This window comes from Ischnura elegans, chromosome 8 (assembly GCF_921293095.1).
Source record: "Ischnura elegans chromosome 8, ioIscEleg1.1, whole genome shotgun sequence".
Classification (NCBI taxonomy): domain Eukaryota; kingdom Metazoa; phylum Arthropoda; class Insecta; order Odonata; family Coenagrionidae; genus Ischnura; species Ischnura elegans.
Window position 1 is genome coordinate 35,316,405 of NC_060253.1, and position 123,532 is coordinate 35,439,936.

General features: G+C 38.4%; 3 protein-coding genes across 8 annotated transcripts; 1 reads left to right on the top strand and 2 right to left on the bottom strand.

Moving 5' to 3' along the window:
• Positions 1-3,409: 3,409 nt before the first annotated feature.
• On the bottom strand, positions 3,410-49,693 carry LOC124163547 (sodium-coupled monocarboxylate transporter 1). Of its 6 annotated transcripts, XM_046540522.1 has the most exons (17): positions 46,820-46,875; positions 46,578-46,723; positions 46,082-46,394; positions 43,425-43,584; positions 38,575-38,640; positions 35,997-36,048; positions 35,835-35,902; positions 34,311-34,465; positions 22,114-22,254; positions 19,785-19,893; positions 17,349-17,458; positions 17,073-17,259; positions 16,034-16,120; positions 14,062-14,270; positions 9,299-9,498; positions 6,571-6,745; positions 3,410-5,473 (listed from the first exon to the last, which is right to left on the bottom strand). In XM_046540522.1, exons 3-16 carry the CDS (start codon positions 46,384-46,386, stop codon positions 6,618-6,620), a joined length of 1,977 nt encoding a protein of 658 aa, XP_046396478.1. In that variant the 5' UTR covers positions 46,387-46,394; positions 46,578-46,723; positions 46,820-46,875; the 3' UTR covers positions 3,410-5,473; positions 6,571-6,617. The 6 variants fall into 6 exon arrangements, with proteins under 6 accessions (XP_046396478.1, XP_046396480.1, XP_046396479.1 ...); XM_046540524.1 differs by lacking the exons at positions 46,578-46,723; positions 46,820-46,875 and adding an exon at positions 49,002-49,693; XM_046540523.1 differs by having other exon boundaries at positions 46,683-46,920.
• A 3,882-nt stretch (positions 49,694-53,575) lies between these two features.
• Positions 53,576-80,889, top strand: LOC124163278 (pancreatic triacylglycerol lipase-like). The gene is made up of 7 exons (XM_046540073.1): positions 53,576-53,776; positions 55,932-56,079; positions 64,095-64,240; positions 75,227-75,478; positions 76,132-76,320; positions 77,821-77,977; positions 80,715-80,889. The coding sequence occupies exons 1-7, from the start codon at positions 53,713-53,715 to the stop codon at positions 80,770-80,772; spliced, it is 1,014 nt and encodes a 337-aa protein (XP_046396029.1). The 5' UTR covers positions 53,576-53,712; the 3' UTR covers positions 80,773-80,889.
• Positions 78,405-118,878, bottom strand: LOC124163275 (sodium-coupled monocarboxylate transporter 1-like). Its single transcript, XM_046540069.1, has 15 exons — positions 118,416-118,878; positions 113,009-113,351; positions 99,995-100,154; positions 98,121-98,186; positions 97,833-97,884; positions 97,665-97,732; positions 95,503-95,657; positions 91,801-91,941; positions 88,186-88,294; positions 87,679-87,788; positions 86,215-86,398; positions 84,027-84,113; positions 83,375-83,565; positions 82,261-82,489; positions 78,405-78,886 (listed from the first exon to the last, which is right to left on the bottom strand). The coding sequence occupies exons 2-15, from the start codon at positions 113,347-113,349 to the stop codon at positions 78,857-78,859; spliced, it is 1,923 nt and encodes a 640-aa protein (XP_046396025.1). The 5' UTR covers positions 113,350-113,351; positions 118,416-118,878; the 3' UTR covers positions 78,405-78,856.
• Positions 118,879-123,532: the final 4,654 nt, after the last annotated feature.

Sequence of the window (123,532 nt, forward strand, 5' to 3'; positions counted from 1 at the left end):
ATCATATTTTTAACATTATTAAACCTTATTAATCATGGTAACGTAAATTTATCGATTTGACAACGAATCAAGAGTACCTAAAGGGGCGCAGCTAGGAATTAAGGCTGGGGGGCGTTTGGTGCAACTAATACCGGGGTGTTGTGGGGGTATGGAATACCCACCAGGATAACCGGTAGGTGCGAGTTTAATAAATTGTGGAATTTTAAGATAAATGGTTCAAAATGGTGAGTTTTACGGTCAACCTTACACTATTCTATTAGTAATACCAATCAAATTAAGTAAAATGGATTAAACTTAAAAATTTCTCTGAGCTCTGGGGGGGGTTTTATCCCCCAAAACCCCCCTCGCTGCGCCACTGAGTTCCTAAATTAGACCGCACCTAGGGCTGTGCGTGACTCTCGACCACCCGAGTGTCTCGACGGTCGAGACGAGAATTTCATTTCTCGACATTGTCGGGACGAGAGTCTTGCCTGGGTCGAGAGTCTTGACGAGAGTCGAGAAGTCTCGCCCCTTCGAGATTTCTCGACACCCGTCGAGACTCCCGGCTCCTCAAAAAAATAAAACTATTTCTATTTTAGACATTGAAAATAATTTAACAAAAAGATTACTTTAAGACATCTTATATTTTTCCAAAATTAAAAATAGTTGTAATCGACATTACAACTTAAGCATATTTTATTATTTAATAGGGTGGTTTCCTATTATTTTTTAAAATTACCTAGATCGAAACAGCGACGAGACTCTCGCTGCGCCGGCTCGTGAGGAAAACAAAACTTCCGAGTGCGTTTTGGGGTGCGGTTAGTGCTGTGTGAGAGTCTCGTCTCGGCGGTCGAGACAAGAATTTCACACAGCACTAACCGCACCCCAAAACGCACTCGGAAGTTTTGTATTCCTCACGAGCCGGCCCAAAAATGGGGGTACGGCTTACACAAATTAATTCGGTATCGTGATACTTGCCAGGACCCCTCTTATCCCCCACCTGAGATTGGGTGAGAATCAACTTGATCCTCTCCCAACCGGGGGATCATCCAGGGAGGAGGCGGCAAACTGATCTTTGCCCCCTACGACGAAACTCCTATTTCCGGCTAAAGGCTGGATGTGAATTTGAATGATTTCGTTGCTGGCCACAAAATGCTACCCACAGTGGAATGAATTTTCTCCAATTTTCACTTGGTTTGGTCCTTCCAATGGCCAACAATCTTCATATTGTGACACATAATTCCTCACAATGGCAATATTTATAAATGTATGTTCAAGGGAAGACATTCCACAACAATAGCTAATTTTTAACCTCCATTCACATGAATCTTAAATTTATTTTTATTCTCTCAACCAAAAACAGAACATTATTTTTCCCGTAGTGATTTTAGTTCAAACTAGTGGATGAGTGAGAAGAGAATATGCTCTTTATTTCACAGCTACACACTTCATTTCCCATGAGTAAAATCTTTTTGAACATAGAATCAATGATAGTCTCACACATTGTTTTCACACGCAAAAGCTTGAGTACATGGTACAATGAAACACATTCGTAAAAACATTTAACCCTGAAAGGTGGTCCCCAAAAACTTTTGACCTCCATTCTACCTAGGTTTTGAAGGAAGAACTTTTAAATTTTATTCATTCTTTAAGTGAAATTAAATTCGAATATTTAATTAAGAAATAACTTGAATTGATGTGATGCCAGTCTCATACGTACAAAAATGAAAGCTGAAATTTAAACTAATGTCTGAGATGCATATAGTGACACAAGTAAATGCTGACAAACATGGTGAAATTACAGTTTTTGGGGTGGAAAGGTATAGTGTCATGAAAAAATTCCAAGATCAGTTCAATTATCAAAATCTATTCCAGTGTAGTGTGAGCCACTTCTCTTGCAGCAACTTCGTCATTTCATGGCAAGACATTGACTCGATCAACAATGGCGTAGCCAGGAATTTTGTTCGGGGGAGGTCCAAAATCATAGGGGAAAATGTTTGAAAAACAGGGTACAAAGTTATGGTTTTTAAACTTATTTTAACACCTTTAATAATAAAAAAAAATCATTTGCTCATGAAATATATTTTAAATTCATGATTTTTCTATATTTTATTTTCTTTTATGAAAGCACTGCAGGAACAAGTGACTTTGCACGCAGTCATGCACACAGGTGCAAAGTTAAATACACCAACGGATGAAGTTTGCCCTGAAAAAATATTTGACTTAGCCGGGATTTGAACCTGGACCTCCCAATAGCCTGTCAGGAGTGTTAACCAATAGGGTGGTTTCCTATTATTTTTTTATTGCCTAAATCGAAAGATTATTACTCCTGGAGTACGTATTTCACAATTTTAGATTATTAAATGACGATATCTATTTTTAGCAATTAAATGAAAAGTGAAAATTTTCAAGCGTGCAAAAACGCGACTCGTAAGTGGGAATGATGGGAAAAAGTCCGTGTGACGCATTTCTGGTTCCCCCTCCCGCCTTGTGAGGTGACCTTGGGCGAGGCTCTAAGCGCTGCTACGACGCAGAATGCTAACGGGTAGCTAGTAGTGCCATGCTATCTGGTAGCGCTTGGCTTAAAAAAGGTTTATTAATACCTTAGTAACGAAGAAAACTTTCCGACCTTAGCCAGTTTTAATAAGTGATTATTAAGACATGTTTCCCTGAGCTCTGTGCTTCATGCATGCATTGGTAACCTCAGACGATGTAAAACTCCTATCCTCTCGCGTAGAAACTAGGTCCCTGTGACGTCACGTGGAGTGGCATCGCATGGGCGCCAATCTGGCCCTTTTCAAATGAGGATAAAAATAGACCATTGCCATTCGTCTAAACCGGTATTTCTAAAACCAAATAATTTGTGTATTATGAATACACTAATGGTGGGTAACGAATCGCAATCAATGCCTTTAGTTTTCTTTGATGAAGGAAAGTACCCTATTGCACGACCAAGCCATTTTCTCAAAGCTAACTTCGAGATGGGTTTTACCGAACAAGATGTTGACGACACAAGTCCACACTGTGGCACATGTGGCGAGGGTCATGCTTACAAAGCCACTGTCGGGGTGAAAAACGTAAAACCCATCCCGAAGTTCGCTTTGAGAAAATGGCTTGGTGATGCAATTGGTGAACCTGACGGCAATGGCAAACTTTATCCGTTGGTGTATTTTCTTTTATGAAGGAAAATAATTGTGTTTTTATATTTTGGGGGGGTCCAGACCCCCCTCCCTCCTGGCTATGCCACTGTCGATCAAACTGATGATTTGTCAAGTTACACCAATACCGAGAAATGCAAAATGGCTGACATAATCTGATGCATACACTGATCTTGAATTCATAGCTATCTGAAAGAACTGAAATCATAAACGGGAGAAATTATAAATCAGGCACCACCTTCCTCACAACTTATCCCATACAAAAGGCAAGCTAATGATTTATAACATCTTTAATCTACTCACATTGGCTCGAAAGGCACACATAGCAACCCACCAGAATACATTCATGTTCCAATTTTTATTAACTTTGTCAGAAATCCTGGATACCAAACGTAAGTGCGCGACAAATAAAATAGGATTTTAAAATTTGAACTGAAACAACAACAGTACCGACGTAATCGAGTTTTTGCTCACTTGTTATGAAAATTTATGCTCACTTTAATTTATTCAAAAGTAATTCATCAAATTTCATTCTTTTCACTTACAAAACACAGATAATGAACACCCAAAAGGCCAAAACATGCATAAGGGTATAAGTCAAGATACAATGAACGACTTTCAGTTAGTGAATTTATAAATGCATAAATTGATATGTGATGCCAAATAAAATCAAAATCTCAGAGAAAAATCAGAATAATATCACAATTCCTTTAAAAATTAAAATTTCCCGAATGTAGAGTTTTGACTTTAAAGGATGAATAGCCTAGAATTTACGGTCAAAAGTCACAGCTGAATGAATGCTTCCTAAATGTTACTATGGTTTTCCTTTGGAGGTTCCAGATTTTGTAAAACATCAACATTTAATAAAATTAGGATAACCAACAATGACCCTAGTATAAACTGGGTAAAAAACATCTCTAACATTACTATTTGTATGCAGCATTTGCACTGCAAGATAATTCATTGCAGGTATATCACTAAATAAATGAGCAAAATTTTGCTCAATTTTGGAGGCCCTTGAAAGGTGTAGAACCCACCATTGTTATTGTCATTGATTAGGACACATTACAATTTTTAAACACAAGCAGTACCTCTCAAATTTATTTTACAAATTTTAAAAATGTTGGAACCTTGTGACTGACAAGTTACAGAAAGGTTTTCAGATTACAGCTATAAGTTACAACCACAATATTTTCATCCCAAATGTTATCATCAGGTACCACGTGTTTATGTTTTAAATGGAATTAGATGAAGGATTCAGATGATAGGGAATGGATGCCTGATCTTCAACCATTAGGAAGGGTAACTGACATTCTCAAAATTATCTCCTAATGGCAAGAATGAGCATTCATGGGAATAACCTGAGTGATGACCTCTAGAGCAGTGCCCATATTAGTCAGGAAATTTGTGATTGCTCACACCATGGACACAACAGATATACAATAATGGAATCACACAAACTGAACTCTAAAACATTGCCATAGCTATGAAATCACAGTCGACAGAGGGACATGCAAACAGAATACCAATGAAGTTTTACCCAAGCTTATGACACAGGAAACAGACCAATGATAAGTATAGGAATCTTCTTTCATGATTACCAGGTCTGGCCAAGCATGAATAAATGAAGACTGACAGTCAAAGTAAGTAATCTCACAAGGATGAATTATTATCTACCCAATAAACATTACAATGGAGGGATTTTGAATACTCAATGCTCATATTATCAGAGGTTCATTTATATGTCCAAGTCATGATATGCAAGAAGTACAGTGATAATTCATCAATGGTCAACGTAATCCACCTAAATGAGAGAACATAGCTATGTAAGACATAGGTTACAAAAACTTCTATACTGACTACACAACCATAGTTGGGCTCAGAGGTACTATGGCCACCAGTTACTGACTTAGTTATACATAGGAGTCTCTATGGAATTAGCAATATCAACCATTAATATGTGGTATAATAGAGTCTCGAACCACATATTGTGCTGCAGGCCCTTGTATCTGTACACTTGGGCACTAGCAGTATTCGATCACAGAACAATATACTTGACAGTAAGTACGCCTTCCATAATTTGATACATACAAAATATTTCAAAACATAGGTACATTTCATAAAATGAAGTTTAAAAAAATTGATATTTTGGCAAGACCTTAAAGTCCAAATAAAATGCTAACATAATCAGTGCTAAATTATTGAGCTAGCACTAATTGTACACAATAAATAGAACAAGGTACAAAATACACCCATTACTTTGAAGTTGGTAATTTGACTACTCAAACTGGACATGGAATTTCAGGTAACAGCAGCAGTCTGACGTCTAAGGCACCCTGAAAGAAAAAATTACAATACTACAGCCAATCCAAAAGTTTTAGGCAAGCCTTGCACAATCAATAACATAAAACAATTCACCTTTTACTGCTTTTTTCTGACTATCAATTAAAAAATTAATAAACCATTTCTTTTGCAACCCTTGGTTTGTAATATGTACATTTCTAACCTGCCATGTCAATGGTGTTCAAATTCACAATAATTACCATTGTAAAACTTTCCACTCAATTGGGAATCAAACCACAGGAATTCATGGAACCTAGATAGAAACTTAGGCTCACAACACCAAATGGTCGGTTTCATGATTCTTGTTCCAGGGAACTAATTCTTCCCATGGCAATAGGGTGGTTTCCTGTTTTTTATTGGCTCAATCGAAAGATTATTACTCCTGGAGTACGTATTTCAAACTTTTAGATTTTTAAATGACAGTATTTATTTTTGGCAATTTAAAGAAAAGTGAAAAATTTCAAGCACGCGAAAATGCGACGGCTAAGTATGAAAGCTGGGAAAAGCCCGTGTGCTGTCATTCTAGTTCCGGCTGTCGCTGCGTGAGGCCACCATGGTGCGAGGCAATGAGCGCCGATACGATGCAGGCTGCTAGCAGGTAGCGCTTAGCTTAAATAAGGATTATTAATACCCTATCAAATGAAGGAAACTTTCTCACCTTAGGCAAATTTAATAAGTGATTATTAAGAGATGTTTCCCTTAGCTCTGTGCCGCATGCATGCATTGGTAATCTCAGACGATGTAAAACTACTGACTACTCGTATAGCATCTAGGTCCCTGTGAAGTCACGTGGAGAGGCATCCCATGGCCGCCAATCTGGCCTTTTTCAAATGAGGTTAAAATTGACCATTAACATTCGTCTAAACTAGGATTTCTAAAACCAAATTCTTTGTATATTATGAATACACTAATGGAGGATAATGAATCACAACCAATGCCTTTCGTTTTCTTTGATGAAGGAAACTCCCCATTGTAGTGGCAATAAATGTGCACTCATTATTAATCTGATCCCCCTATTTTCATGGAGTCAACAATAAAATAAATCAAATGAATTTAGATGGCTAAAAAAGTCTAGAATGCATGTACTTACCTAACTGTTAGCATGCTTGATGCAGTGCCTCTCCCACTGGTCCTCTCCTACAGCAATTCATTGTTTTCAGGATCCTTCCACCGGTTGCCTACAGGGTTCCCACCATTTTGCTGACTCACACTTCCACTAAGTGATGTCAATTCTAAATCATTTTCCTCGTCTATCTTTTCTTTTTCTGAAATAGAAAAATTGCTGTCAACATTTCAATCTTTCACAAAATCCTTTCAAATCAAGATAAATTATAAAGAATAAAAGTTTAGGAATTCCAGTGTTTTGCCTACTCCAATTTTTGTTTGGTTCCTGACATCTAGTCTCAGTCTCAGCCCGTAATAAAACATTTCACTTAAACAGTGTAGTGTTCAAAAGCTATTATATACTGGTTTCAGCAGGGTCATTCTAAAACCAACATCAAATTACATGCATACATATAAGAGGGTTGTACAAAAAGTAAGGTTCCCAATGAGCTACAATGTTGAGGGAAGGTTCTAGGCTAAATCCCACAACTGTGCCGTGTGCAGTGGTTCCCCTACTCTCGAGTCAACAATGAAAGTGTTGATCCTCGTTCCCGCCAAGTGTGAGGATCGAGCAGTAATCTGATTTCTCCAGGTAACGAATATATTGCCCATAAAGATTCATCGGCAACTGACTGAATTTTATGGTGAAGAGTGCATGTCCGCTCCAGGGGCACAGCTAGGAATAGGGTGGTTTCCTATTATTTTTTTATTGCCTAAATCGAAAGATTATTACTCCTGGAGTACGTATTTCATGCTTTTAGATTTTTAAATGACGATATCTATTTTTCGCGATTAAATGAAAAGTGAAAATTTTCAAGCGCGCGAAAACGCGACGCTTAAGTATGAATGTCGGGAAGTCTCTCCGCGTGACGTATTTCTGGTTCCCCCTCCCGCCCTGCGAGGTGACCTTGAGGCGAGGCTTAGCGCTGATACAACGCAGGCTGCTAGCGGCTAGCCTAGTACCCTGCTGGCTGGTAGCGCTTGGCTTAAATAAGGATTGTTAATAACTTATCAAACGAGGAAAACTTTCCGACCTTAACCAGTTTTAATAAGTGATTGTTAAGACATGTTTCCCTGAGCTCTGCGCCTCATGCATGCAATGGTAACCTCAGACGACGCATAACTCCTATCTTCTCCTATAGAAACTAGGTCCCTGTGACGTCACGTGGAGTGGCATCGCATGGGCGCCAATCTGGCCCTTTTCAAATGAGGATAAACATGGACCATTGCCATTCGTCTAACCCGGTATTTCTAAAACAAAATAATTTGTATATTATGAATACACTAGTGGTGGGTAACGAATCGCAATCAATGCCTTTCGGTTTCTTTGATGAAGGAAACCACCCTATTAAGGCCAGGGGGAGGGGTTTAGGCACAACTACTAATGCGGTGTCTGGGGGTGTGGAATACCTGCCAGGGTAAGTGGGAGGTGCGGGGGCACTCCTTAAGAAAATTTTCAAGATAAAGGATTCTAAATGGTGAGTTTTACGGCTTTCGAAGGGATACTTTATTAATATTTACACTATTCTGTAAGTAATATTAATCCAATTAAATAAAATGGATTAAACTTTAAAAAATTTCTGAGCTCTGGGGGAGTGGTGTTATCCCCCAAACCCCCCCCCTCTGTGCACCACTGGTCTGCTCAGCAAGTCCGTAAATGGTACAGGGCTTTTGCTGAGGGCAACACGGAAGTTTACCATGAAGAATGGAGTGGAAGACCTCCGGTTTTGGGTGCGATTGTCCAGAAGATTAATGATGAGATGCTCAAAGATCGGAGGCTCACTGTCCATGAACTTGCTGAATGCATTCCTGAGCCTTCCAACAGCACAATTGAGAGAACTTTAACAGAAACGTTGGGTTATTACAAGATGTATGCTCGCTGGGTCCCCCGGATGCAGGCTGATGGACACAAGAAGCAAAGCCTTGACCTCGTTCGCAAATTTCTTCAACATTTTGAGGGGGGAATCAACAAGGAGAAGTCGCTGAAGTCTATCATCACGGGAGATGAAACGTGGGTGTTCTATTACACCCCCGAAACAAAACACTTAGGTGGCAAATGCTTCAAGAGGGATGATGAATGATGAGGTCACAGGCTTCCTCAACGGGTTGGCGGGAGACTTCTTCAACTTAGGAATATAAAAGCTGGAGCACTACCTTCAAAAGTGTGTCAAAAAAAAATGGAGACTACGTTGAAAAATTGGCAAAAGTGTAAGCTTTTCAACAATGTGAAAATTAATAACAAGTAACAATTTTTTTATTTGTAAAAAATATGGAAACCTTACTTTTGGTACAACTCTCGTATATATACATCATACGCTATAAGATCTAATACATAACTAAATTTGCAAAAGAGTATTATAAACCTTGCAAATTGAGTATTTGTGTGCTTGTGGTATTTACATTGTACATATGTATTATTGCAGTGAATGTGGTTTCAAAAGGTCTCCATGATAATGTGTTGGAAGCATAACATCATAAATGAAATATATCAAGCAGGTTCCATTTAGAAACTTAATTCACTTCACTAAATGGCACACTTTGATGTTTTTTCATGTGCATTTTCAAGTGTGCATGAAAAAATACTATCTGAAACGATGTGAAAGCGATGCATAGTGTAGGGAATTGAGTTTCCAAACCGAACTTGCAAGATCTCTTTCATTTATGAAGGTACTACAGTGTGTAGCTATTGGATCATGGGGAAAAATGACTCATACCAGGCTCCGCCTCTTGCATCGCTTTCCTTCTGCGTAGCAACCATCGTCGCACGGGTGGGGCAAACAGGTTCGCGTTCAGCTTGCTCACATCAGTCATTCCGGTGCACAGGCTCACAAGGGAGCCCACCACCATGACCGAGATCAGCCCCAAGGACGACAGATACAAGTACGACAATCGATACAGCATAAAAACCTCAGAGCTGAGGGGAGAAAGGAAAAGGGTGATATGTAAATATGCATGTATGACAGTGAACTAGATATGAATTTCTTGTTATTACTAGGGGAAAAATGGACAATGGACCCTTCAGTGGACAAGTTAAATGTTGCTATGCAGTCGGGTGCTCGGGTCACTCTAGTGACTCAATTTAATTTTTTTTATTTCCTTAATTTTTCAACATTTTTGTAAAAAAAATGTACAAGCAATAAATTTGGACTTTTTTATTTTTTTAGTGAACTTTTTGTCACAAGGGAACACATTTATAATAATAGTGGAACCAGTGGCATAGCCAGGGCTTGTGTTTGTATTGTCATGCATTACGTCTAGATGATCCATATGCATTACGTCTACACGAGCCATAGAGTGGCTGCAATAGGCCACTCTCAACTGTTTTAGAAGGGAGATACATAAATGCGGCACTCTCACCGCTTTAGAATGGTGATGGCAGCTGGCTTGCTCCAGGTGCAACCTTAAAAGCCCATTTTGGGAGAAGCTCTCTATCTTTCCCCTCCCTCAGAAACATGCACTGGTCCTCTCCCTCCTCTCTAAGAATCAGAGTATATAAACCCGTGGATCCATGGACCTCACGGGAAGAGACCTAGCTCGCTCTACTGAAGGCTATGCTTCTCCAGGGTTCTGGAGACTGCCATTTTTATCAAATAAAAGTCTCTTTCCCACTAGCATCACTTGGATTTCAATCCTAAGTACCTAAGAACCCTTATCAGAGAGTCGACTTACCTCGGGTCGATCTCTCCATTTCTGTTGAGGGCACCGTGAAGTCTGGACACGACAGTATATCTCAGGGTAGGGTACCCGGGGGGTCCCGACCCACCCCAAAATATAAAAACACTATAATTTTCCTTCATCAAAGAAAACAAAATATTAAAAAATCATGGATTTACAAAAGATTTCTTTGACAAATGAAGTTTTTTCCATTGTGAAAGGTGTCAAAATTAGTTTAAAACCCTCTTCTTAGTACCCTGTTTTTAAAAACTTTTAGCCCCTGGTTTCGGACCACCCCTGAACAAAATTCCTGGCTACGCAACTGACAAGGAGAGACCACGTACCTTGCTCCGCCCTTTTCAATGCCCTATTTTTTATGGCATTCGGAATGGCGAAAAAATCTCTGAATTGATATTGGTTCCATTGAATGGGCCTTAGTTGGTCTGTAATTAATTAATTTTTGAGGGGTGTTTTTAACAAGCGCTACATAATCCCAAAATAACGCTGCACCATACAGATGGGTTGGTTGGTCTAGAGGTGAGCCAGGGTTTGAGGCTTCGTCATGGCAGTATATTTTGTAGTCTTCATTTTGATCATGTGGCGACACATATTTCAATAGTTTTAACTGCAGCAAACATGGGCGTGATAAAATTTTTTTTTCATCATAATGGTGATTAGGTATTTAAGCAGTGTCATTATGGACGCGGTGATATGAAGACTACATTTCTACTATCCTCAAAAACATGCAGAAAGATTAATGGTGGGCAAGGCCTATTTACAGATTTTTTGAAGCATGTAGCAAAATTTATTTTTATCAGGCCTGTTTAGGGGAAAAATTTAAAAAAACAAGCTTTAATATAGCTATTTTGACATTTTTGGAAAAAAAAGGAGGGACTATATGCAGATAAATACGGCATGTGAGGTTTATGAGGACTAAATAATCTGCAGCTACTGAAAATCACACATATATGATGCCATCGTTAGAAAAATGGCACATGAATGTGGGCGCACATGCCTACTGAAGGTTTAAACAGCAATAAATGAAGTCAGGCTGGGTTGGTTTCGGTTGGGAACTGGTATGACATTTTTGACAAAAAATGATGGCGTGGCTTTATATAGAAAGGGGGATGGATTAAATCCACATAAAATTGCCAAGGCGCTATTTATGGACTTGTAGAAACATGTAGCAAAATTTATTTTAAACAGAAAGCATGCGTTCACAACCAAATATATGTAAATGCCAAGTATAGTTTGTTGACGTTTATAAATATTTTAATATAAAATTGTTTTTTATTATTTTGCGCATTCATACTTATGCATATGGCCTTTCAGTTCATGTCTTCGTAGACATTCTCTACTTTATTTTTTTTGCAATGGCTCAATGATTCCTCTTATTACAGCAATGTTATCATCACACCAATATCTATGACGCGTCGGCCATAATGGAAAATAGCATCAGTATCTTCAGCAGTGCCATCGATGATTTGAGTCTCAAATAGGATGAGGAAACAGATGGGAGGTGCTTATACAGGGTATACTACATTATAAAATTCACGGTTTTTTTTCCAGGTTTTCACGGTCTAAATGTCATCAAATTCACGGTTTTTAAATAAGGCATTTACAGGCATCCCCCGAGTTACGTAAGAGATGCGTTCCGGCAGACTATGCGTAAGTCGAAATTTACGTAAGTCGAACCTTTGCGTTGGCGCTTCAGAGATTGCTGTATAACAAGTTGTATCGTACAGGAATGAGCGCAACCACATACGCCACCACATCCATCGCTAGAACTGCAAATTTTCACGTTGATTATTGACTTGGGATTTATAAGCGATTTTTCTACAGAAATTAACGAAATTTCCTTCGAGGAATGACAAAAATGGATCACTTTGTTATTTTTAGCACGTAAAAAACTCTATAACTATTCGATATTTTTTCTACCATAGGTTGTACAAGCGAATATATACTTCTTCGCGCTCGCATTCGAAAATTAACGTAATCATTTGAAATACGGTTATCGCTTACGTAAGTACGGATTTACGTAAGTCGAGACATACGTAACTCGGGGGATGCCTGTACGCAGAAATATTGATCACGTAACAATCATCGGCCGCACGTTAACTACAAATGAAACAAACACAACACATGCCTTGAATGCAAATGCAGCAATGACAGCAATGCAGCTTATGACGTCACCTATCGCTAGCAAAATTCATATCCCGCTAAAGGGTGTGAGTGGGAAAATGGAGAGAGCAGGGTGGCAGGGAAGTGAAGAAGTGCTTGATTTTTTGCCAGGGTTAACGTCTTCCAATCGCAGGCTTAAGGTCAATGTGCTGTCATGGCACACGGACCAATTAACACACTCAATGCTGAGAAAATTTATCATAACACACCGCCACGCGGAAAAAATATTTTGCAATAATATCAGATATTGTGTCTTCTTTAATCGTATACAATCATACATAGTTCAAAATTATTAAAATTTGCACTATTAACAACGAAAATATTAAATATTATAATAAAATTATAATAAATATATTATAATAAAAAGAAGGCAAAAAATCTGCTGCAAGCAAACGACTTGTATCCAGTCACAGGAGAAGACACACTGAGACGCTGGGCACAATTGCAGGGTCTAGTAGAAGACGCGGAGGCAGATGGCGGGCCGAGAAACCCAACGGGACCGATGCCTTGTATTCAAGGCATCCGCGTCCTAGGCTAGCGCAGGATGCCTTGAATTCAAGGCATCCGCATTGAGTGTGTTAATAGTTGCGCTTTCGAATACACGTGTGCAGTTAAATGTGTGGACAGTATCTGCACGTGACTCGGCCTTGAAACATGATCGAAATATACATCGATTTTTCTTTAATTCCATCTATCGTACTTCTACAATCAATTTCGAGAGATTTCTAAGGTTTTATGGCGAAATTCACGGCTATTTCCAGGTTTTTTCACGATAGACGAAATTCACGGCTTATTCACGGTTTTAAGGTTTTCACAGTTGAGTGGGAACCCTGTTATAACAGAGGCCAAGAGTGAACATTTTAAACCAGTGAAATCATGAGCTCAAACTTGTTAGTCCCTTCAAAATGGCACTAAAGGCTTGACACCAGTTGGGTGATAAAATACTGTAAGTCGCCGTGTGCAGTAAATGGCTCTCTCATCGTCCGCCGGAGAAGGATAGGAAAAGTCGCACAGAAAAAAGGAAGAACTCATATACAAGAATTGCCATGAGAAAAAATTCCCCTGGACCGGGAATCGAACCACGGACCTTTGGCTTTCCGGGCCACTGCGCAGACCACTACGCTATCCAGGTTCTTTAATTCCCATGGCAATTATACCGAGGCTCATGGTACTAGGTGTTAGGCCCTCGCGGTCCATCAAGGATGGCAACGCGTGGTTCGATTCCCGGTCCAGGGGAATTTTTTCTCATGGCAATTCTTGTATATTTCACCGCCGTTCACGCGGCAGGGTTTGGAATATTATACGGAAGAACTCATGTCTGGCACAATCACGCTTATTCTCACTTCATTGACATACCCATGCCGACGGAGTACCGCACCATCGTCTCCCACTTGTCAGCATTTCAGATATAGGCTTGGGTGCATAGCAAGATCACGTTCACAGCATGTCTTACCTAATATGGTCATGCAAGCACTTCCTATGGCCGAAGGGGATGGGTGGTGGGGAACGTGAGAAACGAAAGGAAAGGAGAAAATGCTGACTTTGGGGGGGGAATGGAAATGAAGGGAGAAATACGACAGCCGCCACTTACAATACACAATTTTTGAACGTGTTCAGCTCGTAAGAGGAGGATTTTACTCACTCAGGCTCTTCATCACTCTGTGTCGCACTTAGCACCTCTTGATGGACTGAATCAAAAGCTGATGAGTTCAGCGGTGCCATGACTGGGCAAGCGTCCATCAAAATTGGCAGTGTATGCAGGGGAATCCGCCCCGATGCTACAGAAATCTGCTGCCCAATGCAGCACCAAGACATGAGCACAATGGCAGCCATTCCTCCAGCCAGGGCACCCTGTACAAATTACAGTGAAGAAATGAATGTTATTCCAAACCAGAAGTAATAACAATACTTAATAATAAATTTTATTTTACTTCAATTTTACCAAGCAAGTCAAGAGTCTGACGTTACACACAAAAAATATACTGTACACACATATGAAACATTCATTGACCCATTAGAGCAAAAAATTTCTGTATGGGTGGACATTCACCTTGACTTCTTAAGTTATGACATTACATTAGACTTGTAGTGTCATAAAAGTTGAGTACATATTTGCATAATTTTTGGAAACAATGGGAAAAAATATTTCAGTCCTAAAATTCCATTCTAAAACTGTTATCCCTTTATTATGTATTATATACTAATTCAGCAAAACAGTGTTTAAGTTATACTTAAGATCTTGCACCTTAACAAACTGTCCCCATCTTCCTTATTTATTGACATGAGCAAACCTTAATGGCACTCACTGTTAGCTACTGCAAGCTTTGTTTATATCCACATTGTGTATCAATTATGGTATCTATTTGGTACCTTTAGTATACATCACACAATGTTTCTACTCCTTCACTATCAATTCTAAAAAAAATTAATTACAAACATTATTAATGATAACTGACATAAATAAGAAATACCAAAAAATGGATTGACTTTCTGTATAAAATTTTCCTGATATACACTCTTACCCCAACTCTGATCCAAGCCCTTACTCCATTCCTTTTCCTAAAATTGATAAATTTTGCTGTTTAAAAAAATATTAATTTACTTTTCTTGAATTCCCCATCTAGTACATAATTGGCTGAAACTAATATTTTACAATATACGCACATCTAAATTACTATCCAAAAATAAAATTTAGAGGCAACCAATGAATTCTTTTTTTCTTTTAAACATTTATGTACAATGTTTTCACAATATCATATTTCAACTCCCCCCAGGAGATATTCATGCAGTACTTTTATAATACAAGTCAACGACCAGTTGATGGGAATATAACCTTTAGCTGAAATTAAAACTATCACTGATGTCAATACTTGTTATTTACCTATATAATTAACAAAAGATGAACTTTTGAAGAAATGGGATAAGTAAATGCCCCCAGAGGCCTTAGCTTCAGAGCAGAAGATATTATTATTAGTATTTTATTTTCCCAGCGATCTTGTACATTAAATAATGTCCCAGTTATAAGGCACATCAAGTCATACAATATATAAATACATATAGATACCAACATAACAAACAGTATATTACCCTATAAACGTATTTACATTAACACTTTGAGTGCTAACGGTGTAATATTACGCTGCATGTGGTCATGAGATAATTGCGAGCGGCGTAATATTACGACACGCATATTGTACACATTGTAACGGCTCCCACCTCCAAATTATGCCGCTCGTACTTCACGGATTCATAGATGAAATCTTTTAGTTTGCTCGAATGGCACTATATAGAATATGCCTTCATATTTTTTTTTCTCCAAAGTCGTGCATTGTGAGAGCCGTCAGAACTGATAGCTACGCTAGCACTGAGGGATAGACCTGGTGAAAACGACCCAGCACCCAAAGTGTTAAAGAGCATCATCCAGATATTCCTCAACTGAATAATACGTTTTTCTTAGTAAGAGTTTTTTCAACTTATTTATAAACAAAATATCATCATTAACATTTTTAAGATCAGCAGGCAATTTATTAAAAAGTTTTATGCCCATTCCTATATATAAAATAACATCAAAGGTAATAATGAAGAAAATGTATAATCACTGATGGGCCAATTACCTTGGTATTAGCGAATGGACAAGTTATTCCCAAAGTAAATACACCAAATGATGTTCCAGCAGCAACTGCACTGATTGTGTACGCAACCTACAAGAGGAGAATATACAGCTATCATTATCAGGTTACATATACGTACTAAAGAAGTTTTTAAGTTAACAAAAATAGTTTCTGTATTGTATACTACGAAAATAAACCTAACCAATAATTCTAACGGCTTGTTTCAAAATTTAAGCAACTCCAGTTTGAAAGCTTATATCCCAGGAAAAAAACAATTTCACAAAGGCTAAACATGCAGAAAAAGCTTAATTTGTTTGAAGGGAAAATTATTCATCGCAATGTGAATTGATATTTTTGAGGTGAGATTGAAAAACTTTTCCCGTTTTTTGTCACTGTGGGAGACACTGTAACTTCGTTGGCATGAAGCTTCATAGTTATATTGTATATTATTTTATGTACATATTGTATATTACAACACCCATTTCAATTACTAAGAGTTGTATTATATTACATACATAACATGTACCAAAGATAAAAACAGTATTTTCTTTGAAATGTTCAAGGACTGATCTATCCACAGTGTAAACCATTCAACACCCATTTATATTACTAAGAGTTGTGCGATGGTGGTTGGCGTAACATGGTGAAACTCCTTCATGATGCACAAAGATTAAGAAGAAAAGACTTAGCTGTTTCACAAAATAAAATATATTTGCGACCGGTTTCGATACAGTGTATCATCATCTGGCCCGATGATGATATGCTGTATCGAAACCGGTCGCAAATATATTTTATTTTGTGAAACAGCTAAGTCTTTTCTTAACCTTTGTGCATACTAAGAGTTGTATTATAGTAAATACAGAACATACATCAATGATAAAAACAGTATTTTCTTGGAAATTTTTTAGGATTGAGCCAATTGAACAGCATTTTCTTTGAAATGTTTGAGGACTGATCTATTCACTGTGTAACTTGTGCGGATCAAAACTACCATTAAAATGCTAACGATAAAATACAGGTTAGGAATAGGAAATTAACCTACCTGAAGAATGCCTCCCAATTTAGAAACAATGTATATGCCTCCAATAGCAATCAATCCCAAAAATATGATTAGTCCTCGAGCCAACAACGCCACTATCCCAGTACTTTTGAATTTTACTTGGAAATATGAATCCAACAAGTCCTTCATGACCACACATGTTGTTGAGTTCATAACAGTGGACAGAGAGCTGAAAAAAAGAGGAACATAAGGACATAATATTGATCCATCCACAATTCAGCCATCCAAGCGTATGCAAACATCAAGAAAGATCTTTACCTGAGTGCAGCACTAAAGACCCCGGCAATGAAAAGGCCAGGGAACCCAAAGATATGATGGGCTGTGTGCATTACGTAGAGAGGAAGTAATTGATCTCCAGAATCAATCAGCTATGGGAAAGACAGCAAAATTCTTTCATTAAGACATTATATTTTTAATTTGGAAAAGTGAAGCAACAATAACATCACCCTATTGCATAACAAACTCAACGAGATAAATTTTCCCCAGGAAAAATAGAAGTGACTGATTTATTTTACTGTAAAAATATTGTTCATTAACTTTTCTAGAATTCATCATCTTGTAATTGACTGAAACTCATATTTTATAATCTATGCACATTACTATTCCAAAAAGAAGATTTAGACACAACCAATGAATGCTTTTTTTTTTAATTTTTAAGCATTTACATTATTCTCAGCACATTATTTCAGCTCCCAAAATAAACGTACATAGAAATCGAAATAATATACATAGAAAAAATTAATTATTTTTTTAAATATAATAGATATATACTGATATAATTAAATAGTACATAATAAGAATTTATTATTGCTAAAATTAATTCATTATTGTTAGGTTATATGTAATATATCAGGGTGTTCCTTATAACATTGACCATTTTTCTCGATGGCGAGAGAGCAAACAAATTAATTCGTATTGCAGGATAACAAACAATGGATATCAAAGACCAATCATGATCTTAAATTCAAAATACATAAACTTATTACAATGCTATTTATATTTTCTTACTAGCTGACCTGGCAAACGTTGTTTTGCCATATAAATTATTTCTAGTAAATATTTTGGTGGTCAAATAAAAAATAACTAACTTACTGTAAGCGTGTGGGGATGTGGTATATGACTGAAAGAGGAAGATGCTGTGAACGATATTGACGTATACAAAAAAGTAAACATTCATTTTTTTAATTCACTGGACTTTTATTATCTTTTATACATATATATAAAAGAAGATATCTGTTTGCCAACCAAAGTTAGTTCACAAGTGCATCTCATGCTCCCAAATCACGTAGTGCTTTTGGTTTTGTCCAACTTGTCCTTTGCATTCTTATTTCATTACCAGTAGCTACGTCACGTCATGCAACTTCCGTGGTTGCTAATCCTGCTGGGTAGACAAAGCCCTTGACATGGTCAGGTAAAACATAACTAAAAGGATTCTACTCTTGGTGCAAAACTTTTTTCATGGGGTACGCATAAGTTAATCCCATGTGTGATAAACAGATCTCATTGTTTCCATTGTTTGCAGTTATATATGTATACAATCATCAGATCTGCTTTGTTCTTAAACCTAAAAATCCTGTCATGAGACCACATGAATTCCCAGTTCCAAGTTTCTCACTTCTCTGGGTACTATACTTCCCGAGCAATACCGGGTGGTCTGCTAGTAATCAATAAATTTCAAATGACATCTCTATCAAAAATTATGACTATTAAAAAAAAACATTATCAGCCTCTTAGTTCAATGAAGTGTACGATATTTTTAATTTTTATTAAATCTATCTTTAGCCAAAACAAACAAACTGGATTGTTTACCAACGTGTGAAAATGCCACGTACAATTGTCTGTATGAAGAACACTGTGTGCCTCAAAGCCACAAAAAGACATAATTGGAAATTGAACCCGTTTGTATTCTATTGGCACATCTAATGGAATAATAGGCATTTGTGGTAGTAATACATCTCCTTGGAACATGCCATTCATAATTTATGGTGACAAAAAGAGATTTCAAATGACATACACAATACCGACCATTGTCAAGAGGACAGTAAGCCAATAACGCTAAAATTTCAGATTTTTTGGATGTTTTTTTCTAAATTCACCGTAAATCACACGGATGACAAAATTCAATTGCAAGAATAAGAATGCGAATTCTTTTGTCTTTCCAATGGTGTCAAATGCCATCATTATCACTAATATAAATACGCAAAAGTCATTAAAAACAAAGTTTACACATATTTCTTATGGAAATGACTCAGGGCCCATTCCAGGGCCTCATGGACCCTGGAGAAGAATGAAAAATGGTTGACAACATATTCTCAGTACTACCAAACATACACACCAAATTTCATAGGAATCGATCCAGCCATTTCGGAGGAGTTGACATTCTCCTGTAGAGTTCCCAAATGACATTCAATTACATTGGGTAATGAGCTATTTTTTCCCTTTATCACACAGTTATTATGGCTAGTGTGAACTAAGCTGAAAAGCCCACTGAAAGAAAAGTGACGCAAACACTGGAAGAATCGTAATCCTGGAATACTCTTCGACAATATTCCAGATTATCGATCTTCACTGAACCTCTTTTAATCAAATTCAGACCAAGACTGGATGAGATATCCAAATTTGTACCTGCAACACCTCTTGCCATGCCTTCTGCCCTTTAGAAAAGAAAAATAATGAGAAACACATTCTACATACCTTTGCTTTCAAAGGATCACAGTTGTGATACGTAGAATAAATTAGTAGCCCAGAGAGGCAGCAAAAAGACACGAACAAAAAAATTCCGAAAGTAAAGTAGATCATCGATCTGCAAAGTAATGATATTTTGTGAGAAATAAGCAAGCATAAGGGCATTCAGATGGCTACATCAATTTCAACATCATTTAATATCAACAGCGGAGAAAATGTTCTCCAGACTTTGGAGGTTCTAATTTCTAAAAAATTTACTGAAAGTTAACAAAGATTAAGACAGAAACCATCAAAAAATTTTAAATCCTCTGTTACATTTTAATTGAAAACAATTTTACTTTACTTTAAAAGGCAAGGTCATGGATCCTAATTAGAGCGCCTAAAAAAGAATGAGCATCTCTATTTATACTGGAGGTAACAGATAAGAGACAAGTATGCGCACTCATTGTGAAATTGTACACTTATGAGGTGAGAAGCACGATACTGGAATTTATATTATCACTAGAAATTTAAAAATGTTGACCATTTGCATTGGTGGACGCACTCAAACAAGGACAGAGTTCAATCTTTTCACCACTTAACATCATGCCATGCGACTATAAAAATGTCATTCAACTAATACACAAACATCCACGGCAACATTACATTTTTTTAAATACTAAGTTGATTATCCTGGATTGAGCAAATATTTCCTGAAACATGAACTTAAATTGACTATTGCAATGGATAACAAATATTTTGTGCGCACACAAAATTTTTGTTATCCATTGCAATAGTCAATTTATCAATTGCAATTGGATAGATGAGGCAGATACTTTGTGGAGATCCATTATGAGATATGAAGTGAAACACTTTGCACTTTCCACATAAAAAATTTATTACACTAGAGTCGACATGTTTTGCTGCACTGCAGCATTATCAAGACTAAACCAAGAAATTAACCATACCAATATATATACACAATGGTATGGTTTATATACGTATGGTATGGTTAATTTCTTGGTTTAGCCTTGATAATGCTGCAGTGCAGCAAAACATGTCGACTCTAGTGTAATAAATTTTTTATGTGGAAAATGCAAAGTGTTTCACTTCATATCTTATCAATTGCAACTTTTATTGACTCACAAGGTGAATAGGCTGAAGAGCAAGAATGTGAGGGGAAACATAAAAAATACTACAAAGTCCCTCCTCATCAGAGAAATCAATGCGCTTATTCACAGGACACGTGTAAATATATTCAGGGGAGAGTCGGCTAGGGTGGGTGGGAGAGAATTCCCAATGGGGCCCTGAATTGCCCCTGGAAACCCTGGCCTCTTACAGCTCCTTACTTAAATGAACACTTTCGCAAAATACTTTAACACATGAACTTATTAACTCTCCATCAGTCAATGATTCTTTGGATTGATTGATTACTATGCCATGTAAACTTTATTGGAGCACTTAATTTACAAATTCTTAATTGAAAAATAAGCTCTGTAACACAGAGTTCAGTGGCGTAGCCAAGAATTTCTTTTGAGGGGGATCTGAAACCAGGGTGGAAATTTTTTTAAAAACAGGGTAGAGAGTGTGGTATGGTATGGTATTTGGAGGAGGCGACCGACAGCTGAGGTCATTTGTGCCATGAGGGAAGGGTAGGGAAGGAAGGGTGGAGAGAAACCCAGCGACGGCATTAGCCTGCTCTTAACGAAAGGCTCCAAGGGGACCACGGCTTGACGTCCCATCCGACGGACGAAGTGCTGCGCTTGAAATGTCCTCCACTCAACATTCAAGCTGGGATCGTGCAGTCTCTGAAAATTCTCTGCCGCTGCCGGGATTTGAACCCGGGCCCGCCGGGTGGGACGCCAACACTCTAGCCACCACACCAACCCGATCCCCGGGTAGAGGGTTTTCAACTGATTTTAATACTTTTTATAATTGAAACAATTTCATTTGTAAAAGAAATCTTTAGCAAATGTATGATTTTTCAATATTTTGTTTTCTTTTATGAAGGGTAGAAATTGTGTTTTTATATTTTGGGGGTCCGGACCTCTCCCCTCACTACGCCACTGACAGAGATAATTGACAATAAGAGCATATAACTATGCCACTAAAGCCTACTAAGAAGTAACATCTTTGTCTACTCTGGAAAAGCAAAATTACTGGTTCTTTGTCATCCTCTGGTGCTTCACGATTCCCAAATTCATTGAGAGCCAATTTTTATCAATATAGAATTATCTTCAAACATGCAGATAAATACCCACAAAGATGCAGAGAAATTTTAACCAAATCCATGGAAACCTCCAATCAAATCCTACACAAAATTCTCACCATTTACAAATTAATTTAAATAAAGACTAACTTTCGTGCCTCTTTTAATGATGAAAGGGTTAAGTATCTTTGGACCATGGTCTGGTTGACAGCATTGAACGATGTCCAGTAGACGTAACCACCAATTATCACGGTCCACACCGTATGCCGCTCCAGAGGATTTGGATCAAAACTGGAAAAGATGACCAGCATCTGAAAGTGAGCACACAGGACAATTCCGGCCACTAAACAGGTTGAGTCAGCAACACATGCCAAAGATAAGCATAAGCACATGCAGTGTAAAAATGACAATACACAGCTGAGGGTAATTCCACCAAGAAAAACATGATGGAAGCAAGGCAACATCTTTTTCAGGTCAATCCTGCATATTGATGAAGAATATTGGCTCTTACACATTAACTCTTGTGCTAAAATGACAAGTCTAGCTCATCATGAACTTCTGATGCCAAATCGTGTAATGACAAGTGTAGCTCTCCAACTGATTTTCATCATTTTAGCACTATTTAGGGGAACAACATAGATATTTTGGAAGTTTAAAAATGTTAAAATATCCATAATGCACATGAAGAACTCATATTTCATGAAATATATTACATGAAAAATATTCATATTACATATTTATGATCCATTGGAAGTAAAAAATTGATTTTATACGAGTAGCGATAGTTGTGCTCTCGATGTATTTAACTAGATAGGTACTTTACAACATGAAATAATAATCCCTTTTTACTTCAATGTTCTACATTGATTACAAACTATAAAATATCACTTCATTACCTACCATTCCATTTAAAAAGAACAACACAAAAAATAAATAGAGGATAGGAGCATGATATTCAGAAAATAAATTCAAGTGGATAGGATTAATTTTAATGACTAATAAAATGGTTTATAAAATTTATGAAGAAAAGTAGCATACAAGTTTATCTTCAAAATGCATCAAAATTTCTTTTTTTCACTCCATCTATTTTTTATTTCTAACTTTTTATTAATTTTTGAACAGCCTACGTGAACAGCCTTACCTTACCTACTAAAAAAGAGGCTCAAAAAAGAATTTCCAACATTGTTTAACGTACATATGTACGTTACATTCTGGAAGATTTAATTTTTCTCATGCATTAATAGTTGCCCTAAAAATAGATATTGGTGAGCCGGAGTCAAGAGTCAAGAATGAAAACTTGCCCTGTCTATGGGAGACTGCATTCTGATACACTAACTATGTGTGTATAAATCCATAATTGTATTTTAAGGCTTCAAGAAGGGAGCATGGTGCGAATGCCTTGCCACTACATTAAATACTTTCACGTGAAAAAATGCACATAATTGTTAAGTCTTTAGTAAAAAATGTCACACAAAAATTTCTTCTGAGATATTCATGAATAAGAACTCCTGTACATCATGAGATATGAATTTTTATGAATGATAGATAACATGTCTATTGTGCACCTACTTCTGCATGAGCCCAGCATTTTATCTATTTCTCTTGCAGCAAACAAAATCCAAGTAACCTCAGAATAATAATTTGCCAGGAGTTAAAGGACATGCACCATGTTTTCTATACAAACTATTTTCTGTCTGCAGCCATTGAAGCTGAAAAAATCCTGGAGGCAAGATCAGATGCCCATATAAGGTACAATAGGCAAGGTCAATTAAAACATCAAGCATGGAACATTAAGATTAGGGAAAATCAAATAGACTCTCAACAGCCATTATGGAGCATCATAGGGAATGTGAAAAATATGCAGCATCTACACAGAGATGGGCAGAAGAGAAAGTATATTTGAAATAAGTATACATGAGGGTAAGTCACACACGTGTGTGTGCCTTATACTGTTTGAAATTATTGCCAGCATCTATTGCCAGCAGACAGCAGCATATGTATGCTTGCCATAAGATATCTTGCAGGTACTCAGGCCGTTTTCCAATCCACGTAGTATGCACTCACTCCCTTGTTCCCTTCTCCCTTGCACCCTGCTCCCTTACTAATGCTCTACTGGCGCCATAAAGTGTGAATGGAAATAATGCGAACTATTGACATCAACGAAATGTGACGCACAGGGTAGTGTTAGGACATCTGGTGGTTGATTTAAGCATCAATTTCACCTTTATACTTATATTTTTGCATGTGAAGAGCAAGAATTCACAATGCCGATATAATACTACGTAAAAGAGCTCACAAAATAAACACAAAATTACTTAAAACTCCAGTTCAAGATTTCTGAGTTTTCCATTGCCGCCATTTTCACGTCCACTTCCCACGAAGACACGTGAACAAGGGAGCATCCGCGTTCCCTTGTTCACTTACCCTTCGTTCCCTTGCGCCCTCGCCAATTGGATCCACCCTTGCTGTCGTCACATCCGTAAGTTGACGATCGAAAAGTGCACAAAGGGTGAATAATCGCGAATTGGAAAATGGCCTCAGTCAGTCAGAGGCTGTTCTAGCATGATGGCACACAAAATATATCTTCAGTTCCCTTTAATTTTATCATAATAAAAAATACCAAATCAAGTCACAGGCACAGTTAAAGAAAGTTTCAATCAAAGTGATCATACACATATATGTATACAAGACAATGTCATCATATATGATATATAAAAGTTGCAATTGTGGTTCTGCAATGTTTAGCAACAAAGGTGCCCACGCGAGGGAGAGGCGTGCCCCCCCCCCCCCGTACCCTCCATATGTATCCCCACTCCTCACACCCACCACTGTAGATTACTACATGTATCTGGTAATGTTATAAAATTTCTGAGGGTATTTTATGCATTGAAACTAAAATCAATGTAATTGCTATTTCAAAATACATATATGTATAATACAAATCCATTTCAATCACACTAGTAATGTCATCCAATAGGTTTCCTGTAAATTTGATTGACTGCCCACATTTCGGCATCATTTTTTTATGCTTCTTACAATGCTGTTGGTAGTTTTAAATGGAAATGATAAATATTGTTAAAGGGTGATGATTTCCTGTTTACTTATATTATTGAAAGTATTATGCATTAGCCTATAACTTATGGAAAATATTTTTGATAAAAACAATTAATTAGGAGTGATATTGATGCTTTAATTACTACATAAATAATTAATCCAACCACTGGTTTAATGTGAGAGGCAAAAGTACCCAAGCTTCCCAATTTAAAGCAGTGGAATGTTAACTGATTTTAAACTGTTTAATTGAAACTTTTATACGTCAGTATGGAATACATAGTATTTCGTATTTGAAGACAGCATTTGAAAAATATGATGAGGAACTAACAAGGGTCGTCGATTGCAATAAAACTGCTTTGAACTGGTGAAACGGATATATTAGCTCGAAAATATACCTAAAGTTTCTCAAATTATCATGAAAAGAAATAAAAAAAATGACTTTAAAAACTGAGCAAAATTTCTTTCAGCCAACCACTGGGTGAAGACACCCTAGCTCTGCCGAGGCCAGGTGTGATAATGAAAGTAAATTTCGGGATTCAAACAATCTTGCCTGCATATTTCTCATCATTGACATGAAATATCAACTGCATACCATTAAATGAGCACCTAATAAAAAATCAGAGGTGGACTCACTTTATAGGTTGAGTAAGCACACTTGAATCACCCATTTGGTAGCACTGTTAGCCCAGCAGTAGACTGCTTCGGGGAATGTTTCCGTACAGATGACGTCATAGGGGCTTCCTTAGCAGTGGCTTGGGGGGAAAGGAATTTTTCGAAGCGCTTCAAAATTCCTTACATTAATCATTCAATATCTCGCAAAGGAAAAACTCACATGTGGTTTTCTTTGAAGAATTAAGAAAATAAATAATGTTCTCTACGCCTGATGAATAAAAAATATTCATGCAAGTTCGCCATTGAAATGCCTTTTGCCCATCTCTGTAAGTAAATAGATAATTAGCAAACCAACACCTCATCCAGGAGCTTTGGTAGTTAGCGGCTAGTACATATATAAGCAGGGACGCCGACTTACAAAAAATATTGGGGGTGCCCACACCGGGGATCTTGCTCTGGGAAATTTTATAAGTACATAGTGAGTTTTAAGTTTTTTAAGCATTTTAGAAGAGTCATATGATCAACATTAGATCCCTGATAACTCGAATCTCGATATTTGGACACTCCGGGGAAAATCGACAAGCCTGACACATTTTTTCCTCACACCCATAACGAATTTTTGAGGGGGCTCGGGTCCCCTCAAGCCCCATGGAGTTGGCGCCACTGTATATAAGTACTTATACAGTTATGGGGAATCTTTATACAGAGTTCTTCTGTTCCCTCTTGTAAGTGTTGGTAACTTTTGCTAAACAACCTTGTGAGATGTTTATGAAAGATATTTCCATTAGGTGTAAGAAAACTGTTAAGGCTTTTAACTGACAGATTCATCAAACAACCTAAATAGCAGGTAGGGTATTCAAAGAAAAACTGAACATGATCAGCAATCATCAATGCACAGTAGAGGCCAGCAATCACGCACAAAATTGGGTGCTTTGATTCAGGGATCCTAAGCGAGTGCAAGAGAGGAGGAGGAAGAAACACAAATGCTCACAGCTGTATATCATGCGTTTTTCAAAAGGACCCAACTCGCATGACAAACTCTCGTCTCCAGGAAGTTCATTGACAGCTGGTGGACTGGCGGGTGCCGACCAAGCAATCCACAGGCACTTCCAAGGGTTGTAGAGATGAATGGGTCACACAGAAGGGATGGAGATAGAGATATATAATGGTTTTTCTATATTCAAGGCCTGATAATACAATTAAAACCACAAGGAGTATTAAAAATGTTTTATTTGCAACATTTGGCTACATCATCCAGATATTTTTCTATATAATGGCAGTTCTGACTTATAAATTTATCGTAGAGTGGTAACAATTTTCCAAAAACCCTATCATGGAAGGTAAGTTGCCTCTGCTCTCAGCTGATTCTCTACAGTGGTCTACAGCTCATTGTCTGTGCTAAAATACCGTTCTTACAGTCAGCATTTCACGTGAGCAAAGAGATGAAACTCAAGAGGGAGCCACCCCCCAATACGAAAGTGTGAACTATCTTCTCAAACTGATTTTCTTGCTGATCAAAACAACTGATTCTCTTACTGAACTAGATTATTGGCTGACACTCCCATCCTTCACTGAAAATGAGTGAATTCATCACAAACATCTCCGAATCCTGCTTTAAAGTTCCTGAACCATTGCCGCTGTCACTCATGAAAGTTTCACTGAGCACATAACTCATTTGTCATTGAGTTTTGGCCGCATTAATCCCTCAGCATGAAGAAATCAAACTACAGCATTCAAATCACACTTGGCAGGAGACACTGTTGTTGTAGGTATGTTTAAGTTCTCATTGCAGGCTCAAAACACACAATTTCAACAGAAAGTGCTCAACAAACTTACTAGGGATACTGAGCTACACATTTGGATTATCATGGCAATTTTCATTTTGCAATCAATCTGACCTTGAAAGAATAACCCTCATAGCTGTATTCTAGGGTTAAGTTGTTTCTTACTGAATTAATGAGGAAAATTCTATGTAAATTTTCCATCAGGTTAGGACTTCTGCTGCACATGTTTCAATGGCTAATGATGTTTCAATGGAAGAGCCAGATCCAGGTTATAGTTTTGAGGGTGCAGTTCATTACTTTCTGCAGTGCTTAGGCAGGATGTAATACCTCTAACAAGGGGAACCCAAGTATGTATCTTGCTCTGCCTTTTTCAATGCCATATTTTTTATGGCATTCAGAATGGTGAACACATTTGGAACTGGCAGTTATTCCTTAGAATGTAGGTTTTTGCAGCGAGGGGCATCGTTGCTAACGGCTTCCGGGTGCAGCTGTGTGTTGCGCTTTGTCGTGCAAGCTTTCGCATCCGTAATAATAATTAAAGTAAATAATATTAGGAGTTTTAATTGACAACCAATTCTGTATTTTCATCCATCGCCTGATGATGTGCCCTGTAACGGACGCAAATTCTTGCACGACAAAGCGCAACACACAGCTGCACCCGGAAGCTGTTAGCAACGATGGCACAGAGTAGGGATATACAGAGAGGACAAAACGGCTGAAAGCTGTAATCAGCTCATTGCGCATTTCACCATGTTCTAAATAAGGAAACGTGGCTTGAGTTGCTATTTGGTTGCTATCGTTGCTATCATTCGCGCTTGGCGTGGAGTGTTGTCGCACAAATTTTTTTTATTCCTCCGCTCTTCAATGCTTTCACGTAGTGTGCTAGTGTTTTAAAGAAACGTGTAAAATGAAGGAAGTGGAAAATAAGACGAGAAGAAAAGGTTTTGCTAGGTGTTCAGCCATTAACTGCAAAAACAATGCGGGTATAACGGAAGCAAAGTTGAGTTTCTTCAGTTTCCCTAAAGACCCTGTGAGGTAAGTAATTTCATATTTTTTCTGTGTTACATTGCTGATCGAAGAAACTAAACTTATATTCGAGTATTATTCTGCATGCGAAATGAAATTGTCGAAAAATTTTAATCAGAACTTGTGATGTTGGCGCAGGTCCAAGGAATGGGTGATTCGATGTCGTCGGTCGGATTTAGAAAACAAGACTGTCAGTTATTTACATAATAAATGCCAGATTTGTGCGTGCGATTTGGCGTTCCTTGCTCTACCTTTATTAGTAAAGAAATAATTAGGCTACTTTGAATTTTAAACCCTCTTTTTTCGGTGGATGGCAAGTCGTTAGCACTATTTGGTTTGAATTTACCGCATACTTTTACTTATTTTCAATATGGCCGACGGGCGCATTCTTCATTACAGAGAAACCTATGGTACAGCCACCTAATGTCCCCTCTGTATATATCTACTCTGTGACGATGGTACTTGTTCCACTGAAAAGACCTTAGTTTGGCATTAATTAATTAATTTTCACGCTGTACTTTTAACAAGCCAAGTAGATTTCCAAAATAGCATGTAATCTTGCAGATGGGTCAGTTTGTGTAGTGGTTACTGTCATTGATTTTCACCCCTGGAGGCAGGGTTCAGTGGTCCATTGCGGCAGTATATTTTGTAGTTTTCATTGTGATCATACGGTGTGGAGTTAATAATTAATTTTAATGGCAGGAAGCATAGGCATGAGAGAAATTTTTTATCATTATAATGGCATTTAGGTATTTAAGCAGTGTCATTTGTATATTATGAATACACTAATGTTGGGTAATGAATCACAATCAATGCTTTTCGTTTTCTTTGATAAAGGAATCTACCCTATTATCATAGGAGATCATAGTCCTATTTCATCAAGTGAACTCAAAATCAAATTAATGAGATTACTGGCCCTTTCAAAAATGCCCTTAACCCACTGCTGAACCTATGAGCTGCCTTCATTCCGAGGGAGTAGGCTGAGGTAAGGACCCGATCTCTTAGCTACGATAATGGGTACTATGTGCTAACAGTGGTGGACAGGCCCCCTATTAATCAGGTTTGATGTATGTACAGGCGGGCATGGCTCCCAGTCAAGGAGAAACCACGTTTTGTGCCCACGCCTCTAATGTACAGCTGGTAAATAGGTCAAATTATGGTTTTTATTGTTATTATTAGTTATAATGAAAGATGATTTGCAATTTTCCACAAAAATAAATTTAATCCTGTTTAATAAGGATTAAATTTATTTTTGTGGAAAATTGCAAATCATCTTTCATTATGAATCAATTCTACTCCATCTCGCCTCGAATTCCTTGAATTTTATTATTAGTTATTTTTATGCAAACTTACTAAATATTTTTTCTTTGTTCTCTGATTCATGAATTCATAATTCATGATGAAGGAAAGATAGAATGCAGAAACTTCGGTTGAATAAAAAGATCCTCATGAAAAGACCTAAGTCTAAAAAGATCTAAGAAGAACTAAATCTATAAGTCTAAGAAGACCTAAGAATAAAAAGATCCTCATGAAAAGACCTAACTTTACCATTAATTAACGTAAGAGTAAGAATATTTCAAATTGTAGCTGAACTTCGTCTTCCAAAAAGAGAGGTTACTTTCACGTTCACAGGGGCAAGAAAAATAAAATGAAGATCTCCCATAAACTGGTAGCAAGGAGTCATCAAAGATAGGTGAAACTGAAGAAAAAATTCATGCAAAAATCACTTGACACCAAAGCTGTGACAAAATCAAAAATGATGGCCAGTCCATTCATGATCATTTCCTTGGAAGCTTCGATGTAGGCTACCATATCTCCATGCTTCCTTTGACTCTTATCTATCCATTGCATTGAAATTTGTACTCGTTGAATAGATGGGGAGAAGGGTAAGAGAGAGAGTACAATAGGGTAGGAATGAGAGAGTATGGGACGTAAGGAACTCATAGCGAAATCCAAAGAACACTTGCACCTGATCAATATTTCCATCCCTTTAATCTATATCTCCAGAGATCGCTACGTTGATGATAATTTGCAATGATCATTTTTTTCCACAAAAATGAAAAATGATCATTGTAAATGATATTTTTTTCATGATGGCTCCAGGATAGGACTTCCCATTTTTAGGAGTTTCATTTCCCATTCATTGCACATACCAAAACACTACAATTGCTGTTTTTATTTCATCAGCTATTGTGTCACTTATATTCATCATTTTCCTTATTATTAAATTTCTTATTTTTCCAGTTTTTGATTTGCCAGCTAATCTTCACCAGAGGTGTATTTCCTTGGTCAATAGTTTGCTTTCTGCTTTTTCTTTTTAATGGCCATAATTCACTGTTCTAAGTTACAGTACATTTCAGTGTTGTATTGCACATATATGCTCTATTTATTTTCATAAGTGACTGTCTCAAGGGTTGGGAAGCCCCATTCCTTTTCCCATCACTTGTCATGTCCGTTTTTCCATCGCTGGCACAGTCTTTCAGCCAATCAGAACGCATGGCCAATAACAGCGATTTTAATGCCAAATTCAGCTTTTAAATAAATGACATCTCTAAATACTACAAGTGACTGAGGAAGTGATGGGAAGATGACTGAAATTCAGTACATAAATGATGGGTTCCACAATCACTTTTTTGGTCCCTGAAAACCCATCGCAGTGGCTAACACTCGGAGGGATGGAAAAATGATCACCTGATTCAGTCTTCACTTTCACAGGCAACAATAAAGTTTCACAATATGCACAAATTAAAAATTGCAGCAAAAAATAAAAAAGTAAGAGTTAACCATAAAATTTGTCCGAAAGATCCACAGAGAAAAAATCATTCGCCTTGACCGGGATTCGAACCCGGATCCCCCGATTCCCTGTGGAAAAATATCCACAGAGAAGAATGACGCCTCGGTAGCTTAACTGGCTAAAGCACTCGACCGGAAATCGGGGGATCCAGGTTCGAATCCCGGTCAAGGCGAATGATTTTTTCTCTGTGGATCTTTCGCACGAATGTGCATTGCGGGTGACTCCCGTAAAAGTTATCACCGCGGCTAGTCCCGGTATACTTTAACCCATTTACGGCCAACGTTGCGAAAACGCAACATTATTGAGAAATGCAAAAAAAATGTTTCAATTGAATATTATTCATTTAGAATTCGCTTTTTTCGATAAAAATAAGTTTAAACTGATTTTTAGTGAGATTATAATGACATTTAATAAGTATTTCGATATTTATAAAAATACTCAAAATGTGTCAATTTTCGAGTCTCCTGTTAAGCAAGATAAATAATTTTTCCTAAGAGTAACTATTCCCTTTATTAAGTTTTTTATTCGTCAATGTGGACGTAGAAATTTCAATTAACAGATATTAAAGCTTATATTTCATCAGGGAGTCAACATTAAGCGAAAATCAGATCCGGAAAATAATGTTGCGTTTTCGCAACGTTGGCCGAATCCGATATCTATAGACAGTTATGCAACCCGCATTACTACATATTTCCGTCTCGTAGGAATATGCTGTTTTTACTGTCAGATATAATCCTACGCATTTTTATGCCACGTATTTGACAGATACCGTCATATTTGATAATTAAAATTCTTAGATATTATATTTCCAATGAGATGCTGCATTATTTTACCTAAATCCAATATAAAATAGAGATGCATTACGGCTTGAAAGAAATGAGTCAAAGTGAATATTTTTACAGAAGATAACATATTTTCCAGTTTTTAATTGACATATTTATCACAACAGATTGAATTACAACAAATAATGATTATTTATGAGTTATATGAAAGCATTTCGGGTGGAATGGAACACACAACTTTGTACTTTCAATCCGAATTAGTCCTTCCTTACTTCACGATTCAGCGATATCACCAACTTCCACAACAGGATATTGGGTGAATGAAGACGATAAGGCGTAGATATGGTTCGGCAATGATTGAACCAAAACATATTTAGATTAATAAAAAATAATCTACACTTTTCAGACAATTCCTGTCTGGACAAAAATGACAGATTTGTAAATTATGACCTCAATTTGACGACTTGAAAAATTATTACAATTCGGAATATTTGCGCATAAATTTTGAAATAATGAGCAAATGGTACCTTACTTTGGTCACTACAGTGCATAAATGTTCTTTTAAAACAAGCCTTTTAGATTTTGCTTTTAACTTTGGTGCTTATGTTATTCAGACGGTTTTAGGGTTCAACCAGACGATAGAAAATTACTTCTATCGAAATTTGGGCTTGGAAGCAAGTGTTACTCTGGAATTTCTCAAGATTATCCCTGATCCTCGAATCATCGTATGTTTTTCAATAACTTCTTTTCATCTTGAAGACTATTTATTGTTTTGAAAGAAAAAGGATTATTTGTCAATGGAGCCATCCGTGAAAATACGAGTAAATATGTATAATGGAGGAGTGCCTGATAGAATATAATAAAACCATCGACGTGAAACCGAGAGGAACATGAAAACAAACATTTGATAAAGCCCAAGGTCTTAGTATTGTTCGATGGAATGATAAATAGATTGTCCCTGTAGACAGCAATACAAGTTTTTCGCTTCCATTTGGCACAGGGAAAAGTTTCAGCAGAAAAAAGAAAATACTATTCCACATAATATTCTATGTTAATAAAAGAAAATACCATTCGTGTTATTGGGTAGTATAGTAAATACATGGGAGGTGTGGACCTACTTGATAATGCAAATGAAAATTACCGCACTAGAATTCAGGGGAAAAACGGTCCTAGCTTATCAACTTACTGGACAGCGTTTGCACTAACGCCAGGAGATTGTACAGGTTATGCAACGGAAGTAAATTTCACTGGTAGACTCCAAATCGTATCTAGCAGGGACGCATCTAAAAAGTGAAGTGAATAAGTCAGTAGATGACGTACCCCTATACAATTCGCGTCCATAAACATAGAAAAAGTTAGGCCATATAATTCATCACGGATTCGTGAAGCATGAAGGGACGAATTTGGCCAGAGAGTTAAAAAAAATTCAGTAGTTGCCGAAACAGTGTAAAAGCCAAACCATGTTTGAATGTTCGAAATTTTATGTTCCATTGCACCCAAAATGCTTGAGTATTTCATAATTAGCCATTAATTTTTGTAATTCAATCCGCAATGATAAAATTAAAGTCAATGAAAAAATGTGAAATACATGCTCTTCTGAGAAAATTTTCGCTTTGACTTATTTCTTTCAAACCGTAAAGCATGTCTATTTTATAGTGGATTTAGGTCAAATAACAACAACATCTCGTTGGAAACATAATATCTAAGGATTTTATTTATCCAATATGACGATATTTGTCATATACGTGGCATAAAAAGGTATAGGATTATATCCGATAGTAAAAACAGCATATTCCTATGAGGCGGCAATGTATTGTAATGCGGGTTGCATAACTGCATACAGATACCGGATTCGGCCAACGTTGCGAAAACGCAACATTTTTTTTTTACCATAAGCAAATTTTTTTGAAGGCCCACATTTTCAATTTACCTTATTTTGCATGTTATTAGGTCAATTGAAAAGAAAAAATTATATATTTTCAAGTATTTCTTTACTCGGCCGGTAATGGGTTAAACTAATAAAATTTGTCATTCAAATTATCAGGAAAAGGCAATACCACCGTAAATAAAGAAGGTAATTTCTAAAAATGTATACGTACACATTTACATTGACACCCCGAAGAAATTTACACAACTTATACCACAGGATTAAAATTCCACAAGGAAAACTTCTCAAACATTTTGCTTCGTTGATATCCAAAACTCGATACATAAATCTGCATATAACTAAAGATGTCCGTTGCCTCAATAATTTATAACTACACGTAGAAAGAGGAAAACCAAAAAAAAACTTACTTTAAAAGATTTACTCGTCCGCCTTCAACTGCCCTCGACCAAACAATTCCAAGGCCGCCAATTTGGCTAAGCCCCACAATCACGACTACCACCAGTGAGAAGAACATCAGAATGATCTGCAAGGTATCTGCCCAAACAACCGCTTTCAAGCCACCCTGTCACCAAAAACATGAGAAATATGTAAATATTGGAGACAAAGCAAAATTTCTCTCAGCCAACCACTGGGTGAAGACACCCTTGCTCTGCCGTGGCCAGGTGTGACAATGAAAGTAAATTTCGGGATTCAAACAATCTTGCCTGCATATTTCTCATCATGTTGACAGGAAATATCATCTGTATACCATTAAATGAGCACCTAATAAAAAATCAGAGGTGGACTCACTTTATAGGTTGAGTAAGCACACTTGAATCACCCATTTGGTAGCACTGTTAACCCAGCAGTAGACTGCTTCGGGGAATGTTTCGGTACAGATGACGTCATAGGAGCTCCTTTAGCAGTGGCTTGAGGGGAAGGAATTTTTCGGAGCGCTTTAAAATTCTTTATATTAATCATTCAATATCTTGCAAAGGAAAACTCACATTTACACGTCGTTTTCTTTGAAGAATTAAGAAAATGAATAATGTCCTGTACGCATGATAAATAAAAAAATATTCATGCAAGTTCCCCAGTGAAATGACTTTTGCCCATCTCTGTAAGTAAATAGATAATTAGCAAACCATGTGGGTATTTTAGCCTAAGGTACATAGCAGGGATGATGGCTATTGAAACGAAATGAAAATGGTTCGTCTCGATGCTGAGGGAAACAAAAATATGAGGTCTAGGTTTAGTTTTGTTCCTGCACAATATTAAAATCACCAAGGAGTTTAGTTTTGACCCAGGCCAAAACTTTACTCCCGGGAACAAAACTAAATTAATTGAAACTCTGCTGCTCTAAATTAAGTTTTGATTCTAGAAGTTTCTAAAGTATTAGGAAATAGTGTCAAGTAGCAGACATAAATTCAAGTTGTAGTAGAAGCAGGGCACAGTAAAAGGAATAAAGTTAAGTTGCACCAGGAAGGCACTACTCCATGCAGACGATCCACAATGGCTACAAAAAGTGCCGACCTTGTCACTTTGTGTGCGAATGTCACGGTCAGATTTTCCAACAGGCTCACTAGGCTTCAGCCGAGGGCTTCAAGACCAAGAGGGGCCTACATTTAAATTGTTAGCAAAATTAAAATTACACAATCCTACAAACAGTGAATGAATGCCAGCACTTATTTTCTATAAAGGTTATAGTAGCAATCACAACATGTTTCAATTAGCAAATAGATACATACCACAGAAACGATGTATTTTATTACCTCTTAGGTAATTTACGAATTTAAAAATGGAAGGTGAGAGTAGAATGACACATTTTCAGGTAAATATCTCTCACTGCCTTTGAATTCATATGGAAAAATGCTAAGGAACTCTAAAAATAGAGACAATTTATGTGCATAGTCATCCAATGAAAAAAGTACTCATGACAAAATAAAACTTACCACACTAGTGTAGAAAATACAAACTGCACACACTATGGCTCCAATGCAATGAATGTTGAACCCGGTAACTGAAATGAATAGGAATAGTATCAGTTATTACCAGGTAAATTCAACACAACCCCACCTCATAAAAAATGTTTTATGAACTGCCGGAGTACTCACCAAGGTTAAATGTCAGTGATGGCACATATAGAACAATAGGTAAGAATAATATCTGAAAAAAGATGAAAATCTCACATTAAATGAAAATATAGCACCATAATGTAATTTCAAAACAATATAGCTAAGGGAATACAAATCATTGTCCACAATAACTAAATAAATAACAAGAGGTTCAATTTCTAAAACACAAGGTAAATATTCATCACGAATCCAAAATATGAAACTACAGTAAAACCTCTTTACATCGTAATGGAGGGGACCAAAATTTGGGCAATTTGATGTGTGGAGGTTCACTGTAGAGAGGTTTTAGAGATAGGCACCATTTTTTCATATCCTTCGGAAATGAAAAGCCCTACTGTCTTTTAAACCATTAAATTTATGTGTTTAAACAAACATGCATGCATTAGTGAACATACCTATATTTATTATTTAATAATAACAGAAAGCGAGCGCTATCGCGTGATTTTTACCATGATTCAAGAGAAAACAATGTAAGCTCTCTTAATTCAACAGTCACTTAAAATTATGAGGATAGTTGGATACCTTTTTTCTTATTTACTGTTAGGTATGCTCTCATATGGAACAAAATGGCCACAACTAATGATTAACGTGAAAATTACAGCATATTACAGCTGTATAAGAAAAAAAAATAAGTCGCAGCTGCATAAGTGGTTTCTAGTTGTCTCGGTACGATTTGTGGAGGTACTATGGCCATCTCCTTGGTATGATAAGTGGAGTTTTTACGAGATAAAGAGAGGTTTGCCTATAAATTTACATGTAAATCAGATGGGACCATTGGGGCGGTATGAAGTATGGAGGTTTAGGATGCAAAGAGGTTCACTTCACAGAGGTTTTACTGTAATTATTTCACTGCCTATTAAATATCAAACACTTTTTTATTTTCGTTGCTAACGGCTTCCGGGTGCAGCTGCGTGTTGCGCTTTGTCGTGCAAGCTTTTGCGACCGTTACAGGGCGCATCATCAGGCGATGAATGAAATTACGGAATGGTTGTCAATTAATATACTCGTCCAACCTCCCCCTATCCACCGGAGTAGTGGGGGAGGAGGGCGGAGCTTACGTCAGCAGAACTCTCACCCCTGTCCTTGAGCGCCGAGCGGACTCTTCTTCTTATCTAGCATTTGGGGGCATTTTTCAATGGAGTGGACAGCATTAAACTCAGTCAGACGTGGAAAACGATTTTCCGAAAGAGAAAACGGCGAATATGTTACCAACAAGGTTATTTGCTAGATAAGAAGAAGAGTCCGCTCGGCGCTCAAGGACAGGGGTGAGAGTTCTGCTGACGTAAGCTCCGCCCTCCTCCCCCACTGCTCCGGTGGATGGGGGGAGGTTGGACGAGTATATTAATTGACAACCATTCCGTAATTTCATTAATCGCCTGATGATGCGCCCTGTAACGGTCGCGAAAGCTTGCACGACAAAGCGCAACACGCAGCTGCACCCGGAAGCCGTTAGCAACGATGCCTCTAGCTGCGAAAACCTACGTTCAAAACTTTTTTATTTATAAGTAGCATGATGACTAGCTGGCTGAGCTGAAGATCAATTGGATGAACTGGGTGAGAAATGAGGTGGTGCACTGGAGTACAAGGAATAAGATAAGAAAAAAAAATGGTGGAGAAGGGCTTCGGATGGCAGGAGTCAGAGGATTAAGATCTTGATTTAGGACAGGGGTCTTCCACCTTTTTCAATGCAAGGGCCAAAAATCGATTTCACGTTGTCTGGAAGACCACAATGCTCCATGTCACTTTACCACTACACCAATAAAATTTTAAAAAATTCAAACTGCAATAATATATTTATGGCTTAAAAGTTCAATCAATCAACGCGATTCTTGAGACTGTTAATTTTTGACAAGTGTGTAGATATTGATTTCATTTTTGTAGTTGTATACAATACATGTTTTCTTTAACCTCCACGGGCCTGTGGCTCGGGGGCCATGGGTTGAAGACCCTTGATTACCATCTCAGGATTTTTTTTGGGTCTGAAAGGCAAGCGGTCTTCTCATATTTGGGATTTATAACAGCATACAACAATTACTGTACGCAATATCTGCTGAGTATAGCGAGACTAGCGAGATGGTGATTACTTTTACGGGAGTCTCCCACAATGCACAATTTGTGCGAAAAATCGCGGTCAAGGCGAATGATTTTTTCTCTGCGGATTTTTTGCACAATTTGTACAAAATGTATTCATCTTCATACTCTGTAAACCAAAAAAATGACAGTAATGATAGTGGGACCGTATTAAAAATCTTATCCATTTGTTAAGCATATGGGGGCATACCCCCCTAAATCTGCCTATGCTCTGAACATAAATTACTGAGACTTCTCTCACTTCTACTTCTTTTACAAAATCCGGAATTAATGTCAATTCCGAAAATGTTTGGTAAGCAAATGGACAGCATGAATTTGTTTTCCGAATGCTTTCCAATAGCTTCTTCTTGCACCATTGGCAGGCAATCGGAGAGCAATCTAAGGAAATCAATTGGGAAGGATGTGGAATGCAAAATTTTTTCATCTGAGGACTAAGAGCGTATGAAAGATACAGGAAGACACTAACCTCATCCAAAACGAACAAACCGCATGCAGCTGCTCTCACATGTCGGTTGAAACGCAGTTCCAGGTACTGAAATGTAAAAAACTTGAGACTTTAGTTCACGCACTGGCTATATAAAAAGACCCAAAGCCTATTAACAAATTATAGCAATACCTAATTACCATAGGTACACTTAGAATGAGACTAAAGGTCCTATGGTTAATGGCAGAGCTTATATGAAGAAATAAGCACCAAACCAGAGCAAAAAAAGGAAAAAATGAGCATAAGATTTGAATAATTTTGAATTATTATTCTCATGGTTTTCAACTCAACTTTTAAGTGACTCTCACTCCCGTAAATACCTCTTGAGTATTAAAGAGTGTGGTAGTTTACACTTCTACTCTTCTTTAGTACCCAAAGTTCTCACTTAAAGTGAATTCACACTGTCACTGGACTTGGTCACAGGACCAGTCTAAGGACTGCCTGAGTTGTTCACAGAATTAACTGTTCCTTAAGGCCTCTGTACACGGTGAATGATCATGCTGAATTATCATGACATCATTCACACAGTCATGTGAGCAAAATAGAACACATTCTAATTTTCATTGAATGAACATGCTCAGGATGATTCATTCGCAAAGTTTTCCGTTATGTACGGTGAATGATTTCATTAGCATGATCATTCACCGTGCATAGGAGCCTTCAAAATATTTGGAAATCCTCATGAAATGATCTCGTCTTCTTTGCCAAACCAGCGCTACGAATAAGGTCGATTGCCAACGAGTTTACTTTGTGAAAATTCATAGTAACAAGAAAGAAGCAACCGTAGTAATTTTCCACACTTATTTATTAACTCAACCAGTTTCAACATTAGCACGTCATCTCTTAATAATGAGGATTTACTGGCTCTTGAAAATGATGTGTACACATTGAAACTAGTTGAGCAAATAAATTAGAGTGGAAAATTACTACGGCAGTTTCATTCTTATTTTGGGAAATATTAGTCGTGAAACTTGTCCAAGGACGAGTTCACTACCCACCCCATATATCGTTGGATTTTTCACAGGACAGGGGACAAAGTGCACTCTTAAACATAATATTACAAAATGCGCTCAATTCAACCATTACATTGCTCCTGCAGCTCAAATTTTAGTTCAGTACAATGTATAAAATTTATTTAATAAGTTGAATTATTTCTTAACATAAGAACTACAAAGTCGTGCTCAAATTTGAGCACGACTTTGTAGTTCATATGTTAGAAAAATAATAAAGTAAAGCACATTCACTGTCACACCGGCATAGTGTCAAGCCAAGAAAGAATTCTATGGCCAGCATACTTTAAAGTATGCTGGCCATAGAGCGACCAATTCTCAGTGGATTTCTAACATCTTGGGTGATAAGGAACAATTGTTTAGGCATGAATCATGACCGAAGTGGTCATTATGATCTCAGAACTTTAAAATAGAATAAAATTCTTCTAGATGCACTTGGATGCAATTTCTATATGCAATGAAGCAATAATACACAACTGATAAAAAATACACTGACAGCGTCACAGGATAAATTAAGTACTAACACACCATTGCTGTCAATATGTTACATAGAAAAGCAGGTTGAAGATTTTTTTTTTGCCCCGGAATAAAATGACAAAATGTCCCAAAAAGATGATGGCAATTGAAATGCAAGACACTGTTCTCTGAACTGTTTTAACCCTTTTGTGGCGAATGACAAGTGGAGCTGACGGGCATTTTAATATGCAGAAGAGCTAACGTTGGGTATAGCTGTAATGGATTTTTCAACGCTAACGACCAGACATCAGCTGTAACCAGTACAAGGGAAGGGAAGTGGCTGCTGAGGTAGCAATTGTCGAATGCATTCAGGCCTGGCCTGAGACCCTGGGTAGTGAGACCTTAGGGTCACTCCTTGGTAATTAAGCCTGACCCTCCCACTCATTTACGATCATCCTCTCCACAGGAATCCGTTATGAAGTTGTTATATTGTCAATGGTTTTACAATGATATATTTTGTTGCATACAACAATTTTTTTGTACTATGAAATGAATTCTTTGTTTTACTCTGTGCATAAACAAGTTTAAATGAAATTTTAGTGTTAAAAATAACGGACTTCTGGACTTACAGTCTTAGCATCTTTTATTCACCAACTTAGTTTTTATTAATGCTAGAAATCCATTTAAAATTCCACAATGCTTAAAAAGATGTTACAGGGTTCCCACTCTTAACTAAATTATAAAATTCACGGTTTTTTCCAGGTTTTCACGGTTTAAATGTCGTCAGATTCACGGCCTGTTGAAAAGCCATTTTCGATATAAATATTGATCACGTAACAATCACAGGCCACATGTTAACTGAAAGTTAAAAAAAAAAAAAAAAAAAAAAAAAAATAAAAAAAAAAAAAAAAAAACGAGACGCCGTGAATGCAAACACAGCACTGAAAGTGTTACCTCTAATGACGTCACCTATCGTTGGCAAAATTCAGGGCCGGCTTTAGGTTGTGAGTGGGAAAATGGAGGGAGCAGGGAGGTAGGGGAGTGAAGAGGTGTCTGATTTTTCACCAGGGTTAATGAACACTTTGGTTACCAGTCTTCCAATTACAGGCTTAAGGTCAACGTATCGTCATGGCACACAGAGGAATTACGGCGCTTCAAAACTATGAGTGCAAATAAATACGTGGACAGTGTCCGCACTTGACTCGGCCTTGAATCATGATCGAAACATCAATTTTTCTTTCGATCTATCAGACGTAGTTCTACAATCAAATTTGAGGCATTTTTAAGGTTCATTGACAAAATTCACGGCTATTTCCAAGTTTTTTCACGGTAGACGAAATTCACGGCATATTCACGGTTTTAAGGTTTTCACGGTTGAGTGGGAACCCTGTGTTCACGCCCGTCGCGAGGGCGGGGCAACCAGGGCATTTTGCCTTGGGCGCAGCAAGTTGGGGGCGCACCGTGTTCGCGGACTAAAAATTTTTTTAAATGTTGACTAACAACATCATCCGCTGTGTGGCGCTCTCAGCTCTCTTCAACACAATGAAAGAGCTCCGAGGCTCCTTCACGTCGCAAAACGCAGACACACATAACATCGGCTCGTGACTTACGCGGTCGGCAAGTTTTTTACCGACATTTTTAAATATCCTTGTACGTTTTACTTTCATAATCAATAAAATATCTTAATTATGAAAAAAGTTTTCAATTAATTTTCAAATCTCCCGATTGCAGGTATATCAATGTTATGGGGGGGAGAGGCACGATCCCAGTTTGCCCCGAGCGCCAGATCAGCTAGCGACGGGCCTGCCTGTGTTAGTACTTTTAGAAGCGTAAATTATTGAAAATGAAATGCAACCTTTGGTTGAAAAAAAACACTAGTGGTGCAATAAGATGACCGTGGACTCGTGCTAAGATAGGGCTAGAGGGTCTAGTGCAGTGGCTGGGGTAAGGGATGGGCGCCCCATTGAGTTGGGTCTCAAATCAGAAGGATGAAAATACCAGGGTAACTCCTCACCAAAAAAGAGCTCCGTACAGAGAGGTTTAAAATATTACTACACTACTCTTAGCATGGAAAACCTTTTCCTATCGTAGGCACCGGCAGGAAAGGGCTAAGAAATAAATCCCACAAGAAATTAAACAGCAGCTGGTCCACTAAGCGATCCCAGCTCAGCCTGACATTTGAGCCTTTTCCTCTCAGAAATAATTTTGCTTCGGAAAAACATCACCTTAAGATTCAGACTAATAGGAAAGGAAACCAAAGGCTATAGTTTCTTAAACTTATAATTTTGTCTGTCTCAGTGCTACATGCTAGGAAATATGAAAAAACTAGGGATATACATTATTTATAAAAAGCAACCTGAACAATAAAATAAATTGATGTTAACATTGCCAAAGTACACAGTAAATCAAGTACTTGTGCTCCCATATAGGTATTGCCTCATTTAATACTTAGTCATTACAGGAAACCATCTCATAGGCCACCCAATCCTCTATCTTTTGGAGACATTGGGCAAAGCAGAGGGGACCGTTTTCAGAGGCATGCGATTGTTATTTTCTTTAGAGAACAGTTCTCCCTATTGGAGCTCCAAAAAGAGGTAGATTGTCTAAGAATCATATTCTTCTTAGATTTGTGTAAATATGGTATATAAATGTCATAAAACCTGAACTTCCTGGCAAAAATGGCTGTGTAAATGTGTCTTTCTGATGACAATAACTCTGGAGTATGTCTGTTATTGAATTCAAAAATCCATTCTTCAAAATCAAAAGTTAAAAAAAAGTACACAGTGAATTTTAAAGCTATGCACAAAAGTCATCATTCACATATTTAAAAGAAGAATTTCATCAAGACTAAAAGACTGTAACATTTTGTTTATGATTATGTACATGTAATGGCTACGTACTGTGACCATGAAAACATTCACAGGGAATAAAAATCTGTTAATTTTAAACTTTTTCCTCCAAACCTCTTCTTACCCCTAACGACAAGTTCTTCATAGGCCTACCTTCTTCCACAACCAAATTATTGAAAAATCAAGTTTCCAAATGATGCCAAGAAAAAGTGAAGCTCAAGGAGTCAGATTTTGGGCTTTATTGGTCTCTTTGGTATCATGTACGCTTCGTGGGATGTTTTTTTGATGTTCATTTGTGTGCATGTCCGGCTGGAGTAAGGGGCATTTCAGGACAGTTTTTAACGAACTTCCGGGCTAGCAGGATGCAGCCCATGCTCATGACTGTTATTTCTTATGTATTGCGATGTAGATAATAAATCCTGTGGTATCAGACACATATTGTGTTATTCCAACCCAGACATAACATTGAGAATAATGGCCATTATTATGTAACAATAAGGAGCTGCATACAACGCACCTCATAGGATGATGAGATGTGAAGATTCATGAAAACAGGCAGGTAAACATAGGACAGAGTAACAGCCATAAATAGAATTCCAATAAAAATGAGCCAGTACTGCAAGCCATGGAAGTAAACCTCTGATGGGGTGCCAACCATTGTCACACCTGAAATATAACTGGTGAATACTAAAATGATTAGCAGCAAAGCAGACTCTTCATATTATGTTGATCCTATTCATTAAAAAGAACAGTCCTAAAATGCAGTTATTGACAAATAGAAAGGGCATTCAATATTCAGGCATTAAAAATAGTTTTTTTTGTGGGTATTGAGCACGTGATAGTTAACAGTGATCTCATAACCTTGAAGTAGCATGATACAGCACTTATAAGTAAGAAGGCCCAGTATCAAGCTACACCATAGTTGTCCAGATGCAAGAAAATATCAGCTGCTGAGTTACAAAAAAAGAAATATAATGATAAAATAAAGCTTAACTTTTTTCCTTCAAACATTGAGAAAACATGAAAATAACAATAAATAACCTCATTATTAGGGTCATCTTCACAGGAAATTTCAGTTCTCTTTTCTAGTTGCTGGATATAGTCCAACAAAGGAATTTAGCTATAGGTTTCGAGAAGTCAATAAAATGAAAACAATCCTCTGTGATATGAAAAAATGAAAATTGGTATTATAGGATTCAAGTAAGGAATTGGCACTCTTGGTTCATAAATAACATTGAATTTGGTGCCATCATCAATGGTGACGTAGCCAGGGAGAGGGTCCCGACTCCCCCAAAATATAAAAACAAAATTATTTTCTTTCATAAAAGAAAACAAAATATTGAAAAATCATGAATTTACAAAATAGTTCTTTAACAAATGAAGTTTTTCCAATTATGAAATGTGTTAAAATTAGTTTAAAACCCATTACTTAGTACCCTATTTTCCAAAAATTTTTCCCCTAGGTTTTGGACCCCCCCTCCCCCCCCAATGAAATTTCTGGCTACGCCACTGATCATCAACACTGCTTAACAATCCTAAGACTGGTTTGATACAGATCAATTCTCCTGTCAGCTAACCTTTCCACATTTACCTCATTCTTTACCTGTTCCATAAATTTTAATCAAGGTATTCTTTTTCCATTCTTTCCATCTACTTGTCCCATGATGATTGTCTTCATCAGGCCAGCATGACTCTTGAGGACTTCCCCATTACTTGGTCGATCCATTTCATCCTCATCATTCTTCTGTAGTAAAACATTTTGAAAGTCCAGACCCTTGATTTCTCCCCAGCTGTAATCCTGTTTTGTAGTTGAAAACTGTTTTTCCAGTTTAACAGAATGAATTAACTTTCGAAAACATTCCATGTTCCTATCCTCAACATTCCAACACATTGGACCAATGTTTCCTCTAAAATAGTACCCCCCTGGAGATTATAATGAGGGACCAGTTTACCTCTGGAATATTTACTCAAGAGAATTCCATCATGTCAAGATATATAAATGAGTGGAGTAGTTACACCTCCTTGGAATAATAATGTGGTGGTTTCCCTTTGCCACATTGCATTACTACCGATTGAGATGATCTCCACCTTCACATATGTGAAGAGGAACTGCTGCCCTCTCCCCCAAGTGATGAAAGGCAAAATTGTTGGTGGCCTCCAGTCGCCAAGTCACAGCATCTTCATAGATTTTGATACATTTAAATGGCCTACCTTAACCAAGGATAGGCAAATACTCCCTCTGAACGCAATTACTTTTTGCCCAAGACTGCTTATTAGACGGATGAACTCGCTTATCTTGCAGCTAACCTCTATATCTAGAAGTTAACCCACCATCAGCAAAGTTTGCTATTTTTCCATGGAATTAAGCAAGGTTAAGGCCTCAACAATTCAGTGCACCATCTGCAACCCAGTGGACGTACTTGGTTGCCTTAAGCTCAATTATAATTTAGAGAAACTTGCAGAACAATTCCTCCAATACTGCAGGATCAGGTATTCCAGAGAATAATACTCTTTTTTGGCCAAGTATAGACCATAACAACCAAGACCAGATACCTCGAGCAATTTTTGATTGGTCAGAGTGAAGTCACAGGCAGTGTCCAATGCACCATAATAATGGGTGTTTTTTTCTGGCAGTAAAAGCAGAACTATTAGACCAACAAGTTGCACTTTGCTTTTGCACTTCATTCCTAATTGCTTTGTTAAAACTGGCCTTGCAAAAATTTTCACCGTCAAAACAGTGTGCACCTTCTCTAACTATGAACATGTCATAATTTTGTATATTTTGCTCTTATCAGCTATATCTAGTGCTTTAACAACAGAGCTTTCAGAGCCATTAAGATATGTAGCATTAGGGTATGTAGATAATTGGCAGACCAGTGGGCTACAACATGAAGGAAACATTGAGTAAGCCCTACTCCTCACTCTTTCTATGCTCTAGTCTTTTGTTTGCTTTTGCTACACTCATTTTTATTTCTTGGATTAGAGATAAACAGTCATTTTCACCTCAGCAGGAAAGATTGATTGTATCACGCAACTTAAACATATTGCTTCACAAAAATTATGAATATGACGAAGAAAATAAATCATAAACGAATAAAAAAAACTGTGGAAAGGGAGTGCATAAAATCAAAATGAGGATGAGAAGGTAATAAAAAATTATAAGCGCATTATTACCTAGCCACTAGGGACATAGCTACTGGAAAAGGCGTGAATCCAATTCCTCCAGACATACTATCCAGGGTCACTGAAGTTCTGATGGCACCGTCATTGCTAGAATCAGATGCAGAAGATTTTTCCACAAAGAATCCATAATATACGCCAATTAAGGCGGACAGTAGAAGCATTAAGCTAAAGACGAGGTAGTCGCCCCAGCCGAATCTCAGCGCCAAGTCATCGAGAATAACGGGGTTTACAGTCGTAGAAAGTAGGCCTTCATCCGAACTTGGACTTTCTGCAGAAGTCGGTGATATAAAATCCATCACGGAGCCTGAAATAACACGGTCACAATTCTGTCACTTTCTGTGAGGACAGCAGTTAATGTGCTCATATTTAAAAATATACACATTCAACGAGTAATATACAAAACCCACAACCGACACTGCGCGGCAAGTATTAAATTCAAATGCTTCATCTACAAGTAACCATAGCATTCATAAGCTGCATGCCTTACATAAATCAATAGGAAGTGGTGTGAATACGAGGATTAGGCTGCATATATTCCAATTTGTTATACTTCTCTACATGGCAGTTAAAACTTCACGTAACATGATCAAACCTAAGACTGATTGCAAACTGTAATCCAGGAACCGTCATTTACTAAAAATAATATAAATAATTTCAAGGATCAGGCATCAATTTCCGCAATAAATAGTATAATTCTTTCAATCTTTTTCGCAAGAATGTAGCAAACACCGTTAAAATCTTCACAAATATTGAACATTTTCTAATCCTAAATTTTGTTGGCCTGGGGATGTTTACTTGCTCTTCGCGCACACAGAAATGAGCGCAATGAGATGGTCTTTTGTCAGCAACCACGACCACGGTACCACACTGACAGATTCGTTCCCGGGCAAAAAAATAAGATTAAAACGGCAAATGCTGAAAACCGCAGAAGTACCTCATTTAGAGGAATATCAGACTCTCTAACGACATTGTCTAAATGTAATAGTAATTTTTATAACACTTAATGGGCATTCATTTACTTACAGTTTGTGCATTATTAGGAATTCCAGTATCCTAAGATATGAAATACTGTCCAGAAAAATGGATAAACGCGGAAGTAAGCCCGGAAGAATCACTACCTACATTCAAAATCTCCGTGGAAGCCCCCATGAAAATCTTAAGATTCGTTAATAAATAGCTTTTTTAACTAATATTTTTCTATAAAGTTCAGCAGATTATTTCTTATATTCATTATATCATATATATACTAAAAATAACTACCATGAATTTTTAATTCACAGTTAGCAGAAGTAAGGGGATTCCTAAGGGAGCGAAGAATTTTCCTACTTTGAGGACCCATTTAGGCGAGTCGATGAGCCTGTTACTTAATCGTCGGCAAAAAAACCGTTAATTAAGGTCGGCTAGTTTTCATAGGCTGGTTCGATGTCCGAGCCGAAACTCATATATTGGGTCGAAATACGTCAATTTATATATATAACCGTTTTACGGGGAAAATGATTTCAGCAGTAATGTGACAAGTGTAATTTCAAGAAGCCCCACTGTTTTACATGGAATATTTATAAATTAACGTCACAACGTTAAATAATACCTCTCCTACGTTGCCCATATAAATCAATCATGATAACCAATTTTTACATTTGCAATCATGCAGCTTTAATTTTTATGCTATTTTAAAATACCTATATAATGATTTTATAATTTTAAATGTTTTAATTTTGATACTTAAAATAAGCCGTTAGAGTCAGAAGAAAAATGAAAGGAAATAAGATTATTTCTTTTACAAACTGCGAGCGCACAATTTAAATATTTTACTTTTTCCTCTCCAAAGTGAAGTACTAATATTTTTTTTCTAAATGGGTTGGGTAAAACATATTTTGACGACGGAAAAATACTCGGAACAAACAGCACTAAATAAAACTTCCCACTTCTAGGGGATGTTAGGATATATTTTGAAGCTGGATTATCTTTTATGCAAATGTATCTTGGGTTACCAGTTAGATGATAACGAGTTCTGAGAGGATAGGCACTCGGCATCGGGTAGGCATTCAAAACATCGAAATTATATTTACAACCTTGAGAGTGGCCTTCATGTCTTGAAATCATGGTCAATGCTGCGATAACGTCAAAGAAAGGAACGTGCAACACGAATTTTCTTTTCTAAACACGCCGCGGTTTTACGAAGTAGGAAGATACCAAGTAAAAATCCCTGCAAACTCATGGGGGAAAATCTTATTCTTCGCCGTAAAACATTTTCAATATATTTCCATCAGCTCGAAAGACCACCTTCTCGCAGTGCTACAACGAGAATACACTATTCGTGCGATCAAAGCAGAATGCGCCAGCTACCCCTATGAAAAAATTGTATAAACCTGTTTCAAAATTTTATACAATCTTATACATTGCCATGGCAATTGTATACATTTTAATAAAAATTTTTATACAATTTATACAATTGCCATGGCAATGTATAAGATTGTATAAAAATTTGAAACAGGTTTATTCAATTTTTTCATAGGGGTATATTTGCACCATATTAAAAACTCTTTTGTATTTCAAATGTACTATTCATCACTCGATGCACTTAGTACGTCCCTAATTAAAAAAAAATACTTCGAAGAGATTAAAACATCCAGTAAACTACTTAAAACATCGACACGGACGATTTTTAAAGAAATTTTCCAAATCTTGATTTCCGAGTTTGACGTCATTATGGGTGGCGGCACTTATCCCTAACTGTTGATTACCGTTACTATAGCGATGATTGAAATTGATATCCACAATATCCTCCAAGAGTTGCATGCAATGTTTAAATAGCTGCACACCGGCTGTACCACATCGCAAGCGCGAGAGAAAGCATCACTGTCATTGCACATGTACGTATTTCAATTGACTGAATCACAGAGGTACATACCTTTGAGTGGAGGATATTAGCCGTGTCCGTTGGGCCCAAGCACTGAGTCTCGTGGTCCTCTCGTCGCATCCTCGCCCGCAGCGTTGGCTGTGATGAAACGCCGCGTGTCCTTCAGGTTCCAAGCGGAATCACGGGCAAGCGACGATAGCACACAAAGGCCGGTGGCCTTAAAGCCGCTCTTTTTATCCCGCTGGTAAAATACACATCCTTTTGAGTGCTCAGGCTTAAATACCTCTGTGTTCTCGGTGAGTGCAGGTGGTTAGCACCAATTCGCCATGCAATTACCCCCAAACGCCCGCTCAGGAATAACTAGCTCGGAATGAGCACGGTTTGCTCAGCCTTTGAGTTGAGTCGTGTCATTTCCCTCACAGATGAGACCCTAATTAATTGATTTCGCCATAAACTGATTGGCGATAACCAGTAAATTATTCCTTGTTATCAATATTTACTAATTGAATAAAAAAGGTGATCTCACGCGATAATTTTCTGTTAGGGTCATGCTACCTGGATTTTAGGACTTCCTCGTCCATACCTGTTCGCACTTTCTTTCCATTAGCCTCGCTATTAAAGATGAATGTTAACTGGGAGCCGAAATTTCAATTGGTTGATATTACGCAACTTATTAAAAAAAATGAATCAAGTACTGGAGATTTAAAAAAAAGCTTGAAAATTCAATTGTTTGATGTAATAACCTTATATAAACAGTAGATGCGTTGCTACAACGATCATCCTTACGGAAAGATTGGGCTTTCCTTGCTGAAAATCGTGTCGTAAAGTTCGATTACGACGGCGCCAATAGTTCCCGAGGCGACTTTAGAATAACTATGCATAGGAAAGGGCTATTCCAATGAACCACTTTTTTTTCGTAAATTTTTGTTTGTACTTAAAAGCTCAAATATTATGCTTACATTATTATTAATTTTTTTGGTCCAAGAATATTGATTTCACAATTTATTTCTTGTTTACGGTGCCGTATTACATAGAAGTCGTTTGAATGTAACAAATTTTGGTCAATAAGAGTCGGAAAGCATGAAAAATTTATTATAGATATAATAAAGGACTCGTACTTACGTCAAGGTTAAGTTACTGATTCTGTACAGAGAACTACCAAAACCAAGAAAACGATAGATTCAATCATGGTAATGCAATACAAGTCTTGCTGTACTTTAAATTCCTTCCAAGCCCATGGCATATTTTATTTTCTCGAGGTTCCTCATGTCCTTCTTAATCCGCTATAGTCTATTATTAATAATTTAGTCTCCTTTCCACTAATAACGAGATAGATATATCCCTTGGTCTTCCTCGGGGGACTTGGTCCTTCTTTCCCCTTCATTATGCTTCCTTGCCTAATTTCTACACCATGTTAAATAGCCATTCCACCGAGTTTTTTCAGCTTCTCCGTATCCTAAATTTCGATTTTAGCTATAGAAGACCATTCCTGATGCACACGTGAACTGGATTTATTAAATTTTGTTATGATACCTATTATATTTAGGGGCTTGAATTTGTGATAATTTAAAAGTAAGTCATTATTCTAAGAATACCTTTAACTGATTGATAATTTATTGGTTTGACACGCATTTGAAACAGTAAGTTGCTCACTATAACTTATAAGGTATAACCTTACGAATAATTTGATGAAGTATTTGAATTTAAAGTGCGTCTGCTGAGAAATAATTTTAGTCTAAAGCATGTGATTGTATAGAAATTCTTATTTTAAAACCAAGACCACGATTGGACCCAACGGATCAAAAGTAATGGTAATAAAAATATCACAGGCCATGCACTTAGTTTTTTTTACAAGGTTAACATTATAAAAGTGACCGAGTAAAGCGCAGTTGAAGTTATTTTATAGTTGTATTGACAGTGGCTTCAAATTTTAATTATTACATTGTTATTTTTCGCATCCAAAAATAACCAATTAAAATAAAATACCAAGGTTATGCACAATTTTAATCGTTACTAACATTTTTTGCGTTCTGGAACACGGAATGTTTTTAATTCGTCACCTCTTCAGCAATAGCCGTTTATATGACTAAAATTGAAATTGAGTTGTTGAATCAAAGTTGAAAATCCTAAACTTCAAATATAATTATTGAAAATCGAAAACATTAGCAAATGCATGACTTCATTTTCATAAGTCAAATATTGTAAGATTAGTTTGACGCAGCTCCCCAATCCGCTCTCTTGTGTGCTAGCCTTTTCATAGAGACTTATGTCGTCTCTTTAGCAAAATAAATAACTTGTCAGATGTAACTCATTCGGGGGCGTCCGTTTCTCATCTTCCCGCCCAACTGTCCATCGACGATAGTCTTCATCAGGCTGTCAGGCCAGTGTTTTATGACGTTGCCGGCTTCTTTCTTTTCCTATAATGATGTGGAACTTCATTCGTCTTCTTTCTAGGATTATTAGAATATTTATTTCTCCCATTCTTCTTGGCACTCCCTATTACGTACTCAGTCGACGGACTTTATCTTCCTCATTCCTCGGAAGTACCACATTTTGAATGCTTCCACTCTTGACTTCTCAGATGCTGTTAACGTCCGAGTACCGCTCTCTTACAGATTAGGGGGCCTCATTAATTACGCGAGGTGATTTTGGCGGTTTATCGACCCCCCTTCCCCTCGGTGAGTTATCGTGAGATATGGCTCGACCCCCTCCCTCTAATCTCACGTGAGATAAATCAAAACGCGTATTTTCAGTGTAAATACGTTAATATATGCTTTATTGTGTTGGATTTGGATAGCTTATTTATTTTTATTTAAGATGAGAGAGAACTAGTACAAGGGCGTGCCCAGGATCAAAGATAGAGGGGGGCGAGCCGGGGTCGTTCAAGTTGTGACAGAAAAAAAGGTAATAAAACCAAAATTTCAATAAAATTATAAGAGAGCTTTATTAGTTTTTAACATTATTTGTTCGGAAAAAATATTTTGATTTTTATTATGTTTTGTACTAATAACACTTATCTTAGATTGAAAGAAAATTTGTTCAAAAATTTCGTTTGGAACTAAATTTACTTTTGATTCTAGAGGGGAGGGAACCTGCCCCTTCTTGCCCCCCGCTGGGTACGCCCATGGAATAATATTTAAGATTACTAATATCGTAATTTTAATCTGTTCTTTCGGAATAAAAATTACGTGATACTTGCTAGGACCTCCCCTTTTCCCCGCGTGAGATTAGGTGAGATTCGGCTTGACCCCCTCCCAAAACGCCTCACGTAATAAATGGATGCTCTCCTTATCCTCGATATCGACCTCTCCTAGCCGGAAAACTAATATGTCAAAAACTCATTCCAGTCAGGCTTATCTTGAAATTCTTGTCCAGAAAATCGTATGTGTAAAATTTTAGCCACATATAATCGTATCCGAAATTTCGTCCATGAAATCATTTGCGAATTTTATCTTCAGTGAACTGTTAAAATATTGAGATAAAACACGGAAATTGTTTTTAAATAAAATATTTATAGCATAAAAAACAATAAGAATGGAATTCAAAAAATGAAAATTGAATTTAAATTGCCGAGTGCGGCTTTGTGGACTGGTATTCTGACGTACGATATTATGGACGAAATTTTAGGTACGAATCGATGGTTCAGGTTTTATACACACGATTTTATGGATTAGGAATTCAAAATAGTCCTGAATGGAATGGTTTTCTGAGATAGTACTCTGCGGCTAGGAGCTATATGCAGTATCTGATTGATTGCTTCATAGTTATATGCTCGTACGTATTCCCAGATGCTTTAAGAAGATTGTGAATAACTTATAAATTGATATTATACGTCCTGATATCGCTTCTTCTTCATCAGTGCTGTAGTCATTGTAAATTAAATTCCCAATCGAAACTAACAACAGGTAAACAAGCGGCTCCACCAATAATACCGCTCAATTGATTTCTAAGTTTGATTATCAACTCTGTCTTCACTCCTAATGACGCCGTGATCCACCGAGATTTAAAAGACAAGTTCAGAGATTACTTTCTGAATCGGATGGGTCTGGAATTGGGAAACTAAAACTGTAGGAATTGTTTCCATACTGTTTATTTCGATTTAAAATTTCATTTTAATTTAATTTAAACCTCGAAAAATAGCGAGACTAAAAAAATGTTTTAGTAATCCATTTTATTTTATTTTTTATTTTATTCTTAAACCACCGGATACAGCTCTTATTGGCCATTTTACACCGGGGTGTTCAACAAATGTAACAAGTAAACGTACACAAACGACCATGCCCTGGACAGGGGAAACCTACCCAGGCGGGACTCGAACCCGCGACCTCTTGTTTGGCAGGCGAGAACGTTACCCCGCCGCCACAGAGGCCGGTCTAATTTCTCTAATAATGATGCGGCAGTTGGAGTTTCAATGTTGGTCTCGGTTTTTGTTTACCGGGCAGAAATTACGAGCTCTCTTAATACCAATTCAAACCAATGCGGAGATCCATATGTCTAGGGAAACACATTCCGAGAGCCGGAGCTAGTAGCCAAGGACAATCAGAGGGAGTTGCTTCTTACTAAATAGGCGCGCCGTCCATCACAATGAACAGATTGTAGCCGTCTCATCTCCTCAGATAAGGCCGTTTTTATCTCCACGAGAGCAAAAAAGTCATCTCGGACTCGTTGGACGAGAAGGTTGGTCGACTTAGCACCTAACCCGGTTTCATTTCTACTAGGTTTTACGAAATCGCCTGCTCCTCCGCCCAACCATAGTCACAGAATGAGGACCCCTCTTATCCTGGCGTTTATGCTGGTCAGCATAGCGGCGGCTCAAGGATTGACCGGTAAGATCACCCAATCTAAACGTCCCGCCCCCATTGGCGTAGCCAGGAGGAGGATCCGGGGGGCCCGGACCTCTCCCCCCGAAATATAAAAATACAGTTATTTTCCTTCATAAAAGAAAATAAATTATTGAAAAATTATTAATTTACTAAATATTTCTTTAACAAATGAGGTTTTTTCTATTATGTAAAGTGTTAAAATTAGTTTAAAACCCATTACTTAGTATCCTGTTTTTCAAAAATTTTCCCCCTTGGTTTTGGATCCCCCCCCTCGAGCGAAATTCCTGGCTACGACACTGCCTGCCCCGTTTGATTTAGAGGTGCTGGATGTGCATTAGGGATATGTGAGATGTAATAAATTCTCCTCAACTCCTTTTTCTCACGTAATTACTCTTGGATTTTTCATATTTAATGCTATAACTTAACAACGGAGTGCTGTTGGGAAATATTAAGTGGGCAATGTAGACGATTTTGAAGGAATTTAGGATTTTTATGAACTTCTCTCGTGCCCACTAACGAGTAAGGAATAAAAGGATGCCGACTTTTTAGGCCACTCGTTGTCCGTTCCTAAGTCTTAAGGCCTGTTTACACGGTACATCAACACGTACAAGTTAATGTACGTTTGCGTGAATGATTTTGGTGGGCCGGAACGGAGCCTGTGCGAATGAATGAACCAAATTAGAAAAGGTTCTATTTTCTGTGCATGCATTCGCACAAGTTGGGTGGTTACACGGTGCATTTAGGCGTTTATTCTCGCGTTCATACATTTCGACATTAACCCGTGCGTGTTAATGTAAAGTGTAACCAGGCCTTTCAGGACGATAAGCCGCGGCCCGAAACGTCGACTTGTCTTTAATTTCCTTACCCGGTCACGATCCCGAGAGAAGTTTATGCATAGTTTTCGCCAAGAATGTGTTGAACCTTACGGAATTAAGTATTTCACATTGATCTGATCGCGAGAAAGATAACGTGTACAAAATTAACAGTTTAAAGACTCTTAATAAAAATCTTTTTTGCTCAATATTTTGCCACCAAAATTGGGTAAAAATTTTTATTGGCTACGAATTAATTGCGTCGAATTTAATTCGTTTGCCAAATATCAAAGAATCAATGCCATAGTCAAGTTAATATTTGCTTAGAAATAAAGTCGATACGAAGTAAAATTGGTGAATCAGATAAGTTCTCACTATTTTATAACTTGTTCTCCAGGCCATCAAAATAGATAGGTAGATTAGAGAGACGAGATGTAAAAACGACTTTATCCGAATTGATTCTACTTTATCTGCTCTTTATCTATTCATATTTTTAAAACCATGGATGTGGTAACGCCATCTATTCATATGAGTAATAATAACCGAAACTGGAACATGCATTGCCTGACGATGCATGTCTAAGCTAATGCCTTTTTGTCATGCGTAATCAGTAGCCATTCAATATAATGAGAGAGGCTCTTTTTCGTCCACATCCGTGCACTGTCTAGCAATGAACACGACGAGGTCAGTTTAACGTTTAGCGATTATTATTTATGTTGATGTATTTATTGAATTATAAGGTATTTACTTAAAATTTTAATGTTTAAATGCATATACGCAGGAATTTCTCTTACGCAGGAATTTCTCTTATGATTAATTTTTGTTTGTTTGCTCAGTGTTGAATACTGTGTGGGAAGGCTGTTTTTTTATTGGATTCCTTGGTACGACTTGAAATCAATAAACGATTGGGAAGTGTTTAGCATCATCGACGTCACAACAGAAAGATTTACTACCCCTTGTAATAAAATTTACCATACAAATATGGAACAAAAAGAAGCCGCGTTTGTAATATTAAAAAAATCATTTAAATGTCATTTAAGGTGTATTTAACAAGTCTCACTTATCTGAGCTCTCTTCTTATCAGTTTTTACATGGTAGATATATTTTATATTCGAGAACAGATTGGCGAAAAAAATTCCTCACGCTTCGCGTGATAAATAATGGTTTCGGTAGCACCATTCAGGTAAATATTAGCATAGAATATTATATGCAAATATAAAATGAAGTAAATACTAATATCATAAACTATACTAGATTATTACTCTACGATATTAGTCACCGAATATCGAGCATACATTTACTCGCAATACATGGCTGAATTTATGTCTTTTTTCATGCGTAAACAGTTGTCGAAGGTGGCAGCGAGCAAGAGGGTAGATGGAGATTATTCCCAGACAGCTCGGGAGAACTATTGCCGTCTCTAGTGGCGACCGGTGAAGAGACTCCCCCCCGGATCAATGGAAGGGAAGACGTCAAATTCTACTTGTACACGAGGTTAGTGGAGCTCATAGAGTGCTTGATCTAAGCATCCAACGAGGTCGGGACTCCTGAATGGAAACAAATTGTTCGAGTCCCCTAAAGCGACCCCATAACGATTCTCCGGGCAACTCAGTCGCGGCTGTATATGCGTTTTAAAGGACTGGTTACGCGTTGCACTGAACACTACGAGACAATGTCTGAATGCATAAACGATTTTGGCGGACCGAAACGAGCCGAACATATACGAATGCATAAACCAAATTAGACCGGGTTCTATTTTCTGCTCATGCATCGTTCAGTTTGGGTGGTAATATGGTAAATTTCGGCTTTCATTCACGCGTCCATGCATTTGGACGTTGGCAAGTGAGTGTCAATGTGTCGTGTAACCAGGGGCGATCTGGGGGTGGTTGGGGGCCGTCGGCTGGAACTCATGATGGGGCCCTCCTTATTCTGGCTAATCTTCCAGAAAATTTTAGGAAATCACATGCCCGGAAATAGATTTTGACGCTATTCTGGCCCTTAAAAACTAGATAAAAGTCTATAGAAAATAGAAATTTCGCCAGAAAAAATACTATGAAAAGTGAGAATTTCACTGCTTTAATAATGTACTATGGATCCCTTATCTATTTAGTGTATTTGTTCCTTTAAAGTGCACTGAAATCTAGAATACCTCTTAAACAACCTTTTCGAATAGTTCTATCAAAAAAGAATCAGATTCTTTTATCTTCTGACACCTTTCATTTAAATTTTTTTTATATACTCTCTTTCCGCTGAGTATGTTGTAAGGAAAGCAACTAATGAAAACGTAGAATTTGAAAATAGCAAAAAAAACTTTGGTTCAAGAAATCTGTCTTTTTTATTGCGCCTTTCGAATCCGCCTCAAGATAGACGCGAGCGTTGTGGGGCCCCATTGGAGAGAAATACGTTCTCCCCAGTTTTACGACACATATTTATGCATTTTCGACCCCATTAAGAAGATATAACGGGATAGCTCCTAATATTTTCCTATATTGGCGAACCTAAATTCAATAAGACCTAACCTAACCTAAAGAACCTAAAGACAATAAGGTGCACATTTATAAATATAAAGCTATATTACTCAAAATTTATCCTGATATTTCGGCAGTACTCACGTTTATTTGCACGTTGCTATCGTGAAATCTCCAAATATGGGTTGATCTATTCGATTTTTAAAATAATTTTATCAAAAGTGAAATTTTGCATAGAGTTCAAATACAAAAATAGAGTACTATCCGCGACATTCGGGGGAAATGGTGTGCGGCTGTTGAGAGGTGGAATGTCCCAACGTACATTGATGCAGTTTCTACCCCAAAAATAAAGATATCACTTAATAACTGCAATTTGATCGTTTAATCAGATTAAAAATTGATGTTTACCACAGAATGAGAACACCATATTGAGTATTTTTTTTTAATAAATGCAAGTTTACGATACATTGCAATGTTTTAAAAACGTAAATTTAAAGGAAGCTTCTACGCATTATACGTCATATCTCCGAAAATAAGGGAGGCATAAAACAATTCTGAGTCTCATTTTAAAAGTCTTGTATTGATCAAGTAAATTAACAGAATTAAAAAATTTAGACAACAAATTCGAATTTTCAAATCGATTATCGACGATGTTGACGAACTCTTTGATATTTCTCGGACGAATACTAGTATATACCACACCGCGGCCATGGCTTTGACATGATTCATAGAACTAATTTAGATTTTGGGTTAAATTATTATTCATTTTCTCCATTCCGGGGTGGACCTCGGTCCCTTCCCTCCACTTACAGTCAGTGTTAGCTATAACCCCATGAATATTTCAAGCCCATCTACGTTTCCAGCGCAGCTTAAATTTGTTTTCGTTTCTTCGCGTGAAAGGAAGTGATTACCATATCTCGGAGATGCCTTAAAAGAAAAGTTACGATCTATGACGCATGAAATTGGAGATATAACATTCAATAAAATGGGATAAGTACCTTGTCATCCACTTCAATACGCAATCTAGAGACGACAACGAAGAGGAGAGTGTAACTAATGATGCATAATTTATGTCACTTTATGAATCGTAGTAATTCATGCTTATGTATAATACATAAATTTTAAACATTTACACGTTTGAAGATACGTAAGGTACAGGCGATGGGTTTGTTTGGGTATGCTTTCTTTGAGTTGATTACTGTTTGCTTCCGACCGTATAATGTTGAAAAGTATGAATTCCTCTTTCATTTAAATTGATAGCCGACCCGACGAACGTCGTACCGCCCACTTATCAATGAACAATTTAGTTACACTATTTATAAATCAAGAGAGGCTAAACTGATTTTAATAATTTTTGACTTATTATAATAAATTAAGAAAAAATTCAATGAAACACAAAAATAAGCATTTTTTGGTTAAATTTATAGGTGCTTACCTTACGCTTCCGCTGCTTTATTGTCATTTGATAGAGGAATTGATTACGAAAGAGCCGTAGGTGCATTCTAAAAGGATTTTCTCTCCACTTAAGGAATCTCCCAAGATGAATTAACCTCTGTCGTAAACTTGTCAACGGAGATATATCGCATCATCATCACATCCACGCGTCATAAATATGTCGACAGGTATTTCGGACTCCCAAGGAAGACTGAAAGGCCGTGGCAAAGTGTCCACGGATGGGTTGAGAAAAGTTAGCAATCGGATAGGTTAGACCCAAGCGGCATCGCATGTCATTTTTAAATCTAAAATATATCAATATTTTATCACTATTATCACATTTACGTACTCCATCCCTAAGTTGTCATAAAGGTGATATCATTTCGACGTCAATTTGGATTTTTAAATTTTATGATACCACAAATGATGTAAAAATATACCTAACTCAAAATTTGTTTTCGTTTCGAAATTCGAATTCACTGCTATTGACGAAAAAGTGATATTAATAAAATATCACCTGGTAAAGTAATACGAACTGGCCAAACTTAGGCCAGATACTATTTTTCATAGCAGCCTACCAAATTGTTTCTTAGGAATTGATGATAAAATTATTTCATCTTTTCAAACTTCGCGCGGTGGAAGAAAATTAACTACAGTTTTGAAATGAGAATGATTATTTTACTCTAAAGTAGCTAAAAAATTGATGCCAACAAAAAATAAGTGAAAAATATTTCCGCAGTGTCATCGGAACTTAATTTTAAATCCTCGTAAGTTTTCACAATGAAAATTAATCTTTGTGAATTTCACAGAGTTTTTAAAAATGCAAACGGTTTCTTGGAAGAGTCATATTCAGGAAACGAATGTATTTTTTGCTGCCGCACTGGCGCACGCCTTAAAAAATACGTCATCACGCCATCGAATTTTTATTGTCGGTGCACACGTCTTTTTTAATGTCGAAATAATGACAGCCATTTCCGATATAGTCGAGCGTAATGACTTGTCCGCGCTCTTGTTAGCGACCGAGGCATTTTAGTCCACTTAAAAGCCATGGAAATTCAGGAAGCTCGTGGAGGACGCACTTTGTCGGTAAAATAATGCTCAAATAGAAAAAAAAGGTGTCAACCGCTCATGGTCAGGTGAGAAGCACAGAGCGAAGCCCATTTTTCTCGAATATTACAATAGAGTGTTTCTCCGTTCGGCCACCATATGGATGTGTTGTAACTTTCCGCGCATTTAAATGGATTTAACAAATTCGCCTCGCTGCGCCACTGACCAGTGGCGCAGCGAGGGGGGGTTTGGAGGATAAACCCCCCAGAGCTCAGAGAAATTTTTAAGTTTAAACCATTTTACTTAATTGGATTGATATTACTTATAGACTAGTGTAAGGATTAATAAAATATCCCTCAGAAAGCCGTAAAACTCACCCATTTTGAACCATTTATCTTAAAATTCCGCAATTTATTTATCTCGCACCTACCTTTTATCCTGGTGGGTATTCCATATTCCCACACACCCCGGTATTAGTTGCATCTAAACCCCCCCCCCCAAAACCCCCCCGGCCTTAATTCCTAGCTGCGCTCCTGTCACTGCCCCAAGTAACATTGACCGTTGGGCCTCGGTTGGGGAACCGTAGTCACGGTTGGCTCATTGTGGGTGGATATGCCTACCAAATTCCACTGTTGGCCCAACGCAGATATTGTTCGTCGGCCCAACGAAACGGTTTATGCTGTTGGCCCAACGGAAATCCCCAACGATGGTCCTACGAAATAGATTATCATTGGGCCACCGTTGGGACATCATACCATTTCCTCAATTTCCGCCATGAGAGCTGCAAACAAAATTCCGACAAGATCTTCAACGTAGAGATGGGCGAAATTCCATTGTAATCGATTTATCGTATCAAATGGTTATCGGATCGGTAGCATCTATTCATTAAAAAATAGGGATGGCATAATCGCTTGCTTTGACAGTCAGTGCATATCGACTATGTGCAGGCAGAATAATTATTTTAAGTTAATTTTTTAAGAATATATTATAAGATAATTTTTGGAAATTATGTATAACTCTTTTTTAAGTAATGTTCTGCTAATTTTCTGGTGTTTTCAGCATGGTATTTGGCATAAATGGTTCCAAGAAGCGGAGGCTTCTTTAATGCGACTTGTTAGTATATATATCCCGGAGGGCACATGAAAAATTGTAGACTTATAAGATCTGTCTGTTTCGAGTCTAACTTAACCGATGGAAGTTCGATATGGGCCGTGAATAAGCACGATGTATACCTCAATTGCATACGTTGCAGGATACGGTTCACATGTTTCCCTAGCAACCTAACAACCAAGACTTGTTTGGTTGTAAGGGCTTTGTCTTTGTGATAGCTGTTAAATAAAATAAGTCGAGTGCTTCTAACAAAAATAAGGCATTGACCTCATTTGGTAAGTCTTACAAAACTGGCATTCCTAAAATCATGTTACCTTAAACAGATAGTTTCGTGGAATTTTAAACTTTTCATCATTAATTTAGATAGATCGATATGTATATTTTTTCAGATTGTGGCATATCTAGTATAAGTGGAAGTTTTAATGAAAACAGTGTTTCAATGGACAAAGTGAGTGATTTAGTCCTCTCTGAAGAGAATGAGATTGAATTTGTATGAGTAAACCTAAATAACAACTGCACAATTATTATTTTATGGAAAATACATCAACTATTATACTCAATCAGTGTTTCTGTGATTCCTATTAATATCCCTAAATCTTGCACTTATTAATCCAATTAAGTAAAATGGACTTAACTTAACAATTTCGTTACCGAAGACCAGAGAATAGGAATTGTGAAGGCAATTGAATCAAATAACTCAGGGGTGTACATCTTGCAGTGTGACATGTTTGAAATTAAGGAGGATTTCTTTGAATTACCTCTTAGAAGTGGTATACATTTTTTACTACAAATATACCATTGGTATATTTGTAGTAAAAAAATTAGTACCTGGATGCAAATTGCAGTCCACCCAGATTTTATCTAAGTGTGTTTTGTTGCCCTACAAAGAAGATGGACAGTTTTTGTGTGTGCCATATTGTAATATGGAAAGGTGCTGTTGAAATTTTCCTAATTTTGTCCGAATAAAAATTGTCCTAATTTGTGAAAATAAAAGTTGGGGACCTTCTGAACTGATATTGATTTTTTGTTTTCCACTTTTAACCACTGTAACCTTACTTTGTCCTATAGCATTGATTGTTAATGTATTTAATTTCATTTTTATTTATAGGGAGTTAAAGGTAAAGATTCTATCTACCGGTATCATATCAAGTGAGAAGGTAAATTAATTTAACTCTCATTCTATAAAAATGAGAAATGCCAGTAAAATATAGCTTTTGTTGGGAAACGGATGGGAGAATTTAAAAGGGCCAACGGTGTATCGTTGGAGAGGGGTTGGCCTCTGGTTGGGAATACGAAGGCCCGAATGTAATGCTCTGTTGGCCCATCGTTGGGGAATCGTTGGTTGGGATACGGTTGGCGAGGTGGCCAAATCATACCATGGGCCAACCGCTGTGTCCCACCATCTGCCAACAGAGGGCCAACCAAAAATGTTACTTGGGTGACAGCGGAGCGAACTAATTTTCATGGGGAAATAAGCTATAATTTGGGCTGATCGCAGGCTGTCCCGGCACATTGTATCGTGGAATATTACTCGGGATTTCCATCGGGTCTGGTTCTCCATCACGGCCGACGCCGTGCCCGGCATGCCCTGATGCCGATGGACGACTTATTCATCGAAACGTCGGCCGTGATGGAGAACCTGACCGGGTGGAAATCCAGAGTAACCTTCCACGATATAATTAGGTTTACCGAAGTTTATAATTGAGATGGTATAATATATAGAATTCATGTCTTTTCATCGCTATTCTTTGCGAATGAAAATACTGTATTCGTGTATTGAAAATAAATAATTGAAATTAAAAATAGAGGTTCGAACTCACGACCTTAATATTCTGAGACATACGCCTACTGCGTTACCGAGGCCTTGAATGCTGGGAAAAGTCCGTGTGACATAATTCTGGTTCCGGTTGCCGCCGTGTAAGGCCACCTTCGTGCGAGGCTATGAGCGCCGATACGACGCAGTCTGCCAGCGGGTAACGCTGGGCTTAAATAAGGATCATTGATACCCTGTCAAACGAAGGAAACTTAACGACCATAGACAATTTCAATAGGTGATTATTATTATGAGATGTTTCCCTTTGCTCTGTGCCAAGCGAAATCTTTAATCGGACGTCCACCGATTTAGAGCCGATTACCTTAAGCCTGAATCGCACGATGATTTTTTCAATCCCTTTGAAGAGACAGCTCTAGCGGTGGCGGAAAACTTTACCGTTTCTCGCGATCATTTTCGCGATGGCTCAAGGGATGGGATTTCTATCACTTTTTCCATCACCCGGAACGTCCCTTTCTCCACCGCTGAAACCAATGGGACTCAAAAGAGGAGGCCCAATTCCATCCCAGAGAAGGCTGATTTCTGTTGCCACTTTGGTCACATTTTAATAGGTTTTCAAAAATATCCGCGGCGTGGTGATGAGTCCACTTTTTTCCAATATTTTGCTGTATAATGTTCGTCATTGTAAGGAATAGCATTGTAAATTAATGAATTTGATAGATCATATCATCATGTATATAAATTTCGGTTAATACCCCTAATTGTACCTTATTTCCCCGTGAAACTCGGATGAATTTGTCTGTCAGCGACACGAGTAGAGACTTTTGTAAACCTATCCAAATGCGCGGTGGGTGACAACACATTTAAAGACAGACTTGAAGATCCTCTTTTGTAGTATTTGCGGCTTGCATCGTCCTACAGCCAATCAAAGCGCACTGCCGCTAACAGCGATCGTAGCGACACGCTTGTCATTTAACTAAATGACAGTTGTAGATACGAAAAATGACGGAATAAGCGATGGAAAATGATGGCCTGTGGGAATGAACGTGTGATTCAGAAAATGATGGATCGAGCGATCGTTTCCGTTGTCCCTGAAACGCTATCGCTGGAGCTATCATTCTGAGGGACGGCAAAAATGATTGTTGTGGCATTTTTTAGTGTACCCCCCAAAATTTCTGGTACCCCCCCAGGAATTCCTCCGAACTTATCCGCAGAACTTAGCGCGAAAAGTCCTTAGCGGGAGAAGGTTTTTCGCGCAAAGGATTTTCGCCAAAGGCCCTTCGACTCAAAGGCTTGGAGACTCTAAGTCTCGGAACTTTTGTCTCCGACCTCTTTCCTCCGAACTGTGCCATCCGCATTCTGCCACCCTAACTCTGCCATCCGAACCAGCCATACCTGGAGATCAAGACTTATATAGCTAGTACGGCGTAGGAATACCTACTCCTGGCAATCAAGGGGAAGTGGGTGCTGAGGCATAAGAATGCAGTTTGGAGTGAGAAGTACTCCACTTTGTCCTATCACAACTCTCTCTCCCTCCAACACCTCATCCTTCTATGTCTTTCCCCTCCTTGAATTAATGGCAATATGATTCAAGCTTCTGAAGAGGCCTCTTGGCCTGTCCTGTATACGGGCTCCTATATGAAGTCTCCTAGCGTCATTCCTTTGTGCATCTTTTGCAGGAATGCGCCCAGCAGCCTTCAATTGTTCGTGGGGGATGCTGCTCTCCTCAACTCGTCCTCGTTCGACCCAAATCTACCCACTTTCATGATCACCCATGGATACCGCGCCACCGCCGGAGACTCGAGCGTCATGGAACTAAAAGACGGTATGCACGTGTCCAAAGACACAGGGGATTAAGGATTCACATCATTCTACGTAGAAAAAACGGTGGCGTAACTAGGAATATGCTTTGGGGGGCATGGGATAGCCTTAAGTGGCGACCCTCCCCCCCCCCCCCAGGTAACGGGTGGTCTGGGAACAATTTTGAAATATGACATGCCTGGGATATACATTATTTTGGCTCAAAAAATTTAACTTTAAGTAGATGCAGTTATTATGTGTCAAAACTAGACAATAGTTTAACATATTTTTTTTTCCTTCTCTGAGGCTTTGGGGGGGATCTATCCCCCCATTCCCCCATACTTACGCGACTAATGCAAATTAATTGCTAAGAAATAGCTGGCATTTCAAATAAGCCGTTACCTTTAAGGACAGAAGAATTCCAAATATTTAAACTTTGATAGTTATTGATTGAATCTATTATACCCTACAAACTGGAGCATCACCAGCATCGTGTAAGCCTCTGCACCCACCTTTCTAAAACATTTTCTTAATTGTTCAGCATCTTATATTATTACTGCCTTAGCAAGGGATGAGCATGTACCTGATGCATATCTTCGGCCTACGCACTGCTAAACTCAATATTTATTCTCGTTTTCCATTCTTGAAGCGCCTGTGAAAAATTGGTAAAAACAATCCGCTACACTTACCATTCATTTCTTTGCCTCAAAACAACTGCGGTTCCTTCCTCGGTCAGTGACAAGTCACGGAGACTGTTAGCAGTGGCGGATGCATATGGGGGTATAGGGGGCGCGGCCCCCCCTGCGGGGCTGCCCGAATTGCCGAACATTGCAGAACCACAACTGCGACTTTTTTTATATCATATGATAGCATTGTCTTGTATATGCGTATTAACAGTTTAAATAAAACTATCTTAAATTTTGTATGTAACTATATTATTTTTCATTACGATAGAAGTATAGGCAGCTCAAAATATCGAGTTTTTTTTCTGAATCCGTTACTGAGCGTTAGTTATATCTAGTGGACACGGAACTGAGGCAAATATTCGAGATATGACAATCTCCTAAGCCTCTCGGAAGCTAAAACTAGTCTCCAATAGAGATGGGCGAAATTCCGCCGTAATCGATTAATCGTATCAAATGATCATCGGTTCCCAAGCATCGATTCAGTGTACGATTATTTTGAAAATCGTTAGAATCATATGATTTTTTAGTAGGCATCGAATCATATGATTCTACCGATTATGTGAGGGCAACGAATCATATGATTTTTTGGTAGGCATCGAATCAAATGATTCTACCGATTATGTGCAGGCAATCATACGATTATACCGATTCTATGTTGGATAATCGCGAGGATATCATACGATTTTTCGATACGAATTTTACCTATAACTTGCGATTCAAATATACTGCGATATAATTGCTATATAAAAGTGTAGCCACCGGTACTCGATTATCACGTGATTAGAGATTTATTAATACAACAACTAGTGCCGCCGATTTTTTCAAGTGAAGATCGAGCTTAAATAATCGATTCAACGATTAAATCGACACCCCATAATCGATTACATAATCGAAACAATCGGAACACAATAATCGATTGTCATCGAAAATCGATTATTATCACCCATCACTAGTCTCAAATACACATAAGTTGCCAGGGTAAAAATTTTCTTTTACGAGAATCGAGTCGTGAGCCTTTGCCTTTACGAGCCACTGAAGAGATCACTGCTATCCAAGTTCCTAGATTCTCTTATGACTCGTTTTTTTTAGATAAATCTCGAGATATTATCACCAGTGAACTTGCGCGTCTGCACGATAAGAAACTTCAATAGAGAAAGAATAATTCTCTGGTTTCCCACCGAGTGTGATTTCGGGTGGTTGGTCCCAGTGTTTCGAGGGCTGAGTCAGTCATCGTCTTCTGGGGTAGAAAGTGGAGCCACATTCTTGTCGGTATTTCATTCATTTATGCATTTATATCTTACTGATTGTCGACGCGTTGACTTTATAGAAGTCCATATATAGTAATAATTGAAACAGCTGTAGTAATATTCCACACTTTTTTTATCTTTCTCGACCGGTTTCAATGCTTACGCATAATTTTTTTTACGAGACAGCTCTTGAAAATGATGCGTAGGTATTAAAAAACCGGTCGATAAAGATTTAAAAAGTGTGGAAAATTACAACAGCTGTTTTATTTATTGCTATATTTATATCTGCCCTGATTGGAATTATTCCTTCAAAGTGTACTTTCAGAAAAACTCAAATTCAAAAGAGAAGACAGTTACACGCTCTATCAAGCTCGGAAGAGACTTTTTTCACGTAATCCACTCTCTAAACACAAATATGACCGCAGCCAATCACAAAAAATCGTACAGAGAAACGACCGCAGCTACCGCCAATGGGATGAATAAATACACGCGCTGTTCTTTAAAAAAAACTCCGTTTCTGACCGAGATTTCCGGCGAAACTGTCACCATTTGTCCGGGAAAACATTTGACCATATTGAGGACCAGAAACTGTATACCCCATCCTCATCTGGTATTTTACCCTCCGTTGCAATAGCTGCCGATGATCTAGCTTCTTGTAAAATATTTTTTCGCTAGATTTGAATAGGGTGGTTTTCTATTATTTTTTAATTGCCGAAATCGAAAGATTATTACTACTGGAGTACGTACTTCACGCTTTTAGATTTTTAAAAGACGATATCTATTTTCGCGATTAAATGAAAAGTGGAAACTTTCAAGCACGCGGAAACGCGACGGCTAAGAATGAATGCTGGGAAAAGCCCGTGTGAAGCTGGTTCTGGTTCCGGCTGTCGCTGTGTGAAGCCACCTTGGTGAGAGGCTATGAGCGCCGATACGATGCAGGCTGCCAGCAAGCAGCGCTTAGCTAAAATAAGGAGTATTAATACCCTATCAACCGAAGGAAACTTTCCGACCATAGGCAATTTTAATAAGTAATTACTAAGAGATGTTTCCCTGAGCTCTGTGCCGCATGCGTGCATTCATAATCTCAGACGATATAAAACTCCTGACTATATGTATAGCATCTAGGTCCCTGTGACGTCACGTGGAGTGGCAAAAACTGGGATTTCTAAAACCAAATAATTCTTATATTATGGGTAACGAATCGCATTCAATGCCTTACGTTTTCTTTAATGAAGGAAACTACCCTATTGTGATCACTGTCCGATAGATTGAGGGTCGATTACAAGAGGCATCAATGCTCTCCAATTGGTTGACACTGGGTGACTGACGCTGTAGGAGACCAGCATTAGATTCATAGAAGTGTAGTTATGTTGAAGATACTTTAGTGAGACATAGGCACGTAGCCCGGCATTTGCTTCGTAAGGGAGCTTTGGTGTTGCGCGGGTTGACTACACGGATATTTTTTGTTGATTGATGAATATCTATTATGTCTTTGTATAAATTAAATCATTCTGTTTGGACAATATATAAGGTAAGATTTCCCTAAAGTTCCTTTATTTGCAAATTATGGCATGAGGTAGGAGACAAAAAGAGGGTATCCTGTACCTTAAAAAGTTGACGTGATAATAAAAAAATGAGGTAATTTTATTATCTAGATTCCAAAAGTTAGTCAAACAAAGTCGCAGACAAGGGCGTACCCAGGATCAAAACTAGGGGGGGCAACCCATGGTTGTTCAATTGTAGGTAAGATATAAGCATGGAAAAGTTGAATTAAATAAACATTTTAAGGAAACTGTAACAGCTCTTTATTAGTTTTTAAAATTATTTGCTTGAAAAATATAATTTTCCTCAAAGACAGTTGCGATTTTTGCTTCTAGTTGGGGGGGGGGGGCAGCTAGCCCCTCCTGCCCCTCACTGGGTATGCCCATGGTCGAAGATGTAAGAAAATAGCTGTTCCTGTTCCCCAGAGTAATTTACAACTGAAAAATTGAGATTAATTTATTTAGTATGCATCTTAATGCTGAGTATATTCTGGGAAATCCAGTATCTTTTTCTATTAAGCTCAGCGGCGTGGACTAGTTTCCGGTGTCAATGGTATGACGACACCTAACTCTAGATACATTGCTGTCTCTTCGGGTTCAAATATTTCTGTATCATCTAATATCAATAAGACATCACCGGTGATACCTTGATCGAAAATGATAACATTTTAAATCAAATCATATTGAAATATCTATCATTTTGATCGAAAATAGGTGTTGCCTGGTTATACCTATATTAGAATAGTTTTTTGGCGCGATTAAAATACCAAAAAGATTAAATAATTTTATCATCAATTCCTAAATAACAATTTGGTAGGCTGCTATGAAAAATAGTACCTAGCCTAAGTTTGGCCAGTTCGTATTACCATAGAGTAAGTATATTCTTAATACTAATATTCGTAATATACTTACTCTATGGTATTACTTTACCAGGTGATATTTTATTAGTATCACTTTTTCGTCAATAGCAGTGAATTCGAATTTCGAAAAGAAAACAAATTTTTGGGGTTACTTTTTTACATCATTTGTGGTGTTTTCTAATTTAAGCATCCAAATTGACGCTGAAATTATATGAAAACCTTTATGTCAACCGAGGGGTGAAGTACGTAAATGTGATATTGGTAATAAAAAATTGATATCTTTTAGATTTAAAAATGACATACGATACCGCTTCGGTCTGACCTATCTGACTTCCAACTTTTCTCAGCACATTCGTGGACACTTTGGCAAGGCCTTTCAGTCTTCCTTGGAAGCCCGAAAAACCTGTCGACATATTTATGACGCGTGGATATGATGATGATGCGATAAATCTCCGTTGACATAAGTTTACGACAGAGGTTGATTCATCTTGGGAGATTCCTTAGGTGGAGAGAAAATCCTTTTAGAATGCACCTAAGGCTCTCGTCCGTAATCAATTCCTCTATATGATGACAATAAAGCAGCGGAAGCGCTATGTAAGCAACTATAAATCTAACTGAACCAGTTGCGTAGCCAGGAATTCCGTTCGGGGGGGCCCAAAACCAGGGGGGAAAATTTTTGATAAATAGGGTACTAAGTAATGGGTTTTAAACTAATTTTATCACACACATCGAAATCGAATCGAAATCACAATCGAAAAAAAGTTCATTTGTTAAAAAAAATTGCGTATATTCATGCTTTTTCAATAATTTGTTTTCTTTTATGAAGGAAAATAATTGTACTTTTATGTTTCGGGGGGAGTCCGGACCCCCGGTGCCCCCCACCTGCTACGCCACTGAACAACACATCCTCAACTCTGACTTGGCTCAATCATCAATTTTATTGTCTAATGTGGTAGCGTTTGAAAATTAAAGAACCACGAAGTTTTACGTTTCCAATGCCTCGTCTACTTCTCCAGGTACTTGCCATGAAAAAGCAAAATTCGATGGCGTCATAAACTTATGCTAAGCGGGTCACTGTGTCTCAGGTACTTCTCCGCTTATCATATAAGCTTCTAATGGTTTTTTTTGTTGGGTATACTATTTTCAGCGATTTAATCCCTTAATTAGAGGTTATCTTTCAATGAGTCAATGAGCCGACACTCTTACTGAAGTCAGACACTCGCGAAAAGTGGGCAGCAGTTTACAGTTTTTTTTTTAATATTTATTTTAGAACGGCTGAATGGGTAGATTTTTTTCGTTCTTACTTATCTATGGTTTTCAACTCCCGTATTATTATTATGAATTGCAATTTTTGGTTTGAATGAAGTTTGACTCCATTGCCTAAACTTGTATTGAAAAATCGTATCAAATTGCAGCAAATATTTATGGTTTTACCCAGTAGTGTTGTGATCGAAAGCGCGTTTCTTTCCGAATTTTTGATTGTGATTGATAAACACAAGTATTTGGTCCTTAAATTATCAGCGATTTTCCTCACAGAGATTTGCATTATCTTTGATATAATTGAAAATAATATTTACTCTGAGGAAGAAGCCGACTGATTGTGAGTACTCTGACTTCAATGGTAGGAATTAAACCGTCGTATTGTTTCCAAATTAGAACAAGGATATTATGCAGCACAAAAATGTTTAATCCTTGATGTAAATATAACACCCACGAAAGCAGAGCAATCCGTAAAAATAAACAACAATGAGCGGAAAGGGAGCGATACACTGATTTTGCGTCATTGTGTGACGTCATTCTGGCTCCGGCTGCCGCTGTGTGAGGCCACTTTGATGCGAGGCTATGATTACCACTATGATGAGGCTGCTAGCAGGTAGCAGAGTATCCTGCTAGCAAGTAGCGCTTGGTTTTTAGTAAAGACTATTAATACCCTATCAAACGAAGGAAATTTTCCGGCCATAGGCATTTTTAATAGGTGATTATTAAGACATGTTTCCCTGAGGTATGTGCATCATGCATGCATCGGTAATCTTAGACGATGTAAAACTCCTATCTACTGGTATAGAAACTAGGTCCCTGTGACGTCACGTGGAGTGGCATTGTATGGGCGCCAATCTGGCCTTTTTCAAATGCGGTTAAAATTGACCATTACCATTCGTCTAAACTGGGAATTCTAAAGCCAAATAATTTGTGTATTATGAATACACTAATGGTGGGTAACGAATCGCAATCAATGCCTTTCGTTTTCTTTGATGAAGAAAACTACCCAATTCGTGATTATAGAGATTTTTAGCTGCCGCAGCTTGAATGCCAATCGGCTCTAGAATATTTAGTGCTAACGAATTGATTCTCTTATGCTCATCAATCTTTGCTAGCAATATTGCTCAAGGTGATTTGCGTGGATCGTTCTTAATCACCAACACAATAGGCTGTGCATAAATTATTTTATTGCCATGTCTAACTAGAGTCTAGAGATGTTAAGACCTAATTGCCCCTTGTTTGATCAAGATCACCTGAAGAGTAACAGGTGGCGAAACGTCAGTGTTCTTAACAACGGCTTAAGACTTTAAGATTTTTTTAAGACTTCCCCTCTGAATTTGAAGGTTTGTATAATAATCGTTAGTGTTTCCAAATTTTTTTCTGGAAAGGAAGATGCAATTTTATGGGAAATCACTGACTGATCCTAGAAAATTACTTAATTAATTACTTAAATTTTAAAACGAGGCCTATGTTTGCTTAGAAGGAGAGGTCAGTTATCGGAAAATGTCAGTACTTGAGCTCCAGACTCAGCTCCAAAATTTTTGGTATCAAATTTATAGAAGTACCCAGCGTTATACAATATTTAATACTATAGGTAATCATTGAAATATTCATATCTTTCAACATTTAATTAATAAAATATTAAACCCATCCCATATTTTGATTACATTTCCATATTTAAAAAATACTTTATCATAAAAATAAGACGTTGAAATATGAGAGGTAAATAATTTCTTGTTCGCAAAAAATGGCCATTTTACAAATACCGATTATTTAGCTACGATTTTTATTTGCGCAAAATGCTTGAAATTGTATTTATTCATTTGGTGTGGCCATTTCGAAAATCTTGTGATTCAGGCTTTGTTTCCAATCGCTGCGTTATGAACTCATACCGATTTAGTATGAGAAAGTGAGCCGACTCGTTGCATTGCATTTGTCAGTATATGTTTAACATATCCATCTTTATCTCCATTAGTTTCCCTACTGCGTGTTTCACTCATTTCGAGTTGTGTCTTTCCTTCAGATTTTTCAATCTAAATTCCGAAAAATATCACGTATTATTCATCCGTATAATTCTATGGGATGACAGAGTAGTACCGCAACTCGTAACTGCGATGGTTCATCTCGATGCATTTATTCACGAGTATTACAATAAATTTCAATTGAAAATTCTACAGTAAGCCTGTGAATTTGCTGTCACCTACTGCGTATTTTAATAGTTAACGTCTCTGGTGACGCTGAAGGTAGGCATCGGAATTTTACGGGGAAATATTTTTTTGCTTTTAGCCGAAATTGATATTGGTGGTGACAGTGTCATTCAAATTGAGTTGATTGAATTGACATTGTCATTGAAATGAGTGAAACACACAGTAGGGAAACAAATGGAGATAAAGATGGATATGTTAAATATATACTGACAAATGCAATGCAACGAGTCGGCTCACTTTCTCATACTAATTTTAATTGCTATCCCTCGCAAGCATAAATATTCTATTGCGACATTCGGATAAAAATGAACAGCTGCGCTCTCATCGCTACGCTACGGAAATTTTGGAAAACCGATAGGAAATAGCATAACCCAAGAATCTTCGGTCCTCTTCTATGCGATTTCTTGGCGTTTATCAATAAAACCGACCCCGTCGGTCCAAGCTTGAGGGCCATTGCGTTTTTTTTCGAATTTGGGATCAAATTCGTGACACGCCACAAAGGGCATAGCCGGTGATGATGATAGCGGATGACAGAGTAGTACCGCAACTCGTAACTGCGATGGTTCATCTCGACGCCTTTATTCACGAGTTTGATTATATTCTTCTATAAGAGGGTGAAAAGTCCCCCCTCCGGGATTTTTTCCGTACTTGGGGTATTCGATTTGGGATCAAATTGAACAAACCTCCCCACATTTCTAGCCCGCTAGAGGCCCGCCAGGGCCGGCAAGATCGAAAATACGATTTTCACTCTTTTTTTAATATCTCAGTCAAGAAGGCATATTTTTTAAGGCGATTTACGGCATTTGAAACCTTATTTAATGGAGCAGATTTCCAATTGTTTTCAAGACCTAGGAGCGGGACAAGAAGACATGGTGTTGATTTGAAAATTTCTAACGCAGGTTTTTATAAAATATGTTTGAGAGGGCCAGAAAGAAAAAACGTTTTCTGGAGGTGTTTTATAATACCTTTCCGCTGGCGTATTGAAAAAATAATTTTTAGGTGGTGGAGCATCGCGAAAAAATGCGATTAAAAATATGCGATTTTGGCCATTTGGCTCTATGCTCTGGCCCTCCATAACACCCCTTTTTGTCTATTATAGTATTCTACCTATTAAGGCGCCCACCACAGGAACAGAATTGTATGTACAATGGTGCCGAAAATGGTTTCAGGGCCTCCAAAACTGCCGGAATTTAAGAATATAGATTAAGAAAATGAGCTCGATTTGAGTTTTCCCCGCGTTGTATGTGCGCACAAATGTTGTTTTATTTGTGGATATACCGCTACAAATTATCTCCATCCTGTTACCGTAGAAGCTAGACTGCAGGTGAGAGAAGATTGATCATTCCTTTCAAAAATGTGGTCTGTAAAGATTATTTACATGATAAGTGGTTTTTACCTATGAAATTACCACTTTCCGTATATATTGCATAAGTATTTCCTAGTCGTTTGGATTATTGAGGTGTTCCGACTATCGCGAGTTCGGACTATCGAGGTTCGCCTGTATTTTGGAGCAGTGGCGCAGCGATGGGGGGGTTTGGGGGTTAAACCCCCCCCCCCCCAGAGCTCAGAGAAATTTTTAAGTTTAATCCATCTTACTTAATTGTTTTGATAATACTAATAGAATAGTGTAAGGATTAATTAAATATCCCTCAGAAAGCCGTAAAACTCACCATTTTGAACCGTTTATCTTAAAATTCCGCAATGCATTAATCTCGCACCTACCGCTTATCCTGGTGGGTATTCATACCCCCAAGCACCCCGGTATTAGTTGCACCTAAACCCCCCCAGCTTTAATTCCTAGCTGCGCCCCTGTTTGGGAGGATTGGCAACTCACATATTTAAAGGTCCTTCTTAGTTCACATAAGTATTTTAATGTTCGAGTTGCTCAGGAAAGTTATAATACTATATGGGGCATTGTCGTTCAACACGGGGCAATATCGTGCTCCTTGCGCCTTGTACGGTATTGCCCCATGCAAGGTGTAAAGAAATGCCCCAAAACGACATGACGCAGCATTTTCAGCCCTAACCTAAAATAAGAACAATATAGGAATTGTCTTCGGTATTAAAAATAGCCCATGATATGGGCTATTAAAATTCACTAGTTTGAATATAGTCATTAATAACATATTTCCCTTACCTCAGTTAGTTTTTAAAATTATAAGAAAAGTTGACAAAACAGAAAAACTTTCGTCACATGCACGTGCGTAAAGGAAGAATCTCCCAGATTGTCTTAATCGGTTTCGCTTTCCTTCGCTATGCAGCAGTACTTCCCAGCGCTCACTATATACTTCAGTGGATCTAAAATTATGGTGCACAGTATTGCCCCGCCGTACGGTATTACCCCGCTCTCCCCTGACCCCCCTGAGATTTTAGACAAGTTCCAAAAGCTAGTCGACTCAGCCCGATTACGGACCTCTTTTACCAACTCGAACTGTGTCGGCAAGCCAGATATCAGTATGGTTAGTAAACGTTGTGTATAAGTGATGCGTCACAAAAAATATCGGTCGAATGGATTTTTCGATTGATAATAGGGTGGTTTCCTATTATTTTTTTATTGCCTAAATCGAAAGATTATTACTCCTGGAGTACGCATTTCACGCTTTTACATTTTTAAATGACGAAATCTATTTTTCGCGATTAAACGAAAAGTGAAAATTTTCAAGCGCGCGAAAACGAGATGGCTAAGTAGGAATGCTGGGAAAACCCCGTGTGACGTCATTCTGGTTCCCGCTGCCGCAAGTGAGGTGACCTTGGGGCGAGGCTTTGAGCGCTGATACGACGCAGGATGCTATAAGGTAGCAGAGTACCCTGTTAGCTGGTAGCGTTTGCCTTAAATAAGGATTATTAATACCTTTTCAAACGAAGGAAACTTTCCGACCTTAGGTAGTTTTAATAGGTGATTATTAAGACATGTTTCCCTGAAGTCTGTGCCTCATGCATGCATTGGTAATCTCAGACAATGTAAAACTCCTATCTACTCGTATAGATACTAGGTCCCTGTGACGTCACGTGGAGTGGAATCGCATGGGCGCCAATCTGGCCTTTTTCAAATGAGGTTAAAATTGATTATTAACATTCGTCTAAACTGGCATTTATAAAACCAAATAATTTTTATATTATGAATACACTAATGGTGGGTAAGGAATCGCAATCAATGCATTTCGTTTTCTTTGATGAAGGAAACTAGCCTATTGAATGTTCTCTCCACAGGGTACCTCAGAGCTAAGGACTGCAATGCGATCACCGTTGATTGGTCTGGCCTCGCATCCAACATAATGTATTGGGTGGTGAAGAACCAGACTCAGGAGATCGGAGCCTATATTGCCCAGATGGTGGAATTCTTGGTGTCGGAGGGGGACTTGGACCTTGGGCGTTTGCACCTAATGGGACACAGCCTTGGTGCACACGTCATGGGACAGTCCGGAAAACACATGCTAAGCGGGAAGATCGCTCGCATCACTGGTAAGCAAATTCGGGAATGGTACGGTGAATTTAATTTGCAGAAATATGCAAAGGAAATATGATATGTATGCTACTCCAATGCATGCCTATTGACGACAAAATATTAGTATAGGCAACCCGCATACCACAAAAACTGTCCCCTAACCCAAGAAAAAATATTATGGTTTTATGCTTCAGCAGCATGTTATGTCTGTTTCTCTCATCTTTTGTTTTAGGTTGTCAATTTTTTTTCACTTTCATTTCCAAGTTCTTCCTGTGTGCTTAGTTCATAAATCTTGGCTGTATGCCATAGGCGGATTTAGGGGGGGGGGGACACTGGGGCACGTGTACCCTGCAGACATTTATAAAATAAACAAGATTTTTTTTTATATGGTTATCATTGCGCTCGTTAAATTATTTTGCCCCTGTGCCCCAATCATTTAATTTAATATTAATAACTTTCATATTAAAATGAAGATAATATTTCCTACAGGGATAGTTTTACGTTGTTTATAATCTCAAATATGAGAAGACCAATCAGACCATTGTGCCCCCCCAGAAAATAAACCTGGATCTGCCCCTGTGTTTACCTACCATGTGACTTGAATATATCTCTTTTAAATCAACATCTGTGGCATTTTGTGAAACCATTCCACCATTTTACTAATTGCCAGGCATTGATCCAGCTGGTCCCCTCTTCACCCTGGAAGACACGGTGGATCGACTAGCGGTGGGGGATGCTGAGTTTGTGGATGTGGTCCATGCGTGTGGAGGCATTCTATCTTTCAAATATGCCATGGGCGACGCTGACTTCTTCCCCAATGGAGGCATGGCCCCAATGCCCGGATGCGGAAATGACTTTGGTGAGTACCTACTTACATACATTTGTAAGGACATGCAGAGTGCAAGGTTTCACAAGAGTGGCTTGAGCACAGAACATAGGTTAGGGTCAGTGGTGGATCTAGAAAGGGGTAAGAGGGATCATGACCCAAACCAAATTTTATAAAATTTTTTTAACATTTATTAGTTCAATAGTTTTTGTATTTTTGTAAAGGAGTAAAGTGAGTATATATGCAAATGTATGCTACAAGTCCAATTGCTACAAGAGAAATTTGAGTTGTTTCTATCGTAGAGCACTCCCTACATTAAAAACACCCCTCTCTCCTGCGGGGTACTCCATACTCCCTGGACCCAGGTCATGACTATCCTTCCCCCCAATTAAGTGTTGCATCCACCCCTTGGGTAGAGTATTATGCACTTCAAACTCGGGACCAAAGGGATAAGGGATAGGGATTAAGTGAAATGGGCTAAAAAGGTTTCAAACATTTGGAGTGGCATCACAAACCTTTTCAACAATAATTACTTGACTTCCTCTTTAGCTGTGTATGCCAGTGGCATAGCGAGAGTGGGGTTTAGGGGCCAGGAATATAAAAGCACACTTACTTTGCATTACAAAAGAAAAACAATTATTGAAAAATCGTGAATTTAAGAAAGATTTCTTTAAAAAATGAAGATTTTTTCGATTATGAAAAGTGTTAAAATTAGCTTAAAATCCTATACTTAGTTCCCTGTTTTTCAGAAATTTTCCCCCCTCGGTTTGGACCCCTCTTTCCCCCCCAAAAAAATTCCTGTCTACGCCACTGGTATATGCTACCGTAAGGCTGCAAAGAAAGAGGATCAAAATTATATAATGGCTCTTAAAAAATCACCCAGAGCTAAGCTCAAGATATGATACACTGGGAAATGTTTGGAAATTTTTTTGAGCATACCAAAATTTGCGTAAAATTGCCTCTTTGTGCATGGAATATGTTTCAAGCACAGGCAGGCAAGACTACTACTACCCATGGCCAACCGAGGGACAAAAATGCTTGCTTGTCATGGCAACAGTACACTCTACAGCAAATGGATATAATAGATTGTACCCATTGAAACAAGAGAATATTAGATATTATTTGGTTTTTCATGGAACTGCAACAATATACTCAGTGGCTTATGAAAAATAACAGTGAAACCAATCACGTAGGACAAGTTAAAATATTATTTTGCATTCATTTCATTAAATACATATTTGAATAATTCATATTTCAGAAATCCCATTGTTAAATATGGAAAGTATGGTAACTGAATCTCAAAAGTCGACACATGAAAAGAGTGCAATCACAGATGCCTTCAAATCATTTGTTAGTATAATATAATAATTCAAAAATTCTTCAAAAATATTTATTGTCCTCAAAATAGTGCATGTACAGGGCAGAATCTTAAAAAAATAACTTTCAGTTCTAAAATGTATCTTACAATGGAAATTTAAAGTTAATACGATGCTTTTAAAAGCCTTTTTCCCCTAACCTTGTCCGTTTGCACAGGTGGAGCATGCTCCCACAATCGTGCTTGGCAGTATTTTGCTGAGTCCATCCACTCTGCTGAATTCAAATCCGTGCCGTGCACAAGCTACAAGGATTTCCAAGCTGGGCTGTGCGATGATATGCCAAAGGTGCCGATGGGAGAGCCGGCACCCAAAAGGTAACGTTAACAACCCATGAAATAAACTTCAAAGCAAAGTGCTTCAATTGTCATTTAAGAGCTTACAGTTCAGGGGCGCCGACTTATAAAAAATATTGGGGGGGCCCATATCGGGAGTCTTACCCCGGGAAGAGGTTAAATTCAAAGTGTGTCTCAGCACCGTAACACTATCATAATTCACACCACTTGTTTTCAGTTAGCCTGCTTACTACCTTAAAATTATTTGTTTTAACACATTATTGAATGCATTTTAAAAGGTATCTATCGTCAAACATGGGAAAATACCAATATATTTTTGTGATTTTCCCAAAGCATAATATAACTTAATTATTTTCTTGAATTATTGAGGGGGCTCAGCCCCCCCTAACGAATCTTTGAGGGGGCTCGGGCCCCCTCAGGCCCCATGGAGTCGGCGCCACTGTTACAGTTAGGTAATCGTAGCACCAATCATTCCTCGGAGTTGAGTTTGTTGGAATCTGGTGGGAAGAGACTATTAAGGCAGTGCACTGCAACAAAACCTCAAGGCCCTTCTTCCCTACATTTCACTAATAAATTACCACATTCATTTCACTTTGCATAGGATTCTATAAACAAAAACAGCCACAACCTCTGTATGCATGGTATTAGAGTTACTCTTTCCAGCTAGTGTCATCAAAATGATAGTCTCTTCAATCAAGGCTATAACAGCTCACTGAAACCAATATGGAAATTAAATGGTAACATTGGTTCTCACACGCCTATTGAGAACTGTGCCGGGAGCACCCAAGGTGTTAGAAGACATATACTTTTCAGGTGTTCCATGAGGTGATAGCCAGAATCTGCTGTGATGCACACAAATGGCTCCTTATACAATGTCATACTTACTCAAACCCGTAGAGGTTATGATAAATTATCAGTTTTTTCTTCTTCCTGTTTGAAGAAAAAATTGTGATTATTGATTAGCAAAGCTTCCATAAATTAAATGCCAAATTTTTACGTACACCAATAGAGTTAAATATACATCCAAGCTTCAATTATCCATTCTGGCTATAGATTCCTTGGCCATGAGTCATGAGTGATTGATCATCTCACTACTCTAGCAAGTATGTAAAGTTTGAAATGAGTACAACCCACTGGCTTTCAGGACTAATGCTAACAACTACAGTATATAAGTCTGTGCAAAAGCTCATTTGAAGTTGGTGAGAACATTCTGGATGTTACAAAGATGGATTCTCACCAACTATACAACTCATCTCTGATTTGATTAAATATTTAATGTTTTTATTCAAAATTGTTCTCATATATATTTTTTTAAATTTGCCTGTATCCATACATACTAAATGATATTTATAAATCAGTTTAACAATTGAAAGCTGATTAAGGTGGCCTTATGTCCTGATTTAGTGAAAATGTCTTCAAATTCCTATCATATGAAAAAGAAAAAAAATGCTTTGTGAACGCTTGGTTACTTGATCAGGCAACTTGTGAGCACTCATTAATCATTACCAGCTAGCAGCATAATATTACCACATTTTTTATACTTGCGGCATCTCCTGTGATCTTAGGAATAGATAATTGTTAATAAGTAGTTAGCTCAACAGATGATCATGAGAAGCTCAATCACTGGATGGGAAGCCATAAATATTATTAAAAAGAGGTTATTAACCTATGATAATACATTGATAGTACACATTAAAAGCAATTTTTACTCTGGTTTCTGCAAAATACTTGCCCATTTTTTTCTCACCCTCTTTTTTGCCCATTCAATCAAAAATTAGGGAGTTTGGAGGCAGGAAAGGTCACTAGAGAGAGAAATGAGGAAAGTATGAATGGGAGAGTAGGGCTGTGTGGAACTATCTGGGAAAACGATCGACTAACAATCCAGTGAAGAGTTAATAATATGACTAATGATTGAGGACCTGCAGCTAATATTATGCCTTGTGCAGAATTAAAAGATTAATTAAAATGTTCGCTCTACAGATTAAATGCAGATATCATGACTATTTAATTCTTTTCTTTTTTCTTATCCTTATCGAATACCCTATCCTTTAATTGTTTTTCTCATACTCTCCCAGTGAGAAATGGGTGGTGGAATCCACGTGGAACCCACGTGGAATCCACGTTGAGTGGTGGATATTTGGTGGTGGTGGATATTGAGTGGTTGGACCCACGTGGAATCCACGTTGATTTCAAGTGGATTTGTGGTGATTAGCATAAAATGTTAAACAGAATTTCTAATTTGTGGAACTTAACTCTCTGGTGACATTGCGTCATTTATCATCCTGAAACCATGCTAGTTATGTGAAAATGTATCGCACATTCTATTTTTATATAATTCGTGGAAAGGCAGCCATGAGAGCACATGAAAAATCGTAGACACATATATAGAAGGTTTAGATATAGAGTGGTTGAGGTTTTAATGGCTTTAGGACAGCACCTACTGCTGTTTTAATTTTTCCACCAAATTTCCATGTGGATTCCACGTTGATTCCACGACCAAAAACACGTGGTATCCACGTTAAATCTCCACGTGGGTTCCACGTGGATTCCACCACCCATTTCTCACTGGGCTGAAGTTTTGTCTCTGAGCTAGTTTTTAGTAGCTGCTATTAACTTGTATTGAAACTGCAGTAACTACCACAGGTAAAAATTTAAGCATGTAATGTGATTTCAACAGTTTCTAATCTCATCTTTTCTTGAGGGCTAAAATACTAATCAAAATAAGCCAAATATTAATTTCTGTATCCGTTTCTTTCAGTGCACGGGGATCATATTTCCTGAACACAGCCCCCTCATCACCATATGCACTTGGTTGATTTGAATGTCAGTCAAAAATGTATTAACCATTGTATTCATCAGTTGTAAAAAATCATTTTGTATACCAATCACTAGCATTCACCTCAAGATCAGAATAAAAATTCCTCAGCAAAACATTTCTTGGTGAATAATTCTGATAATATCAGAACAACATCAGCATGATAGGCATAAATTATTCATAGTGGCTGGCCAATCACTGATAAAAAGTGTTCGAGTCCTATTCGCCATAAAAAAAATCATTTGCCTTAGGCAGTATTTAAACCTGTATCTCCCTATTGCTGGGTTTGGTATGCTACCAGTTACACCACCAAGATGTCTTATTCCGAGGCAGTTTTCAAAATTGGTTCACCAAATGAAGTCTAGTTTCGTGCTTAAGACTTCACAGCCCTTGGCTAATAAATGCTTGAGACTATCAAAACTGTTGCAATCAAAAAGGATTGCCTGGAAACACTGAACTTTTCTTGACAAAATTCTCCTCAGAATTTCATGTCTCCTTCATTATAACCCATCTCATCTATTTATATGATACCACCCCTTTACATCTGACTCAATGCGATTCTTGAGGGGCGATAGATAAACCTAGTGAATTAGGAATATTTAAGTCTTGCTGCGTGAATGGAAATGGAACCCTTGGTTGGCCTGCTGATATAAACTCACAAGCAGTCAGAGACTTATATTCTCAGACCACCAGGAGGAAGAAGGATGGATGAAAGCAAGGAAAAAAGGAAGGAGATGGCTTCATGATAAGGAGTTCCCGACGTCTTCATGGTAAAGATAAGAATTGAAGGGAAGGGACGAATCCTGACACTGTCATTAGGCTTCTACCATTTGCAAATCTAATTTATATTTCAAAATGGGGTAATTTACCAATGGAGAATATCAAATAGCCAATGGAATTTTCCTATGAGAAGAATGAATTTAAGCTTATGCATAAATGGCAGTTAAATTTTCAATAATGACCATGGAAGAAATCTTTGGAACCGGGAAAGTCTTGCATCAAGCACCAGGAACCCAGGGGCAGATTTAGGGAGGGGGAGTGGAAGGGTCACAGGGGTCATAATCCCCCCCATATTTTATCAAAATTGTTAATTTTTATTAGTTTAACAGCTTTTGTATTCTTGTAAAGGGAGTGTATATGAAAATTCATGGATAAAAGTCCCAAAAGTGAGAGAAGTTTGTGTTGTATTTATAGTGGAGTGTAGCCTACATATAACATAATCTCCAGACTCAGGTCATAACCCTCCTCCACCCCAAATTTGATGCTGAATCTGTCCCTGTATGAAACTTGGTAAATTTTTCAATTGGAATTGATGTATGTACCTCCATGGCCAAGTGGTCTATGCAGAGGCTCTGAAGGCCAAAGGTCTGTGGTTTGATTCCTAATCCATGGTGATTTCTTTGGTGGCAAATATTGTGCACCCATGCATGTGCGATGGAAAAGATGAAGGAAAGATAGATAACATGTAAAAGTGAATTGGAGGCACTACCTTTTCTTTTTCAAGCAATTTTATCTCAGTTGGCTCTGGATGATCAGTGGAGATCTTCTTTGGCAGCAGTCGATGGCTTATTTTACAGAGTAGGTTCCTATCTAGTGTTTCAACATTTTCAAATCCAGTAAAGTATGAAACTATCATGCCAACTATGCCCATTGTAATGAATCCAATGAGTGTGTAGTACAGGTAGGACACTCGATAGAGCCAGAAAACATCATCATGCCTGAAATGAGTCATTAGGATTTATTTAATTTTATGATATTTTGTATTGTAGTATAAATATATTTTTATATTTGGTGCAGTTTTCTACCATGTTAAAGAGTGCTAGTGATAGGTCGAAAATAATTGAATTCCGTTGTTAGCTTTGGCCGTTACGTTTCTTCCTTTCTGTCTTTGTATTGCAGCCAACTGGTCATCGTAGACACAGAATAATAAAACAAACAGAAACAAAACCAAAAGTAAAAGACAATTTGGAGTTATGGTTTTAAGAATTGTGGGGGAAACAACTCAGACTACCATGTCAGACTCTTTGCTCTTGTCCTGCTATTCCCACAACATAAAGGGCCTTGAGATGTGGCTAGAGTAAGCATGGGTCTGTTGACAAGCTTGCCATCTTAAGGCCAGTTTATATGGTACATTAACACGTACGAGTTAATGTTTCAATTTATGACTGTGAGAATGAATGCAAAAATGCACTGTGTAACCACCCAACTTGTGCAAATGCATGAATGGAAAATAAAACCAGTTCTAATTTGGTTCATACATTCATACGTTTTGGTCCACAAAAATCATTCATGTAAACAGACATTCACTCGCACGCGTTAATGTATTGTATAAACAGGGCTTTAGAGAGGCATGTACGGAATATGCAGTTATGGGCAGCGGGGTGAGACCACCTCCAGGGGTCATTAACATTCCCTAGGTTGAGAGTATAGCAAGCTGCAAGATATGAGGCTCACTGACTTTATGTTGAAGGAAAGAAAGGGTGTAGATTGGATGCATATGGTGCAGAAACAACAAAGGTTTTGGCTTAATTTAATAAGCTCTTCCCTTTATTGGACTCTCAATGAACCTGAGAGCACTTACAGGATTAAAATTTTGTACTTACTCAGGAATGTGAGTGTTGATAGCAGTGCCAAAGGTCAAACTGGTATGATTGATTCCAGTAAGATGACTACATCCTTCAAGGGTCACAGGTTTTATTGGAAAGCGCAGCCATTTCTTAGCAATTGACATCTGAGCTCCGACTGACACCCATGCACTGACGATGAACCCCACAATCCCACCAACGAGAGCACCCTGGGATTGGAGAGACATTAAGACAATCAATCAAGAATAATTACCATATATCCTGGTCTAAGATCCACAAACACGTAAGACTCACTGTGATTTTTCATGTTTGATCTTGTGAAAAATATTTGAATCAGATAGAAAAGGATGAAAGAACTTTTTCAAAATATCATTTCTAACAAATAAAACTGAGCTCTACCATAAAATATTGGGAAATAAGTTTTGTTTTCAGATTATTAATGATGATTGTAGTAAATACAACCATACTCTATGCACAGTGTGTTGCATTAGTAAAGGGTGAAGTTATACCCTAATATAAGAACACGCTGTCTTATTTTTAAGTATATTTGTGAATGAAAAAAGTGCGTCATATGGGCTGAAAAATAAGTTATAGCCATCAAAGCATTATCTTAGACTTTTAGCCCTTCAGAATTTGAGAGGAAAAAATTTTTTTCAAATTAATCACCAACCTTTGCATTCATCCAAGGCGTCAGCAGTCCCAATATAAAAATTCCCAAAGATGGACCAGCTGAAATTCCTGTAAGACTCCTGCTGACCTATAAAATTGATTTCCACAGAGTAATGCAAATAATATTGACTTCAAAAACATAAAATGCATGAGCACATGTCAAAATGAGGACGACATACATAAACATGCTAATGTTACTTGTCCAAAGATAACATGAAATAAAAAAGTGTGTCATGTTGCCATATAACAGCTAATGGGGTCATTGAATCAGACATGAAAGCATAATTCAGTGAAAGAACTTGGAAAAGGGAAAGGAAAGGTAGGTAAGTTTAGTTGGAAAACAAATCTTCTTCATCCAGCTACAACAAGAAATGTTTAAAATTTCAAATTATGTAACTCTACTATGTATCACTAGTTAAAACCAAATGATATTATTTTTTCATTAAGTAACTTGTCCGAAAATATTCGGATGAAGGATATAAAATATCCGGAAAGATTGATTTAAATTTATTAAAATTATTTCATATTCATAGGGATTCTTGCTTCTCTTTAATTCATATAAGAGATCAAACTTAAAGGGAATGCATTAAAGCACTCTTGGAACCAACTCAGAAAATCCAAAACATGTATATGCTGCCAATGTGTGATTACTGGCAACGTCTGCATAGGCCAAATGCTTTTTTAATCCAATTGAAAAAAATGTTTACCTCACCAGAGTACACTACATCATTATTTTGACCAGGATATCTTAATAGATTAAATATCTGTAAATAATTGAATAAAAATGGAGTTGGTATCCATAAAATGGATAGTTGGAGATGTGAATTTGTGAAATTACATACTTTATGTTTAATCACAAAACCTTGTATATTTCACAAAAATAATTTTAACATTGACCAGTTTTGTCCCTGTGCTATGTTGTCAGGCGCAAATGCATCATTGAATGTGGTGAAAAGGTTTTTTGATTCAACATGGAGTGTTCATGAATTGATATATTTTTTTCATTCCCATAAAATATTGTATTTTATTAGGTACTGTATTTTTTACGATTTGTATGATGAGCTCTATAACATTTTAATAATTTTTATATGTGAAGCCTGATGCTGATTAACATTGTTGCTTAGGCACAACTTTTTTTCATATGGCACACTAAATTCATGTAATTTGTAATTATGGTATTTTTGATGTTATAATCTGATTGTTTTCATATACCACTGAGTTAATGTATGTATCTAATATAGTCAAATTTTGACCTACCATATGAACCACCGTGAAATTCATAATAAATGTCGTGGAAGAAATTCCTCTGCACCAGGAATCGAACCACTGACCTTAAGCTATCTGACAATGAGTAGCTAGGCAGATCACTATGCTATGGTTTCTTGATTCGGAATTTGGGAAGGCAAAGGTCCATGGTTCTGTTTCTGGTCCAGAGGACATTTTTTTCCATAGCAATTATTAAAAAAAAATAATGCAGAGGGATAGTGCCAGATAGTGAGGGATAATTTACCCCCCATCAAACCAATTCCCCTACCCCCTGCCAGCTAACTTTCCCAGACTTTCCATTCTCAAACATAATTAAACAACCCAACCACTTCCCCAACCACCCTCTTACTCCACCCCAACCTCATCCATCTATCACCCTTATCCCTTGTCCCAAGCACATATACGTTGGGGATTCCAATTTTGTTTTTTCCAAAAATTTTTAATCAGATAAAATTTTAGTGGGGATTCCTGTTCCCCCTCCCCCCCCCCCCCCCCCCCCCCCCCCGGAATCCACCTTAATCATACTCAATAAAATCTGTGATAACTGACAAAGTGTATATTTCATTCAGCATGAATTCTCTCCAAGTGACAGCCAAATTGATCATTATCAATTCCTATTAGGGCCCCCGCGCACTGGCAACTTTTACAAAGCAACTATTTAGTTGCTTTGTGGATGTTCAAATGAAACACACGAAATTGACTGTAGCCCCGCGCACGGGCAACTTTTTAGTTGCCACAACTGCCGTGTGTTCCATAGGGACTTCCTCAAAGCAACTAAATAGTTGCTTTGTAAAAGTTGCCAGTGCGCGGGGGCCCTTAGTGTCACGCACAACCCCCATAGCTAAACAATATCAAGAGCATGGGGTCAGACAAAATAAAACGACATGGATAAAAGCTAGAAGATTAATTATCTGCTCACCCACCTGGATAATTGCTCCCAGTCTGTCGACGACTAAGACAAGAGCTGTGCAAATGATCCCCAATATGAGGACTATGAACTTCAATATTGTGCTGGCCTGCTTTTCAGACATTTTTATACCGGACCAAGGTTTTATAAAGTCCTCTAAAATCATTGCAGTGGCAGCATTCAGCAAGGTTGACATGGAACTAAAACAGATTATTAATTTTTCCATGGACGAGGGTGATTCACCACTCCAACAATCAAATTTGATGTGCTATTAAGTTTTATGTAGAGATGGGTACTATATAATGAAAACAAAATAAATATTCAGGGGAAATGAAGAGAGTTTCAAAGAAAAAGAATATCAGGGAACTGAAGGTAAATATAAATGTTTTTGAAAAGGAGAGTTCAAGAGCTGCAGTATACCAATATTAGGATTATAGTACAATGAATGAATATATATTCGAGTAATATAATTAAAATTGTAGATGAAGTGTTGAAAGATATAGAAGCCTATAATTCATGATTTTAAGCATAATTATAAAGAAATAGAAGTTTTAAGGTATATATGTATAATGAGAACACAATAGATATCTGAAAGTTATCTCACAATGTGACCTGCATACTGGCATAGCATAGCATGCTGGCTTTAAAGCAGCATTTCTGAGAGAAAAAATAAACTGATTTGGAAAAAAATTTCATTTTTACCGATGTATATTGTCATCTTACGAAGTAAAGCACTCAGAGAAAAAACTGCCAAAATATTGCACCATACTATAATAGATAGCATAAGAGAAGAGGCAGATGGCGAGTTCTTGAATAAAAAATAACATAGAGGTCCTCATTAAAAACACTTCTTTAATTTACTGATAATTTACAACTAGAAGTAAGAAAGAAGTAAGAAAGTAAACAAGAAGTAAGAAAGAAATTATCAGCAGAATAGCTCAGGGGAAGAGAGAATTCCACCAAAAGAGATACCTGCTCACAGTCGGAAACTTAAATCTGGAAGTAAGGAAACAATTTCTAAGAACCTACATTTGGAATATGCTCCTATACGGAAGTGAGGCATGGACAATGACCAAAGTGGAGAAAGCAAGGATAGAGGCCTTCAAAATGTGGTGCTACAGAAGAATGATGAAGATCAAATGGATCAACCGAGTTAGTAACGAGGAAGTCCTAAGAAGAGTAGGAGAGAAGAGAAGCCTCATGAAAACCTTAAAAAGAAGACGGAACAACCTTATAGGCAACATCTTGAGACATGATGGCCTGATGAAGACAATCGTCAAGGGACAAGTGAAAGGCAAGAACGGAAAAGGAAGACCTCGAGCGAAATATCTGGAACAAGTAAAGAAGGATGTGAAAGAGAAGAAATACGTAGGTGTGAAAAGATTAGCTGATAGGAGAACTAAGTGGAGAGCTGCATCAAACCAATCCTAGGATTGTTGACCAGTGATGATGATGAATTTACTACTAATTATACTCTCACCTCAGTGATGCACTAAATATTCCAGCAATGAAAAGCCCTGGGAGACCAGGTATTTTGTCACCAAATTGCATCACAAGATAGGGCAGGATCTGATCTGATTTTCGAATTTTCTGGAAATTGTAAAATATATTGGAATTATTTGAAACTAATTTATGAATTCTATTTTTTAAGCAGAGATATACTGAGGCGTTAGGGATATTAAATTTAAATACTATGTCTATAATATATCAATAACTTCTAATAAAAATATCTCCAACAGAAGAAGCAAGCAATATTTTCTGAAACCATGCTGAGATTAATCAAAAAAAACTTGCTAGGCCGAGTATAAAAAAAACCAACAATGTATTTAAAAAATAATTTGTCATTATAATGATGTTTATTATATAATAAGATCATAAAATATTATTTTGATAAAGTAAATAAAAAAGATAAACATATAAAGTAAATAGAAATTAATATAAGTAAGCATTTTACTAAAAGGAATACTATTAATTTCCATGTACTTACCTTTGATTTCACGGGATCACATTCATGGTGGTTGGCATATATCACCATTCCAGTGTAAACGAAAAGCACAACAAAGCATGAAATTCCAAATGCTAAACTCAGCACTGCTCTGCAAATCAATTTCAAAAGACATAAACGATTTTAATTTCTCCTGATGAATTATATTGATGAATTCTTCTCATTTTAAAGGGTAGATCCGGTTTAGTGTGAAATTGGACTTTCATTGAGTAACACACAGTGGTGCCGACTCCATGGGGCCTGAGGGGGCCCGAGCCCCCTCAAAAATTCGTTATGGGTGTGAGGAAAAAAAGTGTCAGGCTTGTCAATTTTCCCCGGAGTGTCCAGATGTCGAGACTCGAGTTATCAGGGTTCTAATGTTGATCACACAAATCTTCTAAAAAACTTAAAACTCACTACTTATAAAATTTTCCAGGGCAAGATCCCCGGTTTGGGCCCCCCCCCAATATTTTTTGTAAGTAGGCATCCCTGGCAAAACACCTTAACCCTAGGAAGACTGGAAAACAATTATCGCGTAGTAGCCTGACGGGGTCCAATGGACCCTAAAACTTTTTTTCCACAATATTACCGGTTTATGATGAATTTAGGCTGAGTTAAGTGATGATTTCCATCTTATTTACTTCCTCAACATATTTCTTCACGTCTTTATTGCTATTAAAATATTTTTGGAAGCTATTATTGCAGCAAAGCATAATATTATTCCCTCTTCCAGAAATATCACTCCAACTTTCCCATTTTTATAAATGCTTATTAGCAAAATTACATTAACACAAATTACAAAATGGTTTTATTTCAATGATAAATAAGATATGCAACAAATTTAATGAAATAAAAGCATCATGCATTTACAGATGTTATTAAAAACTGATATACTACTACAAGCATCGTTTGCATAAAATTTTTGAATGCTATTGGCATATATTTTGTGCACATCGTGAAGAGGATGTTCGTGTCTTTCTATCCTTTTTGTAGTTGCAATTACGACACTTAATTTCCTAGATTCTAAAGGAGTGTGTCACATTTTCTTTTTCACGATGTCAATTCCTCCGATAATTTGATTTTTCTTGGATTCCATGAGATACCTTTTTGTTAGGAAACCCTGTAGGCTGTAAGGCATTTATAGACGTGAGATCGGGTGGAATCCTTCGTTTATTTTACCTCATGATCTCTACAATCGCTAAACCTTTGGAAAGTAGTAGGCGGCCTTCTTTCACATATTATGTTTCTGGCTGATTAGTCCCTGAACCATAACTGTAACTAATCTTTTCCCTCGATTGACCTCTTGGCTTTTATTAGAGTCTCTACCTATTGATAGTTGGATACTCCACTTGTATGAATCACTTCTACCACTTGCAGCCAAAATTTTAATTTTATTCAAAATTTTAATTCCATACTTTCCTGATTTTGATGAAACAAACTGTCTATAGGTACAGCCCCCACAGAGCATCAATAACTGTTTGTCAACTGTCATGCAGGATCCTAGCACGAATGCATATTTCCAATATTCATTCCGCCCATCAAATATCTCTCTAATAGTGTGCAACTTTTCTTCGTCTTTGCTTTTCCTCATTTCTGCCGCATTATCAAATCGAATAACCCGCAGTAATTTTTTGACTATCCGTTCCTATTATACTGTTGAATATTGGTCGCCCGTCTAGTTTACTCAAAAGTTGTGAAACTTCATTTTTGACTTGTAAAAACAATAAGGATTAGCATATTCCAGAACCTTATTTATTTCAGAGTCATTTTCTTCATTCTACAAAGCTTGAAAACTATATGCCTTTCAATGGTGGTCCTTTTTCTAACAGTATCAAATATGATAGGACGCAAAATTAGCAAAAGAGCAGAAGACAGAATAAAAATTCCGCACGGCGTACAGGATATGACGCAAAATATTACGCCTTCGCGTTCTATCCTTTTTAATGGCATGAGGTTTTGCTTATCACTCCTCTTTCAGATTGCGTGAAATAAAAATTTTCTCCCAATAGGAAGTCCCCATTTTCGTATTTCTACCATCTTCTCAGCAAGATGAAGAAAAGTCGCCTACGGTTCAGTTCTTCTCCATCCTTATTCAACATTTGAGGCTTCATCTCCACCGGAGTCACTACTACCCTCCTCCTGTCAGCGCTGTATGTTTAGAAGCTGAACACGTCCTTCTGCAATCTTTAGATGAATTTACTCTAAGTGTGTGTCACTATTAGCAAGCCTGTGAATAAAGTGACAATGATATTTATCAATTTTTCATTCCAAACTTTACTTAGATATAATGGAAGATAACATTGTTCGTGCTACTCCTTAGTTGTGAATGGAGGTAAAAATTTGCAAAACACTGTCACGTATTATGTTTCTCATACCATCAAGCAATTCAAAGAGCTCAATAACTTTACCAGTACATTTATTTTGATGATAATTATAAAAAATGCTATTTTTATTATAACCTCAAAAATTACCTCGATTTCTTAGCTCCTCAATGACACAGTAAATCAATAGTCACTCTATGAATTCAGTCACATCAATACCTCACTACACGAAATTTGGTACCACCAAGCATCCTGTAAAGATAGGAATAATAAAACTGCTGTATATCATAGTAGATGGAAATCAATACACCACTTCATCAAACTAATCTATCTGAGGAGTAAACGATTTGATAAATGAGGTAAATACTGAAGAAGTACATTGCAATGGAAAAGTATAATCTTTTATATAACCCATAAAGGTTTGTACTTACCATGGACGGCATCAAAATAAAATGATGGAATTCAAATTCTTCAATGTCTTCAGTTAGGTAGGTGGAATAACTGCATATGTCGGCAGGCAGCAAGACCACTCCAGCTTGCGAGCGTAACTTCTGACTGACCATCATGAAAGCACCTCAGACTCTAGGTGAACGGTCTCACATATAAAACTGACAAATTATGGTACTGAATGTAGAAAATTCACACTGTGTATGCATCAAACTGGAGAAAGTTGCAAAAACCACCCATTACGAAACGATGTGGATACATTTTTCTGACCGCCATTTTTTTAAATGTGACATTGTAAGAGCATACGAAAGGCTTCATGCCAATCCACAAAAATTACCCACTAAATGGTAATAAATATCGCCTAAAACAATTTGTTCATAACTCCATACAAATTGAATCTCACAAAAATACAAATTAAATAAGAAAATTGCTGAGAAGTTGAAATAAATTACCCATAGCATTGAAAATAGCCGACTGGGTCCAATGGACCCAGTCCGCCCATTATGTAACTTTCTAGTATACTATAAAAAGTAATGAACCCATTCTCGCCATTTCGTGCTATGTTAAAGAGGACACACATATAGGAGAAGTCACAGCGTCAAAATGAATTTCGTGCATTTTTGGCATAATTATAAACTTTTATAACTACCAACTGGGTCCATTGGACCCAGTCCGTCGTTCTAGGGTTAAAAATGGAAACCAAGTTGTTTTCCGAAATATTGAAATATATGACTGAGTTAACCGGGTTGAAAACTCGAGAAGAATTCATCAATTTGAAAAAAATTTTTTCAAAATTGGACAACAATTTCTGACTTCGGTTGACATGGCAATGGTCACATCAGTGGCTTACCTTCTGGCCTTCTTGAGGGTTGGCAGTGCAAGACAGCGCTGGAGGATTGCCTGAGAAGCTGCACAATGGAACAGCCCCATGAAAAAATTCCCTATGAACACTGTCCAGAAGGTATGGCGGACTAGAGGATTCAGATCCATACTGCAGAAGGAAAGATGCAAGATTTGAAACATTTGTCTGCACACCATTATACAGACTGGAGAAAAATTGTGTCCCGAAATTTTAACCCTGGATAGCTGATGCCAGTAGGTAGCAAAATTACTTCTGATGTTTAGGTCGAAAACACACAATTTTTAAACTGCGGATACTTTGAGTCAAGCTCTCTAACTGACCGCAAGTTAGCCTGTTACCAGATGCATTGGATACATCGTGATCTCCAGTAAAGAAAGCATTCGAAGTAATGAGTTTAGTAAGAGAACCACCAAGTACTCCCTGTGCTTTTTGAACATCCAAACATTTTCATGTGGACGTTTCTACTTAATGTAATACACAACAAAGCAAGAAATTCCATATGCTAAACTCGGCAGTGCTCTGCAAATCAGTTTCAAAAGACATGCTTAAAACAAGACAGCAATTTTCATGGCATCAGTTGATCTGTACATGCAAGTTTTATGTTTGACGTGTTCTACGGAAATGAATTGGATCCCAAGAACCTTTTTTTGTGCGCAATGCAAGTGGCTCATTTTGGAGCAAACTCGATCCCCAATTGCTGAAATAAACACATTCATTTGGTGCGAATCCATGTTCTGGGAAGCATTTGGTAAGATATTTATGTGCCCAATGTTTTAGCCAGATATGAATTGGTCCTCCAGGAGACTCTACGCTCAATGAAGCAAGGTATCGATTCGGAAACGGATTTTATGTGAAATAGCTTTCTAGGAAGCTGAGTTAAGGAGTTTCACAACATTCAAATTCCACAAATATCTATACACTTTAGTATGGACACCTTTAAGGTGAACAACTTCTGTAGGCAACACGCGGGTTATTACCGTCATGAGTGTTGCTGACTTAACAGGATGCGGCGATTAAGTAATAAATAATAATAATTATTATTCGTGCTACGAACGATTCCTAGGGGACAATTTTGGAACTGGAAAATTCTATTGTCTAAAACCTGGTTTTTATTGTTGCTGGAAGAGTATTACCAGTGGCATAGATTTCACGATTACAGTCCCGAATTATGAAATTTATATTCTGCCCTCAATAATTTGTCGTATAGCAGCGATTGAATTAATTTTCCAAACCACAACTTACAATTTATTACGTTTCTTTTCTTTATTTTTTCGGAAGATTTTATATATAAAATCGCGAACTTTTGTGTTCTTTTCCCTCAACAGTCAAAATCAACAACTCCCATTCTCGTTTTCTCCATGACAACTTCGAGATTGGAAAGGTAATGGGCATTGAGGGTTTTCTAAATCATTTAAGACCATGCGTGAAATCTAACCGAAGCTCATAGTACTAGATGTTAGGTGGTCCATTGAGGATGGCAACACGGGAAGAGAAGGACTTCAATGAAGCCACAACCGACTGAGAGCCTCAAACCTGCGCTAAAGGAGCACATGGTGGTAATATAATATATAGAAAATGGCTAACATCTATTACCGAGAACCTCGGTACAATATCCACGGGAATTCAGGAACCGGCATTGCTTAGTAGCCCGGAAACCTAAAGGCTTGTGATTGGATACCCGGTACAGAGGCTTTTTTCATTTTTTTGGCTTAAGTCATGTAAATTTCAGTGCCGTTCACGCGGCAGGCTCGAAATACTATACTAATTTACTGTTCTTGAGGAAATAGAAAACCATCCTATGAGAAGGGTGACTCAAAGATTTTTCCTCCCCTCCATTTTAAACGCTTGCATCCGCTACCATCCACTGGGAATTCACTGACTTAACCTTCTAAGTCACTGTCGACCCTAAGGGGTATACCCCTGTGAAAAAATTGTATAAACCTGAATAAAAATTGTATACATTCTTATACAATTGTCATGACAATTTTATAGGAATGTATACAATATGGTATGTATATACAGTATGTATGGTTACTATATCGCAAGTCTTCCCATCTGTTCAGAAAAAAATTCCCAGGAGGTCAGAGCCCTTTTTCTACCGGAATGCCTTCTTAGTTACCCAGAAGGAAGGCCTGACTGCAATGGAAGCTTTCTGTATTTTCAATTCCATCAATTCGGTTATACAAAGGGATAACTCATCAAAATATACACACCTCAACATTTAACAGAGTATGAAAAATTATGTGACTTTGTTTCATCCGTTCCATTCGGTTCATTCCAAGCACATAAAAAGCCATTAAATATGTATAAAATCAAAACACAGGATGCCCGTGGATGATTGAATGGAGCCGACAGCTCACTCTGAAGAGTTCTTCGGGCTGACAACCGAACACAGCATTGGCGCAGTTTACGGACGCGTATATGGACTGCCAGCGACGCGACTAGTCAAAAAACTGCCTTAAGACATGTTTACACGATTTATTAACAAGTACAAGTTAATGTCTGTTTGCGTGAATGACTTTTGTGGACCGGAAGGGAAAATGTACGAATGCATGAACCAAATTAGAACAGGTTCTATTTTCCGTTCATCGCTTGAGCTATTAAGATCAGATATCTTTAAGAGCAACACGGAGGACATCATCCAGGGACTTAAGTATATTTCTTGGTCCAACAGCAACGCTAAAATAAGAGAAATATTTGATCATGCGATTAGGCGTAGAAATTCATTTTCCTCCGAAAAATAAAGTATTTAACACTGTCTGTGCTGACTTTACTGAAGATCTGTGCCCTGGTGCTGGCCATTTTCAATAATTTTGTGTTATCTCTTAACAATCAACCTCTGATGCGAGGGATATGTGTTTGGTATCATTTTAAAGCATGAATTTTGATTTTGTGTTTTTAGAAGATGTTGGTACCATTTTGCTAAAAATAGCAAAGTGCGATTTGTCAAAAGACGCATGTCGTAATATTATGCCCGTGGCAAAAATCAAAGGATTTCACATGGCGTAATATTATACCCATAGCACGCAAAGTGTTAAATTAATGCCATAATATATTCACTTTATGTTTGCGGGTGAGCTTTCGTGAAAGCTCGGACACACTCGGAAGTCTTCGCTAATGGGGGAGGGGTAGTACCGAGAGATAGAGAGGAGGAGCGAACTTAATTTTGCCAAATGTACATAGCCGCCCTACTATGTCAATGAAAAGGTCGGCGCCGAGACAATATATCTACTCATTTGGAAGTTATTGATGATAATCCTTTCAAAGAAGCCCATGACATTGTCAGCTACCACGCTGAATGAGACACCGTTGGTGAAAGGCATACTTAAAGACATGTAAGGAGAGGTTTGGCAAAACTGCTCCACGAGCAGATTCACGATGTTAACTCGACGGAGGTTTGTGTGTGACTGACTGAGGCCACACCTGCTATTTTTCTGATTGGCAAATGGAAAGTCACGTGTCAAGAAACATTCCCTCCCCTCACCTCCACTTGCTTTAGCCACACCAGTTCATCAGCACAGATAAAATGAACAGAGTTTAGGTGGGACTCAATAGTAAAATATCTTCCACGCGCGCCTTTTCTTTTTTATTGGTAACGGTTGTAGTCATAACACCCATGCCACCCACCTATTTAGGCGGCTTGCAAGCGAAGTTGTGTGAAAATAAATGTAGACGAAAGAGAAGACTCACTTGAAGAACTCGAGTCGTCCGCTCTTATAGTTCTTTTCGAAGACGTTGGCCATGCTCCCGGCACCAATGGTTCCCATAATACACACCACCACCACTCCGGCCAGCATGCTGAAAGACTGCACCGTGTCTGCCCACACGACAGCCTTCAGACCACCCTTAAAAGGCGAAGAAGAATCAATCGCAGGGGAAAAGCGTGAACCTCTTTATGTTATGCCTTGTTCCAATGTTATCGTCAGGACGATCATAAAACCAGGGGTGGAAAGGCAAACGAAGGGAAAGTCAGAACCAGTAAAATTTCAATCATTTCGTTCCCGGGAGCGAAATGTAAAAACGAAAAAAAGGACTTAAACCCGGGGAGCTAAACTCAAAGTCGAAACGAAATCAGAGTTAAAACTACTTCGCGTCGAAACTAAAGTAAACCTCTGGGACGAGACGAAACACAGATTTTTTTGCACCGGAGGGACCACGTGCTTAACCTTCGAACAGTTTAGTGTCAACCCACACACCGAGCACGATGTATGGTTGAATGAAGCAGAGGTTCGGCCTACCGTCATTACATTCATGTGGCCTATTGCCCCATTCATATTTTCACCACTCACAGGAGAACGGTGAACGCAAACTGCCCATTCGATTTTTAAGCTCAATGTTTTAACCTCTCTACACGTATGTCAAACGTAATGGGTCGAAACTATTCCCTCTTATCCCCCTCCACTCAACTTCTGGGATCGAAACTTAACTGTCAGCAGCAGAGTTTCGATTAATTTAGTTTCCTTCCTGGGAGTAATGTTTCGTCGCGGGTCAAAACTAAACTCCTTGGTGATTTTGATTTCGTGCTGGAATGAAAATAAACCTAGGCCTCGTATTTTCGTTTCCCTCCGGGTCAAAACGAAACATTTTCGTTTCGGTCCACTTGCCTTCCCTTCGTCAAACACACACAGATACATAGAACGATGATAACAACTGGGATCAGGAAGTTCCTTTCCAAACGATTTCGCATGGATCCACGCCTGCTTCATCGATGTTTATAAATGACATTCTTCAAATATGCTTTATCACTTTCTATAAAGGCCTGAGTTAGCGATATGTTAACACGTTCGAGTTAATGCCTAATTTTATGAACACGAAAATGCACCATTTATCACACAACTTGTGCGAACGCAAGAACAGAATATGGAACCTGTTTTTATTAGGTTCATGTATTCGTACATGTTTCGTTCTTGTGCACCAAAATCGTTCATGCATTCACACATCAACTCGTGCGCGTTACTGTACCCTGCAGTTAGGCCTTAAAAAATTAGCAAACAAAATGTGACTCCAAAATGACAAAATTAATTTTCATGCACGTTTCCACGTAGAACTCAGTTGTGTTAAAAGAAGGATACACAGATGGTGTACAATGGAATTTATAATTTCTCAGAGAAAGATTTTGGGAGGGATTATCAAATTTGGATGACGGTTTTTAAATTAAATCAAGATCGATTCATCCATGGAAAATATTGAAAAGTTTGCATACATAACATTGCAGATGATTCACTTCGATATCCGAGAAATCCATCAACTTCACGACATTTTCGTCTGAAAAAATAACTCTGTAGGATACGTCTTTCGTACGCTCACGGAGGTGATAGTAACACGCAGGCACGATTCACTATATTTTATTTGGTCGGTTAAACTGTACAGATAGGCAAGCGCTTCGATGTGGCATCGACGAGCGTAATATGCGGCGTCGGTGACTCGGCCAGACTGCCTGGTGCACAACTCCTTCACGAGCAACTCCCTCGGGAACACCTCGGGAACTTGCGCGCATCGCTTCGCCGCTGTTTTCCGGGGAGTTCCATGGACGTCCGCAGAGGGCGCGCGGTGCGCCGTTGCGAGTCGGAACGTCTCCATTATATTGCCGTGCAATCGCCACAACTCCAATACAATTAATTTGTAGATCAATTATTGATGGGATATTGATGCTTTGAAAAACAAATATGATGGCAATTCTTTCTTCGAAATCAAGATGACTTTAAAATTTAATTAACAATAAGAAAAAAGAGGATGGCTACTAAATTACAAGATCCTATTTTTTGGGGGCAACGTGAGAGTAAAATTATGAGAATATGAACATCAATTGAAGTAGAAGAGAGAGATGTGGGCAAGGTATAGGTAAAACTTACCAGGCTCGTGTAAAATATACAAACAGCACATATCACGGGAGATGTAACGTAGATATTGACGCCGGATACTGTGTAAGGAAATAAAAAATGCAAATGAATAGGGCATGACAATTATCGAAAAGACTAATCACTAATTCACCAAAAATAAAATCACACAATTTTTTTTACCGTGGCTGAATGCCAGAGCAGGCACGTAGATCATCAAAGGAATATATAGTACCTGCAAGAGAAACAACCTCATAATATCGTATTCTAAGGCGTGATATTTACATTCCTATTTTTAAGAAAAATCAATCCTTGCAATAGTCTATGGCCTCCAAAAAACTATTTTCTCAGTATCTAGCAAAATTAGTCGATGGTTTTCAAACTGGATATATGTATATAAACGTGATTTATTGTTCAAATCTGTAAAACGCATCTGCTTAAATCAACGAAATATGATTAATAGCCACTTACCATACTAACAATAGATATCCCGGACAGTAGTAGTCTTACTTTTTGGTCGTACCTCAGTTCAAGATACTGCAAAAGAAGAAAAATATACATAGTTTAGACATTGAAAATAAAAGTAGCAAACAAACCTTCCGAAAATTGTAACTTACGTAAATTGTAGCATAGATATTTTGCGCTCCTCGCATTGTGCAAGTAGAGTACCCGAAATGTAGGTACGCGTTAGCATAATAGCGGGTAGCTTTACAGCTTTAGAGTAAAAACGAACCGTGCACTAAGCGTAGACTGAATGTTTTATGCCAGTGACGACTTGCCACCTCATCCCTTTTCATGCATGAATACGTTTCGGGTACCTACTACTTCACAGTTACCGTTGGTGTACGTTAGAAGTAGGCCAGACTTCACTAAAAGCACAGTTGCTGCACGCTTCGTGTGGTATTGGCTTACAGCAGTATATCTCGTGCTGTACGCTATGTGTACGATGCCAGAACATCTAATTTACCATTCGAAAAATAAATTTTAAACTAATAATTGGAATTTTAAAAATTAAAAATTTCTCCCGCATACATATTGATAGAATATAAAATACAAGTGTGGGCCAATTCTGCGATGGATTAGTTGAGAAAAGTTAATTAAAATGTTTTTAAACATTTAAATATAAAAACATATAGAAAAAATATAGAAATTGAATATTTACACATGCTCTGTCTTACGCAAAGTCATACCTTTAAAGTAAGCCATAAATCATGGCTCTACGACAGTTCGGTGGAAAAATTAACGGATTTATATGATTCAAAGAACTTTTATTGGCAAAAAATGCGAAAAAGTTAAAATTCAATCAAAACGCACTACAAATTATTTTACGTAAAACGGTGTCAGGTTGAGGTGAATAAAAACCCATTCAGAAATTTTCGTTGCAATATGGACAGGACCCTAAGGGAACAACATCTTTTGGTGTGAGAGTGGTATGTCCCTTATGATTAGAAATATGAATGGAAACTCGATTTAGCATTTTATGCACGGCTAAATTTTAAGGGTTGAGATGCTGTTAAATGTTTACTCTCATGTATGTATACCATAAAAATCCAGGATCATAAAATAGTTTGAAATAGGTAATAAGGCATGAGAAAGACAAAATTCGACCGACGACAATATTCATACATACATAAAATAACGCATACCTCCCGCTCGACCACTCTGATTTGGTGACGGAGCAAGAGTTAACTTATACCATTACCTTGAAATGTGGACGTTATATAAAGTATATACTGGGAATAGTTTGCATAAAATTTTCTAAATATTTATAAAATTTTAAAATTTCACCTCATTGTTTTCTTAGTTACAAAAAAGATGACAAAATTCGACCAGTAGTGAGGCAAATATGCGTCAAGGGGCATTTTCAAGTCGCTCTTTTTGTGGGGGTATCTGGGGGGGGGGGGGGGGGGTCGTCACTTTCTGCAGCGCCTTAGTGGTATTCAAAACCTCTTCGCGATGATATGTCTGAGGTCTGATATGCGTAGAAAATTGGCTTTTAGATATTCATATATTGTATTTAAATATTTAATTTCAAGCTGGTGATATAAAGAAATAATTGGAGAGCCAACGTGAAGATTGAGAAGGTAAACCATCTTTTCAATTTTCCAGGGCTGCAGACCCCTGGACCCCCATAATTTGCCTCTGGTATGGGTCCCTCTTTTGATTATTATCATGCCCTTCTATTTATGACCTCAATAATATAAGAGGAGTCAAAAGAACCCACTGCCCATAAAGACCTCATATTTGAAAAGGAATCGTTATCTTTCAGAATAACCAGATGATTCGTACGTGCTTGAAAGTTAGCCATTCTCTCTATAATACTATAAACTTCAGCCTATCAATACCTTATAGACTGAAGTTAGCTGAAGATTGTAGAAGACGGGCATGAAGACGTAGGCTACGGAGAGGCAGACACAGATTTCAGCGGCTAGAACCAAACCGTATTGGGTTCCGTAGGTGTAGACTTCGGCAGGGACCCCGAGACTGGACACACCAGAGATGTAACTAGAGGTGAAACGGAAAGAGAATTGCTCATTAATTTCACGGGAAGTTCCACAATAAGTTTCAAACATTAATGTTGAATTAATAAGATGGCCTTTGCTTATTTTTAGAACACATATTTTGTTGTAAAATAACGAAAATGTTTAAACATGATCTAGTCCTACAGTTTTCCCCGAAAGAAAAAATAAAATTAATAGAAACAATTTTTAATTTGTTTGTAATTTATCTATGATCCGTATAGTGTATATATTATACATGGACATTAAAAAATTACGCCGGAGCGAACGAATGCTGCGTTGCCACGTTTTGCGCGCGAAACTTTGCCTCCTGGTAACCGGCACTGGCCTGGCGCGGCCCCGTTTGGCAACATGATATTAATAAAAGTTATTGACATTCACAAATATCAATATTGTTATAGATTATGGATCATAGAAAAATTGCAAATAAATTAGGAAGTGTTTCTATGAATTTTATTTTTTCTTTCGAGGAAAACTGTGGGACTAGATAATGTTTAAAAATTTTCGTTATTTTACAACAAAATATGTGTTATAAAAATACTAAAAGGCCATTTTATTAATCTACATTAATGATTTCAACTTATTGTGGAAGATGAATGTTGTACACGCACTAGTTTACCCTAGGTTGAGGTACAAAGTTCATGAAGTTGACAAAGTGGCTAATTTAATGGTGCGCGGAGTCATTTATTGCACTCGTGTGTCTACATTTTTTAATTTTTCATGAAACAAAAAATAAATCAGAATTGAAAATAAAATTTCATTTAAAAGGAAGTATTATTTATTATTATGGCATGCACTGAAGTCCAGATATAAATTTGCAAAGTACAGCGGCACATCATTTTTACGCCGACAGTAGGTTTAGAGTCGTTCCCGCACGAAATTAAAATCACCAATGAGTTTAGTGTTGTCCCGGGGCGAAAATTTACTTCCAGGAACGAAACTAAATGAATCGAAACTCAGCTGCTGACAGTTAAGCTTCGATTAAAGAAATTGAGTGGAGGGGGATAAGAGGGAATAGTTTTAACCCATTACGTTTAATTTTGATATGCGTGAAGACAGATTAAAACATTGAGCTTAAAAATCGAACGGCTAGTTTGCGTTCACCGTTCTCCTGTTTGTGGTAAAAATATGAGTGCCCCATGCATCTAATGACGGCAGGCCGAACCTCTACTTCATTCAACCGTATTTCGTACTCGGTGTGTGGGTCGAAACTAAACCGTTGGACGGCGAAGCACGTGGTCCCTCCTAAGCGAAACATTATCTGCGTTTCGTTTTGTTCCAGAGTTTTAGTTTAGTTTTGACTCCGATGTCGTTTAGCTCCCGGGGTTTAAATGCATTTCGTTTCTACATTTCGCTCCCGGCAACAAAACTATTGAAATTTTACTGGTTTTGAATTTCGTTTTATTTAATTTTTTCGTTCGACTTAATTTCGATTGCCATCCCTGGTTATTGGACCATATGATTACTCCCACTACGAGAGTCCTCGAAATAGCCGTGAACGTATAGTGGTTAGTACTTTACGTTGTGGCCGCAACAACCCAGGTTCGATTCCTGGTCACGGCAGTGTTTCTCTCTGAAACGGCGAGGGCCGCCATTACAACTTCGATCTTCGCCATTACAACTTCGATCTATACGGTGAATTTCGTTTTAATTGACTTTTTTCCTCTTGTTTTTCCTCTCCGACCCGTTTTTTTTCATTTTGAGCAATACTATCAAGTTTTTCGGCGGTCGCGGAAGGGTCTTGGATGGATAGGTATCGTTATAAGAGGAATTGTGAGAAGATATTAAAGTAATTCATTAGTTCTAACTTTTCTAGGAGATCGGAGGCACTACATTAAGCGAATAACTTTATACGATTTCACGCGCACGGGTGCAAAGTTAAACCCAGGTCAAAGCAAGACAGATTGGCCTTTGGATAAAATGGCTTGGTGATATAACTGGTTGCATACGTGACCAACAATCAGGAAAATAGGGTACGAATCCCGGCAAAGCCAAATGATTTTTTTCGTGATAATTTTCATCCTTGGCGCATAATATTTGCATGGAGATGCTTATACCAATTACTGACCGTAAGAAAAGTTTTGTTTTCTTTGGCATGACAACTTCGATCGATACGGTGCATTTCGATTTAGTTGACATTTTTCTCTCAGTTTTTTGTCCTATTTGTTTTTTTTTCATTTTTGAGTATCACTATCAAGTTCCTTGGCAGTCGTCTGGGTCCTGGATAGGATAGTTACAAAAGGAATTGTGAGAGGATATTAAAGTAATTCATTGGTTCAAACTTTTCTCGCTTAAGCTTATTCATTATTTACCTATACTTTGAGTCCTTCTCTTTGAGTCTTTCTCTACATCATAAGGTGCGTCTTATAATTGTTCATTCTATTGTGGAATATTTTCTTTTTAAAAGCTTATTATACTTACTCATATTTGATTATTACCCTTTTGATACGCATATTTGATTTGGATCTCTTGGGGGCAATGGGTAACATGTGTATAGTGCAAAGGTAATTTTTATAATTATTTTCTAAATAGAATGGAATAAAATAAAAATAAATGATATAAGAAATTTTTACTGGAATTTTTCTACTATTTTTGTAATTTAATACCATTATTCTTATGAATATTATTCAAATTACTCGCGTGCAGTACTTTTTTTATGTATTTGTTTGTGCTTTCATTGAAAAGAAATCAATCATAGTGTGAGTAAATGGGGAAGTGAGGCTATTGTAATTTTAAATGTGGGTGATCGGTTAAAAGAAAATAAGTAAAAATGTATCTCACACTCGCCAGGCCACATCTACGTTGAGTACGGAACGATCTTATGGGATACTGTGCAGATAGAATACGTGAGCTTAAAAACACACATAGGAAAGCCGAATTGTGAATTTAATAGGGAAGTTCAAGATGGGAGGAGAAGCGATCGGACCAATTGCCCAATGATCCATGCAAAACTAATTCAACTAGTGGAATACTTGAATTAAAATCCGTTATGTGCGTGTGGTGAACCTATTGCATGCTGGTGGTAGCTTATTCTGTGCCAAACACAATAGAGGAGGCTCGCAGGGTATTGTGTAGATTTAGATGAGTCGATGCAGCAATAAGATATACCTTGACCAACGACTGAAAATTTCCAACTATCATTTTGATAAATGGGGCCAAAATTATTTAGTATGTTGCCAAGAAATGTGTCAAAGAAGGAGAAAAGATTGGGATTCACATCTGCTGTCAAAAAATGCCTTATGTGCAATGAGGTAGTGGAGTTTTAACCTAGAAAGGTGTTGTAAAATGTTCTTAATTTTAGGTATTTTGTGTCTAAATCATTGCTGTGTGTTTCTGAAAGCAAGCTAGTTGCCAATTAGGTTTTTTTCTTTGTATTTATAACATCAGGGTTATTAAAAAGCACAAAGGTTAGAAAATAAAAATGACCACTGAATTGAATGAAAGAAAATTTGTATCATACATTGATAGCACCAGTTCTGTTGGAACAATGTATGACGATAACCCCAAAAAAGGTTCCTATGCGGTATCTGTACAGGGTGGATTAAAATTGTATCACGAAATTTTTATCCCGGATAGCTTACGCCAGGAGGAACCAAAATTTCTGAAGATATTTAGGTCGAAAACGCACCATTTTTAAACCACAGAAACTCGACGCCAAGCGCTCCGATTGGCCGCGAGTTTGCATTGCTGCTGGTTGCTCAGGACTCATGACTTCAAATGCTTTGCTTGCCGGAGATCGCGATGTACCCATGGAATACGGAAACAGGACAATCTCGCGGCCAATCGGACCGCTTGTCCAAAAGTTTCTATAGTTTACCCTTTTACTGCGAGCCCATTTCGGGTGGGATGTGCGAAGACTGCCAAGGCTATTTACCGGAATTGGCTACATTTCAGATTTAAAAATTTTTCAGCGACTTAATTTTATTTAATACGTCTAGATTTTTTCCCAATTCTTAAGATATATTTATATCTAATAGCCATAGATAGATTATGGGGGTTTACATAACTTACAGCCGTTGAAAAAGCCATAATCACGAAAAAAAAGTCAAATAATTCGGGCCGATATATCGGCCCCTATCGGCCGGTGGCAATAAAATGGTTAAAAATTCTACACGAAAAATCCACAGAGGAAAAACCATTCGCCTTGACCGGGATTCGAACCCGGATCCCTCGATTTCCGGCCGAGTGCTTCAGCAAGTTAGGTAAATATACATTTATTTCAACTTTCAAGCAGCAAAGTACAATTCTCCACAACACACATTAATATCTTTCTTCTAACACTAATCAGTGTCCAGTAGTTCTTTTAACACAAATCAGTGTCCAGTGGTTCTTTTAACAAAAATCAGTGTCCAGTGGTTCTTTTAACACAAATCAGTGTCCAGTGGTTCTTTTAACACAAATCAGTTTTCAGAAGCAGGCTCCTCTCCCGCCAGTGACGACGATGACACAGAATCCGCACCATCCTCCGCCAGTGCTTTGCGGAAGACAGAAGCGAGGAGAGAGCGCACCTCGGCTGGCGCACCATGCACCGAAATGCTATCAATGAAGCAGAGGAGTCCTTTCCCTACTGCCTTATGTTTTAATTTCAAAAAAATATATTTTGATATTAATGTGGAAAGTATTACATTCTTAAAATTGGGAAAGAGCTTAAAATTTAACATAATCAAGTTTTCATTCGTGATGGCACCACCACCAAAGGCATCCCAGGTACGATAAATGTTTCTAATGGCTCCCCACACTCTCCCACCATCACCGCAGCCGAGAATGTAATGAGGAGCGGAGTCAACCCGACCGCATGCGACGCAAGCAGAAGAATCGGCAAGCCTCATTCTCGACATCACCTCGCGCGTAGGAAGGAGGCGAGCAATAGTGTCAAACATGGCGCTCGCCGCCCCCGCGTCCCCCCGGCACGCAGCCCAGTTTCTCCATGGGTTAATGATAGAAGTGGGATGATACTTCTCCCTCTCGATGAGCCTCCGGTAAACAGTCTTTACTACAAATGTTTCTCCTGTTCGCAGGCATTCCGTTATTTTTCGGCATTCCTGAATGCATCTCCTAAACGGCGTACTTTTAAAGCTGGCTTCCGTCCACGCGGAGTGGAGGAGACCCCGCCTGGCCTCATCAACCCCCCCCAAAATTTTGGTGGATACTTTCGAGAAAATAACATTGGCTTTTAAAGCAATATTCGTTAACTTCAAACCACCTCTTGTCGGAGGGTTGTAAAGCTGTTGCCTTGGAGCCTTTCTCAAATAACCATACCAGAGGAAAGAATTAGTGTCCCTAACCATCTTTGCATGCACTTCTTTTGGCAAAGGCCATACATGAGCGAGGTACCAAATTTTTGGGAATATTACCTGATCGAGGAGGCGGACCCGAGCGGTGAGAGGGAGGGAGGGGAGCTTGTAGCGACCCGAACCCCCCGATACTGCGCCCCTAACCTCCCCCCAGTTCTTCTCAAGAGACTGTTTCACATCGGAGCCCCACCATAATCCTAGAATTTTTACAGGTGGGTTGCCTAATTCCCACACGTTAGAGGCTATATCACCCTTTAGAACTCTCAATTTTGATTTAGTTTTATTCACTTCTAAACCACCGGGAGCATAGGATTGAATTAAGTCATTGGCCAAGAGTAGTTGGCTTGGATGCCCAATGAATAAAGTCAAATCGTCAGCGTATACAATATTTGAATAAGTGATTCCTTGTCTAGCTATGCCAACTCCGGCAGCTTCAAGTGCCCTTGTAAGAGGGTCCATTGCGACGGCAAATAGAGCCATAGATAGGGGACATCCTTGCCTTACAGAATTCTTGATAAGAAATTCATGTGAAGTTTTCCAACCTATCCTTATGCATGCTTTTGCTTCATTGTATAGATTTTGAATTGCCCGAAGAAAGATGAGGGGGAAAGCCATTTTTTTAAGAATATATAAAATATATTCAATACGAATATAATCAAACGCTTTTGTAAAATCTACGGGTAAAATGGCAAAAAAATCTTCGGAAGGAGGAGACGGAGTCAAAAAAATATCCCTAAATAATACTGAAGCGTCTAGAATATTTCGTTTTTTCGAAACCGCGTACTGTGTTACAGATAATGTGGATTCCAGAGAATCCGTAAAACGAGATTTTAATATACGCGTAAAGATTTTATAGTCCGAATTCAATAAAGCAATAGGCCTGAAATCATTTAAGGACTGAGGCCGATTTACTTTTGGTAAAAGCGAGATAATGGCGGTATATTGACTTGAAGTCAGTGCCTCGCCTTGGCAGAAAATCTGGTTGAAAATAGCTAATAAAGTCGGGGTCAGAAGATCACCACAAATGGAGTAAAATTCATAAGATATACCATCTGACCCTGGGGCCTTGCCTTTTGGGAGGAGGCGAAGAATTTCCTCTACCTCCTCTCCTCTTATCTCACCAGCAAGCAATTCAGCGTCTTGTGGCGAGAGGGTGGGTAAATTAGGAAACGGAGGGAGATCGTCTTCATTCCAGACCCCGTATCGAGCAAATATTCTCTGAAAATGCCGTGAAGCAGTATCAAGGAGATCACCATCAGAGCATTCTGCCGGCGGTAAAGTGGTTGACATGTCTTTGCGGAGTCTGATCACCCTCCGGAGCTCAGAGAGTGTGAAAGGGCCCCACGTGTCAGGATTCAGTTCTCTCTGCCACCGACTTGGAGCGTAACGCTTCATTTCATGCATTAAAATGGTGTTTTTCAAAAGGGCTGTCTCCTCATAAAAATTTTTTGGACGGGGATTGAGATTTAGTAATTCTCTTAAGGCGGTTCGGTAGAACATGATTGTGGCATCCATGTCCCTCCGCCACTCATATGTTGAGCGTCGTAAAAAGGATTTAATCTTTGGTTTAAAAGTAAATTCCCACCAGGTTAGAGCATCGGTGCCCGGACGACGCATGGAGATAAGATCCGCCACCCGTCGCCGGACAGCGCAACGAAAATCCTCGTCTTGAAAGGGTCTAGTGTCCATCCTCCACATGGTTGTTTCAGGGCGGTGGGAGTGAGGGGTGGAAGGGAGCGAGAGGTCAAGAAGGAGGGCACAATGATCAGAAAGAGAAACCGGTATAGTATGAGTGGTGTAAGGGATTTGTTTAAGTAATCGGGAGAGAAATATAAAGTCAATGCGTGTTCTAGAACTTGGACCAACACGCGTGAAAGGGGCGGGGCCCAAAGTGCTGCGTAAAACAGCGTCAGTTGCACAAAGCGCATCAATTAGAAAAGATAAGGCTCGGCTCGGTCGGTATGAAATTCTTTGATTGTTGGATTCCGAGTCCTCCCTTCTATAAATTGCATTGAAATCTCCAGTTAAAATTGCTTTCCCAGTGAAAGAAGTCACGTAGGGTAAAACAGTTTCCGAATAAAATGTTTCCCTGTCTACTCTATTTCTCTCACCCGGCGGCGCATATATGTTGATAATATTAATTTCGCCATAAATAGTTAGGCTAGTTATCCTACCTGAGGCGTGAAATCGTACATTAGAGACTGGGATACCTTTCTTTACGAGTATAGTGGTGCCCGCACGCGACCCTCCGCAATTTGCAAAGGCTCGATAAATAGAATTAGGCCAAATGATTCCCTCTGTTGTTTCTTGAAGGCAGACGACATCTGCCCCGTAATTTCTAAAAAGTGCCAAAAACAGGTTAATCTTAAGTGGGCTAGAAGACCCGGCAATATTTAAAGAAAACAGGATCATGATTGAAGTAGTGGGATAGGGCTTAACTTGAGTCTTTCCTCTTAGATACTCCACCGTGGCTCTTCTTCCTGTGTCCGCCCCTTTGTTTACCCGATCGACTGCCCCGGCGTTGAGACCCCCGGACTGCCATGACCGGTTGCCAGTCGTCGTCCTTGGCGTCCAAATGGCTGGAATGGTTATCAGATGACTCTCCGTCTTCGTCACTCTCTGATTGTGGAAGCGATAAGGTGAAGGTACTGGGGATTACCTCCATGAGGCGAGGGGAGGGAAGGGAGAGAGTTTCAGGGGAAACTTTTGACTCGGAGACGGACCCAGCCGTCAGCAGTGATGTTTCTTTGACGTCGCAGGTAGGAGGTTTCGGAGTCAGGGAGGTGATATGTGCGAGGGCCTCGGGGGGTAAACACTCCGTATCCATAGCCGCAGAAACATCCCCTTCCCCGATTGCACTCTCGTCTTCACCAGTCAAAATAGCTCTCGTTTCCTCTCTCTTTCCCTGCTTAGGCGTCACCTCCTCTCGCCTTCGCTGATGTTCTATCTCCTCTGCGACCTTCACTATGGGATTCTCCATGTCCTCGGTGCTTCCGGCGATGAAAGTGTCAACTGCAGTTCTCTCAGTCTTCCCTTTTTTCTTAGGAGTTTCCTCTTCTCCACTCGAATGGCGGCGTGCTTTTTCTTGATGGCCAAGGGTGTTTAGTAGAGGTGGGAGGGGTGGGGATAATGGCGGGGGCGGTGGTCGGGGGATGGTAGGGGAGGCTCCAGGGTATATCCCTCCTTGGGAGATACGCTGCTCAGGGGTGGTCGCGGACTGCGTGGTTCCTTCGAGTCCAAGAGGAGTGAGGCCACACTCCTCATCCACGGCCTCGCTCAATTCGACTGTTTCTCCTGAGGTCGCCTGGGCGTAGCTCCTACTAGCGTAATTACGTGGGCACAAACGTCTTTCATGACCCTCCTCTCCACAACGGGCACAGGTTCTTCGTTGTCCGTCATAAATAATTATGGCTCTATTCCCTGCTATATTTACATAGCTAGGTATATTTTTCTCAACCACCATTCGGGCAATTCTCGTGCCGGTTAGTACGCCGAACAACTGATTTCCTGACCACTTGTCGTCTGACATTCTTATAACTTTCCCATAGCGGGATAAATGATCACGAATGTCCTCTTTACTAACCTCAGGTGGTAGACATGAAATTTTCACATTCACTGGGGAGCCGGAGGTCCTTTCTAAAGTTATGTATCCCCTTTTCGTGTCCTCAGATGGGAAGGGGAGACGTTTCGGGTGTTTCTCGATAATTTTTTCCACAAGGCTTTCATTCGTCAGCTTCGCGAAGATGTCCTTCCGGTTCAAGCCAAACTGGATGGCAACGACATCCTCTGCCGCGAGGCCCAACAATCGAATAAACGAGTGGACTTCGAGCGGCGTTGCATTTTTCACTTCTTCTTCTAGTTGAATCAGTAAGGTATTAATCCTTTGCACCGCCATTTTAGGTGAACGGGAAGATCAATACAAAGGGATATGGAGATATAGGGGTCAGGGGTCACTTAGTTCTCGGAACCGCATACAGACCACTAAATTAACACCGGTGGAACAGCTAAAAAAGTAAATTAACGGCCGCATAGCGGCCGCTAACTAAGTCAGACAACTAGAAAACTGCCTCTCCACCTATGCAAGATTTCACTTCACACACAAGAAAAATAAACACGGGACTTTGTCGTCCCAACTCCCGGCAAGGAGAGGCTTCTCCGGCCGGCAAAAATTCAGCCTTGGGGCTTACTCGCAGCGATCGAGAAACACGTCCGCTCAGTTAAGCTACCGAAGCGTCATTCTCTCCTGTGGAAATTTGTGGACTATACCGGACAAGGTGGTATGGACTGCTGAGCATATGATGCGACTAGCAGTCCAGGACGTGCGCATGGCGCCACAGCCGGAGAGCAAAGCCCGAACTTTGAACACTAGAGGTGTTCGCTCCGGACTTATGAAAGTATACCGGGACTAGCCACGGTGATAACTTTTTACGGAGTCACCCGCAATGCACAAATAGTGCGAAAAATCCACAGAGGAAAAAAAAAATTTTTTCCTCTGTGGATTGCGGGTGACTCCGTAAAAAGTTATCACCGTGGCTAGTCCCGGTATTCTTTCATAAAAATTCTACGTTTTCGAGCTAAAAATCAACGGTAATTTTGGTCCCTACTGGTATCAGAAAATTTCGTAACACAATTTTTCTCCATCCTGCATATTCCGATGCATTTGTGAATGGGTGTAATCAGGGCTGGATTTACCCAAAGTTATTCCCTTCTCACTTGATCCCCCCTCCCCGAATTTTATGATAAGGCATAGATAGCCACTAGCATGAGGTAAGGTTCGGTTAAAAGGAATAAGCAGATGTATGGCTGACAGCATAAGTTTATGCTTGAATTTTTACGCGGGGAAAACATAGACAATAGGGTAGTTTCCTTCATCAAAGAAAACGAAAGGCATTGATTGCGATTCGTTACCCACCATTAGTGTATTCATAATACACAAATTATTTGGTTTTTGAAATACCGGTTTAGACGAATGGCAAGGGTCAAATTTTATCCTCATTTGAAAAAGGCCAGATTGGCGCCCATGCGATTCCACTCCGCATGACGTCACAGGGACCTAGTTTCTACACGAGAGGATAGGAGTTATACATCGTCTGAGGTTACCAATGCATGCATGAGGCACAGAGCTCAGGGAAACATGTCTTAATAATCACCTATTAAAACTGGCTAAGGTCGGAAAGTTTTCTTCGTTTGATAAGGTATTAATAAACCTTTTTTAAGCCAAGCCCTACCATTCAGCAAGGTACTCAGCTATCCGCTAGCATCCTGCGACGTATCAGCGCTAAGCCTCGCCTCAAGGTCGCCTCACCGGGCGGGAGGGGGAACCAGAAATACGACGTACGGAGATATTTCCCGGCATTCATACTTAAGCGTCGCGTTTTCGCGCGCTTTAAAATTTTCACTTTTCATTTAATCGCGAAAAACAGATGTTGTCATTTAAAAATCTAAAAGCGCGAAATAAGTACTCCAGGAGTAATAATCTTTCGATTAAGGCAATAAAAAAATAATAGGAAACCACCCTATTCAATTAAAGAAAAACAGCTTGGAGTAAAACTACATGAAACAGTTTAACCTTTGTGCAACTGATACACTTTATGAATACCCTTTCCAAGAATAATGTCTAACCTTAATTCATACAACAAAAAAGAAGAGTAATATCAAAAATAAAAACATTACGTACTGCTGTAACTGAATGAAATGCCGCTCTTGAAGGCGCCCCTTGGACTGCGACACCCCTAGACACGTGCCTATTTTGCCGTACGTTAAATGCGGCCCTGGGATTAACTGTAATGGGGAACATGCATGGAATTTGTTCATCATGCTAGTTAGTCTCAATGAATAGAAAATTTTCTCACGAGTCCAAATATGTAAGCCAAAACTCTCCTGGTACTCCACAAACGTCATTAAATGCTAATTAAAAATGCTCGATTATCGCTTGAAGTCACGTGACCTGAAACGCCTTCTGACGTCATCGCACGGAACACCATTCACTTCGCCAAGAGAGTAAAGTGTTAGAGGCTTGAATGCAAGATATTTAAAGTAAAAATTGCAATTATTATCGCCAAATTTGCATTTGAGCCCTCGTGGATCGATTTTCTATCCACTTCCTCAGTCTGTCATCAGTAGATGCCGTTCCGTGACGTCACGCTCCGATGTCGTGTTTTCAATCAGCCGATGAAGATCAATGTTTTAAAGACTCATAACTCAGCTAAAAAGGATTATTCATACGCGAAATTTTCGGCGAGTACATTTGAGGTAGAGGCCTTCTTATTCCAATACTTTAAAAAAATTGTGCATGTTCCCCATTGTTGTAGGAGACTTCCGCGGAGTGGGCGACGCTTAAGGCGATGACGTAATTTGCCAATATGGCCTATGTATCGAGGATAGTATTGTGATGGTGACATTGGTGTAATGGGACGAATCGCCGAGCCACTGCGAAAAATAAAACATAAATGTCCAGGAAGATTTTACTTGTTTTTGGAGAGGTATTTAGGCTGACTTACAAAACATATTGGGGGGGGGGGGGGGCCCAAACCGGGGATCTTGCCCCGGGAAATTTCATAAGTAGTGAGTTTTAAGTTTTTTAAAAAGAATTTTAGAAGAGTCGTATGATAAACATTATAGCCCTGATAACTCGAATATCGATACCTGGAAACTCTGGGGAAAATCGGCAAGCCTGACACATTTTTTCCTCTCGCCCATAACGAATTTTTGAGGGGGCTCGGGCCCCCTCAGGCCCCATGGAGTCGGCGCCACTGGGTATTTTGATATCTAGAGGCAACGAAAATTGGTAATGAAGATTGACGTACTGATAAATTACAGCTGAAATATCTGCTACTCGCTCACGGCGACTACCCAAAGGGCTTCTTATGACCAGAAACACCGATAAAAACACTATTATTCGTAGGGTATACAAGAATAAAAATGTAATATATTCATTACCTTAAATACTTCAAACTTAAAACCACCTTCACTGCAATTGATGAATTGTTGCAATTAATCAGAGATAAAAGTTATTGTAAATACATATTAATGCATAAAATACATTAATTACGACATTATGATAGCTTAATACCAAAAAAATAACAAGAGAAATCAGGAAATACCCAACAAGGAGCAATGATTCGTCAACGTAGTTTCGTGAGGTAATTAATTGCTCGGTATCCTCGGAGCTCTACTTCCGAATTCGGCCGATAGTTGTCGTCTCACTCGTCTGGATTCTCGAATAAGCGCAGCTAGGCTTCCAGCTTGTTCACCGCGTCGATTCATCTTCATTACGGCAGTTTCGCCGGCGTTGCAGCAGGTGTATTCAGGTTTGAATTGTCTGATGCAAGTTTTTTCCCGTAAAAAAAGGGACGTTTTTTTTACGGGAAAAAACTTGCAACCGTCACATCAAACCAGAAGACGCCTGCTGAAACGCCGGCGAAACTGTCATTATGAAGATGAATCGACAGAGAAAAAATCCAGAAGCCTATCTGGGTACACTGTAATTGTTTATGAGTGGAATGAAGTTATATTGTATTGTGTTAAAAAATAACGTTCTTCTCACCTGGCGATCAGAGACATGGAGATGGGGAAAACGCCCATGGTCTTGCCTCCCATCAAGTACTCTTGCGTCGTGTTCTGCTTTTGTTTCGCGAAGAACGCAAAGTAGACCCCGATGAGGGCGGACATGGCCAGCAGTCCCACGAACACGGCGTAGTCCAGGACGCCGAACGACTTTATGTCCAGCGGCGGTGGCATCGCGGTGGATGAAGAGAAATAGTCATCAGAGGAGACGTCACTTATTGTTGTTGTTGTTGATGATGGCGATGAGGACCACGCCTCTTCCTCGGTGACAAAAGACGGCGAGAGGGCGCTACTGAAAGTGGCGCTCACATCGGCGTCCATGCCTAGAGAAGTGGACGGAAAACAGTAGGTAAAACGGGATTCATACGGTCTTCAAATAAAATCTGCGTAGGATGCATAAATCTCACTCGATCGATATTTTTTTCTTAACCATCTCTTATATGAATTTTAGTCCCCCAATTTTGAAACTATCAGGGTCCATGGAGGAAACCCTAGTCAACATTTATCTTATACTGTTTAACTACGCCCTACATCCTTGCGCTCATCCTGATATTATCCTCCAGTGACACCCGTATTTTTTATTCTTGTACGGCTCTCGCCGGAACCTCGAGGTTTTGGTCACAATTTACAACTGAAATTTATTGCTGCACGTTATGAGAGTGTGTATGGGCTATATTTATGCATTGTTTTTTTTAACAGCAAAAAAGGATTTCTATAGTGTAGTATAAAGGGATTGCAATACTTCAAATTCACTGCTCGAGGCACAAAATACCGTAAATAATATACAAAGTGAACGTAAGCACAGTTTACAGTGGCTAGCAGCGAGTTCCGGAAATATTTACTTAGGTACGTCAATGAATGTGGAAGATGGTTACAGTAAATTTCAACGTAAGATGTGAAGTACGACTTTAAAACTATTAATATAGAATGGATCTGATTTATAGAGGATACATTTTTTTCCCTTATTATAGATTTTTTGTTCTAGCAGGTATAGGTATATTTTTTATTCATCAAAAAACATCTAATGCCAGCATTTCGAAAAGTTGTTTATCAATTTTTAAGGTGGTTTCATGCAAGGAGCTGTTTTAAGCGTGATAGTATTAACCATAAAAATCTCAATGCATGAAAGTCTTGAAAATGGAAAAAGAGTTTTCCAAAAAGTTGGCCTTAAATGTGCTTTTTTAATGTGTAATAAAATATACCTTTTTCGCCAAGAAAAAGTCGACGAAAAAAAAATATTTAGGGGTAAAACTTTTAATTAGGAGTTTAAATGCCTCAAATAAAATATTATATTTTTTTCTGGCGTTTCCAAAAATAATGCCATAAAAATGCCAATACACTCTATGTATTACTTTAAAATTGATCACTTGAAGCTACCTTATGATTGGCTCATTCTTTAAGTCTTACGGGGTAGAATAAATTGAGCCTGTGTTGGCTGTCCTTACGGTTAGGTCCACAAGTGGATGCCAAAAGATGATGCTCATGAGGTGGTGGCTAATTGCGGGCGGATAGGAGCTGCTCGAAGGTGAATTGCGTTTGAGCAGCGCGCCCTAGATCGTCATTTATCTAGTCACGAGTACTTCCTCTCTTCCTGGAGTTTCTTTCTAAGCAAGGTGACCTCTGCTTATTGGTGGTATTACTCGTCAGACCGAACTTCGGATTGCTGAATTATGACGATGATTTAGAATACCCACCCAATTGAGTAGTTATTGCTTTTTTTCTTGAGACGACTAAGGACATTAATATATTCTTCCCAAAGATCGTCTTACTGCACATGAATTGCTCTTAAAATGAGGGATCACGGTCAATATGCCCAGTGAGAAATGGATCATCGAATCTACGTCGATTCGACGTCGAAGTACTCATCGATAAAACGTCGATGGTAACACATCGATCGATGTCTATATGGTCCGAAAATCGACGTGTTTTCGACGTCGAAGCCATCGACGTGTTTTCGACGTCGACGCCATCGACGTGTTTTCGACGTCGACGCCATCGACGTGTTTTCGACGTCGACACCATCGACGAGTTTTCTATGTCGACGAGATATCGTCTTTTTACCTGCGATTCCTACTAATAATTGCGGAAATATACATCTTTTCGGCTAATAAAGAGCATCTATTGCTGCGCCAACGACGTATTTCAATCGAGCACGTACAGTCTAAACAAATGAAGGCTGAAATAAATTTATAATGGTGATTTGTAATCTTAAGTCCTTCGGATTCATCTTCAATAATAATCAGAAATCCTTGAGAAAAAATGTGAGGTGTTGACATCTATGACGCGAGTATAAAGGTATCGAAATGAGGTAAACGTAGTCACAAAGCCAAGCTTGTGCATATCACATACCACGCAGGAAAGAAGTAAGAACTTGGACGCAAATAGAAGGTCCGGCGTATGTGGCAAATGTGTGAAAATGGAAATCTTGAACACATTAAATAGGGGAAGCTAATCCTACCTGCCATACAGCGGTCCAAAAGCAGACCGATTCCGAAGTGTGGAAGACGTAGTGAAGCTTGTCTTTACTAAGCGACGGAATGCCTTTTTCGATGATTAATACGAATCCAAAAGCTCATTAAGTTTCAGAAGGATTTTAAATACCAATAACAGGATTTAGAGCTAGCAAAGTTTGTCGCGCAAAATAAATGCGACAATAAATTTTCTATACGGCGCCGAATGTCTCTGTTCCGAGTTTACTGCGAAGAACTAACAGCATGACGACTAACAGCTCAACTGATACACGCAATTGAACTTCAACGGTCAAGTTACAGAATTAAAAGGAATCAAAGATTGTTCTCGGAGATTAAAACTAATGTTTATGGATAAATAAAATAATTATTTAATTTTATATTTCTTATTTAAGACACATATGTTGTAATAGCGTCTCACCGTTATTTTTAAGACATTAAAACTACATCACTAAGTTCTCCCCTCAGCCAATCAACACGCTGACCCCGCTGGCCAATGAGAATAACACGTCGAAAAAACGTCGATTGAACAAATAAAATCGACGTCGACCACATATCGATCTATAGTCGTCGAATCGACGCAGATTCGACGTAGATTCGATGATCCATTTCTCACTGGGATGTGCTTCGTAAATAAAGCATGCAGATCAAAAGGACAATAAACTCTACCTTCGGCGAAGTTATAATAAGAAATGTCGTGATTTGACACCAATAAGTGTTTCAATATTTATTTCCATCATAATTTAGGCCAAAGCTGGCGAATTAATCGAAATAAGTCAATAGTGGGAAGATGAAATGATGAAACTTTAAAATTGCCATGTTGAAATCTACTTTGATGGACCAAGTGACCACGACATCTTTAGAGCGTAACATAATTAAGGTATCAAGAAGAAAGTGCAAGTTACATTCATTAATTGTGGAACGGCAGAGAACGCCATCAGTGTGTAGAACTCTAGAGTTATATTCGGAATATTTCCTGGTGCTTGAGTACGGACCAGAAGTGGTGGAGCGCTCGTAAAGGCCAAAAGAAATCTGATAAAGGAACAATGAAAATATCAACTTTAAAATTCTCATAACTCATTTCCACCCCTCGAACTGCGGCGGTTAATCTAGTGTACACAGCGCAACGCAACGAGATGCTACCGATGAAATATGAGAACAGCCATGCTACGTTTGGAATCCGATGCAGTGGCGTCTTTCACAAGGTGGCGTCAAAAAGAGTATTTATGAGATGTATCTTTCCAAATTCTGACTCGTGTGGCTTTCATCAAGCAATTGCTATTCGGTAGTTGACGTAGGTCCATTCGATCTCAAAGATGTATTACTGAATAAGCGTTAATTACGTCACAGAATACTTTTATATGAATTGCAGGCACGCACTCCACATGTAATACCTCCATATTTCATAATAATATAGATTTTATGGCTGATTTCCAGCCAGAAAGCCAAAAATCCATCAGTGAATCGGATTGTAGGCTTTTTCGGTGTAAAATGCTCGTAAAATCTTCTCAGGTTGGGCACTGGGTAAGGCTCTTATCTAAGGCTCGAAGTTTCGACTAGTGACTTTCTCATCGTCATCAAGTCTGCGACTGATAGCAGGTTTGGTCCATGCCGGTTTTCTTATACTCGATACCAAGTATAAAAAGAAAAGAATCAAATTACAGTCTCCATATTTGGCTGATGATCTGATTTACTTCTCAATTTAGGGCGTTTTCGAAAGACAAAACTTGATTTCGAGCACTTGGTGAGGAATACCAACGGTCTCATAATGAAATTTACTAACTGCCACCGGCGTCGGAAGCATCAAGTGGTCGTTGACGAATTAAGAAAATGAGCATCGAATTTCTTTGGTACCAATAGTAACAAAGTCATCAGCAAGCGATGACCGCTAAACTAAACCTCCGTTAAATATAGTTTGTGAATTTTCATATGAGATCATTGGCCTACATCATTAAGTTAACTTGATTGTTAAAACTTTCACAAATGCCCTCGGACTTTTACTATTTGTTGTAGGGTTTGTTTAGTTACCATGGAAATATTTGTTTTCGCAGAACAGGAGGGGAAGTTTTTCCTGTCAAGGTTGCTCTGAAGTAAAATTTAAGTAAAGTTAAGGCCTAAGCCAAAATAAGTTAAGTCCTGGAAATATTTATTTGATTCATGAGATAAACAGTTGACGACCGCAACGCAGACCTTCGAAGGTGTACACATGAACTTGCAGTATTTTAATTGACCTGTGAACAATGGGTCTCTACTCAACAGTAAGCGTGTCCTGATGATTTCAAGAGAGTTACTCATCGAAACTTCGACCTCAAACAGCCTTACCCGGTTCAAAACCCGTGAATATTTTACAAATCGTTTTCATCAGTTCTCCTTTAACCTTCATTACACTCCTCACGAAATTACTATACCTAACAATAAATAGATGGCCCGACCACCGGGTCTTTATCAGGAGTGTGAAGCTTCATACGCCAGAGAAGTACCCGATGGATAGACCATATCATAAGGCAGCAATCACATGAGTAATATAAAGGGAAAATTGAAGAAAAATTCTCCCCCAAGGACAGCCTAAAGATAAGTGCTTGGGACATATAGAGAAGGACAAAAAGTAAAAGAGCGCCAGGGAACTGACGGAACTAGCTTGAGAAAGGGAGAAATGGAGGACTGCTGTTCCCCACTCTTTAAGTTTCTAATAATTTAATTACGAAGGATGTAAACTTTTACACGGTAAATGACAAAGAAAACGCGGCATTATGGTGCACACAACTTAACGAAAGCTTCTTTCCCAAGAATATTCCATGATGCCACTGGTCTTTACCACACGATACAAGGTGTTCACGTACTCAATTTTATCCCCTGCGAAGCGTGAGTTGGTGCGATGAAACAAAAGCGAGGGACGAGGGCGATGCGAAGTCAACTCACCCGAGCCCACTGAAGGGCCGGAATCTTGTCGACGGTCAAACGGCGCACGCCGCCCGCGGGCCACATTCACTCACTAACCTCCCGCCGCGCGACCGGGCTGGCCGGCGATCCTGTTTCCCCAACCGCCCCACCAATCAGTAACACTGTGCACTGGCACGTTCTCCCGGGGGAAAAAGATGTGGTGAAATTGAAGCACCCCCTCGAAGTTGTCGTTAGGAAATCAAAGATGAAATTCCTCAGCAGGGCTCCCTTCGGGTCCTCAGTGTAGCGTACCGCTACGGTGACGCAGGCCGATGTTCAACTGCCTCCGAGAGAACAGTAGAGAAACGCGTTCCGCACTCGACACTGTAGCCGCGGGAAGGGTGCCGCATCTGCGGGAGAGGGTGGGAGCGTCCAAACGGCACCCGGGTGCGGTGAGAAGGGGGCAATTTGTCCACCTTTGATGGCGATGGTTCGTGCCAGCCTCCCGTTGTCTGTTGCCCTCCAAGGAGTCGGACCGTCTTCTTAAAGGGAGGGGTGGTCGGCAGCATTGTTGTGAAAGAGGGGAGAGGAGTTTACCCCACCCACTCCCGATAGGGCAAACGATAAATCATGTAGAGCGAAGGATGCGAGATAGCATATGTTAGGCCGAGAACCGGGCAATAGCCTTCGTGCAAAAGACTTAGGTGTAAAGCAAGGGTCGGTAACCCGCGGCCTGTGAGCTCATGCGATACCTAAAAATATTTAATAATAATTGTTAATTCTATCGAGAATGAGAATGATTTGAATAGGACTTTGACAGATACGGAAATGATAATGAGTAGATACCAGCTGAAAATAAAAATAAGAAGACTAAGATACTAGTATGGAACAAAAAAGAGGAGGCTAGGACAAAAATTAAACTACGAAAGCAAAAGCTGGAAGAGGTGAAAGAGTTTTGTTACCTAGGAAGCCGAAAAACCAACGATTGACGAAGCAAGAGATAAATAGTGAGTAGAATAGTTTAGGCGAAGAGGGAATTCTACAAAAAGAAGAATCTCCTTACAGCTGAGAATAGCACACAACCAAGGAAACAACTCATTAGATGCTACATATGGAGCAATTGGGCATATTTCTCCATGGGAACGAGGCTTGGAAGTTAATAGCAGCAGAGAAGTCAAGAGTGGAAGCATTCGAAATGTGGTGCGACCTAAGAATCATGTGGATATAATGGATCGACCGAGTAGGTAATGAGAAAGTGTTAAGAAGAGTGAGAGCAAAGAGAAGTCTTCTAAAAACCTCAATATGAAGACGGCCCAACTTAGTTGGCCACATTATGAGGCATGATGGCCTGATTAAAACAGTCGTAGAAGGACAGGTGGAAGGAAAGAAGGTAAAAGGTGACTACGAATGAGTTGCTTACGATATAGTGGCGTAGCCAGAGGGGTCGGGGGGTCCCAACCCCCCCAAAATATGAAAGCACAATTATTTTCCTTCATAAAAGAAAACAAAATATTGAAAAATCATGAATTTACAAAATATTTTTTTAACAAATGAAGTTTTTTCGATAGTGAAAAGTGTTAAAATTAGTTACACAGTACCCTGTTTTAAAAATATTCCCCCACCCTGGTTTTGGACCCTCTCCCCGAACGAAATTCCTGGCTACGCCACTGGTACGATTGGTTATGAAGTATGTAAATGAGAAGAAATACGTAGCTATGAAAAGGCTAGCGGATAGGAGAGAGGAATGGAGAGCTGCGTCAAACCAATCTTAGGATTGTTGATGATGAGAGATTTCCTACCACACGTTCAATACTATAGGCATATTTGAACCGTAAGCGATGCACTCCATACAACGAGCTCGTTCGTTAATTTCTTTTCTTTTAGTATTCTAGTGTAGAATTTTGATTGTGATAGTGTTTGAAAAACAAAGAGTCCATTATTTTTCCGTTTATCGATCCGCTGCCTAGCTATCCGAGGCAAAAATCGACTGCCTCAACACTTTCAAAGATAATTTCGTGGCGTCATGAACACATTTTTAGCGGATATTTTAGTTATAATAATCTCCAGCCTTTATTATTTTCATATTTTAATGCAAGTTTTGAGGTTCTTGGTTCAATTATTAAATAAACTTCCCTGGGAAATACTTCGCTTTATTTATTAATCATACTCGGGGCTGATAAATAGAAGCAAAAAAAAACAAAAGAAGTTTAGATCTACGGCTCGGTGAAACAGTACACCACACGCACAGTTAGTATGACATAGTATTTTTAAAAGGACCCAATGAAAAACAAACCTACCTACCCTAAGATGCTGGAGACTCAGCATTATCACCAGGAACTATGGAAACAAAAAATCATGTATTGAGGACAAAAAAATTGATTAATGGAGCATACAAATGCTATATATTTTCATTTCCATGTCTGACGTGGAAATTTAAAATAGAATTTGATGTCCATTAGTTATTTCAATGCTGAGCTTGGGACAAGTTGCTTCCATTGGGTTTAAAAAATAATTTTTCACTATTTTAAGATGAGCTGCTTTAACATGTTGTATTTATATACTTTTTGGCTCACACTGTTGTTTTATTAATGTAGTAAATACATTTCTAACACATTTCTATCAATTACTCGAACAATCTCTAAAAACTTTTCAAAAAATATATTGAGAAAAAGTAGTGCTCGATAAAATAAAAAATTATAACTTTCGAAGTGGTAAGATGCAAAAAGATATTGAATTGTCCAGTTTTTTTTTAATTTCAAAACTCTACAACACGTATTTCAACTGACTCGCAGTCATCATCAGGCACCTACAGAAGTATTTCAGTTCAGTGGCGCAGCAAGGGGGGATTGTGGGGAATAAATCCCCTCTCCCCCCCAGAGCTCAGATAAATTTTAAAGTTTAATCATTTTAATTAACTGGATTAATATTACTTATAGAAAAGTGTAAGGATGAATGGCATATCTCTCAGAAGCCGTAAAACTCACCATTTTGAACCATTTATTTTAAATAATTTCCTGGGGGCGGGCCCCCGCACCTCCTGCTAACTCCGGCAGGTATTCCATACCCACCAGACCCCTACTATTAGTGGCGTCTAAACCCCACCCCCCCAGTCTTAATTCCTTACTGCGCCCCTATTTCAGTTGACTAACTAACTGTGTTGTAGACTTATGAAATTTAAATAAGTATACTGAACGATATCTTCGTGTATCTCTTCGCTATGCTGTTCTATGATAATAGGGTGGTTTCCTATAATTTTTTATTGCCTAAATCGAAATATTATTACTCCTGGAGTACGCATTTCACGCTCTTAGATTTTCGAATGACGATATCTATTTTTCCTGATTAAACGAAAAGTGCAAATTTTCAAGCGCGTGAAAACGCGACGGCTAAGTAGGAATGATGGGAAAAGTCCGTGTGACGTATTTCTGGTTCCCGCTGCCGCCCTGTGAGGTGGCCTTGAGGCGAGGCTTGAGCGCTGATACGACGCAGGCTGCTAGCATGTAGCAGAGTACCCTTCTAGCAGGTAGCGCTTGGCTTAAATATGGATTATTACTAGCTTATTCAACGAAGGAAACTTTCCGACCTTAGCCAGTTTTAATAAGTGATTATTAAGAGATGTTTCCTTCAAATTGTTTTAATCTAAATTCCGAAAAATATCGCGTATTATTCATCCGTATACTTCTATGGGATGACAGAGTAGTACCGCAACTCGTAACTGCGATGGTTCATCTCGACGCCTTTATTCACGAGTTTGATTATATTCTTCTATAAGAGGGTGAAAAGTCCCCCCTCCGGGATTTTTCCCGTACTTGGGGTATGCGATTTGGGATCAAATTGAACAAACCTCCCCACATTTCCAGCCCGCTAGAGGCCCGCCAGGGCTGGCTAGATCGAAAATACGATTTTCACTCTTTTTTTAATATCTAAGTCAAGAAGGCATATTTTTTAATGCAGTTTGCGTCATTTGAAACCTTATTTAATGGAGCAGATTTCCAATAGTTTTCAAGACCTTTGAGCGAGACAAGAAGATATGGTGTTGATTTGAAAATTTCTAACGCAAGTTTTTATAAAATGTGTTTGTGAGGGCCAGAAAGAAAAAACGTTTTCTGGAGGTGTTTTATAATACCTTTCCGCTGGCGTATTGAAAAAATAATTTTAGGTGGTGGAACATCGCGAAAAAATGCGATTAAAAATATGCGGTTTTGGCCATTTGGCTCTATGCTCTGGCCCTCCATAACACCCCTTTTTATTTATTATAGGATTCTACCGATTAAGGCGCCCACCACAGGAGGGGAGACTTTTCACCCTCTTATCCGGCATGCCCTTTAGCTAAATACAAGCATTGTTCGGAAGTTCAGCAAGTGACCACCTATGGCGCGCGAGTAACGGCTCCAAAGCTTTAGGCTCACTGAAAAGGCTCACTTCCACGGAAACGGTTCATTTACATCTCGCCATCGTTGCTTCCTCGAGCGTTGAATGACTTTTGAACGATTCAATTGAAGATCCAATGGCCTTCGTAAAGTAGTCACTTTCAATCGGAGATAGGGAGTAGGGGAGAGCGGGCATAATAGCGTACACTTAAGCATTTTTATTTTATATCTTTCAATTGAAAACTTCAACGATACAAGCAATCATATTCTTTTGAAGGAAAGTGTTACACCTATTTTACAAAATCCTTACACTGCTCGGTATTGTTCCGAGTGCCGGGGCAATACCGTACATGGATTGGGGGAATACCGCTCTGTGCGGTATTGCCCCTAACTGGTGATGATGAACGATATTGCAAAGACTTCGGGTGGAAAACAAAGATGGAGAATGTAATTTAAAGTTTTATTCCATCATCGAAATAAGTAAAACATAGCATAATAGCTTACATTAAAATTAAAATAATACCAACCCCCTATCTTAGTTGTAATAAAAGTGAGCTAACATAAAACTAAAATTAAATAAAATCCTTTTCTAGTTACGATTAAATGTTTTATTGTAGCATTAAAGTATTATAATCCATAGTTCAGGACAAACTGACGACACGACGGATGAAGGTCGTTTGGATTATTGAGGTGTTCCGACTATCGCGAGTTCGGACTATCGAGGTTCGCCTGTATTTTGGAGCAGTGGCGCAGCGAGGGGGGGGGGGGGGTTGGGGGTTAAAGCCC

Bases quoted from the DNA above. Each gene is read 5' to 3' on its own strand.
- LOC124163547 (XM_046540524.1), bottom strand. From the start codon at position 46,386: ATGGATTTTATATCACCGACTTCTGCAGAAAGTCCAAGTTCGGATGAA. The intron at 36,049-38,574 runs GTTAGTGTCTTC...ATCTTTTTTCAG, and splicing joins GTTTGTTCGTTTTGGATGAG to ATATTATTCTTACCTATTGT. The intron at 19,894-22,113 runs GTTAGTCTTTAT...ATTACTTTGCAG, and splicing joins TCATTAAAAGAGGCACGAAA to ATCGATGATCTACTTTACTT.
- LOC124163278 (XM_046540073.1), top strand. From the start codon at position 53,713: ATGAGGACCCCTCTTATCCTGGCGTTTATGCTGGTCAGCATAGCGGCG. The intron at 53,777-55,931 runs GTAAGATCACCC...ATGCGTAAACAG, and splicing joins GGCGGCTCAAGGATTGACCG to TTGTCGAAGGTGGCAGCGAG. The intron at 56,080-64,094 runs GTTAGTGGAGCT...CATCTTTTGCAG, and splicing joins AAATTCTACTTGTACACGAG to GAATGCGCCCAGCAGCCTTC.
- LOC124163275 (XM_046540069.1), bottom strand. From the start codon at position 113,349: ATGGACGCCGATGTGAGCGCCACTTTCAGTAGCGCCCTCTCGCCGTCT. The intron at 95,658-97,664 runs GTAAGTTTTACC...TCGCCTTTTAAG, and splicing joins GTATATTTTACACGAGCCTG to GGTGGTCTGAAGGCTGTCGT. The intron at 82,490-83,374 runs GTAAGTACAAAA...GACTCATTTCAG, and splicing joins ATCAACACTCACATTCCTGA to GCATGATGATGTTTTCTGGC.